This window comes from Heloderma suspectum, chromosome 1, assembly GCF_057233095.1.
Source record: "Heloderma suspectum isolate Gila_16-S chromosome 1, 16-S_ref, whole genome shotgun sequence".
NCBI classification, from domain to species: Eukaryota; Metazoa; Chordata; class Lepidosauria; order Squamata; family Helodermatidae; genus Heloderma; species Heloderma suspectum.
In genome coordinates, this window is record NC_139458.1 from 395,277,205 (window position 1) to 395,421,383 (window position 144,179).

Genomic DNA, 144,179 nt, shown 5'->3' on the forward strand with positions numbered 1-144,179 from the left:
ATTTGGTGTCAAGGGCTCCTTGGAGGCCTCTCTCAGTCTAATCCAGTAGCCAAGTCCAGACACAGAGAAAGGGATTCTTTTCAAAGCTTTATTCCTCTTTTACAACTTAACAACTCTACCGTTAGCAACTAGATATGAGCAGCAGAGTACCTATGCCCTAAGTTGGAACAGTTGGTCCCCATTTGAAAGGGAATCACTGGCAGACTCCTGAACTTAAGGGCTAGGGAGAGTCCCTCCCCTTTTCCCTTGGATCCTCTGGGCGCAACCGTTGTTTGTGCGCCAACCAGGCACTACGTCTCCTTTCTGCGCCCTCCATTTGGCGCCGCTCTCTGCGTCGGCGACGCGCGTCCATCAAGTCTGCTTCCCGCGCTCTGTCACTCCCAGGACTGCTATCTAAGCTAGGAATGCCGGTGGGAGGAATCTCCATCAGCTGTTGGCCCTGGGAAAGAGGAGTGCGCTCCTCTCCCAGGAGTGACTCCTCTTCCTCAGAATCAGAACTACTCTGGGATTCTATGGGATCAGTGTCCACCCTGACATCCGGCCTCCCTGGGATCCGTGGCAGAATTCTCTAACATCCCTACTGGTAAGACACATCCTATGTGTCATCCAGCAGCCTCCTCCCTCGCTCTGCCTTCCCGCGGCTAGACAGCCGAAATCGGCTGTCTAGCTGCAAATGCAGGGCAGGAGAAGCGTGGAGGGGATGATCCCCTCCACGCTTCTCCTGCCCTGCATTGGATAGGCAGTAGGGATGTATGAAAGTCACTTACCTTTTGCGGATTATGTTGATGGTGGGGAGGGAGGCGTTCCTTCCCTCCCCCCCGGAATCCTCCGCGGCCGGCTGTGCTCCGCAGCAGCTCCGCAGAGCAGCTGGCCAGGCCCAGCCAGGCCAGAGCCGTCCGCAGCTGAATTTTTTTTAAAAAACAAAAAACGCGTACGCAAATGGCGGCGGCTACAGCCGCCGCCATTTGTGTTCCTTATTTTTGGCTGTCTTAGTCTACGTAAATATTTACGTAGACTATGATGGCGAAAATAAAGGGGAACGCAAATAGCGTAGTGGGTGCTATTTGCGTCCCTTTTTGATTCGCCGTTTTAGCCTACGTAAAGATTTACATAGGCTAAAATGGCGAATCAAAACGGGACGCAAATAGCGCCTGCTACGCTATTTGCGTTCCCCTTTATTTTCGCCGTCATAGTCTACGTAAATATTTACGTAGATTAAGACGGCAAAAATAAGGAACGCAAATGGCGGCGGCCATAGCCGCCGCCAGTTGCATACGCGGGTTTGTTTTTTTTAAAACCCACCCAACCATGATAGGCTACGTAAAGATTTACGTAGCCTATCACATCTTTTTTTTGTTTTTTCTTTAAACCTAGCCATGATAGGCTACGTAAATCTTTACATAGCGTATCATGTCTTTTTTTTTTTACAAGCCTGGAAATGGCAGCGGCGGCAGCCGGTCAGAAGACCAGCCGCCACAGCCGCCACCACCGCCACCGCCGCCACCGCCCAGAAAATCCGCCACAGGTAAGTCTCATCCCAGGGGGGATCCGCAGGGAGGCGGGGGGGTGGCAGGCCATTCCGCCACAGAGTTTGGGGGGCCGAATGCACTGGCATTCGGCCTCACCAAAATCCATGGCGGAATTCTCTGACATCCCTAATAGGCAGTCGCCTCCAAGTTCGGAGGCGGCCACCTGTTGCCATAGGATTTTGCCCTAAATGGCTAAAACAGATTACCTGGACATGGAACTGATGAATTCATCATTTGAACAACAGACAGAGGTAATTTGATTGGGGTGTGTAGAAAAAAGTCACAACTGTCTGTTTCCTTACACCTGGTTTGTTCCTTATGTGACATGAATGACTGACACAGCACATGTTCAAACAACCCAGTGCACTCTTTTGTCATGGTTCATAGCAGACTGTTCATCTTGAGTTCCTCATAGGAATATAGATACCACATACTTACATGGTGCTGCAGTATTTTAAGGCTAGGACTCTAAGGGAGGACAAGGCTATCGATGGCCTATTAGTCATGATTACTTTATATCATGTCCAGTATCAGAGACAGTATACCTCTCAATACCAGTTGCTGGGGAACAGGGGGGTGAGCAGGAGGGTGCTATTCCACTGATGTCCTAATGGGAAGCCCACCAGTAGGACATCAGGTTGGCCACTGTCCAGGATTCTGGACTAGTTAGGACTCTGGTCTGATCTAGCATGGCTTTTCTTATCATCTTATGCATGTATAACAGAATTATACTTGTAGTGTTTTTACAGTCAATAGCCTTGCACCTCAACCTCTCCAAAATTATAAGTAGAGGAACAAAGTCCAAATTCTCCCATTCCCAGTGACACAGTACCATGGAATGGTGAGATGGAAATGTCTTGGTCCCAGTAAGCCTTTCTGTCCGACAGTGTCCATATACTGTATGTGTGTGCGAACAAGGAATTTCCTGGAACCAGCCTGGCCCTTTCAGACATTGCAAAGATTGCCAATTTTTCTGGCTGTCTCCCTCCATTGTCAAGGGTAGGAAAATGCAATGTCTGAAGAGGCCTTCAGCAAGAACAGTGTTAATCTGGACTGAAGGTTCGCTAAACCATTTAGCACCTGTTTAGAACATGGCCTGGGGTTCAAAGTCCAGATCCACAAATAACTAGCTGGGTGACTGTGGACAGGATCGTGATGTCTTCTGTTACACTAGAGGAATCACAGTTATCAGGTGTGTGATAACTCAGCTATCCAGAGTTATCAGGACAGGAGGCTGAATGAAATAAGGAAACATTGGGGCCAACCTACCCTGAATCAAACAGACTTAACAGGCAATAGATAACAGTTTGAAAAGAAATTCCTATTGTGGCAAAATAACTAAGAAGAGAAGTGTCCCATCATTCTTTCTCTCCCCCTCTCCTTCCTCTATTACTTAGGATATTTGTCTGAGTGAGGATATTTCAGATGTACAGACTACCCTCTCCACTGAACTATTAAAGCTCCAGGTTCTCATAGTTTTTCCTAAGATCTTTCACCACAGAAATACTGAGAAAGATGCTGACATCCCCATGTAGCAGAAAGTAACAGACAGAACAGGGCAGGATGGATGAGTCTTGAATACTAAAATGAATGCAATGAGATTTACAAAGCAAAACGTTTGCAGGAGTATAAATGCGTTAGCACATTTCACTTAGGACAACCTCAAATTAATCAGTGTAATTTGAGGACCTTTCAGTCGAGACTTTCTGAAACATCTGAAAAAGCAAGATAGCAGCCCTGCTAATAGTAACAGCAGCCTTTTCTGTGCACATAGTGTGTATGTTTCTCTCTTCCTCCGTGCTTTCTATAAAAGATTGGTGGAATCAAGTAGCTGAGTATTCTGCAGGTTTTGCCACAATTAGGGTGCTTGGGCACTGCTCGTCCAGTTTCACCTTGGTGCTCAGTTCGCCTCCTTTCCATTCCTAATGGTGTGCTCCTTTGTTTGCTGTTCAAATGGGGAAAGTGCACATTTGGGTATGCATTTTTTTAAAGCGTGCACCTAAATGCAATTATGCCATGGGGTTCCACAGGGCTCTGTCTTATCCCCCATGCTGTTCAACATCCAGAAACCGGGAGAGGTTATCTGGAGGTGTGGGCTGAGGTGCCATCAATATGCGGATGACACCCAGCTCTACCTTTCTTTCTCATCAACCCAGGTGAGGCAGTGGCTGTTCTGGATCAGGGCCTGGGCACGGTAATGGACTGGATGAGGGCCAATAAATTGAAGCTCAATCCAGGCATGATGGAGGTACTGTTAGTGGGTGGTTCGTCTGCCTGGCTAGATGATATTCAACCTGTTCTGGATGGGTTACACTCCCCCTAAAGGATCACGTTCGTAGTTTGGGGGTGCTCTTGGATGGATCCAGAACTGTCACTTGAGGCACAGGTGAGCTCAGTGGCAAAGAGCGCTTTTTATCAGCTTAGGCTGGGATACCAACTACACCCTTATCTGGACAGAGATAGCCTAGCTACAGTTATCCATGCTCTGATAACTTCTCGTCTGGATTACTGCAATGTGTTATACATGGGGCTGCCTTTGAAAACGGTCTGGAAACTTCAGCTGGTCCAAAATAGGGCAGCAAGATTGTTAACAGGGACTGGCCAATGAGCTCATGTTACACCAGTGCTTTTCCCGCTGCACTGGCTGCCAGTCCATTTCCAGGCCCAATTCAAAGTGCTGGGATTAACATTCAAAGCCCTTAATGGCTTGGGGCCAGGGGATCGCCTCCTCCCATATGTCCCCGCCCAGACCTTAAGATCATCCTCAGTGGCCCCCCTCCATGTTGTTCAGTCATTCAGTCGTCTCCGACTCTTCGTGACCCCATGGACCATAGCACGCCAGGCTTTCCTGTCCTGCGCTCTCTCTCGGAGTGTGCTCAGGTTCATATTCATTGCATCCGTGATGCTATCTAGCCATCTTATCCTCTGCCATCCCCTCCTCCTTTCGCCTTCAATCTTTCCCAGCATCAGGGTCTTTTCCAGTGACTTTTCTCTTTGCATTAGGTGGCCAAAATATTGGAGCTTCAGCTTCAGGATCTGTCCTTCCAATGAGCAGTCAGGGTTGATTTCCTTTAGGATGGACTGATTTGACCTCCTTGCAGTCCAGGGGACTCGTAAGAGTCTGCTCCAGCACCACACTTCGAAAGCATCGATTCTTCGGCGCTCAGCCTTCCTTATAGTCCAGCTCTCACAGCCATACATTACTACTGGGAAGACCAACCATAGCTTTGATTAGATGGACCTTTGTCGGCAAGGTGATGTCTCTGCTTCTTACTATGCTGTCTAGGTTGGCCATAGCTTTCCTCCCAAGGAGCAAGCATCTTTTAATTTCATGGCTACAGACAGTCACCGTCTGCGGTGATCTTGGAGGCCAAGAAAATAAAATCTGTCACTGCTTCCATTTCTTCCCCTTCTATATGCCAGGAAATGATGGGGCCAGATGCCATGATCTTAGTTTTTTTTAATGTTGAGTTTCAAACCAGCTTTTGCATTCTCCACTTTCACCCTCAACAAGAGGCTCTTTAGATCCTCTTCGCTTTCTGCCATTAGGGTGGTATCGTCTGCATATCGGAGGTTGTTGATAATTCTCCCGGCTTAATTCCAACCTGTGATTCATCCAACCCGGCGTTTCTCATGATGTACTCTGCATATAAATTAAATAAGCAGGGTGACAATATAGCCTTGTCATACTCCTTTCCCAATTTTGAACCAATCGGTTGTTCCATGTCCGGTTCTTACTGTTGCTTCTTGACCCTCGTACAGGTTTCTCAGGAGACAGGTAAGGTGGTCTGGTATTCCCATCTCTTTAAGAATTTGCCACAGTTTGTTGTGATCCACACAATCAAAGGCTTTAGCGTAGTCAATGAAGCAGAAATAGACGTTTTTCTGGAATTCTCTTGCTTTCTCCATGATCCAGCGAATATTGGCGATTTGATCTCTAGTTCCTCTGCCTCTTCGAAACCCAGCTTGTACTTCCGGTAGTTCTCAGTTCACATACTGCTGAAGCCTAGCTTGTAGGATTTTGAGCATCACCTTGCTGGCATGTGAAATGAGCGCAATTGTGCGGTAGTTTGAACCCTCTTTGGTGTTGCCCTTCTTTGGAATTGGAATGTAAACTGACCTTTTCCAGTCTTGTGGCCACTATCGAGTGTTCCAGATTTGTTGGCATATTGAGTGCAGCACTTTAACAGCGTCATCTTTTAGGATTTTAAATAGCTCAGCTGGAATACTGTCATCTCCGCTAGCTTTGTTGTTAGTAATGCTTCCTAAGGCCCACTTGACTTCACTCTCTAGGATTAGGGGTGCACGATAGTCACTTACCTGGTCTCGCAGCTTGCTTCACGGTGGGAGGGAGGCGCTTTGCTGCTCCCCCCAAAGTTCAGGCCGGGGGCAGAGGCTTCCCTCCTCGCCCGGCCGAAATTCAGGCCGGGGGGGAGGCTTCCCGCCTCGCCCGGCTGAAATTCAGGCCGGGGAGAAGTGCCCCGTCTCCCCGGCCGTGAACTTCAAAAGAAAAAAAAAAACGCCCCTGTGATAGGCTACGTAACGATTAACGTAGATCTGCAAAGTCAGCCGTGATAGGCTACATTAATCGTAACGTAGCCTATCACGGGTGACTTTGGAAAAAAAAAAAAGTGCGTACACAAATGGCGGCCCCCATAGGGAGCCGCCATTCGCGTTCCTTATTTGGTCCCTGTAGTCTACGTAAAGATTTACGTAGACTACGGCGAAAATAAGGGCAACGCTATTTGCGTTGTCCTTATTTTCGCCGTAGTCTACGTAAATCTTTACGTAGACTACAGGGACCAAATAAGGAATGCGAATGGCGGCTCCCTATGGGGGCCGCCATTAGCTGTACGCATTTTTTTTTTAAGTCACCCGTGATAGGCTACGTGACGATTAACGTAGCCTATCACGGCTGACTTTGTAAATCTAGCCGTGATAGGCTACGTTAATCGTTACGTAGCCTATCACGGGGGTGTTTGTGTTTTTTTTACTTTGCTTGTAATGGCGGCGGTGGCAGTCGGTCGAAAGACCGGCCGCCGCCCCCGCCCCTGACGACCTGCCAAACCGCCGCCGGGACCCGCCGCCGGGAGGGACATTCGTGAAAGGTAAGTCCCATCCCGGGGGGGTGGGGGCGGGGGGGCAGAGAATTTCTCCCCGAACAACCTTCGGAGGACTGAATGTGTTGGCGCTCAGCCCCCCGAAGTTTCGGGGAGAAATTCTCCCCCATCCCTATCTAGGATGTCCGGCTCAAGTTCAGTGACCGCACTATCATGGCTATCAGGGACATTCAGATCTTTCCTGTATAGTCCTTCTGTGTATTCTTTCCACCTCTTCTTAATCTCATCTGCTTCTGTTAGGTCCCTGCCTTCTTTGTCCTTTATCATGCCCATCTTTGCACAAAACGTTCCCTTGATATCTCCGATTTTCTTGAAGAGATCTCTAGTCTTTCCCATTCTATTGTTTTCCTCAATTTCTTTGCATTGTTCATTTATGAAGGCCTTTTTGTCTTTCCTTGCTATTCTCTGGAAATCTGCATTCAGTTGGGTATATCTTCCCCTTTCTCCCTTGCTTTTCGCTTCCCTTCTTTCCTCAGCTACTTGTAAAGCCCCATCAGACAGCCACTTTGCTTTCTTGCATTTCTTTTTCTTTGGGGTGGATTGAGTTGCTGCCTCCTGAACAATGTGACGGACCTCCGTCCATAGTTCCTCAGGCACTCTGTCTATCAGGTCTAATCCCTGAAATCTATTCCTCACCTCCACTGTATATTCATCAGGGATATGATTTAGGTCATACCTGAATGGTTTAGTGGTTTTCTCTACGTTCTTCAATTTAAGTCAAAATTTTGCAACAAGAAGCTCATGATCTGAGCCACAGTCAGCTCCAGGTCTTGTTTTTACTGACTGTATAGAGCTTCTCCATCTTTGGCTGCAAAGGGCATAATCAATCTGATTTTGATATTGACCATCTGGTGATGTCCATGTGTAGAGTCGCCTCTTGTGCTGTTGGAAAAGCGTGTTTGCTATGATCAGCGTGTTCTCTTGACAAAACTCTATTAGCCTTTGTCCTGCTTCATTTTGTACACCAAGGCCATGCTTGCCTGTTATCCCGGTGATTTCTTGACTTCCTACTTTAGCATTCCAATCCCTTATGATGAAGAGGTCATCTTTTTTTGGTGTTAGTTCTAGAAGGTGTTGTAGGTCTTCATAGAACCGATCAACCTCAGCTTCTTCGGCCTCAGTGGTTGGGGCATAGACTTGAATTACTGTGATGTTGAATGGTTTGCCTTTGATTCGTGCTGAGATCATTCTATCGTTTTTGAGATTGTACCCCAGTACTGCTTTTCCCACCCTTTTGTTGACTATGAGTGCTACTCCATTTCTTCTAAGGGATTCTTGCCCACAGTAGTAGATATAGTGATCTCCTGAATTAAATTTGCCCATGCTTGTCCATTTTAGTTCGCTGCTTCCCAAGATGTCGATGTTCAATCTTGCCATCTCATGTTTGACCACCTCCAGCTTACCTTGATTCATTGATCTTACATTCCAGGTTCCTAAACAATATTGTTCTTTACAGCATCGGACTTTCTTTTCACCACCAGACACATCCACAACTGAGTGTCCTTTCGGCTTTGGCCCAGCCGCTTCACTCTTTCTGGCGCTACTTGGAAATACCCTCTGCTCTTCCCCAGTAGTGTATTGGACATCTTCCGACCTGAGGGGCTCATCTTCCGGCGTCATATCTTTTAGCCTTGTGATACGTTCCATGGGGTTTTCTTGGCAAGAATACTGGTTGCCATTTCCTTCTCCAGTGGACCACATTTTGTCAGAACTCTCCACCATGACCTGTCCATCTTGGGTGGCCCTGCACAACATAGCTTATGGCTTCACTGAGTTACACAAGCTCCTTCACCACAGCAAGGCAGTGATCCATGAAGGGGCCCTCCTCCATGAGCCTATTATTTGAATAGTTATTATATTTTATATAATGTATTTTAATGACTTATTTTTTGTGACCCACACAGAGAGCTTCGGCTATGGGGCAGTATAGAAATATAATGAAATGAAATAACTGCCCGCCCCCACATCAGCTCAACAAACAAGCACAATGGCACTCTAGACATGGGCAAGAGAACTGATGCACCACTAACTCCTTGAAATACAATGGTCTTCCATGTTTCCACTACAGTAACTGGATGGAATTATTGGATAGTGTGCACAACATGGGTCCAGAAAGATATAGCGCCCCTGCCAAACACCTTATTACCTGAGTTACGGTATGCCTACGTGGGATTGATATACTGGTGGTCATGTGCTATGCTTTGGTGCTGAGCCACATCATTTGGTATGATCTGTTGTGATGACATGGGCTGGACAGTTATCTGTGTGGTGGTGACTGTTTTTTATTCTCTTATTAAAGTTAAGGGGAGGGAAGTTCCTGCACCAGATGTGAGGCTGGTATTAAGTTGTGCTGTCAGTTCGGTCATGGCTATGGATTGAAGGGTCATAGGATACAGTATAAATGTGGTCTGCCCCTGCGTCACCCACATCCCACCCATGTCTCTGCACTGTTTTAGCCATGCTGCTGGCGTATCTTTGCCAGTGGAATGGCCTTACTGGCCAAGTGTTCTACCAGCCCCTCTGAGATGTTCTGCAGGCATGGGGTGGGGGTGGCAGGCACTGGTGATCCACTGGCATAGCAGGGCTCCTGCTGAATCCTATAGCCTTTCAGCGGACAGATCTTCAATACAGCATTGCACCCAGTTCTACTGTCCATGTGTGCCAAATTGTCTATGTTGTTATCCATTACGGTGCAGGGATGGGGGGGGGAGGAGGCTCCAGATGTTGTTGGACTGCAACTCCCATCATTCCTCACAATTGGCTCTGCTGACCAGGGCTGATGGGAGTTGCAGTCCATCAACAACTAAGAATAGAAGAAGAGCCATGTTGGATCAGACCAAGGGTCCATCTAGTCCAGCATTCTGTTCACACAGTGGCCAACCAGCTATCCATTGGAACCCACAAGCAGGACATGAGTGCAACTGCACCCTCCCACCCAGGTTCCCCAGCAACTGGTGTACATAGGCTTACTGCCTCTGATGCTGGGGGTAGTATTTAGCCATAGCCATTGTTAGCCTTATCTTCCATTAATTTCTCCAATCCCCTTTTAAAGCCGTACAAATCTGGAGGGATGTTTCCCACGGCTGCTATAGTGGATTATGTGTGTTTTATTAATGTGGCTAATGTTATATGTTTAGTTTTGGTATGTTTCTGAGAGAACAGTCCTATGGGGATGGCCGTAATCCTCTGAACCCGGAGGCTTACAGCCATCCAATGCAGAGCAGGAGGAGCGGCAGAAGCAATTTTAGCTAGATGGGCATTTTTGCCTGTCTAGCTGAGGTGTCAGGTAGGGGGAGGGAAGCAGACCAGGGAAGGGTGGGGATAGCTTGTATCCCCACTTCCCCAGCGCCTCTTCCCACCCATGGGAACGTCCCCTTTCTGTCCTCTCCAAGGTTGCCTTTGCAACCTCGTAGAGGCAGCTGGTGCGGTTCTCTCTGTGCCAGCTGTGAGTGGGAGTGGGTGTGGAGCTCAGACTCCTGGGTCCGAAGTCAGAGCACTGTGTCTGACCTAGGATCCAGGGATCCAAAGCATCCTGTGGCCCCCCCAACTCTGTCTAGCGGCATAGGATTGCTCTCAGAAACAAACATATATTGGGTTGTATCCAATGGTGTCATTCTGCTAGTGCAAAGCTTCTACCAGCTTGCAAGCTGCTGTACAAGGTGTTGCGCAATGCATAGCACAAGCTGTTGCACCACACATTTCACAAGGTGTTTCACAAGTTGTTCTGCAAATTGTTGTGAAAGACATTTCACAAGGCATTGCACCAGCTGTTCTGTAAATTGTTGCACAAGGCATTTCCTGACTCATTAATGAAGTCATTACGACTTCATTATACTAAGCGTTGTTGCACTAGTTTTAGGTTATATCCAACCATATACTTGTAGAAAAATTACAAGACTTGGCAACTGCTATCAGAACCAGCACAACTAGCACAAGCAACACCCAGGGCACAATCCTCTGCACGTTGAGACAGAAAAAAATATTACAACTCCCAGCATAGGAGTTGTAGGATTTTTTTCTGTCTCAACATGCATAGTATTGTGCCTCTAATCTAATGAAGTTGTAATAAGTTGTGCAATGCTTGCAGAAAAACTCATGCAATGACTTGTGACATGATTTGTGAAACACTTTGTGCAACACTTAGTGCAGCAGCTTGCACAACAGATTGTGTAACACATTGTACAATGGCTTGTGCAGCAGCTTTTGGAACAAAATGTGAAATGGCTGGCACAACAGCTTGTGTAATGCGTGGTGCAACACCTTGGGCAACAGCCTGTGCAAGCAAAATCAAAGTAATAGATTTGACAACTGTGCAAGGATAAAAACATGGTGGAAGCTTTGCGCTAGTGGAATGACACCATTGGATACAACCCAGTGTATGAACATCTGAAGCTGCTTATGCCAGTTCAGGCCATTGGTCCAACTGCTATTTATTTATTACATTTTTATCTCGCTTTTCAACATGTCATAAAATCATAGAATGAGAATCATACAGTTGGAAGCAGTGGAGGCTGTTGGCTCTGATTTCAGTGGGGCTGTGAAACCATTCCAGATTTCAGTCAGAATCAGCCAGAACTCTGAAGGAGCTATCGAAGGTGCTGATCCTATTTTGGGGATAGGGTTCAGAACCTTGGACAACTCCTTTACAGTTGGAATGAACCTCGAGATCATCTAATGCAACCTCCTGCTCAATGCAGGCTCTGCAGTGCAGACTGCATGTGCGTCATCCCTGACAGATGGCTAACGAGCCTCTGCTTAAATACCTCCAGCAAAGGAGAACCCACCACCTCCCAAGGTCATCTGTTCCACTGCTGAACAGCTCTCACCGTTAGACATTGCTCCTAATGTTAAATCTGCTTCTCTGCAATATCCACCCACTGGTTCTAGCCCTGCCTTCGGGAGCAACAGCGAAAAAAGTCTGCTTCATCTTCTGCATGAAAGCACAGCTCTCTGCAATATCTCATACAGCTCTCATACAACATCTCATACTAGTTTGACTGGAGGGGGGGAGATATTTAATTGTTTAGGCTGCAATCCTATGCATGTTTAGACAGAAAAAAGTCCTACAGCTCCTAGCATGGCTGGCTGGGGAATGCTGGGAGTTGTAGGACTTTTTTTTTCTGTCTAAACATGCATAGGGCTGTGCCCTGAATTCTTTATTATTTATGACATGCTGCCCCATAACAAAACATTCTCTTGGCGGTTTACAAGAAACAAACAAGGACAACTTAAATATAGAAGAAAACATGCAACCATAAGAAAAGCACCATACAATGACATAACCACAAAACAAAACTCACCGCACCCCAAAATTAAACATGCAGATTCAAAAACGGAGAGACCCGGACTGCATGAATGATTTGCCTGGCACGGGAAAGACCCCAGGGACCATGCCAGGGAAACCTCTCTGGGAAGTTTGTTCCCTAACTGTTCCAACTACAGAACCATGGGTGAGCATGAAGACACAGAAAATCAAACTTGTCAGCAGCAGTGCTCACATTCAGGGGTGGGGGCGTTAATGAAATCTGCTACCCCTCCCGCAGTTCCCCTCAATTTTAGCCAAATCATGCTCACTATTGCCTTCTACAAACAGTACGTAGTGCAGGGCCAAGCCAACACCAAAGCTAAGGGGGCTGCCACCTCTGTGTAATTCCAGCACTCACTGCAGACACAGTGCAGGGCTGAGTCTAGGAAAGTGACGGTTATTTGGGGACAGCAAAACATGCAGGGATACCCAGCCAGAAGGCAGGATTTCACTCTTATTCTTGCTCCCTTATTCAACTCTAATTGACTGGGAAGAGAGCTATTATGCCTACACTTGCTCTTTGATTCACCCCCTCCCTTGCACCGACTATAAGACGTCCTTACGGGCGGAGGGAATCGTAATAGCACCGAGTGATCAGATCTGGGCATTTTCCAGAGGGGGGCAGAGCCCTGTTGCTCTGTTGCAGCAAAACCAACAAAGGCGTGTGGCACTTTAAAGACTGTCGAATGCATTCTATGGCATACGCTTTCGTGGGCTGCCGTCCACTCCACCAGAGGCGGGAAGGGCTCTGTTGAACGGTACGAGCTTCAACGCTGGGGTGGTGGTGGGAGTCGCGAACAGCGAGGCCAGCTTGTCGCAACAAGTCCCGAGCGAGGGCAGAGAACGGCGAAAGTTGCGCAAACTGCCTCGGCTTAATGGGTTTGCTTCAGCTTCTCGCTCCGGTGTGTCGCCTGCTGTGTCAGAAGAACCGTGTGGACGTGAGATTCATTCATTGATTCATTCATTCATTGAAAGAAAGAGCGAAGGGGCGGGGGGAGAAGTGGGTCTTAAAGGGAGAGTAGAGGACGCCGGAAAGTGATGCTGTGGAAATACGGGCAGAGGGGATCAAAAGATTTTAGAAGAAGGGAAGGGGCGGGGAGAGGCAGACAAGCCATTCGGAGAAAAGCAAGATCGTGTGCCCCATTGACAACTCTGCGCAGGGAAGAGTTAACCACCCCCGCCCGCTTAAGTGTACATGTAAATAGAGCGCAGCAGCCGCCGCCGCTCTCCGGCCGAGGCTGGCCCACTGGCGCTCTTGATTGGCTGCCAATGACATCACTCCCTCCGCTGGTTCTAACACCGAGGGCTCGCACAAACCAGCCCTTAAGAGACGAGAGGCCAGCCCCCCGACTCCGCCCACTTGCCTACCGGCCGCCAATCACGGGCATCCCCGCGAGGGGGAGCGAGAGGCTTCCAGGGGAGAGCCCCTATTGGGTCGGCGCGCCGCCTATCCCTCCTCCCGCCACGCCCCTTTCGAACCTTACATTTACTGTGTAGCAAAAGAGAAAGTAAGTATGTTGCAGCGGGAGATCAATGAAGCCGAGTGAATGGGGGCTTAATGCGTAAATCGATCGCTACAGACGAGCGCCAGAGGCGGGAGGGAAAGATTCATTTATGAAGTAAGTGGAAGACTTTGGGTCGGATGGGGAAGAGGCTGTATGTGGACTACGCACGCTCTTCTATCATGTGTGCGATTGTAGAGAAGAGATGACTTTGGAAAAGGAACAACTGAGCAATGCGATACATTTGGGGGGAAGAGGGGGGAAAGAAGATATAGCAATACTATAGTAAGATCCCCCCCCCCCGCGCCCCAGCGTAAGTTGACCTGTGTGCTTTTCTTTAATGAACGTCCACCGAATGAATCGGAAGGAGCAAAGGCTTTTCTCGTGCGGGATTGCTGCAGTGTCGGGGAGGGGGGTGCGGGTGGGATCGGAGTGCATAAGAGTCTCTCGACACCAGCATCTCCCCCCCCCCCCGGAAAAAAAAAAAAGCTCTGTAAAACGCATTCCTTTTTCGGTGAGGTCCTGAAGAGGCTCCGGATGGGTGAGCGTGAAAAGGTGCCTTTTTTGTTCGGGGGGGGGGGGTGTGTTTGGGATTTTTTTAACTCGCAAGTCTGACTTCATGGTTTGGCTGTAAATGTATTACCTCTGCTGCAGAGATGCAGATCTTCCCAAATACCCTGGCCGTCTGAAGGGACTGGTGTTATCTTATCTGCTCTCCAAATACGTTATTAGGATATCTTTAAAAAAATTATAATCTTACTGGTCCCACACGTGACTTGGTTACAAAAGTAACAGCTTCTTTCTGCTTCTATTTCAAGAGGGAAAAAAGGTACTATTTCTCTCTCCCTCCCCCCGCTCCCCCTTTTGCATCTCTGTTCCCCATTTCTTGGAGTGTATGGCATATTTGTGTGACACACACACACACACACACACATTTGTTGTTCTTCAAATGCAGTGGGGGGAGAGAGAGAGAAGGCTAAGGAACTGCATACAACTTGTTTTCTGTATTTCAGATCTCCTCTCCCTGCATAGCATTACTGGATTATTTCTTTCCACGTAGGTCATGAATGTGGTCTCCTTTCTCCCCATTTACAGTGATAATTTCTCTTCATCCTGCAAATATTTTCTGCCCCACTCTTCCTCATGTTCTCTGCTTGTTGTCCTGGGATAACAGCCCACCTTAATGGAGGAAGAGGTCATTGTAAGATTATAGAAACAGGAGGTAGAATGCTGGATGGGGAATAGCTTGTTACAGAAAAATTGAAGTCACTTTTTGAAAAACAAACCTCTATTCTTGAATTGGGTAAAATCATTATGCTATTCTGTTTTGAATGGGGACACTACACTTTCTGGTAGTTTCAGCTGTCCTGAATTTTGTAGGCAATGTTGTAGTACATCTAGATTGATTTGAACCAAGCTTACTCAAAAGTAAGTTTTTTTTTTTAAGCTTAATGGAAATCAGTTTTTGATAAGACTGCTTAGGATTTCAGCCTTAAGATACTGGAGGGTGATGCAATAACCTTTTTTAAAAAACTAGTGTCATTTGACTGACCTCAGTTGGACTATGCCAAATGCCAATGAAATTGGTCACTAAATGGTGTGGTGAAACAAATATATATATATAATCTTGTATGGTGGGGGTAGGTTGAAGAAAGTTCTTATTTTAGGTGTGTGAGTACATGAGGCAGGGGGTCATCTCAAGCTTGTCCCACCATGTGTAGGGTGGTGATAAGAAGGATGTACAGTAAGAATAGGAGTTTGGGTACCTTAAGGTTGGATATTCTGGAGCTGTCACTGTGAGGATTGCGTTAGCGTATGAAGTGCCGTTCCAAAATAGCATTTCTTCTCATAAGGGATGCATGACAGCCTCCGTTTCCTATTTCTCCTTTCTTTTTAGTATGTATTCAGATTAGTGAGGAGTTGCTTGAGGTTTCTCCCTCCAAAAGCCAGTTATGAAAACGGCTTGCTCAGGGAACACTGGAACATCCTTCCAGGCCAGATTTGGCTGTCCTGCATTCTTGTTAGTTGTTAACATACCATTGGTTGCTTTCGAATACTTCATTTGCAGAAGGCAGGAGAAAGTATAGCAGGGGGTCAGGATCTTTGTCCACAATGAACTTCCACAGTGAACAGCAAGACAGAATGGGGCTCACCGGCTAGAGTTGTTCGATGCTGTCTGCTATGCAGACTCCTTGGTGTGTTGTCCACGATAATGTAGATTATTTATGTTAGTCTTCTTGGCAGACCTACCCATTGGCTGCTGTTGAAACATACATGCACATCAGAATTCTGCAATAAGAAGAGATGAATTCTGCAACTCGTATAAGTCAAAATGTGCAGAACCTATCTCTTTTTTTTGCATAATTTGTTTCATATTAGTATTTTGCAACTTTTTCCTACTACTTAAGGGGAGGGACAAGAGGTTTTGTCCTCTACCCAGCAGAAAGTGTATTTTGCAACTTCTCTGGCCTCTGATACTTTGGCAGGCATTGCATATCTTTGCAATCATCAGGGCTATAAAGTCACTCTTTTTATTTAAATGCAAGCTGAGATTCTTAAGAAGTAGTATTCTGTAGCAAGTGCCACACTTCTGTGCCCACAGAATTGCAGCATACACACAGTCCTGATTTGTAGGGTGTGTGTGGGGGTGGGTGGGGGTGGGAAGTTCCTGCCATAGCACAAAGGTTGAGATGGGTGGCTTTCTAACTTGGTTACAATTTGATCATTCTATGATCTGTTCTAGAAGTCACACAGCTGCGGTTCTCCTCGTGCTCTGTGCAAAATGATCGTTACTAGCTAGTAAGAACTTCTCCATTTTTATTTGCTTTTATGCAAAAAGGCCCTTGGGGCATCAGGGTTTAGGATTTCTGCTTTCCAGGTATAAGAATGAAGCCCTGTGCATCATGAGATTTTTATTATTATTATTATTATTATTATTATTATTATTATTATTATTATTTTCCTTTTTAACAGAGAGAGCTTGAGTTCCTTTTGACTTGCCATTCTCAGCCTCCTCATGCCTCCATCTCCACTAGACGACAGGGTAGTAGTGGCAATCTCAAGGCCTGTCCGACCTCAGGATCTCAACCTGTGCTTAGACTCCAGCTTCCTTGAACCTGCCTCTTCTGCCAGTGAGAGCCACGTGAGTCTGCTCAGCACTGCTGTCGTGTCCCTCAAGGCTGCTAATCTGACGTATATGCCCTCATCCAACGGCTCTGCCCGCTCCTTGAGTTGTGGATGCAGCAGTGCCAGTTGCTGCACTGTGGCAACGTACGACAAGGACAACCAGGCCCAAGCGCAAGCAAGCACCAGCAGCACCCCCTCTGCCAACGTAGGAACCTCGACCCCTTGCCCTGCTGACCAAATGGTCAACAACAATGAGAACTCCGGCCCTTTGAGTCCCTCGAGCACGGTGGGGAGCCCGGTCTCGGGCCCAACGAAGCAACTGGCGAGCATAAAAACCATCTACCCCAATGACCTGGCTAAGAAGATGACCAAATGCGCCAAGAGCCACCAAGGGCCTGTCATCATCGACTGCCGGCCATTCATGGAGTACAACAAAAGCCACATCCAGGGGGCGGTGCACATCAATTGCTCGGATAAGATTAGCAGGAGAAGGCTTCAGCAGGGCAAGATCACGGTCTTGGACTTGATCTCTTGCCGGGAAGGCAAGGACTCCTTCAAGAGGATCTTTTCCAAAGAAATTGTCGTTTATGATGAGAATACCAATGAGCCAAGCAGAGTAATACCTTCACAGCCACTGCACATAGTGCTGGAGTCTCTCAAGCGAGAAGGCAAGGAACCGCTGGTTCTCAAAGGTATTTATAACTGATGTTCTGCCACTTTCCCCTCAGTGCTGTGAAGGAGGCTGCAATTCCTATGCCAGGCCACCGGAAGGGAAAACCTCCGATGGTATCACAATATTTTAAGATCATGTCAATGTGTTATGATCATGCAGGAGGGCTTGTAAGTGGGAGAACAAGGTCTTAATATCTTCTTTTTTTTTAAGTTCTTAAAATGATTGCAGGTTTGAGGGTCAATCCACAAGGATAGAAACCTAATACCTTTCCTTAGGAATAATCAGTGTGGTTCACAATGTGGTATGCAAACATCACAGTATACTTCTTGAGCTGGGTGTGTGTGCGCGCGTGTGTGTCTGCATATCTCTGGGTAATTTTTTAAAATGGAGTAAACCAAAGATGTTTCTAGGTAAGGACATGGTATTAAGCCTTCTCTATGCGTGACTTACACAGTTCCTTTTGAATACAGAAGGGGAAAGATCTCAGTTACTTTATGGAGCATATGGGTCTCACCTCTGGTAAGAGGACTTCCAATTCTCATGTTAGAGAGGAAGTGTAAGTCACCCTTGCTTCTTCTTTTTGGCCACTTCTTGGCAACAGATGAAGTAGTCACAGAGCGTGAGCGGGTTGAAAATGGACTAAGGCAATGGACTTCCCAAAAAGGAATAAAAAGTAGTAGATTTCTTACTGAAATGAGTATTGATCTTGAAGGACCGGGATCCTGAACACATCTATTGGCTGTAAGCCCCATTAAATTTCAGTGGGTTTTTTTTATTTGGTACTAGTGTCTAGGATGGCTTATTGTGGGTTCAGTAATTTTGTGCTGGAGAATACTTTAAATACATCTGTGGTTGTTACTGGTAATTAAAGCATCAGTTCCTTTGTTTTTGTGGTTCTATTGACTAGAACTGATAGTACACATGTTTAATTTTAGTGGGGCATGACAGTTCAGGCTTACCTCTTGATAGAAGGGTGCAAAGAAATAAGGTCTTTCTGATTAGGTAATGAACCACTGGAATGTAATGCATACCACGGAGATAGGTGGCTTCATAGCTCAGTGATCAGAGCACTGGTAAACCAGGGGGTTGGGAATGTGATTCTTACTGGAGCCTTGCCACTCTTTGAGGGTAAAGTCAGAATCTAGTGCAGTTTTCCTCAACCTGGAAAGGTTGGTTTTGGCCTACAACTCCAGGATTCCTGACCATGCTGGCTGGGGCTGATGGGAGTTGTAGCACCACACATCTGGACGGCACCAGGTTGGGGAAAGCTGGTTTACTGGTAGAGCACACATTGGCACTTGGGAGGTCCCATGTCCAACCACTGTCATAGCTGGTTGGTGCTTGGAGGGGAGCCCACCTGGGAACCATATGTAACCACCTTGAGTTCCATGATGGAAGGAAGGTGGGATAGAAATGAAATAAATAATAGACAAGGTACCTTGTAGCAGGGCCATAGAAGACCCTGATGAAGACTCCAGAGACCTGCTGCTCATCTCTTAATTCAGAGTATTTATAAGCTGCTTTTTATGGCCAAGCCCTTGCAAAGTGATGCACAAAAGGTGATGTTACAAGATAGTCATACAGTTACTAAGAGGAAAATGGCTGTAGATCACACAAGCCGTTCAGATTCTCCAGTGAAGAAGTAAGTTTTCAAGGCCTTTTTAAAGGCCTGTACTGAAGCCGCTAAGCTTAAATCATCTGGAAGGGAGTTGCAGAACTGTGGGGCCACCACGGAGAAGGCCCCGTTTATCGTATTTAGCAGCCTAACTGATTTTATCAGTGGACATACAAGCAGAGCCTCCAAAGCAGGTCTGAGGGAATGGGCAGCACTACACAGGTAAAGGTGGCCCTTAGTAGATGGTACTGGGCCAAATGGATCAATGGTCTGGCTCAGAGTCAGACAGCTTCACATGTTATTTCCTAACTTTTTAAAAGGGTAATTAGAATGCATTGTCATCATACTTCTGTAAGGAATGGCAAACCTTTTCCGGAAGCCATAGGTTCAGTACAAAAGTTACTAGCTTCAGTTCCACTGGCTTTGAGATATTCTCAAAAGAAAGAAGAGAGGCTATAAAGTAGCTTGACTCAAAGTGAAGGACAGTTGCCAGGTTCAGACTCAACCTTTCCCCATCAAGAAGCACGTGTGAGAACTTTTTTCGTCTAATATTGATAGGATGTACTGCTGTATGCCACCTTGAACGTTTTTACAGGGAAGGCAGGATAATCTTTAAACATACATTTAGCATAACTTTAATTATAAGAAATCAGCAGTCTAGAACTGAGTACTGTTAAAACCCTGAAGGAGTGTGACTTTCCAGATCAGGGAGAAGGAAGTTGTCAGGGGTTGGCGTTTGGTTTCCCCTTTAACTGTTAGTGGGCTGAATGGTGTCAGGGAGTGGGGATCTTGCCCCCAGCGTCAGGGAGCAATGCCCCATCCCTGACATCATTTGTCTTCATTGCATGCTGAGGAAAGCCTGTGCATACCAGAGCCTCCCCAGCCAAGGTGCCAGGCAGAAGAGTGCTCCTCTGTGCTGCGCCTCGGCCTGTGCTCCAGCTTGGGCTCATCCTGGCTTTCTTCAGTCCGCACCCACGTCTGAGCTGTGCATGGTGAGCGCTTCTCCTCACCACACCTTGGCCCGAGCTTTGGCTTCCACCACCTCAGTTGGGGGCCCATCTTCGGGGCACACCAGCTTTCCTCTGTGTGGTGAGAGACAGTGTGGTGTACTAGTTGTAGTGTTGGACGAGGATTTGGAGAGATCCAGGTTCTTCTAGTCCCCGCTCTGCCATGAAGCCCTGCGGGTGGCTTTGGACTAGTCACTGACTCTCAGCCTAACCGGCTGCACAGGGTTGTTATGAGGATAAAATGGAGAGGAGGAGGGCCATGTATGCCGCCTTGGGTGCCTTGGAGGAAAGGTGGGATAAAAATGTAACAAATAAATAACGCCTGCACTTGCCGGAGCCAGCCTGACCGAGGTATGGGGTGGAGTAGTGCTCTTCCAGCCCATGCCTTGGCTTGGGCCTGGCTTTGGTTTATTTAACAAAGCCACCCTAACTCATCCATTGGGTGGAGGCAGTGAAGGAAGGGGGGAGGCTTAATGAAATCAACAACTTCTCCTTCTTGATTCACATCTCATGAGCCCCCAACAGCTGCTTCTTCTGGCCATGCGGCACTCCGTGCAATGAGTCGAATGGAGGACAGGTGCTCTAGAGAGCCTCACCAGCCGCTCTCTTGCTGTGGCAGGAGAGCAGCTGGTGGAGCTGTCCAGAGCACCCGCTGGAGGTGACAGGGCTGTGGTGGTGGTGGGCCCTCCTGGGAGTGGGTGGGGAGTGGTGCAGTTTGCTGTTCCTCTTGCTCTGCTATCTGATGCAGGCACCCCACCCTGCTTCATGGAAGGTCTAGCCCTTTTGTGCAAACATCTACAAGCATGTGCACTGGAGTCAAGATGCATCTGCCCTCATTTTGGGATTTAACTTCTGAAGGGGCTGAAAACAAAAGAGCTCTAGTCTGTGCTTGTGTGCTTGCAAAAATTGTAAGAAGTCCACACTCAATGGAAGAAAGATGGAATATGCATACACTGTATGGATATCTCCACCCAATAAGCAAAGTGGAGCAGTGTTTTATTAGGGACAAGCATACGGAGTTTATGCATTAGCAATTGTGCACACAAATGTAGTCCTAATCACTTAAAATATTGTACTGACTGACTGAGTTTATTACGTTCAGGTTCAACTGAGGCTAAGAAAAGTTCATTTCTTTTGTGTTTTATTTGCTCCTTTAGTTCACGGAGAAGAACCAGTAAGACAGTGTTTTGAGAACACAGATGATAGATAATGGTTATCTTAGCTCAACTAAAGTTGCCTCCTTTTGTAAACAACCTTTCACCAGGGAATGCAAAAGGTTACAGAATATTTGTAAAGTTGTACCACTCTGCACTGTGGAATTCAGCCCGACCATTAAAATATGGAGGTTCAGTACAACAGTGTCCTAGATGGTCTATAAAATGGCTGAAAGATGGTGGGTAGTCCAAACCCTTAGGAATAAGGGCTGTCAGAGTATCGGAAACCAAAGACTTGGCTTCCCTCTCAGGCTGCTGAGTCCCGGATTGCATCATTTGGAAGTGAAAAAGAATCCTTGCCATGTTGCCCACCGAACGCTCCTCTGGCCCTGTCCTGAGGCCGGGAGTTTTAAAATTAGCCAAAAAACACTTAGCAGCTTGATCTAAAGAAGCTTCAGAAGAAAAAAATAATTCCCCCCCTCTTCTTCTTCCGCCAGCTAGGAGAAACTGTGGGTAGAGATCAAGGGATTAATAACTGCAGGGTGCTGTGATTTTCTCCTTCTTCTTCAACTTGATTATGGCAGAAGAAAAAAAAGAATGAACAGGAGCAGAAAAAGGAGTGATGGTGACATCCCCATATGTTCTCCCCCCCCCCCACTTTTAACATCAGTACTTAAAATACGACAACAAATGAAACCCTGTTTCTTATCCGGCCTTGTTTGGAAGTGTGATCTGGACCAGGGAGACATTATAACAAGGCTCTGCGCCAGCATGTGTGCTTGCCATGTGGCCAGAGAGGTGTTTGTTATTCAATTTCACTCGTCAGATGGAATTTTTTCCATCATGCTTCAGTAGCTCTTAGTGCCCCGCATGTGATGCAATTTTTGTTTTTAGAGATCGACCTAAAACCAAAGCCGGGCTATAAAGCCTCTCTGCTTTTTATGTTGAGTGAGGCTCTTGCGAGACTGCGATCCAGTCATAATTTATGGCTGGCCCATCTGATCTTCCCAGTTTATGTTTGTAAACACTGGTTGCTAGCTGCCCCATCCAAGTTTGTCTCCACGGTCCCATCCCCCCTCCCCACTGATCCAGTGCCATGTTTTCCATGTTTGGTGCTGCCTGTCAGGGAGGCAGCTCTGTTGCCATTTCAGTGGTACAGTGTCACCCGGAGGAGCAACTGATCAGAGAGTCCTTGCCCCTCCCTCCAGCCCAGGATTAAATTACAGGCTTAATTTACAGCTCTGGCTGGTGACCTCGATTGAATATATATTCCTGTTCTAGACATCTGGTGCTTTTTGTTGGGGGTGGGTGCTTTAAGTGTACAGAAATGTGGCAGTACCTATAGAAGCCCAGACTGCCCTCTTGTTAAATTACATTTTAAACTCATCTCCTGGAATGTAGACTTGAAAATGCTGGTTTCATATAATAGAATCATAGGGTTGGAAGGGGCCTACAAGACCATTGATTCCAACCCCCTGCTCAGTGCAGGAAGCCTGATTCCCAGGCGGTCTCCCATCCAAGTACTAACCAGGGCTAACCTTGCTTAGCTTCCGAGATCAGATGAGATCAGGCGCATCCAGCCCGTTGTCATGCTTCTATCCTGTCCTCTTTTTTCTTTTTTAAAAAGGATTTCAAGTTAGCATGTTTCCTCTCCCCTCCACTTCATGCAATGACCCTGTGAAGTAGGTTAAGCTTGGAGATAATGGGTTAGATCCAGTCATACCTACAGTAGACCCAAAGAAATCAATCAGTCTTGAGTTCCAGTGATTTCAGTAGGTTTCCTCAAAGTGTGGCTAAATCTGGATGTGACCCAGTGAATCACCTACAGATGTTCATAACTGAAAGGGGATTTGATACCTGATTCCCTTGAAGTTGGTCCTCCATTTATAAAGCGGGATCTTTTCTCTCAGGGTGTTTTGAAGGGAAAACACATTGAGGGTTGAAAAACACTCTGCAGATTAAAATTTCACTGTGCGGTATGGTTAGTATATGCACAGTAGTGGAAATCAAAGGGAGCTGTGTACATTGATATGTGTTTATTTGAGCAAACTGTGCATGCAGATAACTTTGTTGCTAGAGCTGAGCACTCAAGAGGTAAGCCGCTGTTGAGCTGGAGAGAGCTTGCCACCTCTGCTGTGTGAACTACAGCACTAAAAGGGCAAAGGTAATGCCAGCAGCCTGTGTGGTTTCCTTCTGGATTGCCACCATTTTGCAGCTAGATTGCAGTACTGGCAGGTAACGGATATGTTTGACCCTGTAGGTCACTGCAAATCTCTTGAACAGCTCAATAGTCCCTTCTTAAAACTGAAGCAAGAAGCAACCTGTCTACCTGTAGCATCATTAACCTACTTCTAGCACAGGTGTCAGTAAAGTGGCACCACTGGCACCTGCCAGAACCCCTGAGTGTAGTTGTGAGACCACATCATCTTCCCCCTTTCTCTTTCCCCTGCCGCCCACTCTCTTGCTGCCATTTCTGCTCACCTCTGCAGGCAGGAAGTCTAACATAATAAGATGGCAGTGACTTTGGGGCAGACAATGTAATATATGTGCACGCTCATTACTGTTTAGTAGATAATTTTTGCTGATATTTGCAGGTGACCCTCTTATTTCAGGAATTGCAATAGCTGAGCTCCTTCCTCCAATTCACCTTGATTTTGATTGTTCCATAATTCTTTATTGTTGTGCTCTACGCTTGCCATTTCTCTCTGTTGATGTCCCCGAGATGTCAGCCTTCCTGAGATGTTAGATGTGAAACATTTAATTTCAGTGCAACATTCATGGACAGTTCTCACCATGGAGGGATGTAAACAGTGGGGTTCCCAATAGGGATGGCGGAGAATTCCACCATGGATCTTAGTGAGGCCGAATGCCAGTGCATTTGGCCCCCCGAAACCCATGGCGGAACGAAGCCCCCCGCCCCCCCGCCCCGCGAAAGGTGCGCGAAACAGAGCACTCACCTGCTGCCTTTCGCACGGCTCTGCGAATGGCGGCCACCATTCACTTCACCATTTTAGCCGTGATAGGCTACGTAAGTATTTATGTAGCCTATCACAGCAAAAAAGGGAAGCAAATGGCGGCGGCTATGGCGGCTGCCATTTGTGTCCCTGAGCAGCCCAGCAGTGGCCGGATGTCGCTGCGGGCTGCCCTGACCGGCGGCTCTGCGGAGTTGCCGTGGAGCGGAGCTGGCCGGCGAGGATTTCGGGGGAAGGGGCGGAGCACCTTCCCCCCACCGCAGATATACGAAACGAAACAGGTAAGTCATTTCTTACATCCCTAGTCCCCAAAGGTTCTGAATTGGGATTGGTACTTTTAAACTTGTGGGTAAATGACCTGGAGTTAGGGGTGAGCTGTGAGTAGGGGTGGACGAAAGGCACTTACCTTTCGTCGAAGCTTGTTCGCGGTGGGGGGGAGGCGCTTCGCGGCTCCCCCCACGAAGTTCAGGCCGGGGGGGAGGCTTCCCGCCTTGCCCCGGCCGAAATTCAGGCCGGGGAGGAGGCTTCCCGCCTCGCCCGGCCGCGAACGCCATTTTTTTTTTTTAAACGCCCCCGTGATAGGCTACGTGATGATTAACATAGCCTATCACGGCTAGATCTGCAAAGTCAGCCGTGATAGGCTACGTTAATCGTCACGTAGCCTATCACGGGTGACTTAAAAAAAAAAAAAGCGCGTACGCTAATGGCGGCCCCCATAGGGAGCCGCCATTCGCCTTCCTTATTTAGTCGCTGTAGTCTACGTAAATGTTTACGTAGACTATGGCGAAAATAAGGGCAACACAAATAGCGTTGCCCTTATTTTCGCCGTAGTCTACGTAAATCTTTACGTAGACTACAGCGACCAAATAAGGAATGGGAATGGCGGCTCTCTATGGGGGCCGCCATTATCCGTACCCGCCTTTTTTTTTTTTTTAAGTCACCCGTGATAGGCTACGTGACGATTAACGTAGCCTATCACGGCTGACTTTGCAAATCTAGCCGTGATAGGCTATGTTAATCATCACGTAGCCTATCACGGGGGCGTTTAAAAAAAAAAAATGGCGTTCGCGATAGGCTTATCATGGGGGCGTTTTTTTTTCTTTTATTGGAATGGCAGCGGCAGCCGGTCGAAAGACCGGCTGCCGCTCCCGCACCGCTCGAACACCCGCCAAACCGCCGGCCGGACCCGCCGCCGGGAGGGACATTCGGCGAAGGTAAGTCCCGTCCCGGGGGGGGTGCGGGGGGGGTTCTGGAGGATTTCTCCCCGAAACTTGTTCGGGGGGCCGAACACGTTGGCACTCGGCCCCCCGAAGTTTCGGGGAGAAATTCTCCGCCATCCCTAGCTGTGAGATGGCTACGTTCACTGACTACACCAAATTATTTACGGTGATTAAAACAAAAAGGGACAGTGAAGAGCTCCAAAAGGATCTCTTCGAACTGGGGGAATGGGCATCAAAATGGTAAATACGGTTCAATGTAAGCAAGCGTAAAAGTGATGCACATTGGGGCAAAACCCACAAGCTTCACCTGTAGGGCTTCTCCACATGAGGCTTTTATCCTGTGATTGAGATTGATAGGGATGTACGAAAGGGACTTACCTTGTCCCGCAGCTTTTTTCGCGGTGGGGGGGAGGCGCTTGGCTTCTCCCCCCAAAGTTCAGGCGAGGGTGGGGAGGTGCCCCGCCTTGCCCGGCCGAAATCCAGGCCGGGGGGGGGAGGCGCCCCGCCTCGCCCGGCCGAAATTCAGGCCGGGGAGAAGCGCCCCGTCTCCCCGGCCATGAAAGAAAAAGTAAAAAAACAAAAACAACGTGATAGGCTACGTAACGATTAACGTAGCCTATCATGTCTAGATTTCCAAAGTCAGCCGTGATAGGCTACGTTAATCGTCACATAGCCTATCACTGGTGACTTTGGAAAAAAAAAAAAGCGCATATGCAAATGGCAGTGGCCCATGGGCGCCGCCATTTGCGTTCCTTATTTTGGCACGTCTAGTCTACGTAAAGATTTACGTAGACTACGGCGAAAATAAGGGAACGCTATTTGCATTGCCCTTATTTTCGCCGTAGTCTATGTAAATCTTTACGTAGACTAGACGTGCCAAAATAAGGAATGCAAATGGCGGCGCCCATGGGCCGCCGCCATTTGCGTACGCGCTTTTTTTTTTCCAAAGTCACCCGTGATAGGCTACGTGACAATTTACGTAGCCTATCACGGCTGACTTTGGAAATCTAGCTGTGATAGGCTACATAAATCGTCACGTAGCCTATCACGGGTGTGTGTGTGTGTGTTTTTTACTTTTTTATTTTGTAATGGCAGCGGTGGCAGCCGGTCGGGAGACCGGCCCCCGCCCCCGCCCCCGCCGAACCGCCGTTGGGACCTGCCGCTGAGAGGGACATTCGCTGAAGGTAAGTCCCATCCCGGGGGGGGGGGCGGGGGGCCGGCGGAGAAGTTCCTCAACACTTTCGGGGGGCCGTCAGGCCAAATACCTTGGCGCTCGGCCTCCTGAAGATTCATGGAGAAATTCTCTGCCGTCCCTAGAGATTGATCACTCACGGAAGTTTGCGGGTCCTTCACATGGCATCAGCAATTTCCAGCACCTCTCTTGTACTTTCCAAGCATTTCCACAGCTTAATTTGAAACACAAATAACGTAGCAACAAAAAGATCTGTTTTCTATTTCTATGTGTAAAGAGGAAATCCCACAATAAGAGAAGCTAGATCACAGCACCATCTAGTGGCTGTATAAATCAAACATATAGAACTTGTGGATAAAGGGGGGAAAAGGTGGGGGGAGGGAAACGCATGTAAAGGGTGATCTTAATCCTGGGAATAATCCGGAAGTTGAAGCCCACTAAAACTGCAGGACAAAAAGCCTCTGTGTGAAGAAGCCCATAGGCTGATGGGGTCTGAGCTGGCAGTGGCTGACCAAGAAAGGGATCTTGGGGTTGTGGTGGATAGCTTGATTAAAATTCCAACCCTGTGTGCAGCTGCTGTGAAATAGGCAGACTCCATGTTGGGGATCATTGGAAAAGGAACTGGAACTGCCAATGTCATCTTTATACAAATCTATGACGCAACCACAGTTAGAATACAGTTCTGGTCACTGCAGTTCAAAAAAGATATTGTGGATCTGGAAAAGGTGCAAAAGAGGGCAACCAAAATGAAAGGGCTGGAGCCTTTATCTTTAATATGAGGAAAGGTTGCAAAATTTGGGGCTTTTTAGCTTAGAAAAAAGGCAAATGTGGGGGACATGATACTGATAGGGACATATAAAATTATACTTGGTGTGGAGATGCCTACCCCACCTTATAATACTAGAACCTGGGCTGATCCAATGAACCTGAATGGTGGGAGACTCAGAACATAAAGAAGGAAGGACTTTTTCCTGAAGCACATAGTTAAACTATGGAATTCACTAATGCAGGATGCAGTGATAGTCACCAACTTGGGAAGTTTTAAAATAGGATTAGACACATTCATGGAGGATGAGGGAGGCTATGAGTGGCTACTGGTCCTGACGGCTCTATGTTACCGCCAGTATTGGAGGCAGTATGGCTCTGTACGCCAGTTGCTGGAGAACATGTGTGGGAGGGTGCTTTGCGGTCATGTCCCACTTGAGCCTTCCCACAGGCGGCTGGTTGGCCGCTGTTGAAACAGAATGCTGGACTAGATGGGCCTCTAGTCTGATCCAGCACAGATATTCTTACGAGATTTGGTATGATTCATTACTAACAAGCCTCTTCAAAGAAACAGAAGAATGGATGGTTGAGAGTCAGTGTCCAAACTAGCTAGCTGTAATTTTGGAGTGACTTAGCCAAACAGTGCTTGAAACTGTTGCTGTTATATTTCGCTACTGAGTTTAACATGAGAGCTCTCCTCCTCTTTCTTTTTTTTAAGAATAGATAGTTGCATCATGTGGCTCTTTAAACCAAAAAAGCAGTTTTTCTAGTGGATTCCTTTGTAAGAACATCATGTCTTTCTTCCTACAGCTCTAGATACAGAACTGAGGAGAATGGTCTATGATGCTATATTTGTAAGAAGACAACACATTTCTAGCAAAACTTGCTTTCTTAATAACTTTTGGAGAGTCTGTCATCCCCAAAGAGGAGCAAATGGTTAACTCTGCTGTTACTGAAACTGTCTTCAAGCTAGCTTCTTAAATTTGAGATCTACACACTTTCAGGGCCATAGTGGCTTAAGACCAGTTGCTATTTAACTAGAACCCAATGCAGATGTAATATTTGTCAGTGTCTTAACTGGGTTAAGAGAGCAGGGTGGGCTGTGTTCTTCATCCTCCCGTCTCTGGTACAAATGTCATCGCCCTTCGTTTGTCAGCTCCAAGCATGGTAGAGTCCTGTTTCACACAAAATGCTAAGCCATGGTATGGTTTACTGAAATCTGGCTTTTCATTGTGTCTGAACCCATTCCCACAAATGTACCATGGTTTGCTTACTGGCCATAAACAAATAGTTTGTTGTTGACTTAAGAAGTCTGGCCTTTTAAAACCAGGGCTTGTCATGATGTCTGAACCCAGAACTGTGCCTTATTCCTGGCTTGTTTGCACTGCTGTCCACCCTGAAACAGGGGCTGTACAAATGCAGCCTGGAAATGAAAACGGGCAGGAGAGAAACAAACATAAAACTGGGACAATAAGCTGTGGTTTGTTTGTTCATCTGCAAGACCATTCATGGCTAGAAGAACAAACCATGGTTAACAGAGACCAGGGCTTAGCACTATGTGCAAACACAGTCTTAGTGTTGCATCTGCATCAATGGTGGCACTTCCCTCTTAATCAGGTTTCGCAAAACCCTGGTTAGTATTAACAATGGTTAGTGTCAGTGCAGATGTAATGTTAAACTAGGCTAAACAACTCAAGGAAAACAAAAGGGGGGTTGTGCCTGAGAGTGGGGGAGGAAGGGAGAGGCAACTTGGAGAGGTGTCGCATGGTCTGAGCAGATGACAGGCGCAGTGTTCTATCTTTTTAGAGCAGGGGTGTTGAATGTCAGGCCCATGGGCTTGCCTGGGGTCCCAGTCCAGCCTTTCAAGGTATCCCAGGTGGCCACTTCCCTGGACCCCATCCTCTTTCCCCCAATTGCTGATTATATGGTGATTTCTTGGCTTTTGCTTGTTCCCCCACCCCCAATTATAAAAGGTTGAAATTCCCCTCCTAAGAGTAAGAACTTTAAGCTATGCTGGTATTCTTGATGTTTTTGGTTCTGCCCCCTTTGGCCTTGCCCACCACTCGAATGTGGCCTCTGAGAGTTTCTCTGAAATTGAATCTGGCCCTTGGACTGAAAGCTGTGTGACTCTCCCACTTTAAAGACAAGAGTTGCAGTTCTGGATTTGGTGTGTGGCTTTGTGTACACATGGAAAGACACTGTGCGACACCAGTTTCTTAAACTAAGAGCCAGAGCTTTCCAGAAGGAAGCATTGGGAATTGCTGAATGGACACAGTACTGTCTCTCTATGGGAAAAGGACGTAAATATAATGGATGAGATGTCCTGACAAGCCTACATAGATGGCAATCCTGGGGCCCCTGGAGGGCGTCCCAGAGACCATAGGATTGTTTGGATTACTCCTCCTGAAGCTTTAGACATTGCTATGGCTTTAGGAGAGGGACTACTCAAACTGAACCCTCCCGTACACCCCCTTGCTACCGCTAGAGAAAGCACCACAGTGCCTGCTTCCCAAGGTTGCAAATGAGGCCTTGGAGGACCTTGGAGAGGCCAGAAAGGGGGCATTCCAGTGGGAGGGGAGAGCATAGGTCAGGACACGAAAAAGCCTATGGTCTCTCCAGCCCCTCCCCCATCGCTGGTAGCACACCTCCTCTAGACAGGCCTGTCTAGAGGAAAAAGCAGAAAAAGGAGGATGGAGAGGCGAAAATTGCCTCCGTCGCTCCTGCTGACAGCACCTCAGGAGAGCATTCAATACTTGGAAGCCTCTGAGATCAGAGGCTTCTTTCTAAGGGCTCATAAGTAGTTTTTATTAATGTGCTTTCCTATAAGTTGGCAGGTACAGGTATTTGGCAGACCTTGCGGTGTAACACAATTTCAGGGCAACGTGAGCTGATAATGTTCAGTAAATTCATGGTCCACTCTCCCCTTAAATGCAACCCAGCCTCCACCCCCTCTCTTTCCTAGAAGAGGAACCCTGCTGCAGGCCTGTGTTTTGGAACCATTAATAAGCCTGATACGTCACCAGCACCTATGTGGATTTGGAATCCGGTAGTCAAGGTTTAATGGTCAGTGCATTATGTCATTGCATGAGGTGAGGAGAGGCCCAGGTGGGCATAGGTGCTCACTGATGGATGACAAGCAAGAGGTTTAGCTCAGGGGTAGAACATATGCTTTGCATGCAGAAGATTCCTGGTTCTGTCCTTGGCATCTTTAGGTAGGGCCTGGAAGAAAGCAATTCTTGTCTCAAACCCTGGAAAGCCACTGCCAGTCAGTGTACAGCAGCTTTCCCCAATCTGGTACCCTCCAGAGGTGCTGGACTACAACTCCCATTATTTATTTATTACATTTCTACACCTCCCAATAGCTGAAGCTCTCTGGACAATTCACAAAAATTTAAACCACAAAATGCAGAATAAAACCAGTATAAAATATAAAAGCTTAAAACTACAGTATAAATATACACCCAGAATAAAACCTAGCAGCAATGCAGAGATTTAAAATATGGTAACATATTTAAAACAGCAAAGTTAAAAGATGATAATGATAAAATGCTAGGAACATAAAAGGTCTTCATCTAACGCCTGAAAGAGTTCAGGGTGCCTGGGTGCCAAGCGATCCTCCCTAGGGAGCTCGTTCCACAGTCAGGATGCCACAGCAGAAAAGGCCCTCTTCCTAGTAGCTACCTGCCTCACTTCCTTTGGCAGGGGCTCCCAGAGAAGGACCCCTGAAGATGATCTTAGGGTCTGGGCAGGTACATATGGATCCAGTACTTATCATCCACAGCCAGCCCAGCTGATTGCTAACCTAAGGGGCAAGAGCTCTCTGCAAGGCTGTCTGTTGGCATGGGCACACAATCAACCAGCTGCTGGCCCTGCTGGCCAGAGATAATGGGGGTTGTAGTCCAACACATCTGGAGGGGGCGATTGTGGAAGGCTGGTGTACACAATAGCATGCATACAGATGACTGTATGGAGGTTGTTTGAGCCTATTCCTCTAGGGGACTGACTGCACCTGATTTTCAGTGAAATGCTCCATGCTACTTGTCAGGATGCAACAGACAACTAAGCTGCCCTAAGGAATGAGAGCTTGCTGCAGGGCTGCCTTGACTGTTGGTGTGGTTCTGCGCTATCAACCTCTCACGTGGTCTGGAGAACGTTATGTGCCCCTAAATTTCCAATCAGGTCTGCAAAATGTGGCAAAACTCTCCTCACCACTTAGCACATTGGTGCACTTCAGCCGTTCACCCTCGTGCTCATGCAGCCAGCTGGTAAGTTCTTTTTTCAGTCCAAGGGTCATCTGTATTTGCATACTGACACCATACTGGCCAGGGGTGTGGAACCCCTTTCAGCCCCGACGCCTGGCTTCTATTTGGAGAAGCTCTGGAGGCCGCATCCCAGTGGTGGGTAGAGTCAAAAGCAAAAGGGGTGGGACTAAAGTCAAAAGGGGTGGGGCCGAAAACCCCAGCATATTTCTCACCTCAAGTGCTTCCTGCCAGAAAGTAAGCCTTGGGAGAAGCATTTCGACCTTTTAGAATGGGGGGGGGGACTTCACAAAAGCTGGGGAAGAACTTCCCAAAGCTGGGAAACTACCGAACGATTGGTGGTTGGTGGAAAGGGGATGGAGTCAGGAATAGGGATGTCTGGATTGTGTAAAATCTGTTCCGTCCATCTTTCGTGGAGTGTCGGGTGGCTTTTGTTCTGCAATCTACCCGTCACCAGAACTGGATTTTTTTTTAGTTCCTGAATTTGCACAAATGTACATTTGCACAAATTCGCACATGCAAAAATGCAAATTCCCCCCAAATGTGCAAAATCGCCCCAAATGTGCATTTTCATGCTTTAGCCTATGGGGGAAATGCACATTTTTTGCTGTCTTTTTTGTGTGCATATTTTTCAACAATGAAATTTGCACAGAATTGGGAAAGTTTGAAAAATGGTCCGTAGCTTGGCAGAATCTGCCCAACAGGGGAAAAGCTGGTCCGCTGCAGAATCTGCTGGTTGGATTCACCAAAATTCAAACTCATTTGGTTACACTGCAGATTTCCCTGAGATCCCTAGTCAGGAGAAGGGGACTTCTCCATCTGGGGAACTCAGGAGGGCTGGGTGTGACCCTTGGACTTGAGACTTTGCACCCCTGCCCTAGGCACCATTCCATGTCCTCCTGTTTCCCCACAGTAACACTGATCATGCTCCACAATGTGCTTTTTACATTCCTGTCAGGGTTCTAGGTCAAGGTTATTGTTGGCTGCCAGTCCAGCTTTAAGGCTGCAGCCAGGTTTGCCCTATTGCCTGGCATTGCCAGGAACATTCATTTTCTTCTACTGAATATTTGATCGCTGCTTTCAATTTTAAATGGATCATACTTCTGAAATTGCTGTCAGAATGCACATTCAAAATTAAAATGGTGAGAGAGTGCCATTTTATTCCTGATCCCTCATTGTATCTTTATAACTCTTCATGCTTTTTGAAAAGTAATGGAAAATGCAATGGTATGTTAAGAACAAGAGATCTGGATAGTCTCTCTGAGTGGGACAAAGGAACTCGGTATATTTGTAACAGCACAGATTTTGTTATTTTGGCATTTCCTTTTACCATATTTGGTTCACCCTCTGGCCTAAACTCCTCTTGGTTTACTCTTATTCCTGAGATGGGGAATTTGGGGTGGAAAACTGAGGAGTTAAAACTGAAATGCTGCTCATGAGAATAATTTGCTACAGTTCTTGATGGGCTATACCATTTTGTACTGAGAGTGGGGGAGAGTGAATGCTCCCCTGGCATTTAGTAGTAGTAGCAGTAGTAGTAGTAATATCCAAATACAAAATGACCATGTAAGCTGCTGAAATGCATGGCTGTGATATTTTGAACTGCTGAGCAATAACACTTTTGCAGCTTCTAGACCTCCAGATGTTTTAGCTTGCACTTCCCATCATCCTTCCCCATTGGCTATGCTGGCTAGGGCTGATGGGAGTTGTTGGCCAAAACATCTTGAGGGCCCCAAGTTGCCCACCCCAGATTTAGAGGAATAAAGTGGATGCTTTTGTTTGACAATGTGCTATAGTTGTTGGTCTTTAAAATATGATTTAAGAACAATTGAGAACATGCCATTCATACTTCCATGTTCCCCATCACATAATGGGGGGAGTCCATGGATGCATACACTGTGATCACCCACTCCATCACATCCTAATGAAAGCTGAGCCGTCCAGGGTGGGAGGCGGCTGGAGTAGCCCTGATGGAGGCAACATCCCATGTGATGGCAGTCCTATATTCCTAGATGACGATTCACCCACCCACCCATTTTAGTGTTAGCCATGGCTCTGATCCAGGGCCACATAATGGTGACAGGATGGACTTTGCATGAAAAAGAGTCAAAGTTGAGAGCCAGTGTGGTGTACTGAGAGCCCGTGTGGTGTAATGGTTAGAGTGTTGGACTGGGACTTGGGAGATCCAGGTTCTAGCCCCCACTTGGTCATGAAGCTCACTGGGTGACTTTGGGCCAGTCACAGACTCAGCCCAGCCTACCTCACAGGGTTGTTGTGAGGATAAAATGGGGAGGAGGTAGACTATGTAAGCCACCTTAGGTTCCTTGCAAGAGGAAAAAAGGTGCGATATAAGTGTAATAATAAATAAATGGGCAGTGGAGGGAAGGGGTACTCTGGGGGCTCCCACAGTTTTGACAATTGCTCCTCTCCTGTGCTGCTGCTTGATCTGCAGACATTCATAGGTAATGATACTTATTTCCAACCTGCGCAAAGCTTCACCAGCTAGTTTCTGCATATAAAGCCACTGTTAGATTGCCAGAGCTGATCATGCTACATTGTTTTTATCTATAATATAAATTATACATACATAGAGGTGTGTGTGTGTGTGTGTGTGTGTGTGTGTATGAGATCAGATGGCAGTCCTGGGTAGGTAGCTTTGTCTAGTACTTTAATGGGCAATGACTACTCAAAGCCACAGTGTTACTGCATGGAGCACTTGGCTTTTTATAATAATAATAATAATAATAATAATAATAATAACAACAACAACAACAACAACAACAACAATTTGTGTTGGCTAGGGGAGGGGGGGAGTTTGCTCATTGCCAGCCATTCGTCTTGCATGTGTTAGCCAAATATGTTTTCACGCCTGAGGCTTGTACAGTCAACAACTACAATGCGACATGAAGAAAAAACATTTCCCCAGCTATTTGCTGTTGCAGCCCGAGTGGTGGAAAAATAGCACTCTCCTACAGTGGAATACTAGCTGGGGAATTGGTGTCCCTAGTCTTGCCACTGCACTTCTTTTGTGGGGTGGGCGGGCGGAGTGGGAAAGAGCGTTGTCCGAGGCCCTGAAGTTGTAGACACGATTGCTTTGGCTAAAGCTGCCATGGAAGCAAAAGCGAGCCTTCTCTACGTTTCCAGAGTTTCAGATCTCTAAATCCATCCAAGGGGATTCTTATTTTTTCCCCTTTCCAAATTGCTGAATGTTGCCCTTTGTGTTTGTCTTAATGCTCACATAATCCCCCACATGACAGCACCAGCTGCTGATTTTGTTTCCAAATGAAGGCTGCGATGAAGGGCAAACAGTCAGTGTTGCATTAGATACCAATACCCTGCTGGCTGGATGAAGGAGAGAATCAGCAATAAAATCCCCAAATGGACAGATTAATATTTCATACAAGTCCCTTTGTGAGTGCTCAGTGGGGACATGTGTGCTGACAAAGTCTGTGCAAAGTGATAAAGCACCTTTAGCTTATGTAAAAAAATGTGCACATGTGTTAATGGCTTGTCCTTTGCATTTTTCCTCCCCCCACCCTTTTTGTGTGGAAAAAATAATAAAATTCTGGTGTAAATGCTTCACATGGTAAAAGTGTGCAGTCATTTGTGATTTCTGCAGATATTTGAAAGAATGGCCCTCCGTATCCAAGGCAGTAGGCCTTCATATATCAGTTGCTGGGGAACATGGGCAAGAGGGTGCTGTTGCACTCATGTCCTGCTTGTGGGCTTCCCGCAGACAGTGGGTTGGCCACTATGTGAACAGAATGCTGGACTGGGTAGGCCCTTGATCTGATCCATCATGGCTCTTATGTTCTGAAGATTCCTTTGGATTTATTTAGTATTGTATTTATAGCCCACCTTCTTTCCTTTTGCAAGGAACCCAAGAATGCTTACATAGTCCTCCTCCTCTCCATTTTAACCTCACAACAACCCTGTGAGATAGGTTAGGCTGAGAATCAGTGACTGGTCCAACATCACCCAGTGAGCTTCATGGCAGATCTCTGGAGTCCCAGTCCAACACTCCAACCGCTGCTGAAAGAGATCTGTCTGTACACATGTTGGCTTTAAACCCCCACCCCAGGGAAGCTCATACTCCTGTGAAAAGTAAGAATAGTGAGATTCCAAGAATCAGTCGGAGTCTTTGAGTGTTCCCAGTTCACCCTCAAAGGGGGGTGAGAGTGCTCAAAGCAGCACACTTCAGCAGACCATTTGATAACAGCCCCCCCCCTTCTACTTCATCGCCTCTCCCAAGGGAATGAATTCACCTTGGGGAAGGGGGATGAGGACACAGATGGCCAGGGCTTCAGAGTGTGAGCAGAATGAAGGTGACAAAATGGGGTTTTGCTGTAGGTGGACTGCGCCTGCCTCTGTTCTGCACGCCAGAATTAGTGCTTGCAAAGTTGAATTTCCCTGTTGCAAATTCTCATCTTGCCCCTGCCCCCTAGAAAGAATTGACCCTGCAGGGGATAGGGCCTAATCCAGCTAAAGTCAAGCAGGAAACAACAGCAGTAAGAGGCTATTGTCCTCATGTCCTCCTCATGGTTGACCACTGTAGGCTTTTGGTTTGATCCAGCAGGGCTCTTCTTGTGCTGGAACTAGACATCTTAGGGGAGATGTGGCTGCTGCTGAAAATGGCTTTTCATCTCTTCCTCCAGTGATAACTAAACATGTGACATGACACCATTTATTCATGCAAATAATGTAGTGCTAGAGGACAGGTCCTTGCTCCAAAGAGCTCGCAATCTAAAACCTGGCAAGGGGGGATACAGGGAAGGATATGCCTATGAGGAAAGGTTACAACTTTTGGGACTGTTTAGCTTAGGAAAAAAGGTGAGTAAGGGGAGACATGTTAGAGGTGTACAAAATTACATATGGTGTGGAGAAAGTGGGTAGGGAGACATTTGTCTCCCTCTCTCATAAGGTCATCCCATGAAGCTGATTGGTGGGAGATTCAGGACAGATAAAGGAAGTACTTCTTCACACAACGCATAATCAAACGATGAAATTGGCTACCATAAGATGTAATGCTGGCCACCAATTTTGATGGCTTTAAAAGGGGATTAGACAAATTCATGGAGGATGAAACTACCAATGGCTACTAGTTCTGGTGGCTATATGCTACCTCTAGTATCAGAGGCAGTATGCCTATGTTGCTGGGGATCACAACTGGGAAACTTGTGTTCCTTAGCACTCACAGGCTACTTATGGGTTTTCCCACAGGCAGCCACAGGCCAGTGTGTGGACAGAATGCTCGAATATGATCCAGCATGGTTCTTCTTACACATTTTTAAAGTTAGGTTTGGTTTGCATGGGTGTGGTGACTCAGGGGCTGTGTCGACAGCTTCACAGAAAAGGTGAGTTTCGAGGATGGAACGGAAGGAAGTAAGAGGAGTCTCATCACAGTTATAAATAGAGGCAGTTGCAGGCATAACGGGCAATGAGAGAGAGAGAGAGAGGATGGAATAATTTGAGGGAGCACGAGGTCTTCAGGCAACTTTGGGTGGTAGAGCTAAAGGAGCAAGGTCACCTGACCCTGGCAGTAGGAGCAGGGACAGAGTTTCTCTGCTCCTATTTCACGGGCTGTTTGTAAGGGTAGGGAAACTTTTACCACAGTGCTTGTCATGTTGCTCAGGGAGAGAGGAGGACACAGGGGCTGCTGTCTCTAGCAGCCGTCATGCATCTCCCATGCATGGCCACGTTACCATCAGGCAGAGTGATTGCCATCAGGCAGTTGATTTGGGGTGTCATGAAGGGCCAGTAAATTGTTATTTGTTTAATTTATTGTACTTTTACTGCCAGGGTCCAGTACCAAGTACTTTTACTGCCAGGGTCCAGCACTTGTGGGATTTTCTGCCTTGGGTGCCCAAATAACTTGACAGGCTTGGATACTATGCACCTTGACTTGGGAGAGAAGACACCATTTGCTGCTTTGCCTCAGACATCAAAATGTCTTGGGCCAGGCCTGGTCCCATAACAATTAGTTCTGGCCTTAGTCCTGACCAGGCTGCTTTGAAATCCATGGAACAACTTGGTCATGACTCTCTTGGGCCCAATTCCTTTCAATGAGATTCTGTCATGACTAATTTTAGCCAGATTGGGGCCATAGCACTTAGGATTTGAATTAATAATATTTATTGGTTTGGTGTGCTTTATTCATTCTGTGCCATACACTTGAGGTGACCCCAACCTGCAGGTTTACAATGTAATCTTACTTCCAATTGCCTCGCATGCTTCCACGCATGTGGTTGATCATAATATTTCATCTTTACTTTTGGACAGGGCATGCTCTCCTCCCATATCCCTCCCCCCTCCCAATTATTAATTGAGAGCTAATAGAGGCTGATGTTTTGGCTAGGTCTCTGCACAGGAATATGGTGTGTTCTGGCTTCAAACAAAGAAATTGCTCTTGTGTTTGCTTAGGAGACCATCCAGTCCCAAAATGGCTATAGTATATGTGATTTGTATGCCAATGGAATGCAACTCGCTTCACATGTAGTGGGGAGGAGAAGGCAGAAATAAAGTTGATCTATGCCAGCATGTGGAATATTCCAAACAGGAAGGCAGGAATCTTCCCTGTGAAATGCTTCTTCCACAACACTTTTGAGTAGGAAATTCTACACTTTCTTTGGACCGGAGGTTCTCAAACTGTGGTCCATGGACCAGTGGCGCTTGCGAGCTCCATGCAGGTGGTCTGTGGTAAAGTTGTAGTCAAGAATAGCTGTAACTGGCTATCTGTTGATTTATGTTTTCTGACGATGGAGACTGAGGTTGCTTAAATCAGGGCTGGATTAGGGATACTGAAGAAATTAAAGACGGATTAAAATGAGGTTGGATTTCTAAGAATCCACCTGTGGAATCTACTGCAGAGCGCCCCTCTCAGGCCGTGTGGAGCCCATGGACTTTCGGATTTTTTTACTTTCCTGAAATTTATGCATATAAATCTGCAGAAAAATATGCAAGTTTCTGCTGAGGAAACATTGAATGGAATGGGGGACAATACATGAAATGTTACATACTGAGGTAAATTATGTAAATACTTACGAAAATACTTAACGTAAATATTTACGTAATTATTTCCAAATTTTTCTGCATGACAAAAAAAAAATATTTGCATCCATCTGTGGGCGGATGATGGAATGAAAGGCGCCTGACAATCCACGAAACACAGACAGCAGATTTTACACAGTCCGTACATCCCTAGGCTGGATTACTGAACGGGCTAAAAAGGCTTAGGGCCCATGATTTTCATTATGTGGCACTGGTGCAGTCTACGAATTTTTAGTCTACAATTTTTTTTTTTTTGCAGTTAATGGGGCCTCTTCTCAGCAGTCTGGCCAAGCTCCCTTAACTTTCAAAATATGGCACTGGTTTTGGCAATGATGGCGGTGCTGAAGGGAAAAAAGTTATAAAAAGATGAGTGTTCTACAAATCAAAGCAGATTCATAAAAGTTTACTCAGTCCACTGCTGAGAGCCCCAGAATTTTCAAGTGGTCAGCAAAAAAAGTTTGAGTACTGCTGCTTCAGAGTCTCCCCCCGTTCTCTTCTGTTACCCCCTTTCTTGGAGGGGGGGCATGACCTGGCAATGCTTCCAACCTTGTCATCTCCCTGCATCCCTCTGCTGTGTGTCCCACCCCCTCCACAGGCCCATTCCCCCCCTGCTTTCAGCTGTTTCTGGCTGAGTGGGAGGGGAATATATTGAAATCTCCCCTCCTCCACAATCTCCCTCCCTCACACTGCTCATGTGATCTGTGGAAAACAGCTGAGCAGCAGGGAAATGGAACTGCAGAGAAAGTGGGGCCAAGAACAAGAGTCCTTGGGGAGAGGTGGGACCAGGTAGCCTACATTTGAGCCCATGACCCTACATTTGGCCCATGACCCAAAGGTTCCACACACCCTGCTTTAGGCAGTGCATTCTAGTATTGAGTCCTTCTTGCAGTTGGAAGATTTTCCTGATGAGTCATGCCCATGGTGGTGCAATTTCACTGGTGCAAGCATCGGCCCTTTTCTCAGGCGTGAAGAACTGACCTTCTTCATACGTATGGTAACCTTCTCAAGGCGAAAGTAACAGTACCTGAAGACTGAGTTTGAGATATAATCTGATAGCAGGCATATTCTCCAAATGTCTATCCTTGGGGAATCCCAAGGTTTGCCCAAGTAAACAAACACCTCTTTTGGGGGGGATGGACCCTGGGAGGGAATCCTAAAAAGAGCCCAGTGAGGACTGAGCATGCTCAGTGGGCACAAAATGCTGGCTAACTTGGGGAGGGGATGGAAAACCAGGCCGGGGGGGAGGGGGGAGGAGTGGAATGGAATGGAGTCTCTTAGAAGAAGGCATGGCTGGCTGGAACACTGAAAAGGAGTATTCCATGCTACAACATTTTGCTGCAGGTCCCACTTGTAAAGATCTGTTGTCCTTTTCCTTAAGAGTCATTTCTCTTCCTTAAACTTTGTGTAGTTTAAGTTCTCTGGATTGGCTGTCTGAATCCTTTTCATCAGCAATCCCTTTAGCTTGGTGCCCAAAACTTAGGCACAGGTGACCCCACTTCAGTACACTGAGTGAACTACTACTATTACTCACAGGACTTGAAGAAATGCATCTGCTGACTGAAGTTTAAAGTTGAATCATTTGCTCTTTAAGATTGCTTTATTGATAGACATTTCTCTCAGTTTAGAGAGATGGTAATCGCCCTCCCAGATAAATCCCTCCAGCTTCCCTGAAAATTACTATAGATGTTTTACCGAAGAAGAGCCTCCACATTTGGCTTAAATCTCACTTCAGGAGAAATTTTGTGGCAATTCTAGTTTTGCTAATCACCTTTGCTTTAATCAACTAGTAGGCACTTCTTGCACAGTGAATGGACAGGAAAAAAGATCCGCTTCTATACAACCTCTCTTTAAGTTGGGGATATATACGTTCTTTAATACAGGGAAAGGATTTTCAGAGACCTGTTTAAATAGTACATTTTGACATACGTGTCATGTCTGCTGACTCAGAGAGAGGATAACAACTCTACTGTAGTCAGACAAAAGAGCTGGGTTATATATTCTGCTTTTCTTTGATTCAAATCAGTTTAATATTGCAAACCTCCACAGTAAATTCAAAATGCAGAAATATAAAAGTCCACCATTAATATGAAACACTATAAGCAATACAAAATCATAGTGCAAATCAGTTCACAACACTGAGGATAGGGATGCTGGAGAAATTCGAGATGGACTAAAATGAGCTTGGATTTCTAAGAATCCGACCTGTGGGATCCATTGCAGAGCGACCCCCTCAGGCCGCTTGGAGTCCATGGACTTTCAGAAGATTTTTTTACTTTCCTAAAATTTACGCATATAAATTCGTAGAAAAATACATACGTTTTTGCTGAGGAAACGTTGAATGGAATGAAGGACAATACACTAAATGTTATGTACTAAGGTAAATTATTTGTGGATTTTTCTGCATGACGAAAAATAATTGTATCCATCTGTGGGCGGACAATGGAACAAAAGGTACCTGACAATCCACGAAACACAGACGGAGCAGATTTTACACAGTCTGCACATCCCTAGTTGAAGGTAGTATTAAAACACCTATCTGAATAAAAATGTCTTCACTTGGCTTCTAAAACATAGTAAGGCCAGGCATTCGTGGGCTGTATTGGAGAAGACTACTTCAGATTATAGCTGTTCCAAAATGTGTGTTGTCCTGTTTGGGGTAAAGGGAAGAATTTCCTAAAACTGGCTGCTGTCTTCCATTTCTCCCTAGCAAAGGAATCCGCATAGATCAGGGATGGGTACATATTTCCCTCCAGATATTGTTGGAGCATCAGTCTCATCATCCTTGGCTATGCTGGCTAGGGTGATGCAGTTCAACAACATCTGGAAGGCTACACATTCTCCACCCTTGCTCTAGGCAATGGTTCCCAGGTAAATCCACAAGCAGCAATGTGGGTTCTGAGAACATTGATGGCTTGCCATCCATCAATGGGCGCTCATACTACCATCATGAAACATAACTGATACATGGACCCTGGGCATGAAATCCCTGTAAGGGCCCCTGTGGTAAAAGGTATAGAGCACCACTGTTCTAGAGGGTGAAAGAGCTGGGGAAACTTGTTGGGAGAAGATCTCCTTTGCTACATTTTGGTTTGGCCTGGAGTTCAGTGACTGAGCTTAAGCCAGCATGGGTAGCTTCGCTATTTTGAAAAGGAAAACACCAAATATATTATGTGTGACTCATCACATAAAACATATGCTTTATATATGAATGGAAAAAGTGTAAATGCCTTTGCTGTATGCAAACTATCATTACCAATATACCCATATTAATGTAGATTCAAGCTGCTGCATTCCAAGTTACCCAAGCATGCCTTAGTTTTAGCCATTTAGGAAAAATGGGAGAGGAAATGTTTATTATCTGGGCTTAACCAGTACCTAAATCTCAGTGTTATAATGCAGAGACAAATTTCTCTTTCTTTCTTTCTTTCTTTCTTTCTTTCTTTCTTTCTTTCTCTCTCGTGTGCGTGTGTGTATAATGAATGAGTTGTGGGGAGAGACAGAGTTTAAAAAAACCCCAACATCCCTATAATGCAATTAAGGTGTAGCAATAATTCTGGATATGCCAAAGACAGTGGAAAAGTGATGGTGGTAATCTATATTTTCCTGATTATGTTTTCTTTCCTCCCCCAGCCCTCACATCCCTAGTCATTGGAACCCTGTCGTACAGCATCTCTACACCAGCCTAAAATCCTGCATTTAAAAGGGGGCTTTCTGCTCCCGTTTTAAATTCAGGTTCACAACAGACTCCCTTGACATGCGCTCCCCTCCCCCTCCCCCTCCCCCTCCCCCTCCCCCTCCCCCTAAACTGAGTCTTCCATATGTTTCATTGGTCTAGCTCCTCTTCTTGCAGCTTTTCCTTTTTCATGGAGCGAACTCAAGCGGAACACAAGCGGGGTAATTTGATAGCTCATTATCTGTGATCTATTTAAAAACAGAACCAAAGGTATTTAGTGCAGGAGGGTCACAGCATCATGTAAAGGGCCCACAAACTTCCGTGAAGGAGCAATCTCAATTGCAGGATAAAAGCTCCACGTGAAGAAGCCCTTAGTGCTTGGATGCTAGAAAAGATCAAAGAACACAATGATCTGCTAGAATGCTGTGGAGGGAGGAGCAATGATTAAATTATAAAATGAGAGGAGCACAGAACTTTATTGAAGAGCAGGGTCTAAATTCTTTCAATTAGGACTGCCACATTTGTAACAGCTGGAGGCTCTCCGTCAAGCTGTTGCACTACATCCAGAAACTAAACGGTGCTTTGCAATGTTTCCTATCTGTATGCAAAGAAAAGCTGACTGCTGTGAAGCTGCTAAAGGTACAGAGCTGCCTCTGTCTGGGTGGGGGGAGAATGGTAGCAAAAATTGCCATTGCTTGAGTCTGTTTTACTCATTACCTAGCAGCAAACCTGGGCTTGTAGAAAGTGTATGTTCAACAGGTAACTGCAGCCTGTCCTCCTCCCTCTGAGTCCAGCTCTGTGATGAATGTTTTCAAACATTTTTTGGGGGGTGGTGGTTGCACTTTATGCTTTAACAACATAAGAAGGGTGCCTCTGGATCAGACCACAGGCCTGTCTAGTCCAATATCCTGTTTTCCACAGTTGCCAAACAGATGCCTGTGGAAAGCCCACAAGAAGGATGTGAAAGTAATAGTACCCTCCTGCTGTTCCCAGCAACTGGTTTTTGGAGGCATGTTGCCTCTGAGCCTGGAGGTAGCATATATAGCCATGTAGTGGCCATTGATAGCCATATACTGAAAATGATAGAATGCAAATTACACACTGCACCAATGCATATAACAATTCCTCCCCGCTTTAAAAAATAATAAAAGACTTGGGAGGCTGCAATTTCCAGTGGAAGAGCAGCAGAAGGGGAGGAAGTGATTAATCCTTTCCTGGCTGGCTGATTGGGTTCCAGGCACTTCTTACTGTATTTTTTGGGCAACGGCAGTTCTTGATGGCACAGTGCTTCATACCAGTGCTACTGACTTCAAGCAGCTTTATGGCAGTTTTGCAGCACTGTGATTCAGGGAATGTGTACAATGCTTTCCTCTCGAGGAGGACCTAGCCCCCAAAGTCAAGCTGAGATGAGTGTCTTTTTTGTTTCGCCCTGGATTTTCCAGAGAGTTTCTGTTTAAGCATTGGAGTGTCTCTGATTGTTCTGCTGTTCCCACGACACGATACCAACTTCATCCCCTGTGCATATGTTATGAGTGTTGTATATGTCAGATGTTTAGGAATCTATTTGTATATTGATTCTGTTTTTTCCCATTATTATATTAGCACTGTTTGAATACACTTTGGTATGCTTGTAGTGAAACAAACATTTGGGACTTTTTTGATTTTTAAAAATTTATCCTGATGCTTGTATCTGTAGCCCTTTTCAGATGTGCACCAGGAGCTCCATATGTTCAGTGAACATGTGCAAGGTGGAGGAATGGCATTGCAGTGGCTGTTCCTCACACACACACACACACACACACACACACACACACACAGAGTCCAACAGACATCTGCAACGTACCTACAAGGATCTGCATCTCTCCCTGTAGTCAGGAACCCTGCACGGTCAGCACTGGGGAGATACCTGTGCACATATAAGCATATGCATGTTGGGATCATGTGGAAGTAGAGAATGATGGCACTCCCCCCACACACACCCTGTGCGTATATGTTTTGAAAGCACAAAGCCTCAGCTGCGCTCCTGAAAGTGGTTTATGTCAGCACTGTTTGATGGTTAGGGAAAAAGTGTTGTTTTTATTCTTTTTGTTTATTTACCACATTTCTATCCTGACCAACACTCAAAGCTTGCTAGGCTGTTTACAAACACTGAAACTTCAAAATACAAGATGATAAAATATAAAACCTTTAAAAGTTTAAAACAGAATAAAACCAAAGTAAAAACCAGGGTAAAAGCCAGCAACAGTGTAAAGATTAGGGCTGTGCACCGCTTTTGCACGAAGCCTGAGCTCCGAGTTGAATTGGGGTGCTTTGGGCCACTTTGGGCTGCCTCCAAGGTGAATTATAGAATCATAGGGTTGGAAGGGGCCTACAAGACCATCGAGTCCAACCCCCTGCTCAGTGCAGGAAGCCTGATTCCCAGGCGGTCTCCCATTAGGGATGGATGAGCTCGATGAAATGCCCCCCGCAGCTCGCACAGCCCAGGTCTGCTCAGCGAGCTTCCCTGCTCGCCCCGCCTGCCTGTGAGCTGCTCCTCTTCCTCGCGCCGGCACAGGGGAAAAGGGCCTTGGCAGCCACCCCCAGCCTCTTGCTCTGGCCTCCAGCAGTTGGGGGGACAGAAGAGGATAGGTGCCTCCTTCCCTCCACCCCCACTTGCTACAATGGCGGTGGTGGCGGCAAGGGACAAGGTGGTCGTTTTCCATAAGGCCAGGAAAACTTACAGAAAATGACCAGCCTCTCTTGCGCCACTGCTGCTGTAGCAAGGATGGGGGGAAGGAGGAGAGGCGCTGCCTTCTTCCCCTCTCCTTGCTGAGGGAGCGGGTGCCTGAGCTCTTGCCCAACTCAGCACGCTGTGAGTCGGGCAAGAGATCAGGTCCGCGAGCTGGTGTCCGGGGGACTGAACCGGCAACTTCTTGTCGGGCTTCGAGCCCCAACCGGATGCTCACACCACCCCTATCTCCCATCCAAATACTAACCAGGGCTGATGCTGCTTAGCTTCAGAGATCAGACAAGATCAGGCAAATCGGGTCACTCTGAAGTGCTTTGGGACGACCTGGAACCCAGCCGCCACGCCACTGCCACTGCCCACCTTCCAGCTCCTTACCTGGTCCTCTTGATGTGCATCAGCAGCCCTCTTGTTGTTCCAGAGTGGGGGAGGCATTTTTTTTAATGGCTCCCCCATCCCTCAGAACAACAAGACAGCTGCTGGCATGTATCCAGAGGGTCTAGGAGCTGGCGGTGGTGGCAGGTCCATGGCAGTGGCTCCCCTGGCAGTGCCAGCAGTGGTGGATCTGTGGCAGTGACCCCCCCAGCATCAGTACCCCCCCACACACACATACATGGAACAAGCCTAAGGGCCCAGATAAGTAGCTGAGGGCTGGGTGGCATGTTGGGGTGGGGGAGCGGCATTCAGATGTCCGAATCCCGCTTTAGCTTCATAGGCCATGGAGAGTTGCCCCCCCCCCCCATCAGCCCGAACTGAACCGGGAAGTGGCCTCTCAGTTGGATTGGGGCAGGGTGGGGGTCCGTGCACAGCTCTAGTAAAGATCTAAAAAAGCAATAGCATGTTTAAAGACGAACCTGAAGGACTAAAAAGCCTGGGAAAATAAAAAGGCGTTCACTTGGCACCCAGAGGGCTACAACGTAGATGCCAGGTGAGCCTCTCTGGGGAAGGAATTCCATCTGGGATGCCACCACTGGAAAGATTCCACCTTAGTACCCCTCTGCTTCACATCATTCAGTGGGGGCATCCACAGGAGGACTCTGAAGATTATCTTAGCATCCAAGTTGGTATATGGGGTAGTAATGCATTTGAGATCTGGGACAGGGAGAGCTGCTTGGGCAAGTTAGAGCAGAAAAATGGCTGCTGGAGACCAAAACTAGCTTGTTTCCATTGCTTCCTTATCAAAAAGTGCAGGCTCCTGAAGCTGCTTCTCATTTTACTTACACAGACACACACCTAACACAATAAATAAGTACAAATATATTTTGTGCACCTAAGAAAAGTCATGTGTGAAGTGGCCCTCAGTTTCCACCTTGGGGGTGTGGGGATGAGGAGAGACACACAACTTGAAGCATGTTGAAATGTTACAACCTTGAGTGCAAATGGCCATAGTTCACCTTAGGATCTCTGTAGCCTTCAATGTGGGTTTCCTGCAATTTGTTGGTTTTGCTCCTCCCCTTCCTTACTTCTTCCCCCCACCCCGACCTCCTTCATTGCTGGGAGCAGTTGTGTTTTCTCTCTTGCTTCTGCTAGTGTTACAGAACACATTGGACTGAACAAACTCTTGTTTGAAACTCTGTACCTGCATTTTTATGCAAGAATATTGTGAGAAAACTATTTTACCTTCTCTTCACTAAAGAAGGATGTGGTCTCCTCCTAGTGTGCATGTGGGACTGGTAAACACTCATTCTGTTCTGCCTTTTGTTTTTTCTCTCTGCTAACTGCCTTTCTAACAGGAGGCATCAAACTAAATAATTCCCATCAGAGCATACATAGAAACATTTACTACTTCTGATGTTATGCAGACCTTTGAGAAGCAGCTACAACTAATATAAGCAATTGGAAACTATGGTTCTGGTTTCTAGTATGACCCCTGGGGCCTAGAAGGATCAGATGTGCAATCATACAGGCTACAGTGGTGCCCAGTTAAAGATTCTGAATCACTTGCTTGCCCCATGCTAACAGCTACATTTACTTCGCTTAACCTAAATAGCTAGCTTTAACTCACCGGCGAGCCGTTAGCTCCTTCAAAAACCAAAATGGGATTGCAATAACATGTAGGTTGCTCATGAGCTTCTTTAGGAAAGGGTTTATGAACCAGCTTCTCTTCTCCAGGTAATGAGTGTATGGGGAGGGAATGGGGGAGAATTGACCTTGCAAGTGTATGGAACGTTCCCAGTTTATTTGTTGTAAATGGCTGCAAATGATTCACCCTGATGGCTTAAGTTGAGAGGTGGATTTGCTTGAATGCTGGTGGCAGGGAATGGAGTGGGCTGTCTAAAAGGTGCAAAGTGAGGAGGTCATTTTACTGTGTTCCATATGCTTTTTTCAACATGGAGAGAAACTGGATTGACCTGTGTGTGTCTTGCACGCTTTCCCACCATACAAACAGTACACTCTCTTCTCACCAGGCCTACTAGTTGCTGCTGTGTACCTAATCTTGGAACTTCAGTTCAAGTTGCTCATATTTGGCTGATTAGGTAACTGGCTTCCTCCCTAGCTGTTCTGCTATACAAGTTTTGGTGGAGATTCTGCTCTGGCCAAATTTTGGAGTGGATTGCAGCTAGAGATGTAAGAGAAATCCACAAAGGATTCAGATGAGTTCCAATTTCTATGAATTCGGTCTGTGGATTCCACAGTGAACCAGCTCCTTCTGAGTCATACATGTTCTGTGGACTCATGGACCATGTTTTTAATTGGAGGGAGGAGGACTTGCACAAATTTGCATTAGCAGAAATGCGCATTTGCAAATAAATGCAATCCTCACACAAAAAATCTGGTTCCATCAATAAGTGGACAAGAGAATGAAAGATGCTTGACAATCTCCAAAGCACAGATGGAATGGATTTACCAATATCAGTGCATTCCTACAGGCAGCATCCAGACTGGATCCTGAAATCGATCTTGGACAAACACAGAGAAAGCAAGCACAGCTCAGGATTTCAGAGCACCAAGGCAGTGTGGCATCATGTTTCTATGAGCAGCCTTTCCTAACTGCGGGTCCCCTGATGTTGGACTACAACTCCCATCACCCCGGCCATTGGCCTCCATGATGAGGATGATGGGAGTTCTCATCTACCATTATCTGAAGATCTGAGGTTAGGAAAGGCTGTTCTAGAGGATAGACCATTTTGAACTAAAAGTTTCCAACTAAAATGGTGGTATGTCAACCACCAGAATGCATGGTATTGTACTCTTTCTGCATGTTCCCAACCACACTGTGGGATCTAAGTTAAATAAGGAGTATGTCAGGGAGTTCATAAGTTTATTAGACACTGTGAGACTGAAACACTGAAGGCCAAAACAGACATTACTTTAAATTATTATTTAGCAATATTTGTTTTGTCATTTGTATTCTAGAGTAGGTGCAGGGCCCCTGTTCAGGATCTTAAAAGACCCTGTTAACCCCCCCCCCCCCCCACACACACACACTTTAGGGTCTAAATCTGGACTGGGCCCCCTGGGCCTACTCTAGAATAAAAATGAAAAGAAGATGTAGCTGCTAGATGTGGATTTAAAGCAACTGTGTGTGTGAAACAGCCATTATGGACTGAATGCTGCAGTTTCAGTTTCAGTTTATTGATCAATAGCTAACCAGGCGTTTGCATATATTTCAAACTCAGAACAAAACAAGGAAGAATACAAAATGTCAACATACAAGGAAATTAGACTAAAAAATAAAAGAGACATTAACAAACTGTTGACAACTGATTTGTATACTACAATTATTAAAATATTTAAAATGGCTCAGTGTCGTGTGTTGTCACCTGCCAAAACCACAGTCTGCTTTTGTACCTCCTGAAATGCAGGCAGTTCACAGGTTCAGCTGAGAGTCACCAGGGTTGAGAGTGGTGTCCCTGCATGTGTGATTCAGCCCTTCCTGTGTCACAAAGGTCTTTGGTGAGGAGCGCATGGTAGGTGAGGAGAGTGCTTGTAGAACTATAGACGAAGAGCCGCATTAGCGATGTCATCTAGGAGTTGAAAGTACAATTGAATTCTGGTATTCCTTCTCACGGCTGTGTGTGCTGTTAGGGAAAAAAACTCCCAGAAGGAAGTTTCTTCTTGGGATTACCATGTGTGCCTCACCAAAAAAGAAGAAATGCATTACTAAAAAAGAGAGAGAGAATGAAAGAGCATATAGATTTGCATAAGCTAATATATATGTCTAGATGTACATTTAAAAAATACTATAACTTCAGTATAAATAGAATACATCTCACCTTAGTAGCAGGAGGGGGTGGTGACCAGGTTACCTGTGTGCCTCCTCAGTTCGCCGTCCAGGTGCTAACCACTGGTGGACAACTTCCATGCCCCTGCTGACTCCCATCTTATCTTTCTTTATCTTTCAACTGCACTTGGACTAGACAGCCTTTTGAATAGAGGATGGTCCTCTGTAAAGTAGGAGACATGGCCACTCTTCTTGCCAGAAAAAAGATTCCTGCAAAGAGGTTAAGCGGTAACTGCAAGCTTGTTTCTGTTGCCGCATTGGAAAAGAGTTGCAAAGGGGAGTTGCCTAGGGTAAACAGAAATGCTGAAGTCCTTGGAATTCACTTGTCATTTTTCCTTCCCTTCTCCCTTTGTTTTTCCCATTCTCTTTATTGGGTTGCGATGGCAACTTGGGCCCAATGCTTGGCTTGCGCAAGAACAATGTTTCTGAAAACCAAAGGATGATTGCCGCAGATCTCACAGAGAGCATGCTGGGGCCAAGTCACATTGCCTGATAGGATTCCCTCTATTGACCAGTACCGCTCCTGTGATGAGATTCATAAGTCTCAGATAGTAAGCAAGTCAGCAAGCACACAAGCAAGAGAATGCCAATCACTGTGTTTGCTATGTAATTGCCCTGGTTGGGTGTAAGCCAGCCCTTACCTAATGCATCCAGTTTCTACATAGAGAAGGATTCTGGAGAACTAGTTGACCAACTGGCTGAGCCCTCCATGCTGGGAGAATTATCAAAATTAAGATGGTCCCACTGGACAGAAATTTGAAACTTAGTACACATGGTGTGGAACTACATGTTCTGCCACCTAGAGATGTGAATGCCCAGAAAAAAAAACCTGGGAAAAATTGGGATGATGGGGTTGGGATGCAGATTTTTTTAACAAACAAACAAACAAACAAACAAACAAACTCTGTTCTCCTGCCTCCCTGGGATTTCTTTTTGTCTTTGGGGATGGGGTGGGGGGACCGTTTTGCCCCAATTTTTCACATTTCTAATGCCCTGTGTCTTTCCAAAACGCCAGCTATCGCTTCTTTGCAAAATGGCACCAGGACAGTGCAGTTTTGCTAGGGAGAAGGAGCAGGTGTGAAGGAGCTTGCTTAAACATGGGTCTGGAACCCCAGCTAGGATATTTAGGGACATACTGGTGGCGTACAATCTGTTCTGTCTGTGTTTCACGGATTGTCAGTGTCGTTTGTTCCATCGTCCACCTATTGATGGAATTGGATTGTTTTTAGTTTCTGAATGTGTGCAAATTTGCACGTGCAAAAATGTGCAAATCCCCCCCACACACACATGTGCAGATTTCCCCCAAAAGTGCGTTTTCACCCTTTAGCCTATGGCGGAAATATGCATTTTTGGCCTCTTTTTTTTTATTTTTTTAAATTGCATGTTTTTCCATGACGAAATTTGTGCAAAATTCCCCAAAGTTAGAAATATGCTCCGCAAGTCTGTGGAATCCGCCCGAGAGGGGGAAAGGAAGTCAGCTGCAAAATCCACAGGTCGGATTCATAAAAATCTGAACTCATTTGGTTCTGTTGCAGATTTATCTGACATCCCTAGGGATACTGGGGAAATCCTCAATGGATTTAAATTACTTCAGATCTCTATGAATCTGACGTGCGAGTTCTACAGCTTTTTCTGAGTCTCACAGACTTCACAGATATGTGAACTGGTTGGTTTTTTTTTTACTTTTGGGGTGGATTAGCGCAAATGCGCATTTGCAAACTGGAACAAACTTTTCATACAAAACCCCAATTCCATCGATGAGCGGATAATAGAACAAAAGTCACCTGACAATCCCCCGAACACAGACGGAGTGGAATTAACAAAATCCATATATCCCTAACCCAGCTAAGTAAAACTTGCTGCAGGAGTCTTCTGTGCCTTCAACTTGCCTCCCTAGTCCAAGACACTGATAGCTAGAAATATTAGAAAACAGAGCATTTATCTCTCTTCCCCTCCAAACATGGGACGTGACATCTGCCTCATAGCCGCAACCAACATTCCAGCACAGAGCAAGCCAAAGCACAGATGGAATGTTGGGCTGTGGGATTTTCTCTTTCACATGCATTAAAAATTCTGAGATGCGCGGGGTGTGTGTATGTCCCATTGGTCGCTCTGAACATTATCTGTGCAGGCTGAAGGACAGCTGAATTTCTAGTATTCTGTACAGATATTGAATGGTATTTTCCATCACCTTGATGTGGAGATCCTGGAAGGTATTCTATATTTGATCCCCCCGCCCCACCCCCTTGTCCCAGAGTCAACACTGTCTTGCACACAATAAAAAGTGGCTGCATGAAGACTCTTTTTAAATGCATGGATCTTTTAGCCTTTCACATTTCTGGTTAACTGTATGCAGGGAGACCTTACACTTTCCAGGTGGTGAGAAACACAGGCTCCAAATGCATCATGAACATGCGCATCTTGCCAAGTAGGAACTGCATTAATTGCTACTGTCACTTTACCTGGAAGTGATAGAACCACAATTCCAAAACACATGACCCCTCTCCTCCAGCAAGTCTAAGTGTGTGTGTGTGTGTATGTGTGTGTGTGTGTGTGTGTTTGAAGACTTGGGCATAAATCTCAAACGCTGAAGGAAAGGGGCACCTAATTTCATATGGGCATATTCCTCAGATTTGTCATTTGCTAGGGCCAAGACAAAATGCCACCCAAATTCTGGGGCAAAATGGAGAGTGTCTTGGTGATTTTTTGACCACGGCAAATTCAGCACCAGATGAAACCAGCTGCCACATCTGGGAGAGGAGGTCTAGTGGCCTCCATAGCCACCAGAACAATGCCTGTGTTGTCACATAGTGATACTCTGATGGGGGCATTTGGGGAAAAAATGGTGTCCATTGTCCTCCAGAGATCCTCTCTGGTACTGATCTACTTTTGCCTCCATGAACTTCTCCCTCCTGCGCTTGACACTTGCTGGAGGATTTCACACAACTCAAATTTGAGCTGAAAATTCTCATCTAATTTATATTGGTGTGTGTGGGGTTAATGTTCAGATAATGCATACCCAAATGCAATCATACTTCTTTACTAAAGTGAAAGTCTGTAAGGTTGCATGACATCCTGGAACCTTAATCCATTCTACCATAAATAAAATCCATGTTTCCAAGAGTTTTCTGACGGAGTTCAGTAAGAGGAAAATAACTATCCCAATTGGCTTTTTCTCTTCCCTCAGTCTTCTGATGAGCTGCTCTGGTGTTCGGTTAGTGGTTGGCTCTTCCTTGCCTTGTAGCAGGGTGATGCAGTGTTCATGACAGCTATGTGGTTGCTTAGAATGCAGCTAGACCATTAGCAGGGGCTCTAGAAATCTGTGAGCTTTCTACTGTTTTTTTTTTTTAATAAGTAATAAATGCACAGTTCATCATGTTTACTGTGGGAAGAATCCACACCTGTTCAAAGCAATGTTTTTGTTGTAGGGAGAGTGCACATTTTGAAGGATTCAGACAGCACTATTTTAAAACTGAGGAAATCCTATTTCCCCCCGCCCCTTCCTTTGTGTATCATTTACGATTCTGGGGTCCTGTGTGGAATGCACTTGTGAGAGGATCATTGACTGGATAGTAACTGTAAGAGATCATTGATTGGATAGTGATGGTAAGGGAGGTTCAGTCCCCTTCCATGCATTAAAAGAACATATATGAGGGGCGTTGTTGAGCCATGTGGGCTAGGCCACTCCCATTACCCCTGGTGTCCACATTCCTACAGACCACACATTTGGCTGGCTCGTGAAGAGACCCTCTGTGCATAGTGCTTGTCCATGTGACAGGGAAGGATTCTGGGCCAATCTACATGTGTACATGTTTGTCATGGTGGCCGAATATGCAGGGGCATGGCTGCTGGGGGCTTAGCAGCAGGGCTAGCCCACCCCTGTTTTGTTTTGTTTTTCCACACATGTGGGGGTTATCTGAACTGCCCTTGTAACTTCACGGCTGGTGACTGGTACACCATCCTCCCCTGATGTTTTCTAATCTTAACATTTAAGAAATAATTTAAAAATAGAGCAGGGCACTTCTCCACTACAGATCTCAAGCTGTCATTTGAGTCATGCAGCCTCACTGAAGACTGTTTAGCTTAGGGGAAAAAAGGGCAGTACGGTGGACGATGATAGAGGGGTACACAATTGTGCGTGGTATGAAGGAAGTGAACAGGGAGTCATTTTTCTCCCTCTCTCATAATCCTAGAACCCAAGGTCATCCCATGAAGCTGAGATTCAGGACAGATAAAAGAAAGTACATCTTCACACAGCGCAGAGTTAAACTGTGGAATTCACTTCCACAAGATGTAGTGATAGCCACCAATTTGGATGGCGGTTAGACAAATTCATGGAGGGTAAGGCTACCAATGGCTACTAGTTCTGATGGCTACATGCTGCTTCCAGTGTCAGAGACAGTACACCTATGTATACCAGTTGCTGGGGAACACGACTGGGAGGGTGCTGTTGCACTCATGCCCTACTTGTGGGTGTACATGTTGCACTCATGTCCTACTTGTGGGAATTCGTATGTAGTATGGAGGTCAGGGACGGGTGAACCTCCCCCTCCGATGTTCGGTCTGCGGGCGGGGGGGTGTCCACCACAGGGAAATCTGGGCCACTTGGGGCCCTGCAGATTTCCCCATAGACCAGGTGCATCCGCCAGAATTCGTGGGGCAGCTCTCTGTTTTTCTAAAAGGCTCCATTAGCCTATCGTGGGGAAATTACGGCCATAACTGATGTATTTTACGCACCAGTTTAAAGCACTTCTACCTAAATTGTGGCTGTTTACATGGCGTAAAATACTAAATACACCAATTACAGCCATAATTTTCCCACGATAGGCCTATGGTGCCTCCATTAGCTTATCACGCCTTTTAGAAAGACGGAGAGCTGCCCTGTGCAAAATCTGAGGACATGCAGGTAAGGGGGGGGGGGTGTCTGCTGTGGACTCTGGAGGTCTGATACTTGGGAATTCAACTTCATTTGATTCTGCACTGGATTTCTCCCAGCATCCCTAATTGGTGGACATTGCTTCTAGAATGATCAGCTCCTTTGATCAATGATTGCGTGTTTTTCAAAATGGTAGATTAGCTAACATAGATAAAAAATCCCCCCCCCCTTTTCCCTCTTGGAGGCCAAAACTGACTGAACTTTGAATTCTTAAAAAAACATTATGAAGAATGGATTCTGTCATCCTAGCCACAGACCTCTGGACCTGCTGGTTGCAAGAATTATAGGAAGGGTGAGGTCAGAGGCTTGTTCTGGCTAGGGCAGCCAATGGTTAGCATAATAACAGACAATCCATTCCCTTTTCCCCACTGCAAGATTAGCCCAGAATGGGACAAGATGTAGGGAGCCAACACTTTGTGTTGCTCCAGCGTTGCCTCTCCTAACCATCCTTGTTCCAATCTTCAGTACAGCCTGTGCATCTAGAGCAGGTATGCGCAATTAGTAGGCCAAAACATTTGGAGGGCCACAGCGCCAGACATCCCTCACCATTGGCTATGCTGGCTAGGGATCATGGGAATTGTAGGCTCAAAAATCTGGAGGGCCACAAGTTGCCCACACCTGATCTAGAGGGAAGTATAGAAATATTAGCTTAAAAAAACCGGATCTGAGCATAAATACTAAACCTGCATTCCCTGTATTTATGGAATATAGTTTGATCTTCCTATCCGAGGAGACAGAATGCCCAATGTATTGACTAGAACACAACTGGGAATCAAGATGAGTGGTCACCCTAAACATACTTTTTCTGCTCTGCAGTGTTATTGCCTAAAACAATACGCTAGTAACGGAGATTAACATATTTGATGTTTGCTTTAGTTAACCCAAGAGCTCAAACACCTCAGGCCAAACCTCTCCTTGAAATTTGGTTGATAGTGTGGATTATCATTGGTTTATGGAATAGCCTTAAAGGTGTAAAGGAGGTTACAATACGGCTCATTTATATTGAGTTTGCCTTTAGCAATGCCAATGTGTGTGTCTTCCTCTGGTGCCCTGTTACAGCATTTCACTTAATTATAATTGACACATGGTGGAACCATTCTAATCAAACCTATGCCTGCAGGTCCGTCATCTCTACATTGTGCACCATCTATAAATATTATATTGAAGGCAGATATAATAGTCCTTCTGGCTTCCACATCTAGCTTCTACCCAAGGAGCAACAGGCAGACCTGGGACAGCCTTCCCCAACCTGGTGTCCTCCAGATGTGTTGGACTGCAATTCCCATAATTCCCATCCAGAAGCCATGCCTCTCCTTCCACCTCCATGTACTCATCTGAGCATAGTTTGGTATGCTTGGGGTGGTTCCGGGCCAAGGATTCCTAATGCTACTGGTCCAAAGGCACACTGCACAGCAATTCCATCTTTCCCTCCTTAATAGATGGTAACAAAAAAGATGGAAGAAGTGCTGGGAAAACACAGCAGGGTTACAAAGGGAAGCCTATGACATCTGGGCCCCCTATAAAATTCCATGAATGAGGCAGGGCAATTGTACAACAAAAGCCTTCTCTAGAAACACCCTTGGCTGGCTGTGTCTGAAATGTCACATCTGGATGAACAAATTAAGCTGCGGTCCTATACACACTTGAAAGTGAGTCCCACTGAACTCAACAGAATTTGTTTCTGAGTAGAGCTGCATAGGATTGTGTTGTAAGGTTTTCGTATCTCCCTGCCCCCTGCAGTATTTTTGCCCAGTGATGACACTTTGAAGCAGCCTTTCCCCAGCCAGCTGCCTGGGGCATGCTGGGACTTGTAGTCCAACACATCTGGAGGGTGCTAGGTTGGGGAAGGCTGCTTTAAATTCTGGCACCTTGAGTGCCACTAAGTTAAAAAGAAAAGAAAAAGGGAAATTTTGCATATGATGTATGTATGCATTTATTCTATTTCTACACCACCCAGTAGCTGAAGCTTTCTCTGTTACAGAGTACTGTATCATGGAAAGGTCCCTTGCTCAAAACAGTCTTAGTCCGGCGGTGTGTGTTTTATGTATTTTGAATGACATTGCCTTATCCTTCAACCGTCTCATGCTTCGAATCAGTTTGACATAATGTCCTCTGCTCATTAAAACACACAAGCTATTTAATTGTTGTCTTAGTGGAAAAATACATAAGGCTGCCATCAGCTGTTGCTTTGGCAGGACTTTCTGCAGTAATATAAACAAATGAGGTCACAGTTTTAAACAAACTGGCTGTACTTGCAGGATTGCAAATTGTGCTCTCAAACTCTCTCTCTCTCTCTCTCTCTCTCTCCATGTGTGTGTATGTGTGTGTGTGTGTGTGTAAAAATTACTGTCACAATGTTACTTATTTGATGCTAGTTTGGAAATAAACAGAGTTGTGCACTGAATCCTTTCTTATTCAGGGGCTTTTTAATCCCCCCCCAATTCTGCAATAACAGAATCTCTACCATCTACTGTAAATCATCTATATTGCATAGCAGCTGAAGTTCTGTCTTAAAGCTTTCAACTTCCTAGTGGACTGAATCTAAAAATAAACTTCAGGAGAAAAAAGATGAAGACTGGATTTCTCCCTCCTCCTCCCAGAAGTCTTCCATTTTTAACTTCACAACGTAGTAAAATTGTTAAATTAACTTTCTTTGGGTGCAATCCTAGGCACGTTTAGACAGAAAAAAGTCTTGCAACTTCCAGCATTCCCCCATCAACCGTGCTGGCAGTTTTAGGGCCCTTTGTCTGTCTTAAAATGCATAGGGTTGCACCCCTGATTGCCATTCCTCCTCCCCAAAGAATCTTGGGAATAGTAGTTCTGTGAGCAGGGAGTGGGTAGGCCCCGACTAGAGGTGGGCAACTTGTGGCCCACCCAGATGTTTTGGCCAGAGCTCCCATCAGCCCTAGCCAGCATAGCTAATAGTGAGGAATGATGGGAGTTGTAGGCTAAAACATCTTGGGAACCACAAGTTGCACATCTCTTGCCTACACATTCCTAATGGAGCATTCACTGTACCCCCATCGAACTCCAGTTCCCAGAATTCTTTGTTATAATCCAGGCCAGTGAAATTGGTATAAAGCCAGATTAGGTTGGTAGTTTGGATATGCCCTATGTCTCTTCTTAAGTCTAAAATAGATGGCAACCAGTTTATTTATTTGTTTGATTTGTACCCTGCATTTCTACTAAAAAATATGGCACTCAAGGCGGCTTACAATCACACAAAAAAGTGATCAAAACAGTAATACAAACAAATACATTAAAATAAAATTTAAAAACATAACAACAACTGAATCAAACCGGCATCCAACCCAAGAGTTGGGTGCAGAAGAATTCAAAAGTCTGGGTTTGGATGGAGGAGGGCAGACAATGGGAGCGCTGAACAGCAGCCTTAATTTTGTGACCTCTGTACGGGTTTTGGTGCCAAGCCCATTCTGCATGGTTTCTTCAGCAGGGGTTATATTTTTATGAGTTCCATTTTTAAAATTCCCATCCTTTCATTCCCACCCCCACCCCCAGCATTTTATTCTCCCAGCAACCCTGTGAGTTTGGTTAGGCTAAGAGAGATGGTTAGTTTTGGATCAGTCACCTGTTAAGCTTCACGGCTGAATGGACATTTGAACCCAGTGCTTGTCAGTCTAAGTCTGACACTGTCTACTCCACCACACTGCCTGTCTAGAGATGCTTCTGAGAATAAACTCAGCAAAGCATTTGTGAATAAATTGTCATGTTCAACAGCTTAATTGCTGGAGGACTAGATCTGACTTTATGAGGCTACCAATATGAGTTATATAAGCTGTGTTTTGGTGTGTGTGTGTGTGTGTGTGTGTATTTTTGAACCACAAGAAGATAATTTGAGACTTCATCAATCTGAATAGCAGTGGCGGGGGGGGGAGTATATCATCCAATGTCTGGATACTAGCATATTTGAAATACCAAGGAGGAGAATAATAATAATTAATAATGATAATATAATGGATTCTGTAGTACTGGGAAAATGTTAGAACTTCTAAAATGCCTTGCTCTTTTGAGGAAAGAAAATAGAGTAAACAAAAAAGTGTAATTTCCAGCCTTTAAAAAAAAAATCCTGCTTAAGTTATTCAGAACACATTGGAATTGTGCATAGCAAGTTCCTTTTTAAAATGGTTCTTTGCAATCATCCAGGCTACCTTCAGAGGGTGATAAGGTCTGGCATTGTGTGGTTCCCAAGATGGCCAAAGGGCTTTGCCATTCCCACTTTATTTGGGGTGTACAGAAAGAAAAGCAGTGGCATAAAGGAATTTTCAAATCCTGGAACTGATGCTGGATACTAGCTAGCAATATGGGTGAGTGTTTTTATTCCTGTCTGCATATGTTCTAGCACAGCCTTCCCCAGCCTGGTGCCCTCCAGATGTTTTGGACTACATCTCCCATTAGCACCAATCTGGAATTATGGGAGCTGTAGTCCAAAACATCTGGGCGGCATGAGGTTGAAGAAGGCTGTTCTAGTGAAACCATAATGAATACACACCCAGAGTGTGTTCTAGAAAGTCTTTGGGAGTGGCACTTTTAGTGGATGGTTAAGCCACTTTTGGCTGAGGTAAAATAAACCAATGCAACTATAAAATATTTGGCCCAAAGATCTTCAGGAATGGGCCAAGCTAAAATTTTGAAATTCATCAACTGTGTCATAGTTAAGGATAGCAACACTTTCTGGAATATCTGAGTTGACCTAGGGATGTACGAAAGTCACTTACCTTTCCGCGGATTATATTTATGGTGGGGGGAGAGGCATTCCATCCCTCCCCCCGGAATCCTTGACGGGGGGGAGGTGATCCGTTCCTCCCCCCCGGAATCATCGACGACCGGCTGTGCTCCGCGGCGGCCCTGCAGAGCAGCCGGCCAGGCCCAGCCCAGGCCAGAGCCGTCCGCAGCTGGATTTCCGGCCATGGAGGGCTCTGGGTAAAAAACAAAAACAAAAACCGCGTACGCAAATGGTGGCGGCTACGGCCGCTGCCATTTGCGTTCCTTATTTTTCGCCGTCTTAGTCTACGTAAATATTTACGTAGACTATTACGGCGAAAATAAAGGGGAACACAAATAGCATAATAGGCGCTATTTGCGTCCCTTTTTTATTCGCCGTTTTAGCCTACTTAAATATTTACGTAGGCTAAAATGGCAAATCAGAAAGGAACGCAAATAGCGCCTGCTATGCTATTTGCGTTCCCCTTTGTTTTCGCCGTAATAGCCTACGTAAATATTTACGTAGACTAAACCGGCGAAAAATAAGGAATACAAATGGCGGCCGCCGTAGCCGCTGCCATTTGCATACGCGTTTTTTTTTTTTAACCCAGCCATGATAGGCTACATAAACCTTTACGTAGCCTATCACGTCCCTGTAAAAACAAAAAAATAAAACACCACCTCCAGACTGCTTATGGCGGCAGTGGCAGCCAGTCGGAAGACCAGCCGCCGCAGCCACCGCCGCTGAATCCACCGCCGGAGCCACCGCCACCCGGAACATCCGCCCCAGGTAAGTCTCGTCCCTGGGGGGATCTGCGGGGGGGGGGGCAGCCATTCCACCACAGATTTCGGGGGGCTGAATGTACTGGCATTCGGCCTCACCGAGATCCGTGGCGGAATTCTCTGACATCCCTAAGTTGACCAGTGCTTGTGTTTCAAGTTGGGAGCTGAGATCTAATGCCAGAAACATATATAAAAACTAGATTTAGCGACCTATGCAGTCCACACTCCATCGTTATATAGCATCAGTGATAGCTGGGGCATTGCTGTAGAAAAGGAAGTGGAAACTTTTGCCTTTTTCATATGGATGTATTCAGAAGATCACTTCAGAGACTTGGGCAGTGTCTGTTGGCGCTCTCTCTCTCTCTCTCTCTTTTTATAAAGAAGCAGATATTTAATACCAAAATGCACCATAATTTTGGTTTACTCCCTATCTACATGAGAGCATAGAATCTGGAAGTCCTGTGTTGGGTTTAACCCATGGTTACACATGTTGGACCTTCAGTTTATCCGTTCCAGTGCTGAGGGTTTTGTATCTGCACCTCCTTACTAACCCAAATTTCTCCTTCCTATGTTCCTGTCTGCCTGTCAGCTTCATGTCCATGTCTACTATTAGAGTTTCCATTATCTGATAGGATCTCCTTCCCAGGTAGATCCTATCTGCTTCTCTGAGATTACTGCAAATGAAATGGCAAAATTTTCAAATTTAGAAGCTATGCTTCTTATCAAACGTCATGGCTGGTGGATGACTGTTGCTCAATATATATTTAAAGTGTGAACATGTTTTTGTAAATTACAGTAATGAGCAGACACATAAAACAAAGGATGAGGTTAACTTTTAACTGAAATATCATCAGTGGTTTTAGAACCTGATAGAATTATTGATCTCCCACACCCCACATCATGCATCTTGCTTCTGGCTGGCTAGTATGTATGAGTTTTAAGCAACCTCTGTGAATAAACTGCATTTACATAGTTAAATATAATGGAGGAAAAAGACCTTACATTCTAAAAAAATCTTCTAAGAAAGCTAGGTAAAATTTGGCATAGTTACAGGCCAGCTATCTCTAACCTGGTACCTCTGAATGTGTTGAATATGGCTGGCTGGGGATGCTGGGAATTGTAGTCCAACATATCTGGAGGGCACCAGGTTGGAGATGGCTGTTATATAGGTTATATAACAGAGAGAGAGAAAGAGAGAACATATATAGTGGGGGGAAAATATATAAATCCCGCAGATTTAATTTTAGTGACTGTTGTCCTATTTTGCAAAGGGACAGGGGTCAATGTCAATATCTTTATAATTATATATATATATATATATATATATATATATATATCCCAGATTTTTTTCCAGTACTGTCAACGAAACTTATATAGTGCATTTTTCAACACTGCTGAATAAGTATTAGTGACATACTTATTCCCACCCTTTCCCCCCAAATTGCAGATACTTCCACGAATATCCATCCAAAGGATGACAAAGGTTCTTTAGAAAAATGTCCATAAAATAGGAGAAGAGGCAAGAATATTACTACTACAGTGTCTCTGGACGAGAACCAGAGGACATGAAGCCAGTGGAACTCAACATTCATGATCTCATGTAGTCTGTCTGACACAGACCAGACAGGGCTCAAACCCTCAGGAGATATGCCGTAGTCTCTGCACTGAGGTGCTTCCTACAGTCACATTCTTCTAGAATTCCTTAATTTGCTGCCTTTTGAATATGGGTAGTTTTATTTGCTGTTTTACAATTCTTGTAAAACAGAGTAATTCTTGGGGCAAACGTATGAACTTCAATTTGTGAAAGAAGTTGGTTTCTACTCTTGTACAGAGTTGTGTGTTTCAATGAAACACACACACCCGACCTGAGATCTCTCCATGTACTTGAAATGAAGTGAAATCCTGCCTAAAGGATAGGTAATTGTGTTGCATTCCCACAAGAAGCCCTGGGACCCTGGTGTCTTTCCTGCATGGAGGGGGAAAGCTTGAAGGCCCCTCTTCCAAGGACATAGAGCTCCTCTGTTGCTGTACCTCTCCCTTCCTATGCCCCAAATAAGTGTGGTGGCCCTTCCGGAGGGCACAGGAAAAGGAAGATGGTGGCTGTGGGTGCTTTGGGATGCCCTCAGTGTTCTGATCATGCTCACTTGGAGCATGACAACGAATTGAGCCCATTTGGGGGCAAATGGCAGGATGCTCATGTATCCCTCCTACCACTGCCTGCTTGAATATAGATTGAGAAAATGATATATTTTGCAAGTGCTACTGACATGGCACACATGTTGGCTTACACTAGCACAACATCAGTACTGCTAGCACATGGATACCATTAGATCCTTCCCAAGGGCTGCAATTCAAAACACATTTGAATTGGAAAGGTATTTTGAATTGAAACTTTATATTACACAGTAGGGGCTACTTCTTACCAAATATGAATGGGATTATGTTGCTGTTATTTGCCCGTTTATTTTTGATGTGCAGTTTAAAAGAAGAATGGACAATGCTAAGAGGAAATGTAGCAAATAGTGGCATAGGAAAGAATGAGAGCCAAAATGGTGTTGTATACGGAGAGCTTTTCTCTGTGCACTTGCATGCAGTGGCCACTACTTATGTGCCTCCAAACACATTCATACCCTCATGGCCTGAAACTGCTAATCAAGTGGTAATCCTAATTGTTGCTCCCAAAATGTAACACGTAAATACACCCTAAATAAACACAACCAACACAACCACACCAGCTGTGGCTTAGTGATGTCCCCTTTCCATTCACCTTCTCCTCCACCACATTCAAACAATTATATACAAGAATAGGCTTCTCAGATGTCAGAAAGATATGGTAGTCTTGAGAATTATTTTTTTTAACATTTGTGCTTTGATCACCAACCCACCTCCTTAAGGGAAAGGCTTTCGGGCAGAAAAAAATAAGATGGTATAAGGATCCTGGCAATGAAACAGGGAATTAATGATGTGTTAAAGGGAATTTTTCAAGCAACGCAACCATGCAGACGTCTAAAAGGCTCCCCAAGGCTCGGGGTGTACTTCAGTTGTTCTTAACTCTTCTTTTATATTAAGTAGCAGGGAAGCTGTACTTTGGGCTGCTCCCCTTTTTGGACAAAGGCTCGGTGTTTTGTAGAAGGTCCATGACGAGTAAACACGACAAGTCCAGCTTTCCCCTGCATGGTAGAGCTGGGAATGTCAGTACAGATCGAGTTTTGCTAGTGTTAAAGAGACAGAGCTTGTATTGTGGGGAAAGTGACAAGCCTTATCACCACGTAAAGAACAATTGCTTTTGATTAAATGATCTTACAGATCCAAATGAGCATTGGCAGTTTGGGAAGAGAGACAAAGAGTTTCCTTTGTGATTAAAGCCAGAGTTGCAATCTGTTGCTGCTAACTTCTCTTGAGCAATGTTGCAAGACTTTTACCACCTTGAGTAAAAATAGTTAGCTGGCTGCTTTTCTCTCTGAACTGGGGGAAAGGGACTTGGATACAGTCCAAAGCAAAATAAGCTTGCTTCGGCCAAACTTTCTGAAATGCCTTTATAAAACTACTTCCTAACTGTCATACTCATCTGCTGAATGAACAAATATAAACCAAATCCACACTGGGTCTTTGAATTCATCAACAAAAATGCTAAGTTACGAAAATCAAACTCTTAATTTCCCATCTCTTCCTCACCTGCACTTCAATACCTAAAGCTTCCTTTTGAATGGTATAATGTGTCCCTATTAAGAAGTGATAAACTTGATGTCTTATCTTTGAGAGCTTAGTCTGGAATGTCTGAAGTTTTCATTGCTGTGACACAGAGAGGCTTCTAGACAAAATAATGAGAATATGAAGAGTTGCATCTAAAAATAACTGCCTCTGGGTTGCCATATGTTTTAGCTTCTTCAGTTCAGCAAAGTGTTTACAGTGAGAAACGTCTTTCCCTCCAGATGACATTGCTTTATTCAAGGCATCCCATTCTTGCAAATTTCTCTCTCTTTGACCAGTGCGTGTTAAGTGAAGTTTCTCTTGAATTAATGCATTGTCTCGCTTGCCATTAGTAAAAGCTTAACCTATAATCTCCCATGTATACAGAAGGGGTAGCACTGTGTTTTTCCTCCTCCCTGTTAGGCAAAAGCTGGCCCAACCACCTGTTAGCATTACATCACTGGCTCCCAAGAACACAGTTGTACCAAAAGCCCTCGAACAAAGTAGCTCTTCTTGCATTGTTTGTACTCAAAGGGCTGATGTCATGCCAAGCTGATGTCATTGTATGTCTTTTGTGTAAATGCCATGGAAACCAGGCAGGTGGGAAGCCTGAGCTGATGTCATCTCGGATTGAGGTGAAGAAAGTTGTTAAGCTTCTGCTTTTCTCTTCAGAGTTTCTGGAACAATTCGCTAGAAAACCCATTGGAAAACCCTGAAGCATGTTAGGGCAATAATAATTTCTAAAAAGTGCCTCAGTCTCGTATGTATTCTTTCGGTGATACCCCTCCCCCTTCAGAGGTCATCTCTTTGAGTAATCTCTTCTTTATGAAGCAAATGTGTCAATTACGGAACTTTGCTACCTTTCATAAGGAAAGCAAAAATCTTATTGTACAATCTAAATGAATACGGATAAATGGTAGTCATTTTGCCCACACAAGTCAGGAAATGTAGGTTTAAAATCGGGAGCCTAGCTTCTGTGAGTATTGTCTCACAAAATCAGTTTTGCCCTTGGTATGCAGCAATTGAAGGAGGACTAGGGTTAGATACTAAAACCCAACCCAGTAACACTTATTAAAAAAGAGATGGTGGGGAGGGAGATACTACAGTACTGTGTATTTTCCCTCTCCTCATCTGAAAAAGAATTATGACATCTTGTAAGTGAGAGAATTTGCCAGCTTTCCCCAGTGTGGTATACTTCAGATGTTTGGGACTACAGTTCGCAGGATTCCTGGCAATGGGCTGTGCTGGCTGGGCCTGATGGGAATTAAAGTCCAAAACTTCTGGAGGGCAAGGCTGCAACATGCCATGCAACACAGAGTTAGACTCACTTAAAGTGCAATCCTGTGCATGTTTAGACAGAAAACATGCAGTGTTGGCTGGCTGGGGAATGCTGGGAGTTGTAGGACTTTTTTCTGTCTAAATATGCATAGAGTTGCGCCCTTAAAAACACACTGCAACCAGTCTGACGACGTATTGACAACCATAGTGCTTTGTTGCCATGAGAGGTGATGTGGCTAGCGATAATCTTGTTAACTGCCTGTAGAAAGGTTCACATAAAGAGAGAATGGTCACATTCATACTGTTTGCCCTAGTGTGTGTGTTTGAGAGAAAGCTTTAGAGATGTGAAGGTAGCACATCTTAAGATCATCATCAGCGGCCCTTCTCCGTGAGCCCCTGCCAAAGGAAATGAGGCGGGTGGCTACTAGGAGGAGGGCTTTTTCTGTTGTGGCACCCCGGCTCTGGAATGAGCTCCCTAGTGAGGTTCGCCTGGCGCCTACATTGTACTCCTTTCGGCGCCAGGTGAAGACCTTTTTATTTTCCCAGGCATTTTAGCTTTCTAAATTTTTATCTTTGCTGTTTTAAATCTGTATTTTAAACTCCTGTACTGCTGCTAGGTTTTATTGTGGTTGTATTGTTATATTGTGGTTTTAATGTTCTATATATTTTAAATTGTTTTATTGTGTGTTGTTTGGTTTTAGTTTTTGTGAACCGCCCAGAGAGCTTCGGCTATTGGGCGGTATAGAAATGAAATAAATAAATAAATAAGCAGTTTCCACCAATGGCACAGCCACGCTCCGTCCATGGTTTTGCCGCCACTGGTGGAATTGCAAGAGCAAAGTGCTGATTAAATATGTTCTCAGCCAGTGTGCTGCACGAGGGCCTGTGTTCCTGAGCAGCCTTATTGGCCTCAGCTGTGTTGTTTGGCAGGAAATGACCGCCGCAGCCTCGGTAACCGTGCGAGATTGCGGGCTGGCTTGGTGCATTGTGAATGTCAGTCTTAGTTTTACTCGAGCCCTGCATCTCTCTTGTTTCTGAACCCCCCTTTCCTCCTCTCTCTCTCCATTGCAGGTGGACTCAGCAGTTTTAAACAGAACCATGAAAACCTCTGTGATAACTCTCTCCAGCTCCAAGAGTGCCCCGAGGGCGGGGGCGGAGGGGTGGGTGCCGCCGCAGTGACATGTACACTACCTCAGTCCATCCCAACCACTCCAGACATTGAGAATGCCGAGCTCACCCCGATCTTGCCCTTCTTGTTCCTTGGCAATGAACACGACGCTCAGGACTTGGAGAAGATGCAGAGGTTGAACATCGGCTACATCATCAACGTCACCACTCACCTCCCCCTCTACCATTACGAGAAAGGTCTGTTCAACTACAAGCGTCTCCCTGCCACAGACAGCAACAAGCAGAATCTCAGGCAGTACTTTGAAGAGGCTTTCGAATTCATTGGTAACTATCCTTGCTTGAAGCCCTCTTCCCTAGCAGATGGCTATCCTTGCTGCTCGTCATGGCTTGAATGCATTTAGTTCTGGGCTGATAGGTGCAGAACTGAGTTGTGATTATCTGTGCCCAACGGGCCAAGTGATTGCAATTACCTTTTTGATTTGAGCATTGCAACACCTCTGGAACATCGCCTGCTTGTGGTGGTGGTACTACCAAAGAAATTGACTGGTCGCTTCTTTACATTTTTAGGGCCTTTTCACACATCACACAGGGTGTACATGGGTTTCAAGCTGAATGTATGCTTGAGGGGGAGATGCTGCAGCCAAGCTCCATCTCTGTGACAATTGCACTTGTATGATGCTGAGTTTTGCAAACACCTGTTTTCCACATGGACGCATTACCTAAGGGCCAAAACGGACATTACTTTAAATCTGTTTCTAGCGTAAACATGAAAAATGATGTAGCTGCTAGAATAGGTGCAGGGGCTCCTATCCAGACCTTAAAAGTCCCCCCACCACCACCACACTCAGGCTCAGTGGAAGCTGGTGGCTCCAATGTCAGCGGGGTGGTGAATCCACTCCAGGTTTCAGTCAGAACCAGTAAGAACTCTAAAGGAGCCTAAATGAGCTATCCAAGGTGCTTCTTTAGAGTTCTGACTGGTTCTGACTGAGACCCAGAGTGGATTTCCCACCCCACTGATGTTGGAGCCACCAGCCTCCACTGCTTGGATTCCAATCTATGGAAAGGAGGTTGCTGGATGAGATAGGCCATTGGTCTGATCCAGCAAGGCTGCTCTTATGTTCTTAGCCAGATTCCCCATCACTCTTATCTGGGATGCTTATCCATCATTACTGCTCTCCTCATCAAGGTGGTCCTAAGAAGCTTCTGAGGAACCCTAGCTTTATCCAGAACACAATTTGAATGAAGCCCTAATGCAGGTATCTGCCTGCAACAGGAGTAGGGCTAAACTGGGGAATGGATGTGGGGTACACATGCAAGCTCCACATCCAACATCCCAGCATGCCCAGCTGCTTTAGCAATCTTCATGCATCTAGTGAGAAGATCTGAAAGTGGTTTGTAAGTGCATTTGGCTGAAGGCTCTTATAACCCTACCTGAAACTGGGAATCCTGATAAGCAGCTGTGGGTGTGTGGGGCCGCTGGTGTGTGTGTGGGTCTTGCATGCGTGTTCATGCCCCCTCCCCCAGTTTAGCCCTGCTCATGTTGTAGGTGAACACCTGCATAGGGCTTATGGCATTTAGTTTTCAAACCTCTAGCCAAAAAAATATGTATAGGAGGGACTATGCAGGGGAAAGTGTAGCAAACCAAGTGGAGTATAGAAGTCTGTAACCTGCCAAGAATTAAATAATTGCCTGTTGTTCGAAGCCAAATATCCTTGCTTTTAAAGTATAATGCCCCTTTACAAAAGAAAAGAAAAATGTTAACTCCTTTGCCATACCAGCCTTAGAAATGCTTTCTTGTCGCTCAGTATATCTAGCATGATGCATCCTTTTGGCGTGTAGGTCTTGGCAGAATTCCTGAAGTACAATAATTGTGCTTTTAGATATTCTTGTGATGTGAATGAGCTAAGTTGCTTGCTGGTGCGTCATCTCTGAAGGTAGAAAGAGGCAACCTTTTTCTTGGTAAGTCGGTTCGGCATAGCATCTAATGGGGCTGGTGTTTGCCTCGCTGGTTTCTTACAAAGTCGATGCACAATTTTTGGCACATTGGCCAGCGCTATGAATGAATCGTCATACATTTGGTGTCTCTGTGAAATGTCCCTGCATTGTCTACCATCACTGTTAATGACACATCTCTTTGTGTGCAGGTCCCATTCTCCCTCCCTCACACACACACACACACACACACACACCAGCATAGAATTGACCTTCTGCAGAATAAGGAAGATTCATTCTCTCCTTGTTTCAGCAACAAATGGGAGTCCTGCCATCAAGTGGAGATTGTGTCTTGCACGGCCCCCCTCTTATACAGCTCAAATCAGCAATATAGAGAGAGCTTCGGCTATTGGGCGGTATAGAAATGAAATAAATAAATACATAAATAAATACATAAATAAATACATAAATAAATATAAGGCCTCTGGCCCTATCTAGCTATCTAAGACATCCCACAACTCTACCCAAGCTGCACTGCACTGCCACTATTTAAATATAACTGCTTAGGGGCAGGAGAAGCGGGGAGAGAATTTCCCAGCCTTGGCGAACTGGATATGGCCAACAGGGTTGGTATTGCTTATTCCTTGTTTAGTTGGAAGATAAACTCTTTGAAAGCAGCAAGAGGCTAGTTGGTAAGTCGACCCTTAAAAGGCCTTATTCTGACTAGCCCGCTGAGTTTCACAACTGCATAATGAAGGCTGTGAGTGTATATGAGAGAGAGAGTGTGCAATACATTACGTGACTTTCCATTACATAAAAAGACAGGAAGATATCAGGATTTTTGAAGGGCACCAAATGGGATGGCTGGCAATAACTGCCACTTAAAAAAAATGTTTCTCTTAAACCTCATAAATCTTATATGCATTGTACCTTGAATTGGCCAGTGCTGGAGACAAAGCTGGACTAGCCAAAAAGGCGTGTTTTTTTGTTGGTTTTAAAGGTGGTTTTGGATAGATTAAAGAAATGTAAGGAGTCCATAAAAGTTTTTAAGGGCACAGACGGAGGGAAATCTTACTAGGGATGTACGAAACTCACCTTTTCGCGGAATCTTTCGCAGTGGGGGGGATGGCGGGGCGCTCCGTGTCTCCCCCCGGAATCCTTGAGGGGGGGAGGCGATCCGATCCTCCCCGCTGGAATCCTCGACGGCCGGCTCCGCTCTGCGGCCAGGGCCGTCCGCAGCCGGATTTCCGGCCGCAGACGGGCTGTTGCAGACCCAAATGGTGGCCGCCGTAGTGGCCGCCATTTGCGTCCAGCCAGGCAACCGTGATAGGCTACGTATAGGGATGTACGAAAGTTCCTCCACGGGTCTCGGGGAGGCCGAATGCCAGCGCATTCAGCCCCCCGAAATCGGTGGCGGAACGGCCCGCCCCCCCGGGACGGGACTTACCTTGGGCGGATCTTCCTGGTGGTGGCGGCTCCGGCAGCAGCTCCGGCAGCAGCTCCGGTGGCGGCGGCGGCAGCGGCCGGTCTTCCGACTGGCTGCCACCGCCGCCATTTCCAGGTTAAAAACAAAAACAAAAAAAGTGATAGGCTACATAAAGATTTACGTAGCCTATCACAGCTAGATTTTAAAAAAACACCATGATAGGCTACGTAAATGTTTACATAGCCTATCACGGCTGACTTAAAACAAAAACAAAAAAACACGCGCGTACGCAAATGGCGGCGGCCATGGCTGCCACCATTTGCATTCCTTATTTTGGCACGTCTTAGTCTACGTAAACATTTACGTAGACTAAGATGGCGAAAATAAGGGGAATGCAAATAGCATAGACGCTACGCTATTTGTGTTCCCCTTATTTTCGCCGTCTTAGTCTATGTAAATGTTTACGTAGACTGAGACGTGCCAAAATAAGGAACGCAAATGGCGGCAGTCATGGCCGCCGCCATTCGCGTCCCTGCTAGCCAGCGGCCGGATGTCTGGCTGCTGGCGGAGCCGGCCGGCGGCTCCGCAGAATTGCTGTGGAGCACAGCTGGCCGGCCAGGATTCTGGGGGGGGGGAGGAACGGAGCACCTCCCCCCCTGTCCAGGATTCCGGGGGGAGGGACGGAGCGCCTCCCTCCCCACCATCAGCATAATCCCCGAAAGGTAAGTGATTTTCGTACATTCCTAGCTTCGTAAGAATTTATGTAGGCTATCATGGCTACCCCCCCCCCCAAAAAAAACCCAGCGTACGCAATTGGCGGCAGCTACGGTGGCCGCCATTTGCTTTCCCTATTTTTCAGTGATTTATCGTATGTAAATATTTACGTAAGATAAAACGGCGAAAAAAAGGGGAATGCAAATAGCGTAGTGGGTGCTATTTGCGTTCCTTTATTTTTCGCCATAATTGCCTATGTAAATATTTACATAGGCTAGAACGGTGAAAACTAGGGAACGCAAATGGCGGCCGCCATAGCCGCCGCCATTTGCGTATGCTGGGTTTTTTTGGGGGGGGGTTAGCTGTGATAGGCTACGTAAATTCTTACGTAGCCTATCACAGCTGCAAGGATGGCAATGGCTGCGGCAGCAGCCTGGCCGCGGCCAGCCAGGAGACCAGCCGCCGGAGCCGCCGCCGCCGGAACTGCCGCCTCCGCCGCATCTGCCCCAGGTAAGTGCCGTCCTGGGGGGATTCTGTGGGGGGGCGGGGGGGCAGAAGGGCGTTCTGCCATGGATTCTGGGGGGGGCGGATTCTAAAGAATCTGGCCTTACTGGAATCCGTGGCGGAATTCTCTGCCATCCCTAAATCTTACCCTAAGAGTTCCCTGCTGAACAATTCTTCTGTGGCTTTATTCTTATTAATGAACTGCACGTGGTGGAACTGTTATTGCCACAGAATTTCTGCCATTTGAAAAGAGAATTGCTTTTAACAACAACCAAAGAAGATTGTAGGTATTACTCTCTTGCTAATGACTTCGCTATAAGACAGGAATGTATACAGTCTTAAAGGTAGCCCCCACCCCACCGCAAGCAGTGTATGACATTGAACAATGAAGCACTATGGATTTGACCAAATCCAGTTCCAAATTGGGCTGATTCAGAAGATGTCCAAATCAAAACAAGGCTCCTCCCAAGGGGGCTGAATTAGAGTCTGAACCATCCCAAAGTTTAGTAAACGATTCAGAGATATGGAAACACATAGACACATAAAGATAACGGCCTGGTTTGCATGACATGACAGCCTGCCATGGATTAATTTATGCGCGGGGGCTGTTGTGTCATGCTGGGCACTTGCGGGCACCATTTTAGCATGGTGTCTAGCTTGCTGTGGCTTGTTGTGTTGTGCGAACCCAGGCAGCAGGGGTTGTTTGAGGGTTAGACAACCTTCAAATAACCTATGTCTTGTTTTAAGGTTGTCTAACCCTCAAACAACCCTTGCCACCTGGTTTCATGTGACACAAGTCAGGTGCCCATGGGCGCCATGCAAAAATGGTGCCTGCAGGCACCAGGCACAGTGTGACAGCCCCTGCAGGGAAATTAAGCCATGGTGGGATGTCCTGACATGGGAACAGGCCCAGTGTGTCTGCAAAAATAGATACATTTCTTTCCCAGCTATCCATATGGGGAAAATGCCAGGGTGGGGAGGGAGAGGAGTGGTGTAGTTTTGTGACTGATGGCGCTAGCTTCTAATCACAGTGAATGTTTTACCAGGGCTCTCCAATCCTAGTGCTTTCAGGGTGGTGGTAGGGGGATGTTTGTTGTAGCAATATATTGCGGGACTGTTCCAGTGTTTAGTGCTCTTTACAAGTTATCTCTCCCAGGAGCTTTGAATGAATCCTGGTGAAGTCTGTGGGACCTTGGAGGCTGTAGCATTGGGTGCTTGCTTGGCAAATGCTAGATCTTTAAGTTCTCTTGCCTCTGCTATTGTATGCTCCACTTCAGTCATCCACCCAGTTCTGTTGCACTTTCAGTGACTTTGTTGCCAATTGACCAGAAAACAAAAAAGCCTCAAACTGTTTTTCATTCATCATAACTCCCTAGCCCCTGCTGCACCTATCCTTCTGAAATTATCCTGGTTTCTTGCCTAGGAACACCTCTGTAATGTATGCCATTTTTATACAAATTGCCTCCCCCACAAACACATTACATAGACATTGGGGGAGAGGAAGTGAATCTCTGCTCTCCCCAAATTTGAAGACTCCCCTTCCCCCCAAAACACTGCACCTATCCTTCTGAAAATATTCAGGTTTCTTACCTAAGGCCATCTCCATGCTATATGTCATTTTCATTTCCCCAACATGAACTTCCTAGAATGCAAGCTGCTATCTCTTAATCTCCACTTATAAAACTGGCCAGCTCTTCAGGGTGGTTGTAAGAATAACTGAGCATGCACATGAAGTCCTTCAAGCAGTTTTTTTAAAAAAGCTTTATATAAAAATCAAGATTTTTTTTTTTTAAAAAAAAAAACAAGGCATAACCTTACAGTTTTATGTAAATTCTGTGGCCTGGTTCAGATGCGATGGGAAGCTATTGTAGGCAACTACGTTGATGAACCTTCAGCAACTCTGGACTCATGTGGTCCCCTTCCCCTGTCCTCTGCCATACAAAAGAGGGGAGAGAACATGAGCCCAAGGTTTGTGCCAGGTCATTAGTGTCGTACAGCCTTCCCCAACCTGGTACAGCCTAGGCAATCATCACCATTGGCCATGCTGGCTAGGAATGATAGGAGTTGCCATCTAGCACATCCAGAGACAGCTAGGTTGGAGAAAGCTGGTGTAGCAGAAAACCTTGGTTTCCTGTTGCCTCAGAACTAGGGATGTACGAAAGTCACTTACCTTGCCCGAAATTTGATTTGCAGTGGGGGGGAGGCGCTCCGTCCCTCCCCCTGAAATTCTGGCCGGGGGGGAGGCGCCCCGTCCCTCCCGCCGTGAATCCTGGCTGGCCGGGAACGCAAATGGCGGCGGCCATAGCTGCCGCTGTTTGCGTCCCTCCAATCAGCCGTGACAGGCTACGTAAATGTTTACGTAGCCTATCACGGCTAAGTAAAAAAAAAAACCCGCGCATACACAAACGGTGGTGCCCATGGGCACTGCCATTTGCGTTCCTTATTTTGGCACGTGTATTCTATGTAAACATTTACGTAGACTACGGCGAAAATAAGGGGAACGTAGGGTCTACGCTATTTGTCTTCCCCTTATTTTCGCCGTAGTCTACGTAAATGTTTACGTAGATTACACGTGCCAAAATAAGGAATGCAAATGGCGGCTAAGCGCGTTTTTTTTGTTTTTTGTTTTGACTCAGCCGTGATAGGCTACGTAAACATTTACGTAGCCTATCACGGTATTTTTTAAAAATCTAGCCGTGACAGGCTACGTAAATCTTTACGTAGCCTATCACGTTTTTGTGGGGTTGTTTTTTACTGGAAATGGCAGCGGCGGCAGCTAGTCAGAAGACCGGCCGCTGCAGTCGCAGCCGCTGCACCGCCGCCGCGCCGCCGCTGGAACCGCCGCCGCCGCCAGGGACATTTGCACAAGGTAAGTCCCGTCCCAGGGGGGGGGCGGGGGGGAGACCTTTTCGCCACCGATTTCGGGGGGCCGAATGCGCTGGCATTCGGCCTCCCCGAGATTCGTGGCGAAATTCTCTGACATCCCTACTCAGAATCAGGTCACTATGGAAGATAGTGACAAACATGAACAGGGATCCTAAGTACATATATAATATACATCTGGCTAAGATTATAGGCAATGTGCCCAGGTATTTTGGCAAAGGGCTCATATTCTTCATGATACATTCCTTTCTGGTATGCTACATTGCTTGGGGTTGATTGAGAATCTCAACAATAATGTATACCTAACCCTCTAGGATATGTTTCCTAGCATTTGGAACCAGGGCATGATCTGAAAGCCCTTGATCCAGCAGTCTTAATAAAGCTAAGCAGGGCTGGATCTTGTCAGTTTCAGAAGAGAGACTGCCTGGAGTTCAACCAGGAGGAGGAAAGGCGGCTATAAATGTAATCAGTGATATTACAGCCATTGCCAGTGTCACATGACATCTGCAGAAATTTTTGGGGATGCTTTTTGTGCCGACCACCAGTTCGATGAACAGAGCTTGCCTATTGAGCTGGTTGTCTTGAGTGCTTCAGCATTTCAACCTGGTCAGTACTGAAGGCATTTGAAAGAGTCTGCTCAGTTTGTGGGCTGGCCCGAGAACTTAGTGATGAATCAGTTTAATGTGTGCGAATGTGACCTGAGTCATCTAGAGCGGGAGGGGAACCAGTTGGACAGATAACAAAGCCAAGAAAAATTGTTTCTGTGCATCACTTGTGGAAGTCTGGCGTGATAGCGTGTGGGCTGAGACAAACTGAGCTGACATTATTGTTGTGGTGAAAGGGGCTGTCTGATTGTTTCATGATGAGCAAACATGGCTTTGGTAGTGCTCTGCTCGTGTTGAACTCCTCCGGTGTTTCACCACCGGCAGATCTACATGGCTGACTTCAATGCATATGAATGTCTGTGTAACATTGGGCGGCGGGGGGGCGGGGGGAGACTGAATAAGGGCCAAGCTAGATGTTATGGCAGGCACTATCATTTATTTTTGCATGCCTGCCCCATTTGTGTATAAAACTGAACAATAAAGAAGAGAATGTGAGGGAGTATCTTACCTGCACCTAGGGATGTATGAATTTGTAAAGTCTGTTCCATCTGCATTTCGCAGATTGCCAGATCACAAAGAAGAGAAACAGGTTCTGAGGATGCATATGTGTGTGTGTGTGTGTGTGTGTGTGTGTGTATTGTAGGAAATTTATTGTTGGGCTTCCTACAATAATTTTTGTTCGCATCCCGAGAACCTGTTTCCCTTCTTTGTGATTTACTCTGGATGCTCACCTCCTTCTGTTTTCGCAGATTGTCAGGTGCCTTTCTTTCTGCTCATTGGTGGATTGGAATACCCCCCATTTTCCTGAATTAGTGCAAATTCACATTAGTGCAAATTCGCACTTGTGAAAATGCATAAATCCCCCCTCCCCAAAATGCACAGATCAATTCAAACTGCAGATTTTCATGCTTTAGCCTACGGGAAAATGCAAATTTTTGGCTGGTGTTTTTTTAAATTTTTCATATTTTTCTATGTCTCAATTTGCATAAAATTCTGGAAAGTAAAAAAAAAATTCCGCAAGTCTGCGGAATCCATGCCACTCAAGAAAAGCCAGTCTGCTTTTCATTTGATTCCATTGTGGATTTCTCTGACATCCCTACCTGCACCCCACCCATTTCTCCCAGCAACATTTCTCCATCCCTGGCTTGCTTCTGGCATCAGTACCAGAACTATAGAAATGTAGTTAGAGCAACTGTAAGTCATGGTGAGGTAGGCAGTGATGTGGCAGGGTGGGTTCTGTGCCCCTCCTCATGTGTTCCTTTTTCTGTTTTAAATATGCCCCCCCAACACACACACGCACTGTGTTATATGTGAATGCTGTGTACATGTGATTGGCCATGTCCAGTTTGGCCCAAAGTGTCCTTAACACTGGCTTGCATCCTAGGCAGCTTTGGCTATTGGGCGAGATCGATATATATATATATATATATATATATATATATATATATATATATATATAAATAAATACCAAAATGCAGAGCCAGTCTTTCCCTTTAGAAATCCCTTTCCCCTCGTACCATTCTAGTGTACATTAAAAACTAGTGATTGCATTATCCATAGGGCTGATCTTGCTTAATGTCAAGAGGTGAGACTTTTCTGTCAGACTGTTGTTTTTAGTGTAGAAGGACAATGAAATGGAAGGCAAATCCCCCCCCATTTTTAAAAATAAATCCTATAAATTTTCCAAATACAAAGACACAATGCATCAGATTTAAGTCTAATTATTGACAGAGAGTAGTACATTTAATGTCCCCTCCCTTTACTTTACAGACAAAAATATAGGTGGAATCCATCGGTTGCTTGGAGGTTTTCTTTATGGTTCTTCATAACAACAAATCATATTTAGTCTCTTTCCCATAATCTGAGGAAAGGCTTTTACATGGAGGGCAAATTCTTAAGCCCTTGACTAGTCCCTGTTGACCAACCAATATTTTACAGACTGTATCTTAAAATCATTACTGGAAAGTCCAGACAATTTTTTCCCCCTGTCTCTCTCTCTAAATTCAACCCCTCCCCATTTCACTTTGGTAACTATCAAACATGGCTTTAGTGTATAAACAAATATTTCTTTGTCTTGACTTTTTAGTAGGATAAATTGTTTTGTTAACTAAATAAATCACAGCTTAGCTTTGCCCTAGGGACAGTTTAAATTGGATCTGAAAAGATCTGGGATGTCTTAAATAGATTTTCTTCCCCCTCCCAACATGGGGGGCTTATGAAGGTTGAAATAAAGGCAGAAGGTCTCTGAGAAAGCAATACATGTGGTCATAGAGAATGGGATTGAAGTAAAATCTGACTCTGTGAGAATAGTCATACCTACCCAAGCTCCATCCAGGTAGCACTCCACATAGCACCTAAAACTAGGCAAATGTGAAAAAGAACACGTGGAAAAACAATACAGCATGTGGTGAGCCCAGGTTTCCCTCTGTGTGATGTGTGAATTGGAGCCACCAACCCTCCACTCTCCTGCAAAACTCACAAATGAGGGACACTGAATACTTTCAGAATGAAAAATCTGGATTTTATGTGGCTTCTATAATTTTAGCCAGCGTGTAGCTAGTTTTGCATAATGCATATGGTTTGCTCTAGTATGCAAATAAAATCACCTTATATATGAAGTGAATCAATACATCTTTCTCCAACACTGGAAGGGTGATTGATAGAAGGGTTGGGGAAGGGAGCAGGCATCACTTTTGCCTGTGGCAGTTAGAGCAAACCATATTTCTCTTCTCTGGTATAACTTAACCAATCTTGATTTTGCTGTCCTTATGGCACCTCTGTAATTTCTTTTCTGGCTGTTGCCCCCCACTTTCAGAGGGTATTTGTGTGAACAGGTGCACCCCACACTGCAACATTTTTCTGCAGATCCCACATGTTAGATACATATAAGTGTTTTTGTTGGATATACACAACTCCATATTTCTCACCACACCATGATTCTGTATTAAGTTGTTGTAGGCAATGTGAGTTGAATGGAGAATATGCACTAATGTAGGCCATTGTGCACATTGGCCAAACACCCCGGAGAATGTGCATAAATGAAAGGGCATAAAAGTGGGGTTTGCATATTGCCTGGCCAGTGTGTGTGGTTTTCAAAAGAAGTTGACAGCATAAACAGGGTAGTCCATTCTTTTCCTGGTCGGTATACATATTCTTCACTTGAACACTATGCATATTTACTGGCTGGTGTGTAAAATCCCCACATCTTCTAACATCACTTGGAGACTGTTGACTAGATAGTATGCAAAACCCTCTGCTATTCATTTGTGCATGTTCTCCATGATATCTGATGAATGGGCAAGAAGAACTGGTGCTCTTGAACACTCTCCATTCAACGTGTGTGTGTGTCCATGTGAGTGTGTAACTTATAAGTGTAACTTACAGAGTGTGTGAGTGTACATAGTATGTATTACTCTCAGCATAAATATGTCACCACCATATTTATAATGCTTTTGCATAGGAATTTGTCATAGCGAGAATAACCTGGAAATGGAGGGTGGTGGGGAGGAGAGGTGTGAATGGATTTTTGGCCTTGTTCCCCACTGCAATGGACAGAAACTAGGCTAGGTTTTAGAATTGCTTATCAGAGACATAGAGAAGCAAAGCACGCATGGCTTGCATACATTTTGTACTCTTTGTTCTGCTTCACACTTAATAGCATTGACTCAGCATTGGCTTGTTTATCAGTTGACTAGAGTTTATTTTGAACCACAATTACTGGTTTGTACATAACGACAAGCCATGAATTGGGGAAAGTGAAACTGAATCATGGTTTATTGGCCACATGGGAGGAGGAGAGGGGAGTGCATGGTCCTGAGCAGCGGCTGATGTACAAAATGCTGAATCATCCTTCCCAGACCTGGTACCCTCCAGATATTTTGGACTTCAACACCCAGGATTCCTGACCATTGGCCTTGTTTGCTGGTGCTCATCATTGTAGAAGTCCAAAACATCTGGAGGGAAGGCTGTGTGAAATCATAGCTTATTATTACATGTGAACCCAGCCTTTGACTGGGTTCACACAACACGTTAATCCACACTCAGTGGTTGAGTGTGGGTCGTTGTTGAATCATGGGTTGTTTGCATATTGGGTTGTTGAACCATGGGTTGTTTGCTGAACCATGGGTTAGTGTGTTTGAATCCAGGACATTTTCTGCAGGGTGGCTTGTTAACCATGCAGTGTGGCTTATTTTTCTTGAACAAGCCAACTTGAGAACCCATGGTTTGTTGTTGGGTTGTGCAGGGTGGTTAACAAGCCATACTGCATGGTTAACAAGCCACCCTGCAGAAAATGTCTTGGGTTCAGACAATAAGCAAACCCATGGTCCAACAAACAACCCACAGTTCAACAACAACCCATACTCAACCACTGAGTGTGGGTTAGCATATTGTGTGAACAGCCCCAGAGTGTTTTCTCTCCCTCCAAACTAGGTAAGTGTGTGTTTTTTTGCTGGGTGCTTATTTTGTGGAATGCATTGTGAGCTTATATCTTGAAGTGAACATCTGCATCTGTTTCTGTTCTTTTTCAGAGGAAGCTCACCAATGTGGAAAAGGCCTCCTTATCCACTGCCAGGCCGGGGTGTCCCGCTCAGCCACTATCGTCATTGCTTATCTTATGAAGCACACACGGATGACCATGACTGATGCCTATAAGTTTGTCAAAGGCAAGCGACCAATCATTTCTCCTAACCTTAATTTTATGGGGCAGTTATTGGAGTTCGAGGAAGATCTGAACAATGGAGTCACACCACGAATTCTTACGCCAAAGCTAATTGGGGTGGAGACTGTCGTGTGATGGTAAAGAAGCATGTGACCGACGATCGTATTCTTCACTTGATGTGGACTTGGGAGGCATGGGTGGGTTTAGGGGTGGGTTTTTTTAGCTTTATTGGGGAGAGGTTATTGTAAGACGAACTCTGGATGAAAAAATGTTTTGAAGAAAAGGTTCTAAAAATACGAGGACTTCACAAATGTAATGGGGAATGCCGTTGCAAGTCCATTCTAAAATATATATATATGGGTGAAGGAGAGATGCTTAAAAAGAAACCAGTTTTTAAAAAATCTATGTGCGTGTGAGAGAAACTGGACACTATATATTTTTATTTCCTTTTTGGTGATTCAGCTACTTGTAGAGATTATGACTAAGTAGTCTGTGCGGGTTCATAGACCGAAGACAGCTATGTTTAAAAAAATTAAACACAACCAGCCAAAATAAAAGCAAAAAGACAACTAAGTACACGGGCCTTGAGTTTGCAAAGGCTTTGCTGAAGAAAACCTAAGCAAAATGCTTGCTGGTGCAAAGATCAGAGCAGCTTAAACTATCTGCAAATCACTTCTCGCCCTCCTGACTAGAGAAAATCTTTATTTGCCATGTTTCATCTTCCGGTACTATTTTTCTATTTGGGAATGGGGTGGGGGTGGGAGTGGGGATGGGATAGGATAGGATGTTTTAACACCAATGGACTTGACCATTTTATGCCATATGCCTTTACTGGCTTCTTGTGCAATAATAGTTTTTGGGAATGGAAAGAGTTCTTATTTTGAGTGTTCAAACCAGTTACAGCTGGCTGCCCAGTAATAATAATATTTTTTAAAAAATAGCGCAAAGGTGGCTGGCTTGATTTAGAAGAAGGAATACCACAAAAGCAATTATTTTTTTTCCCTTTTCTGATTCAGGTTATAGTGCCATAAACCTTGTTACATATGTATATCAGAATGTACAAAGATCAAGAACAAGCAAAGTTTATTTAAAATATTTTTTCGCACAAAATACCGGTGTGTTTCTGTTCATGTAAAAAAAGGTTGATTATAAAATGAAAAGTGTTTTAGAAATTGTGAGTGTGTGCGTGTGTCCTTTTTCTTATTTCTTTAGTGAATACTCCTACCTAGTTAAGCTTTCCATTCACAAAGGGTTTGGGGAGCTTGATGTGATTAACAGGAGGATAACTTACCCACGTAAGTGTTTCCTGTGGCTCCTATCCAATCTAGATGCACGTACGGTCGCCGTCGGTAACCCAGTTTAGATGCATGTATCTTGGTCCAATACAGCCTTCTCAATCCTGGTGCCCTCTGGATGTATTGGACCACAACTACCATAATTCCCAGCCAGCATGGTGCTGGCTAGAGATGATGGGACTTATAGTCCAACACATCTGAAGGTTGGGGAAGGCTGAATGAAAAGATGGTTTATCAAACCAAGATCAAACATTATGCCCAGGTGTTCCATCTGCCCCTTCTCTTCCATGCCTTAATTAAACACCTCTGGGGTTTCTTAGATCACAGTTTCCCAGTTCAGATGTGACAGTAAACAATGGTTTATAAGAGTCTGGAAGTACTGTATTAAAGCATGAGACAGAAGGGGAGCAGGAAGAGTGTGGGAACAATACCTATTCTCAGACTGGTCTGATAAACCATGGTTTAGTTAGACCAAGATGATCACGTATGAACCATACGTGTGGTGGGCAACTGATTAGTATGTGTGCAGCATTAGTACACCAGAAACATGTCCACCCGGGGCCAGCGTACCAGTGGCATGCTGACACTGCACGTGTATGGACAGGTGCACATAGGAGCATTTAAATAAGATGGCAGCTACATAGTATAGTTCATGGCTGTCATCAGGTCTAAGTTGGGCCTTAGTATTCTCTAACACTTCATTCTCCCTTCGTTTTTTTCCATTTTTGGTTGATGATTGAACTTGTTCCCCTTCTCCTTTTCCATCTAAAAGTCATTTCACAAGTTGTCAACATAAACATTTCCCAGGGAGATGACTTTTTTTGTGGCGTGTAAATGCAGAGCAAAAAAGTGATAATTACATGGGTGGGAAAATTACTGGTCATGATAGGGCATATCCACATATGGCTTTTTGTCAGTGCCTATTCACACTGTCAGCGTCTCTGATCTCTGACACCTGCAGAGGGCATGTACTGGTCCTTACTAGTCCACAAGGGGGAAATGCAATATACGTGCTGTAGTTCACATGCTGGTATGTTGCAGAAATATCCTGGCACCTTTCTGGAGTATGGTATCCCATATTTCCAGTTAGGTACTAAGTAGCGAACCGGCAGCATGAAAGGGGGCAATGCCCGAGGTGGGCCTGTGGAAATGTGTTCCCCATCTGTTCCGTGGAGGCTGCATAGCCACTGGAGGCTGGTGGCTCCCATGCCAGTGGGGCAGTCAATCCACTTCGGATTTCTGTCAGAACCAGTCAGAACTCTAAAGGAGCCATCCAAGGTGCTTGTGCACCTTGGATGGCTCGTTTAGTGTTCTGACTAAAACCTGGAGCGGCGACACCACCCCACTGACATCAGAGCCACCAGCCTCCACGGTGCATAGCCACTATGCAGGCTTGCTCTTAGCCAACCACCTGCTAACCAGCTGCCTTTTTACACCACTTGGAGCATATATATTACACACATTCACATTTGCAGGAATCCTAATTGAGGAAGCAGCAAGGCAAAATAAAATGGAGGTATATCTCTTGTGTGCTGATAACACGACAGCCCTCTCCCTGGAAAATCCACTGCAGACCCTCCGTTCCCCAATTTCCAGCTAAAAGTGTATTGCTGACTAATTTAGTACCCATATTCAGAATGGTAACTATTTCTGTATCTCCTTTTGGGAATGGTCTTTTGGACTCCTGCTCCTTCCACTTTTCAACAGTATCAGGCTTTGACTTCAATTTGCCTCCCAAACTCTTTCTTTTATTATTTGGGTCACGTCTGTATGTAAACTCAGCATTCATTTACCACTGATCTTTCACTTAGGTGCACTAGCATTTCTCAAGTAGTCACCTCTAGAGGTTTCCCATTTTCTAGCATCATCTTGTCATTTGCCAGTCTAAAGCTTGGGCATAGTCCATTGTAAAGTTCCCTGCACGAGAGCCACGCAAATGAGTGCTTTCATGCAGTTTCCGTTCAGCATGTAGGAGAACTTCCTGACGAATTGCGCCTCCAATTAGTATGAATGCAGAACGATTAGAGAAATGTTTCATCTTTGTGGAAGCGATCCCGGGAAGCTATATAGCTGCAGTGGGCTTTTTCTTTTCTTTTCAGATCCAAATCTATATAGACTGAACAAAGTGAAGGAAGGTGTATCAAAAGAAATGATGTATATTGACCCCAGATATGTATATTTCTGTGCACTTTTGCCAAACAATGTTGTTACTATGCAGATATTTTCTTGAAATTTTATGCCTTTTATTAAACTATTTTTCTACAAGAATTGATTATTATCTTTTGCTTCCTCTGAACAGTGGTAGTCTTTTCTTTCCTGATTTTCTATCTCTCTCTCATGGAATTTTCCTAATGCAGCGAAGGGCCAGGAGTTGTTGGCTCCTGTTTTGTGTGAAAGATAGCGGCTTAATGGAGAACTTTCCTCCAAAAGGGTGAGTTTGCATAGTTTGTTTTAAGGACTGGCTAGTTTGTAAGGATGCTTCTCTACTTCTCCTTGCCCAAATTTCTCTTTGACTTATGGAGTTCCATATTGCCCAGAAGTCTCCTCAGGAATCTTTGCCAGAGTACAGCTGATAATGTTGATGCATGGTTCTAGATTTGTATTTCCTGTGACTCTCCAGACATTGTTGGATTCCAGTTCCCATCAGCCTTAGCCAGCATGGCCAATGGGAAGAGGTGATGGGAGCTGTTGTCCAGCAACATCCAGCGGGCCACAGGCTCTCCCCACCCTTACCATGTATTCTATGTGTGCGTGCGCGTGTGCTGTGTGTATATTGGCCTTCTTCAACCTGGTGCCTTCCAGCAGTTTTGGACTACAACTCCCAACATTCCTGACCATTGGCCATGGTCACTGAGGTTGATGTGAGTTGTAGTCCAAAACATCTGGAGTCCTCAAGTTGGGGAAGGGTGTGTGTGCAGTTTATTTTTCGCAGAATTGAAGTGTGTTTCACAAAGCAGGGGTGGTGATTTAAATATTTTTTTAAAAATCTCTTTAAATTTCTAAAACCCAATTTATGCAGCATCATGGGCAAATTGGATCAGGTCTATGGATGGGAAGGTGTGTGTGTGTGTGTATGTGAGAGAGAGAGAGAGAGAGAGAGAGAATACAGCGGCTTGAAGGGAGGGGCAATTTGTTCTGGGGGAGAGATGTTTACCTTCTGCTGTTTTCCTTCCTCCTGAAGCTGACATTGACCCCACTGGGTCACCTGTCTATTCCCACCAGCATATATAGCAGTTTTGGGGTGGGTATGTGACAACTTTAGTCAGGGAAATGGCATAGGGTTGAACACACCCAGCGTGGTTTGCCCATTCCCCTCAAGCAGCTGCTTAAAAAACAACAACAAGGACATCAAGAGATCCACTTGTGGGTCTGCTGCATTGCACGTAGTTTGGCCCTTAAAAATGAAACGTGTGGAGAGGCTTTCCACGTGGATGGATGTTTTTGCTATTAATGTATGCATTGGCCAGGTTTATGACTTGCCTTTTGACAAGGGTCATCAAGGTGGCTTACAAAATCAATCCATATATCATAATAAGCATATATAAAAGTCAAGTATCACTGTAAAAAAACCCTACCCCAAAATGAGCAGAACAACAAGCAGCAGAATAAAAACAGCAGCTAAAATGGATCCCAGGTATCACTGAAAGCCAGGCTTTCAGGACAGGCTTCACCTGGTGCCAAAAGTGATGAAGGGGCAAGGTGAACATGTTGAGGAAGGGAGTTCCGAAGTTTGGGCTCCATCACAAAAAAAGGCCCTCTTGGGGCCATGTAAAGGAGGACCTCTGAAGATGATCTGTATTGACAGGCAAGATCATATGGGAGGGAGTGGTCCTTTAGCCATCCAGGCCATTTAGGGCTTTGAAGACTTCTGAAAAGCCGTCTTTTGTAGTCTGTGTCAGTCTCTGAAACTATAATAAAAATCAGCCTCCAAATACACTCTAAATCAGGCTTCCCCAACCTGGTGCCTTCAAGATGTTTTGGACTTCAACTCCCATCAGCCCCAGCCAGCATGGACAATGGTCAGGAATGCTGGGAGTTGTAATGCAAAACATCTAGAGGGCACCAGATTGGGGATGGCTGTGCTACATGCAGGTTTTTAAAATTACGAATGGTGTAGAGAATGTGGATAGAAGGAGGTTTTTTTCTCCCTCTCTTGTAATAATTAGAGCTTGGAGTGATCCAGTGAAACCGACTGGCAAAAGACTGAGGACAGACAAAAGAGTGTACTTCACCCACTGCACAGCTAATTAATGGCATCCACTGCAACAAGATGAGGTGATGAACACTGGCTTAGCTTTATCCTCCATGCATTTATCTCAAATCCCCCTTTAACGCACTATTATCATTGGTTTCTATGCATGACGGCGATGTGCAGCCTCCAGGTTTTGAGGCAGGGTGCCTCTCAGTGCTAGGTGCTGGTGTGAAGCTCATTGGAACGCATGACCTGCTGAAGGCAGTAGAGGCTGGTGGCTCCCAAGTCAGTGGAGTAGTGAATCTGCTCCAGGTTTCAGTCAGAACCACTCAGAACTGGTTCTGACTGAAACTCGGAGCAGATTCACAGGCCCACTGACATCGGAGCCACCAGCTTCCACTGCTTTGAGGGCTTCCAGCTGTGGTGCTAACAGGGCAGAACTGCGGAGGCCCTCTTAGCAGAATAAGCAGGATGATCCCAAAACACAGCTGGCTTACCAAATCTTGAAGTAAGTGAAATAATATACATTACTAAGGGGGGGGGGGGTTTGCTCTACTCTTAGAATTGGACGTGATCTCAAAGGTCATCTAGCCAACCCAGCTGATGCAGGAAATCCACTTCTACAACACCCCTGATAGGTGGCCATCCAGCGTTTGCCTAAAAATCTCTACCGAAGGAGAGTACGCTACCTTCTGAGGTGGTCTGTGCAACAGTTGAACAGCTTGTACCATCTAGAAGTTGTTAATGGGTAGTTGAAATCCTTTTCCTTGTAATTTGAACCTACTCTTTTGGGACCTCTCCTCCAGAGCAACAGGAAACCCCTTTGCTCTATCATCTTTGTGACAGCGCTTCAGATATTCAAAGATGGCTATCCTATCACTTCTCAATTGTCTCTTCTCCACACTCAACATACGCAACTCCTTCAACCTTTCCTCATAGGACTTGGTCTCCGGGTCCCTCATCATATTCATCTGCCTTCCTCTGGACATGTTCCAGTTTGTTGAAATCCTTAAACTGCAGTGCCCAGAACTAGACACAGTACTCCAGGTGAGATCTCACCAAAGCAGAATAGAGCACTATCATAACTCCTCCATAAGACTGTTGACGTCCAGGTCTAAAATGACCTAACTTCAGAACTGCTTCCTAGAGGCATGGGGTTCGCTATTGTGGGCGGAATAGGATGTTGGACTCAACAGGGCCTGGGTTTGATCTAGCTAGGCTCTTGTTATGTCTTCTTCCTGGAAAACCATTAGCACAGTAGGGAAGAGACTCCAGCGATCATAAATCCCCTTCAGTGGTATAGTGAACAATCTTGAAGTGCAGACACTCATCATGACAGTCCCCATAAACAAGTTCCCAAGGAGAGTCAAAAATTGCAAATGTAACACTTTTCTTCAGGGTTTCTAAAGAGACTCACAGCAAAGGCCTTGTACAGGGACAATTAACATATATCATTTTAATATCTAAATTAAAAACAATAATAATGCACATGTAATAATTTTACATGCATAACAGTTCACTTATCACCAAAACAAAACAGAGCACAGTTCTAGTTCGTTCTTTCAGCTTGATCCCACAGCAAAAATATAAATAAAACTTCTCTCTGAAGCTTGACTTTTCTGCTGGCTGAAAAAATAAAACAGTCTCTACTCTGTTCACTCCAGCTCTGCAGCAATCTTTTCAAAATGGACTAGGATCCAGCAACACAGGAACAACTTGTTAAACAGCCCTTTATATAACATAGAAGAACATAAACAAACAAGGAACTCATAGTGTTTGAAAAAAAATCATGACTCTAAAAAAAATTGAAAAGGAAGCCTCCCTACTAACCTGTCTCAAGGGTTCAGGGTCTTACAGGGAGGAGAAAGCAAGCTTCTTCCACCTGCATTTTGGTAACTGCCTAAAATGGTGACTACTCCCTATCTTACTCCTTTACTGAACATGCGCAGGAATATCCCCACTCAGAATTCTTAAAGAAAAATATACCAGTGGGTTACACAAGCAGCTGTGTTGATCTATACCAACAAACCAGATCTAAGAGTTTTCATCTGCTAGGAGCAGTTTTTTTGTAAAGCTAATGGGTCTTAATTTCCCATTCAGGATCAAGCCACCCCAAAATACTTTACATGACAACAAGGAACAATATATTGTTGCTTCGAAATTCACCCCGCCACACACACACACACTCAGTTACTGTGAGGATTGCATCTCAGCTCAGAGGGAACAGGGAATTCTGGGAGGGGTGGCAGATGACATCAGTGTCCTTACTAATAAAAAGGTGCTGTTGCTCCATCCCTGCATGCCCTGGCTCCACGACATCACCGATCCCACTAACAAAACAGGGCTAACATATATTGACTGATTTTAAACAGTCTGTCTCTGTGTGTCCCCACCCCAGCTTCCCACTGCAGCCACTCCTTTGAAGCCCCACAGCCACTCCTGGATTCGGTCTTAGAATCATAGGGTTGGAAGGGCCCTACAGGACCATTGAGTCCAACCCCCTGCTCAATGCAGGAAGCCTGATTCCCAGGCGGTCTCCCATCCAAGTACTACCCAGGGCTGATCCTGCTTAGCTTCCAAGATCAGACGAGACCAGGCGCATCCAGCCCTTTGCTCGCGTCTTGTGGCCCCCTCCACAATTAATACTGGAGCAACTGGAGCTTCCATAAAGTGACATGAAAAAAAATCCTTCCAGTCCCTCTCCCTAGTCCTGCCCTTTATGAAAACTGCTGTGTGACTGTTGACAAATAGCCCTTTGCTTTCTAAAAGGAGAGCAACATGCATGATGCTGCTCCTGGTTTTGTGATCCTATATTTATAGCAGCCCTCGGTTTACATGGAGACCGACCAGTGGCTGGGCTCCGATAAGCCGCGGTTCAAGTCCTCTCGCCATAGAAATAGCCCCAGAATAGCTCCAGTGTTGTTCCTAATTGCAACGGATGAGCAGACCAGCTCATTAATCCTCCCCTATCAGCAGTACATCGCTTGTCTGCACCAGAATAGCCCTGATCTCAGCCATCCTGCATTCAGTCTTGGGCTTGTGTGTTCAACGTATTTGGAAAAAGCTGCCTTCCCCAGCAGGCCCAAAGGGACTTCTTGACTGAGCTGGCATTATGCGACAGAGGCTGTGCAGAACCCGCTGAGGTTTATGTCATTTCATAAGAATACATTGGTGCTTTTAAGTTTGCATTATTCTGGAGGAGCTTTTAAACCACATTGTTGAGCAACTGTATAATTTATTCCTTTGCCAGTCCACTGCAATTCATGCTTTGGATTAGATGGGGGAAAGCCAAAAGGTTTTCTCTCCCCTCCCCTCTTTGAATGAAGGAGATATAAGCACCTAGAATTCTGCTGAGCTACAAGATCATATTTTTATTGGTATTCATCCTCCCAAGATGTACTGCTGGTGGAATGGAGATTGCGCTCTTGGACTAATGTTCAGTGTAAAGGAAGCGAATTTCATGCAGTTGCAGAAGCAGGGAAATGCAGAGATTGAGCTCAGTCAGAACAGGACACAATCACCAGCTATACGGGCTTCACTCTTCTTTGACTGTTAAAGGACTGGCCCTTAAAGAAAAGGTGCAGCTTTGGCTGAGTGTACATGAGTCGTAGGGAACATGTGGCCCTCCCGATGTTGGAATGCAAACAGTGCTGGCTCCAGGTTTTTGAGGGTCCTTGGGCAAGACACCCTCAATGGGTCCCCTCCCTCAGTGAGTCTACCTTCTCACCACCATTGTCACCAGCTGCTCTTGCACCTCGTTCTAGGGGTGTACAGATTCCCCACCATCTGTTCCAGTGGGGAATCCATGGGGGGAAGCGATCTGTTCCTCCCCCCCCGGAATCCTCCAGAGCGGTTCCGCTCCACTTGGATTTGGGGGGGGGGGGAACTGGCTTGGGGCGCTTACCTTCCCTCCTGCCAGCCAGAGCCATTCGCCTCCTCCCTGTCCCTGCTGATTGCCATGTCTTTTTTTTAAAAAAAATGGTGATCAGGAGGATGTGCCCATAGACTTTTATGCAAATAGAGTCATGAATCTTGTGTATAAGTCTATGTGTCCATAGGCTTATACGCAAGATTCACGGCTCTATTTTGCGTATAAGTCTATGGGCACATCCTGCTGATTGCATGTGCCCATAGACTTATACACAAAATACAGCCGTGAATCTTGCGTATTAGCCTATGGACACTTAGACTTATACACAAGATTCATGACTCTATTTGTGTATACGTCTATAGGCACATCCTCCCGATCGCCATTTTTTTCCTAAAGACATGGCAATCGGCAGGGACAGGGAGGAGGTGAACGGCTGTGGCTAGCAAGAAGCAGCCAAGTGCTGTTCCTAGGGTTGGCGGAGAATTTCTCCCCGAAACTTCGGGGGGCCGTGCGCCAACGTGTTCGGCCCCCCGAACACGTTTCGGGGAGAAATTCTCCGCCCCCCCACCCCCCACCCCCGGGACGGGACTTACCTTTGCCGAATGTCCCTCCCGGCAGTGGGTCCGGCCAGCGGTTCGGCGGGTGTTCGCACGGGGCGGGAGTGGCAGCCGGTCTTTCGACCGGCTGCCGCCGCCATTCCAATCAAAGAAAAAAAAACAAAAATGCCCCTGTGATAGGCTACGTGACGATTAACGTAGCCTATCACGGCTAGATTTGCAAAGTCAGCCGTGATAGGCTACGTAAATCATCACATAGCCTATCACGAGTGACTTAAAAAAAAAAAAGCACGTACGGATAATGGCGGCCCCCATAGGGAGCCGCCATTCCCATTCCTTATTTGGTCGCTGTAGTCAACGTAAATCTTTACGTAGACTACAGCGACCAAATAAGGAATGCGAATGGCGGCTCCCTATGGGGGCCGCCATTAGCGTACGCGCTTTTTTTTTTTTAAAGTCACCCGTGATAGGCTACGTGACGATTAACGTAGCCTATCACAGCTGACTTTGCAGATCTAGCCGTGATAGGCTACGTTAATCGTCACGTAGCCTATCACGGGGGCGTTTTTTTTTTTTAAAAAAAACTTTTTAGTTCGCGGCCGGGCGAGGCGAGGCGCCTCCTACCTGGCCTGAATTTTGGCCGGGCGAGGCGGGAAGCCTCCCCCCTGGCCTGAATTTCGGCCGGGCGAGGCGAGGCGCCTCCTACCTGGCCTGAATTTTGGCCGGGCGAGGCGGGAAGCCTCCCCCCTGGCCTGAATTTCGGCCGGGCGAGGCGGGAAGCCTCCCCCCCGGCCTGAACTTCGCGGGGGGAGCAGCGAAGCGCCTCACCCCCACCGCGAACAAGCTTCAAGGACAGGTAAGTGACTTTCGTCCATCCCTAGCCGTTCCGCCTCCAGTCCTCCTGGAGCGGAGGCAAGTGGTCCCAATCCGCTGCGGATTCCTGAGGCCGGATTCCAAAGAATCCGGCCTCATTTGAATCCGCAGCGGATTTCTCTGACATCCCTACCTCGTTCTCATTCTCCTCATAGCTACCACTTGCTTGGTTGACAAGCAGAGAGCCAGTGAGCAACTAGGCAGGGTCCTCTACTGCTCCTCCTCCCCCTCCCTACCATCATTGTCTGGACCAGAGCAAGAGGCAAGTGAACAAGCAGGTTGCAATGGTAAGGAGGAGGAGCAAGTCTCTTGTCAGTGGGCCCTTGGGAGGTGTGGGTAGAGATGTCAAAGGAATCCGTTTGTGGGGGTGGAGCTTCATGAGTTTTCATCAGTTTGCCCCCCAAAAAACTTTGATCTGTTTCTCGCTAACTGTCCTGACTCAGTCTGCAGTGAATCGGGCCGGTTAGTAGGTTTTCTGTGTTTTTCTATTTGCACAAGTTCTGGCTGAATATTGCGCAAAGTTGTGCAAATTGAGTAAAGCATGGCCACAAGTTGTGCAAATTACGGAAATTTGTGCAAATTACACAGATTTGCACAAGTTGCATCCAGCACCAAAACCATGTATGCAAAAAGTCCCTGGAGTTCATGGAATACCCATGGCTTGGCTCAAAAATGCAAGCCAAATCAGGCACCCCACGGAACCGCCCCCCAAAGGCCAGATTTCCAAGTGACAGACATCCATAGGTAGGGGACCTCAGCAGGTGCCTGACTACACTGGGATTTGATGCCAGCAACTCCCAACAGCCCTAGCCAGCATAGCCAATGGCAAGGGGTGATGGGATTTGCAGTTCAATCGCATCTGGAAGTCATTGGTTCCCAATCCCTGGTGTACAGTCTGGCCATGCTGCCTCCAATTGTGTGGGTGTATGTGTGTGCAGTCTACAAGTGTTGCTATATTGTGGTTTTAATGCTTTTATATTTTATATTGTTTTACTGTGTGCTTTTTGGCTTTAATTTTTGTGACCCGCCCAGAGAGCTTTGGCTACTGGGTGGTATAGAAGTGAAATAAATAAAACAATAAAACAGTAAAACAATAAATAAATAAGTGTTTTGGATGATCCCCTCACATCGACGCTCCTACACTTGTGGGCACTGCAGACAAATACTTTAGCTTTACAATGGCTCAGGGGCTGGTTATTTTGAACTGAATATACTCTGGTACAGCCTTCCCCAACCTGTTGCCCTCCAGATGTTTTGGATTTACACTCCCATCAGCCACAGCCAGCATATCCAGTGGTTGCTCCTGGAATGTAGGCTACACTCTTGATTCACATATACCATTTTTCCGGGGCATTCTGGGTAATCGGTCTGTAATTCAAAGCAGGATGCATTGATTTTGACTGAGCTAATTTAAACCAATTGTATGGATTTCCTGAACAAAACTGTATACTAATTGGTTGCTATAGCCATGAACATATTGGTTTGCAATTAAATAAGGCCTTCATATTTCCCAAGGAACATAATCCCAAACTTCTGGTTTTGCAGCCCACGTGCCTTCTGCACTGCACAATTATATAAACCAGTATGCAGTTAGATGAGCTGGATTATAGTCCAAGTTGCCCAGAACTTTCCAGCGGCAATGGTGGTAATTTTCTAGACAAAATGGTATTTCTCAGTGAGATGGGAAGTAAATTGTTTGGTTGATGCTAGTCATAATAAAATCTGTTTGCTTTAGTAATAAATATGTGACCTGTTGTATTGTATTTTTGTAATCCTAAGAACTTCATTTTTTCTCCTGTTTTTTTCCCCCCATTTATGTACATACAATAGCAGTCTTTCGTTCAGTTGCTTTTCAATTCATGATCCTCTTATCAAACACCTTGGGTTGGATCCCGAGTCACCCCTTCACAAGGAAGGGCTGTAGCTCAGTGGTAGAGCACCAGCTTTGCATGCCGAAGGTCCCAGGTTCAATCCACATCTTCAGGTAGAGCTGGAAAAAATCCTGCCTGAGACCCTGGAGAGCTGCTGACAGTCAGTGTCAACAGTACTGGTCTAGATGGACCCATGGTCTGAATCCGTATAAGGCAGCTTCCCATATTCATATTGATCAGACATTTCCTGCTGGAAGTACAGGGTAAGGTGGCATTTTTCTCTGATTCCCCCTCTCTCAGCAGCCCCTGGTCCCACCTCCCACGCTATTTGAGAGAGTGCCCCCAACCCTACAGAACTGTCTGGGAGGTGGCATTGGGGCTGCAGGGGGAAGAGGCAATCAGAGAAATTGCCATCCTACTCCATGCCTCCAGCACCAACGGCACTTCCACAGAGCGCAATTCTAGATCTAACTGTTCTCAGCAGAGGTTCCAGTTCCACTGGCACCGAGGAGCAGGGCAGGTTGGCCATTTTCTCTGATGCTCTGAGTCTGACTTCAGGCGGATTAGATGCTGACCCATTGAATTGTTGCATGCAGATTTCGACATGCTTATGTCAAACTCAGATTGTATTTTAAACCAAGTTACTTTGTAAAAAGAGATGTGCAATAAAGCTGATTTCCAAAAGAATAATACATCTGGCTTTAAATTTAAAACTGTCTTTTATCTACCCTGTGCTTTTAAAGGTCTGTTTGTAAAGGTTGACCAAAGCATGTTGCTACCCTTTGTAAGAACTGGGATGAGTTCAGTGCTTGACATAAGGAGCTGCTCTGCACAGATTCAGACTACTGGCCTGCCAGTACTGTCTATACTGAGTGGCAGCACCCCACCCCCTCTAGAAGCTAGAGCTAAGCCTTAGCTTCCTAAGGTCTTTTCCACCTATGCCACTTGAGATCCTTTAACTGAAAATGCCAGGAATTCAATATGGGACATTCTACATGCAAGCCATGCCTTATGCTCCACCTCTGAGGTAATGTTATAAGGTAGGCCTGACGGTCAACACCCCTGCGAGCCAAACCCCACCCGGGGCCCCAGTCCAGTCTCTGGGGTTTCCCCAGATGGCTATGCCCCCTTCCCCTGGCCCTACCCCTTTTGCCCCACAACCAATCATCTGGTGGTTTCCTAGCTTTGATGCAGTTGTTTTCCCATTCCCCAAGAAGGAGCGAAGGAGACAGGAGCAGGCAAAGGGAACATCAGGGCCTGCTCCAGTCAGACTCTCTCCCCCCCTCCCCAGGCTAACCAACATCCATGGCCCTGTGGGAAAGAAGGAGGAGCGAGGGAGACAGGAGCAGGCAAAGGATCATCAGGGCCTGCTCCAGTCAGACTCTCTCCCCCCGTCCCCAGGCTAACCAACATCCATGGGTCTGTGGGAAAGAAGGAGGAGCGAGGAAGACAGGAGCAGGCAAAGGGAACATCAGGGTCTGCTCCAGTCAAACTCCCCCCCCGGGGGTTAACCAACATCCATGGCCCTGTGGGAAAGAAGGAGGAGCGAGGGAGACAGGAGCAGGCAAAGGGAACATCAGGGCCTGCTGCAGTTGGATTGCCCCTCCTTCAGGAGATGAGAGCGGGGAGCAGGGCCTCCAACTAGCCCTGCTGACAGTCAACTTCATTTTGTTCCTCTTTCCCTCCCCATCATTTTTAGATTGTAAGCCTGCGGGCAGGGACCGTCTTCTTTGTTCATTGATTGTAAGCCGCTCCAGGAGCATTTTTTGGCTGAGGAGCGGGATAAAAATACAATAAATACGATAAAAATAAATCAATTGCCCTTTCCTTGTGTGTGTTGTGTCTTTTTGAGATTGTAAACCGGAGGGCAGGGACTTTGTTGGTTGATTGTAAGCTGCTCCGGGAGCCTTTTTTGGCTGAGGAGTGGGATAAAAAAATACTATAAATAAAAAAATACATAAATTCTAAAAGGTTGAAATGCCTCTCCTCAGGCTTACTCACTGGCAGTAAGCTAAAACGTGGTGGCATTTTGGGCCCACCCATTTTGCCTTTAACCCCACCTACCATTGGACTGTGAGAGCTTCTCCAAAATTGCACTTGGCCCTCAGATTGAAAGACGTTTGACACCCCTGGTATAAGGGGTGCCAATGATGTACAATCAAGCAGGTATGCGTACGCAAAGTTGTAGAAAGGAAAATGATGAGGTATGCACATGCTACCATATTTCATGGCAATCAAATCCTGAAAGTTGCATTTGATCTGGCTCCTTGCCTAAGCTACCACTGTTTGATAATCCTTCATCAAAGTGAATGCTGTTGCTGTTTTCTGCTGAAAAGCAGGTCACTGCAGCCTGAATGTGTCTCCAGTGCGTTAAATGGCATAGTGGTAAAATAGGATTGCTCTCATTGTTTTTAACGTCTCATCAGTGGGATATTGTCTTATTGCTTTGGAACAGTGAAAGTAAGGACTATATCTGCCTGCTGTAATTATAATAAGCTTAATCATTTATCCTCAGTGGTATGCACATCACAGAGCAATGGGTAGGAGAAGTGGGTAGGAGATTACTGAGTCCTGTGGGTGACCGTAATCTGTAATCCCATACGTCAAGCGGAGACAGAGTAAAACTAATATTTCTTTATATCCATCAAGGAATCAAAAATACATTGATTTTTGATTCCTTGGTGGATTCATCAAGTCATTCATCCGACTTCCCTGGTATTATCTGCCTTGAATGGCAGCAGCTCCCCAGGTATCAGACAGGGGTCACCTTGTTCCTGATCCTTCAGAGTGGAGAGGCCAGGATTGAACCTGGAACCTTCTGCATACAAAGGTTCCAGGTTCAATCCTAGAGTCTTTGCATAGGCTCTGCTGTCTCTCCCCCATAGCCAGTGGCTGCAGTTGTGCTCCTATAAAAATCCATAGCAAAACTCATCTTGGTTCTAACGGAGCAGAATTTCAGCCAGTCTCTATACACAAGCTCACCTGTTAGAACGTGCTGGTGCCAATGTGCTGGATGTCTGTCATGGAACTTACTAAGAGCAAGGCCAGTCCTATGAAATGCTGTGGCAATACTGAAGCTGAGGACATGAAATATTTCAGAGCCTTTCCTTATTTAGGGGAGAAATAAATAATTGAGTACATCCTTGAATTATGAAAGGAATCCATTGTTGCTAATAAATAAATCACACAGGGACCATCTGAAGTGTTAGGTTGGCTGCAGCCAGGGCTGGGTGCATTCCATGCATTCAAAGGAATGACCATGGAAACATGGTGTCTGGCATCTAGCACAGAATTAGATGCTGTTTTGAGAGAAACCCAGAGGGCTGACAGGTTTGTCAGGACTGCCAGAAGGCCGGCGAGAAGTTTCTTTGGGCAAACCAAGCACAGGAGGATGGCAAATTCACATCCCAAGTCTAGGCAGCACAGAAGAGGCCACAAGGCCAGGGACCATTATTGCCCTCAATTATTGCCCCCTGCTAAGGCAGCCACTTAGAAATTGCCAAAAAAGGGGAAATGCATCATCATCATAATCCCCCCCTGCAAAAAAGGACAAAAAAAGATACCGATTTGCATATGAGAATGTATATGTATAGATGCGCATTTAGAAATAATTATTGTAATTTAAAAAGAAACTCAGTACATCTTGCCATAGTGTGGAAGACTGTGACCAGGTGACCTGTGTGCCTTGCTCAGTCTGCTGTCCAGGTGCTGTTGATGGGCAGCACCAAGGCCCAGCTCTTCCTCCTGCTCGTTCTATATCTTTAAAATGGACTGGGACTGGGCAGCCTGTCAAATAGAGGACACCTTGAAAATAGAGGACAGTTCTCTGGCAGCCCTTCAAATAGAGGATTGTCCTTTGTAAAATAGGACATATGGCCACCCTAGCATCCTGGAACTATGTAATGTCTAGAATATTTTTTATAGGCAATTATTTTCCAGTCCTTGGGTTGAAAAGTCCTCTGCAAAATTTCTTGCAAAAGGGGGGTGGGGACCTAAGCCATGTTTAAAGCAAAGCAAAGGAAAGGAAAGGTTCCTCCTGTGCAAGCACTGGGTCATTACTGACCCCTAGAGGGATGCCGCTTGCGCTGGTGTTTTCGTGGCAGACTGTAGCTGGGTAGTTTGCCATTGCCTTCCCCAGTCATGACCACCTTTCCCCCAGCAAGCTGGGTACTCATTTTACCGACCTTGGAAGGATGGAAGGCTGAGTCGACCCGAGCCGGCTACCTGGGACCTGGCTTCCGCTGGGATCGAACTCAGGTCATGGGGAGAGTTTCGGTTGCAATACTGCCGCCTACCACTCTGCGCCACATGAGGCATAAAGGACCAGCCCCTAAAATAAAATTTTGAACCTGGTCAGTGTAAGAGTCTTCCTTTGTATAGCAGCTCCAAGTTGCTGCCTTCAGCAGTTTTATTGATTGATTGATTGATTGCATTTCTATACCACCCCATAGCTGAAGCTCTCTGGACGGTTTACAGGAGTTAAACCATTAAATACAGTATACAGTTTAGAAGCCATTTATAAAAAAGCACATAAAAGCACACAGACAAAACTTTAAAAAAATAAAAGTTGCCTCTGCAGACAGGGCTGAAATTCTACATTAGAGGGTGGGGTTCAGAGGACCCACCCCCATCACACATACAGGCAATGCAAGAAGAGGTGAGGGGGGATTGCAAGGCTGAGGGGCCTATAGCTGCCACCACCGCCGACACGCCTCCCACGGCCCATGCCTTCAGCATGCGTGTCAAGGGGCAGGATGGTCCAGCACCTCCACGCATGGGGCGATCACCAGTGCGCCCCACCCCAACCCAATGGAGAGCTCTATGTGCATCCATTGCTATGTGCATATGCAGCAGTGGATAGTGGCTGTGCAGCTGCTCTGTGCATTGGGGTGGGGCTACCCAGCATGGCTCTGCCCTCCCCGTCAACTGTGCTTTCCATCAGGGTCAGGGTCAAGGGCTGGAATGGGTGAGCTCCTGCCAAGGGCCCACATTCCAGCAGGGGCCCACTGACAAGAGTCCTTTAGACTTGCTCCTCTTCTTCACTGGTACAACCTGCTTGGTCACCTGCCTCTCGCTCTGGCCCAGAAAATGGTGGTGGTGAGAAGAAGGAGTGGTAGCTTCCACTGCTTGTTTGCTCATTGGCTGCCTGCCTGTCAAACAAGCAAGTGGCAGCAATGATGGGAGAGCAGGAGGAGGAGGAGGAGGGGAGGAGGAGGACCAATAGTGACCAGTGACAATGGCGATTGGAAAGGCGTCCCTTTTATTGCACGAGGCACCTCAAAAACCTGGAGCCAGCCCTGCTTTCAGTGGAAGGGGTGGTCACCTTACTGTGGTTTGGCATTTGATGCTATGGATGCATCCTGAGAATCAATGTTTGGCTTCTTTGGGGTCAGGGAAAATGGCTGCTGAGGACTGTTTGACAGAAACTCATATTACACCAGTACTTCTTCAGCTGCACTGGCTGCCAGTCCATTTCCGGGCCCGATTCAGAGTGCTGGTATTAACATTCAAGCCCTATCTGAAGGATCGCCTCCTCCCATATGTGCCTGCCTGGACCTTAAGATCATCCTCAATGGCCCTCCTCCGTGAGCCTCTGCCAAAGGAAGTGAGGCGGGTGGCTACTAGGAGGAGGGCTTTTTCTGCTGTGGCACCCGGGCTGTGGAATGAGCTCCCTAGTGTGGTTTGCCTGGCACCTACATTGTATTCTTTCCAGCACCAGGAGAAGCCATTTTTATTTTTCAAGGAATTTTAGCATTTTAGGTCTTTAGACTTTTAGCTTTGCTGTTTTAAATCTGTATTTTAAATCCCTGCACTGCTGCTAGGTTTTATTCTGGTTGTATTGTTTACTGTGGTTTTAATGTTTTATATATTTTGTACTGTTTTATTGTGTGCTCTTTGGTTTTAATTTTTGTGAACCTCCCAGAGAGCTTTAGTTATTAGACGGTATAGTAATAAATAAATAAATAAATAAATAAATAAATAAGAAATTTTCGAAGATGCTACAGCACTGGTGCCCAACCTGCTGCCCTGTTGGACTGCAACTCCCATAATTCCCAGCCAGCATTGGGGAAGGCTGAGCTGCAGGGTGGGTGTGCAGGGATTGGAGTGGCCTCGGGCTCATGCTTCCATGGCCTGGCCTATTCCGAGGGTTAATCTTCATTGCTGGTGACTCCAATATCAGTAGGGCAGTGAATCCACTCTGGTTTTCAGTTAGAACCAGCCAGAACTCTAAATGAGCTATCCAAGGTGCTGAACCCTATCCCCAAAATAGATTCAGCACCTTGGATATCTCCTTTAGAGTTCTGTCTGGTTCTGACTGAAAACCAGAGTGGAATCACAGCCCACCAAAATCAGCACCACTGGATGGGACTACTCTGTGTCAAGAATATTATTACTATTATAATATGGGCATATCCAGCGGATGCTGGTGGCTCCGATGTCAGTGGGGTGGTGAATCTGCTTCAGGTTTCAGCCAGAACCAATCAGAACTCTCAAGGAACTATCCACCAAGCTCCACAAGTTGGAGAGCTCCTTTAGAGTTCTGACTGGTTCTGACTGAAACCCAGAGCGGATTTGCTGCCCCACTGGCATCGAAGCCACCAGCCCCCACTGGGCTCTTCTATCCTAAATTCCACATCTTTCTCTCTCATTGCCCTCTGCCATCCCAAGTCCTTGGCAGAAATTCCAAAATGTAATCTTCAAAGTCGAATCAGTTGTGGACACTACATTTGTTTGGGTTACTGATGTGTGTGTGTTTTTGTTTTCTCAGCAAGGCTCCTCAGGTAGGGATGTATGAAAGTCACTTACTTTTTCCAAGGGTGACATTCGTGTGTGGGGGGGGAGACGCTCCGTCCCTCCCCCCCCAAATTCTCTCCAGCCGGCTCCACTTCGCAGAGATTCCGCAGAGCCGCTGGCCGGGGCCACCCGCAGCCGGACATCTGGCCTATGGGCAGCCTGCAGATTCTGCCATAGCCGCCACCATTTGCGTCCCTGTATTTTGCCGTGAAAGGCTACATAAATATTTACGTAGCCTATCACAGCAAAAAACACAAACAAACAGCGAACGCAAATGGCGGCGGCTATGGCAGCCACCATTTGCGTTCCCTTTTTTTTTGCCATGATAGGTTATGTAAATATTTACGTAGCCTATTATGGCCAAAAAAAAAGGGAATGCAAATGGCAGCCACTACGCCATTTGCACCCCTCCCTTTTTCTGTAATTTGCGTCCCTGCGGAAGCCGTGATAGGCTACATAAGTATTTACGTAAATATTTACGTAGGCTATCAAGGCAAAAAAAAAAGGGAACGCAAATGGCGGCCGCCGTAGCTGCCGCCATTTATGTTCCCTTTTTTTTGCCGTGATAGGCTACGTAAATACTTATGTAGCCTATCACGGCTTCCGCAGGGACGCAAATGGTGATGCTATAGTGATATATTCACGGCTATAGTGATGAAGCGAATGGCGGCCGTGGATGCGGCCACCATCCCCAAGTCAGCGCAAACGGCAGCAGGTAGGTGTCCCATTTCGTGCGCCTTTCGTGGGGTGGGGGGCGGGGGGGCTTCGTTCCACCACAGATTTCAGGGGGCCGAATGCACTGGCATTCGGCCTCACCGAGATCCGTGGCAGAATTCTCTGACATCCCTAGGCTCCTGTGCTTTTAACAACAAAAGGAGAAGCAGAAATTCAGCCAGAGAAGTCCCCCGCATTTTCCTGCAACTTCTTCTGATGAATTTTGCTTGTTACACACAACTGTTGAAGGCACTGCGGTCCTGTAGGAACCCCCCATCCCGCCCTCCTGGCAGATCTGCAGTGTGTGCGCATGCAGGTATATGCCATTTCTCCCTTCATTATTCTGAATGCAGAATGTGTATTTCTTTGATAGGTCGGATTTCAGTTTATAATTACTTTAGCTTCTCTATTGGTTTAGATATCTAAGGGCCAAACAAGTTGAAGCTCTAATTCATACAATTAGCAACTGGGTGAATGGCCTTTAAAAAAGTAAATAGTTGGTGTGAGGCACCCAGTCTGGATTGGGACCATTGCACTCCATTGCTGGGAGATGATTCTCCCGTGGGTTTTTTGGTGTGGGTTATTTATTTATTTTTTAGTTTCTGCTTGCCACACAGACAGCTGTTAAAGGCATGGGAGCCCTGCCAGAAAAGGGGTGCCTGAGTGCTACTTGCAATTAGGGCTGTGCATGGACCCCCCAATCTGACTTGGAAGCCACTTCAGGGCTTCCGAGGTGGGCCTGATTCGCCTCAGGCTGATTTGGGGGGGGGGAGGTGACCTGCCTCAGCCTCTGAAGCTGAAGCGGAATTCAGACATCCGAATCCCGCTTCGGTCCCCCCCAACATACTGCCCAGCCCTTAGCTCCTTACCCGGGCCCTTGTTCGGGGGGGGGGCACTGCCAGGGGAGCTGCTACTGATGCTGCTGCTGGTACCACTGGGGGAGCCACTGCTGGTGCTGCCGGGGAAACCGCTGCCCATCGCAGCCCGCCAACCGCCGACAGGCACGAGGGCAGGAGTTGCCCTCCAACAGCACTCTCTCCCTTCCTTGGAAGGAGGCCAGGGCACCCAGATGGAGGATGACTCCTGCCTCTGCTCAAGCCATCATGGGTTCCTTGCTTGCAAGGAGCCCATGAAGGCTTGAGCCAGGTGGCGGAAGCAGGAGTTGCCCTCCAACTGTGCTCTCTCCCTTTCTTGGAAGGAGAGGAGGCTGCCTGCTTGGAGGCTGACTCCTGCCAATGGGGGACGGGCTGCTGCCACTGCCAGCTCCTAGGCCCTCTGGATGCACACCAGCAGCCATCTTGTTCCAGGAAATGGGGGGAGCCAGCTTTCCCTGTTCTTGGCTGTGCCCACGAGTGGTAGATCTGTGATTTTTCTGGTTCAGTTCGTGGAGGCAGATGTGCTCTGTGATATGATGGTGGTTTGGGGGACTTGCTCTTCAAAAGTTATGGGCGTATGAAACCCCACTTACCTCGCTCCTCTGGGTTCTCTGGCGGGGGGAGACAATCCAGTCCTCCCCCCCAGAATCCTGCCTGGCCGGGACCGCTCCACGGCCAGTCTGCGGAGCCGCTGGCCGGGCCAATCTGCAGCAGGGCCTCCATCCGCTGCCGGGCTGCTGTGGACACAAACAGTGTCCTGCATAGGGGATGACATTTGTGTCCCTACACTAGGCCGTGATAGGCTACGTATATATTTACGTAGCCTATCACGGCTAAAGCAGGAATGCAAATGGCATCCCCTATGCCATTTGCATCCCTGCTTTAGCCGTGATAGGCTACGTAAATATTTACGTAGCCTATTACAGCAAAGAGCAGGGAAGGGATGCAAATGGCACAGCGGCTGCCATTTGTGCCCCAGCTCTTTGCTGTGATAGGCTATATAAGTATTTACGTAGCCTGTCAGGAGCGCCCTGGCAGCCTCTTTCAGTAGACTCCAATAGCCAACTCAAGACACAGACGAAAGGATTCTTTTCAAAGCTTTAATCCTTTTACAACTTAATGACTCTTTCAGATGCTAATCACCAGCGACTAAAGCAAGGAACAGCAGAGTGGCCTAAGCTTCAAATAGGCAGTTGATCCCCATTTGAAAGAGAGTCACTTGAAGACCTAGACCTTATGGGCTAGGGAGAGATCCTCCCTCTCTCCCTTGGGTCCATGGGAGACGGCCGTTGCTTGCCCGCCAAATGGGCGCTACGCCTCCTTTCCGCGCCCTCCATCGCTCATCGCTCCCTGCATCTACGTCAAGCATCTAGCAAGCCCCCCTCCCGTACTTTCTCACTGCTAGGATCACTATCTATCTCAGGAATGCCGGCAGGAGGAATCTCTGCCAGCTGCTGTGCATGTGAGGGATGAGCTGAGATAGATAGTGGCACTCATCTATCACTCATGGTATCTATCACTCATGGTGCATGCAACCATGAGTGGCACATCCATGATTTTTCTGGTTTAGTTCACGCAGAGACAGATGTGCTCTGTGACTGGATGGTGGCTTTGTGGGTCTCCCCTTTAAAAATCATATGAAATCATGAGGATCCCTTTTTGATTTTATGGATCCTCATTTTACCCAGTCCCCATAGCACATGCTCTCAGCTTCTCAGCTTCATTCTGCCAAACGAGAGTGGGAAGGGTTAAGGCTTCCTCTGCCATGCCTGGCAGAGACTGGAGCAGTTACTCCCAGTGGCCGCAGCAGAGACAGGATAGGACTGGAGCGGAGAGAGAAATGCCATGGAGATTCCCTCTCAGCTCCCATCCCATCCTGCTGCTGTCGCCACCACCATCATTGCACACAATGGCAGCTCGTCAGGGCAGCGGGAGGCTGCTCAATTATCAGATGGCTCGCGCACCCCAATGGATCATCTTGAGCCCCCCCCAGGTTGCGTGAACCCCACTTTGGAGACCACTACTCTAGCCAAATAACGTTCAGTCAGTCCTCTCCTCTCCAGTAATACCACCTCTCCCACAATTAGGAAATGGAGGCCGACTCACCGCAAAGCTCCCTCCCTCCTCCTCCTCCCGCTCCTCTCCCCTTCCCCTGACTGTCCTGGTGGCCGGATCTCTCTCAAATTGTTATATTTGGCACCTCTGTCTCCTCTCACCTTCCCCCTCCCTCCTCCTCCTCCTCCTTCCCCTCTGCATGATCTTTCAGAAGTTGATACATCTTGGAGGCAGCCTGTCTGGGCTGCTCAGAAGGCATAAGAAGAGCTCCGAATATTCAAGGCAGACGAGGTGCTTCATGGAGGAGCCGCTTCACTTTGGGGCGCCTCAGTGCTGGTCTGATCTGCTTCGTATCCTGATGAGGCACCTCCAAATCAGCCCGCTTTGCCTCATTATTCGGGCCTCGTACTGAAGCAGTGCACAGCCCTACTTGCAATCCTCTCAGACAACGTTGTTCTTTTGCCTTATGTGAGACTATCCCAGTCTAAGTACTTCATCAAACCCTTAAACAGAAGCATTTCAACCTTTAAAAAAATTTAAAAGTGCAATTGATCTACCCACACAACTACAGTAAGAGCAACTTCACAAAACTACAGTGCCATTTCTTAAGCAGCTTCTGAAAAACTGTTTGTGCCTCTACCAGACAGGTGTCAGAACACAAGAGCACATCAGGGGACATAATAAAGGTAGCTCCTCAAGGCATTTATGCCTTTTACAATGTGCTTGAGAGCAATCATGCCCTTTTCAGGATAAATTACTTTCTCTTTGAGGGGACTTTGTGACCCGCCTGACGTCTTTGTCACTTATAATGATAGGCTGTGGAGGTGGGTGGGTTGAGATTTCAGAGCACAGCAGAGATGTGAATTGTCCACTAATGGGGATAAGTGGCGTGGCTAAAAGGACCCCTACAGCTGGGGAGAAAAGGATACTCACAAAGAAAAAAAGTGGTAGATGAAAAGTGGAATGTGTGGGTTGGATTTTCCAAACTTCTTGCTAGTGGAACTATGCTTGCACAATGAGCCTGCCCCATCCTTTCTTCCTGCAGCTCCCTCCATGTGTGCCCCAGACCTGCTCCAGGGGGGTCCCCCAACCCTCTGCATCAGATTTGGGGAGCATGTGGGGGACTGCAAGGGGAAAAGGCAAAATCCATTCTGCCAGTGGTTCCCTTCTGCTGGTGGAACAATGCCACTGGATACAACTCTGTGTGACCAAGGAAAATTAGTTGATTTATCACTTGCCAAGAGATGACCAGAAGTGTTGATTAAATTTAAATAAATTTGCACATTACAGCACTGTGTCTGTTTCACCAATGTAGGGAAATGTTGCCTCATCTCTTCTTACCCCAGGATCATCAAAGTTCCAAAGGGTTGGAGAAGGACAAACACCCTTCCTAGCAGATGCCCAGGACTATGCCCATAGTATTTTCACTGGGAAATGATCAGTTTTGCCAGAGGATGGGGACCAGGTACTCACCACCATAAGAACATAAGAATTGCCCAACTGGATCAAACCAAAGGCCTATCTAGTCCAGCATCTTGTTTTCTACAACAGCCACCCAGATGCCTATGGGAAGACCATAAGCAGAACAGAAGAGCAATAGCCCTCTCCTGCAGTTGTTTCCCAGCAAATGGTATTCAGAGGCTGCCTCTGATCCTGGAGGTAGGATATAGCCATCATGATGACTGATACTCATTGATATCCTCCATGAAACTGTCTAATCCCTTTTAAAAGTTGTCCTGGTTGGTGGTGGACATCATTACAATTTGTGGCAGCAAATGCCATAGTTTAACAATGCGCAGTGTGAAGACGTCCTTCCTTTTATCTTTCCTGAAACTCCCACCAATCAGCTTCATGGGATGATCCTGGGTTCTTGTATTATGACAGAGGGAGAAAAACAGCTTACAACCCACTTTCTCTACACCATGCAAAATGTTATGCATCTCTTATCATCTCCCCTCCCCTTACTCACCTTTCCCAAAAACTACCCCCCCCCGCCGAATCTTGTAACCTTTCCTAATAGGGCAGTTGCTCTAATTGCCTGATCATTTTGGTTGCCGTTTTCTACATCTTTTCCTGCTCTACAACCTCCTTTTTGAAGTGTGGCCCACCCAACATGCCATCCTCCCACATCTTTTATTGTTGTTATTTATAAAGCACCATCAGTGCACATGGTGCATTACAAGAATACAAAAGGACTGCTGCCTGTTTGAGGAGCTTACAATCTAAAACTCATAGAACTCATAGAATCATAGGGTTGGAAGGGGCCTACAAGACCATCAAGCCCAACCCCCTGCTCAGTGCAGGAAGCCTGATTCCCATGCAGTCTCCCATCCAAGCACTAACCAGGGCTGACCCTGCTTAGCTTCTGAGATCAGATGAGATCAACAAAGACAAAACAACAGAGGAGAGGGAGGGAATGTGTTATATCCAGTAACAGTCCTACTTAGAGTGGATCCACTAAAATAAATGGGAATTAAGTAATTCTCATTCATTTCAGTGGGTCTACTCTAAGTAGGATCAACATTGGATGCAACCAAATGTATGCTGAAGTCCTTTCACCAGCATCACCACCTGACCACCACCACTCTCATCATCAGTTCCACACAAACATACCCATCCCCCCAGGTCTGAGCAATTCCATGTAGTTCCCAATTCACTTAAGCCTTCTTCTGATACACCACTGCTTTGTTCTCCAAATTCTTTTCACAGGCTAAAATAGCTGTGTACCTCTCCATACAAGTCTCTACCACTGGCTAGAGGTTGCCACCAGCCATTCTGTAGCCTTCGAAATTAGGGATGGGTGAAAATTTTGTTTAAGTCCATTTTTTATAAGAACTTACCAAAATTCACTAATTCCATCATATTCGGTATTTTTAAAAATTCAAATGTGGGATAACCCCAAACTGACAGATTTGTCCATCCAGAACCAGGTTTTGAGCACGTAGCTCTTAAAAGCCTGGGTTTGAATCCCTGTGGATTCAACCAGGCTAGTGCTGGATTTGTTGTTGTTGTTCAGTCGTTCAGTCGTGTCCGACTCTTCATGACCCCATGGACCATAGCACGCCAGGCCTTCCTGTCCTGTGCTCTCTCCCGGAGTGTGCTCAAGTCCATATTCATTGCATCGGTGATACTATCTAGCCATCTCATCCTCTGCCGTCCCCTTCTCCTTTTGCCTTCCGTCTTTCCCAGCATCAGGGTCTTTTCCAGAGAGTTTTCTCTTCACATTAGGTGGCCAAAATATTTGAGCTTCAGCTTCAGTATCTGTCCTTCCAATGAGCACTCAGGGTTGATTTCCTTTAGGATGGACTGATTGGACCTCCTTGCAGTCCAGGGGACTCGTAAAAGTCTTCTCCAGCACCACAGTTCGAAAGCATCAATTCTTCGGCGCTCAGCCTTCCTTAGAGTCCAGCTCTCACAGCCATACATTACTACTGGGAAAACCATAGCTTTGATTAGATGGACCTTTGTCGGCAAGGTGATGTCTCTGCTTCTTACTATGCTGTCTAGGTTTGCCATAGCTTTCCTCCCAAGGAGCAAGCGTCTTTTAATTTCATGGCTACAGTCACCATCTGCGGTTATCTTGGAGCCCAAGAAAGTAAGATCTGTCACTGCTTCCATTTCTTCCCCTTCTATATGCCAGGAAGTGATGGGGCCAGATGCCATGATCTTCGTTTTTTTAATGTTGAGTTTCAAACCAGCTTTTGCACTCTCCTCTTTCACCCTCAACAAGAGGCTCTTTAGATCCTCTTTGCTTTCTGCCATTAGGGTGGTATCGTCTGCATATCGGAGGTTGTTGATAATTCTCCCAGCAATCTTAATTCCGACCTCTGATTCATCCAACCCAGCGTTTCTCATGATGTACTCTGCAATGCATATAAGTTAAATAAGCAGGGTGACAATATGCAGCCTTGTCGTACTCCTTTCCCAATTTTGAACCAATCGGTTGTTCCATGTCTGGTTCTTACTGTTGCTTCTTGACCCTCGTACAGGTTTCTCAGGAGACAGGTAAGGTGGTCTGGTACTCCCATCACCTTCAGAATTTGCCACAGTTTGTTGTGATCCACACAATCAAAGGCTTTAGCGTAGTCAATGAAGCAGAAATAGACATTTTTCTGGAATTCTCTTGCTTTCTCCATGATCCAGCGAAAGTTGGCGATTTGATCTCTAGTTCCTCTGCCTCTTCGAAACCCCGCTTGTACTTCCGATAGTTCTCAGTTCGCATACTGCTGAAGCCTAGCTTGTAGGATTTTGAGCATCACCTTGCTGGCATGTGAAATGAGCGCAATTGTGCGGTAGTTTGAACACTCTTTGGCGTTGCCCTTCTTTGGAATTGGAATGTAAACTGACCTTTTCCAGTCTTGCGGCCATTGTTGAGTGTTCCAAATTTGTTGGCATATTGAATGCAGCACTTTAACAGCATCATCTTTTAGGATTTTAAATAGCTCAGCTGGAAGACTGTCATCTCCTCTAGCTTTGTTGTTACTAATGCTTCCTAAGGCCCACTTGACTTCACTCTCTAGGATACTACCTCTTTTTTTCCGATGGGTTCCTCATCTTTAACAGGCAGGCAGAGCATGGTCCTCCCGTGCTCAGCATAGCTATACATACTGAATTTGGCTGGTACAGATTGGTAAGAATCTTGTTTCCATTTGTTTTTGATACGAATTTACCAAAATTTGCAGAATTCTTCATATTTGGGAGGGAACAAACTTGAGATTTTAAAAGACTGAATGAGGGCGAAAATGAAACAGATTGATTCACCCATCTGTAAATCAGAATTTACCAAACTTCGCAAATTTCTTTGTATTCTGGATGGGAAGAGCTTGAAATTTTAGAAAATTGAATGTGGGAGAAAGCGAAACGGACAGCTTCATCCCTCCCTATTCAAGATGCCTTGGGGCGTGCAAAGCACATGCTTGACTTGGCAAGAATCTATGTTCTTGTCAAGCTAGATGCATTTTTAGAACAAAGAAGGGAACCCCTCATATGCTGCCACCATTACTGCCATCACACAATTCTGCGGTTCTAACTGATCACCTTCAGTGATCTAGGCTGGAGTCTTAAACCACCACACCTGGGATTAAGCCCCATGCAACTCAGGGGAACTAACATCTGAGCTGACATATATAGGAGTACCTTGGATAGCTCCTGTAGAGTCTGACTGGTTGTGACTGAAACCCGGAGCAGATTCACTGCCCCACTGAGATCGGAGCCACCAGCCACCACTGCTGTTTAGTCCTCTCCTATTTCGCCTCTGCACTGTGTGGTTCTGGGTATGCCCCTATTCTAGCCACTTATTCAGCACACATCAAATTCTGTAGAACTTCTCTGGAGTAAGGATGTCAACCAAATTCTCATCTGAGAGAAAAGAGCTGGTCGTCCTGGGTTGCTTTTCTCAACAGCTTGTCAGGCTGACTGTTGTAGTCTGAGTTATGTGGCCATCAGGTGGGGCCTCTCCTTGAGTCCTGGCCTTGGCAAAGCAATTATGAAAAGAACTGCTGACTGTACCATATACTTTTGATAGATGGTATCTGCTTTCTGTCCCTTCCCGAGGATGGTTGTGTGCAAGGTTCAGACTAGTTTTTTCAAATCCAATCTATCTTGGCCATACTGTAATCAAGCAGAGGTCCTCTATGAAGCCAGGGGAACAGGTGATCCGAACGCCAGCAGGCTGGATGTTTGTGAGGAGGTGCAAGTCCATTTATTTCCCCCTCCCAAATGCATTGCACAGTATGCCTATGCGCACCAGTTGCTGGAGAACATGGGTGGGAGGGTGCAGGTGCGCTCAGATCCTGCTTGTGGGTTTCCTGTGGGCAGCTGGCTGGCCACTGTGTGAACACAGAACGCTGGAGTAGATAGACCCTTGGTCTGATCCGGCTGAGCTCTCCTTATGTTCTTATGTTACGTTAACTTGTGGCCCAGCAGTCATATGGGGCCTCCGAGTCCTTGGGCAGTATCTAATTGGGGCCTTCCGCATATGGCCTGCCCTGCTGTCCCTGGTCTACACATGGCCCCTACCACCTGTGTGTGGCAATATAGTGCTTCCAGGGGCAGGCTCCCAAATAAGTGGAAATGCTCATTTCTGGAAGGGGGGAGGTTGCCAAGCCCCTTCCCCTTCCAGAAATGAGTGTTTCTGATGGTTTCAGGGCTTGCCCCCAGAAATGCTATGTCGCAAGTGGTAGGCCGGGGCCAGCAGTGCTGGCGGTGTGCAAACTGGAACCAGCAGGGCTGGCCACATGCGGAAGGCCCCCATTGGATACTACCCCTTAACTGCAGCTCCCCATAACTGCCCTGACACCCTACCACCAAATGCCCATTAATTTCCTGCCTTCTCTCTCCACCCTCTCCCTCAGTAATCCTGCTACAGAGTGCTCTTTCCTCACTGGTAGCACTAGCAGCAGGGAAAGAGTGAGCTCTGGGGAAGGGGTGGAGAGAAGGCTCTCCACCCCTTCTCACAGAGATCCTCAGAGATATGGCCCTTTCCTCACTGGTAGGGAGGAAAGGGACATGAGCGATCTGTATGAGGCTTTCTGGGGGAGAAAGTAGAGAGCCTCCCCTCCCCACCCCCTTCCTCATTTGGCTGGAAAGGTTGTGCACCCCTGCATTAGGGCAGTGATGGCTGGCTTGTTTGAAATGAATAAAGATCAGCATTTGCTAGTCCATTTATTTCCCTGTTGCCCTCATTGGCAAGTTAGTAATATTCATAGGGCACTGCGTCATTTTGACAACAGTTAAACTTCACCCATCACTTTTAACGGTAACAAAAATGCAGGGTGATCTTTAAGAAAATGTTTTTATAGTGCTGTGTATGTGAATTTGGATGAATGCTAACTTGGAGGAAATTCTATCTTCCCTTGATTAATTCCACATAGGGCTGTTTTCAAACCAATGTGAAGCTTTTATTGGCAAAAAACGATAGCAAAGTAAATCAAATGTCAAAACAGAGGGGTGGGGATATTCACCATGGCTTTCCCTAAGGAGGAGACGATGCTCAGTGTAAGATGAGTTTCTGCCTCTTTTTAAGACTCTCACTTTTTGTGGTCAGCTCTCAATGGATTGGCTGCTTATCCTGAAGGCAAGCTGGGACTACCAAGAACAGATTTATTTATTCATTTATTTCTATTTCTTTTAGAATATTTACATTCTGCTTCCCATTACTAAAAAATCCCAAAGTGGTTTACAACAAATCATAAATCAATACATCATTATAAAAGCACGACAACATGTAGGCTAACTGTATCCACAGCGTGCAGAGTAACACACCTAATCTGATCAATTTTATCTGCAAAGTGCCTTGCCAAGGCCTCACAGGAGGCCTTAGAATGCTCCAGTGGTTCAGGAGCCACAGGGTGACCAGCCAGATGGGCGATTAATAAATGTAATAATAATAATAATAATAATAATAATAATAATAATAATAGACCAGTTAATGGTTGAGAAAAACCAAGGTAAATGAGTAAGTTTTTAATAATCGTTGAAAGCACATGGTTGTCACTGCCTGACGTATCGCAGAGGGTCATGGACCCACCTCGGCCTTTTTAGGATTAAGAGTAAAAAGAAGCAGCTAGCTGACTCTGTTGGTCAGGCATTCATCCAGGTTAGAGACAGATCTAAGAGGGTGGACAGGAAAGAGGTATACAAAATTGTGTATATCAGAGAAGGAAGGAGGAACAAGCCTTACCAATAGGAAAAGGAACTGCAAGTCTCAAAACCACAAAATGAGATCACTCCAAATTCTTGAGTCTAATGCTCCCCACTTCCCTCTCCATACAGTCCCCAAGGATCTCATGAGGGGGTTCTTAGAAAACTGCAGCTGGCTCATTAGATGAGAATTTACACTTTTAAAATGTCTCCATCAGCCCAATAATTCTGTAAGTATGGGCCATTGAGAGGTTACAAGCTTTGGACAGACACGGCCCCTTCTTTCAATGCAAGTGTTCTCATTTGAAAATAAATAGACCTCTGTGTATTGAAACGGATCCTGAGGAGAGATGTGAAAACAGTACATTTCAGGCTGGGCCAAATCCAAAGAAAGCAAGATTCCATAGACAGAGCTGTGGGAGACAACATGGCGGATGGCTGGGTTTGCAAGCAGTGTTTCCCAATGTTCCATCCATCTCCTATTTTAAGGACTGCTGCTCTTAACCTTGCAGTTGGGGTGGGCAATTTGTGGCCCTCCAGATGTTGTTGAATAACTGTAAGTGAGAGAGTTTTGGTTACATAATCACAGGGTTGTTCTTTTTAAGGTGTGTCTCAGTAAACATCAAACAGGAGAAATTTAGCCAGGAATATGTGTTAACTTGTACTGCCAAGAAAGGATTTTTAAAACCACATGTTCACAATGTGACTCAGATGCATTATATAGCAAAACAAAATGAATTCCAGGCTCAAATATGCAGACAGTTCAACCTACCAACCCCTTCCCTCACCCCGCACATGTATCCAGTGTTACAACACAGATAAAGCAATTTCTAGGAGAGCTGGCTTCTCCAACACTGAAAGCAGTGGGGGGGGGGATTTCTCACACTCATACACATACTTACATGGGAGTAAGTCCCATTGAATTCAGTGAGATTTACTTCTTAGTCAACCTACATAGGATTGCTGTATATATCCCATCATTTAAAAGCAGGTGGCACACACAAGCAAATAATGCCAATATATATTCTTTCACAACAATAACAACAACAAATGCTCAGCTCTGTCCCTGAAAAAAAAAAAAGTACTGGCTCTCAGTTGGCTCTCAAAACAATCTCTGGAGGATCTCTGGCCTTCCTGGTCCTCCTCCTGGCCATTTTCTCTCTCTCTTGTCATGTCTGCCCCCTCTTCTTCCGCCCCCTCTTGCCCTTTTCTCCCTCTTCCCTACTTTCACCCCTTTCCTGCTCTTTCATCTTTCTCTCACACTTTTCCCTTCCCACTCTGCCCCATCACAATATACCCGCCAGGCCAACCCAGCAATCCCGTGTCGCCCTCCCCGCTGCTGAGATTGGGCTGGTGAGAGGAGGGTGCATGCTATGGATGCTGTCAGAGGGTACCATACAGGAGAAGGAGGAGGACGGAGCTGCCATGGCCCCTTCTCGCCTTTTGCAGCCCTCCCTCCATTCCCTTTTGAGGTGCATTTTGTGTTTGTTTTGCATTTTCTTCTCAGTAAGGAGGATCCAGAAACAAGGTTTGGATGTACAGAGAACTTCACTTTATTTCCAAACCCTAAATTTCTATCTGTCCTTTTTCCCCCACATACTCCTCCCTTCCCTTTCTCTCTCCTCCCTCCTCTCTCTTCCTGGGACCCTCTAGGGACAAACGTCTTAATAACTCAAAACAAGGAAGTGCATGCAACTATTACAATACAGCAGCGCGGTGGCGGATCTTCTGTCACGGTGCATCCACCTCTCCTCGTCCTGCTTGGGGGAACCCCACCTCCTGCAGTGGGCAGAGAGCTCTCACCCAGCGATTTCCGCTGCTCCCCTCTCACCCAGAAACTCCGGGCAAGGACCGGAGACCTGGCAAGCCTAATCCTAATGCATGCACCATAGGTTCCAAAAATTACAGATCAGTGACTATGAGTTGTTGTTGTTTTTTTCAGCACAGAGTGTTTTAGAAGTTGTTTGACTCTCTCTGGAGAGAATCAGAATGAATAATCTGAACTATGTAGATACTGAACTATGGAGTCACTTCATAGAATAGTCATAGAATAGTGGGGTTGGAAAGGGCCTACAAGACCATTGAGTCCAACCCCAACTTGTAACATTTAACCCTGAAACGGTCAAATATTTTGGTCTAAAGATGTGTAGTTTGTTTGTTTCTCCTTGTCGCATTAAAAACAGGTCTGCTGTAATCTTGTGTACAGCTAAAACAGCCTGTCCTGCACCTCTGACAAATTGCAAATTTTAACAAGTGCGTAATTGTGCTTTGTTAGAAAAAGGAGGGCCTCATTATGATGTCAGGTGCTCTGAATGCTTTCTAGTGTATTTTTAGGCCTGCCATAAACACACAAAGTTTAACTTTTCTTCTTGACAGCAGGACTGTAAACTCTTCTGACAATTGGTTGTGTATGGGTTTGAGAAGCCAGATCAAGTAATTGAATTACTGTGCTCCATTCCTGAGTCAGTCTGCTAAATTAGTCAATGAAATAAAGACTTTTCACATACTCTGTGACTGCGGTTTAAGGCCAAGGTCTGCTGTAATGTAGACTGTCTTTCTATCCCAAAATGGCTCCTTCTGCATTAGTCAAAAAAACTTGACAATCCTGTACTTATTGACCTGTATCTCCAGAGGAACTCACTTTGCTGCCAAAGGTTAAGAGAGGAGAGGCCATCCAAGGTAATAACCCTACCCTGGGTCCCCCCAACCATTGCTTTCCGCAGGCAGCTGTGGAAAACCAATGTGTCATCAGAGTAAAGGCCAGCAAAGATTCAAGAGAGGTGCTGAATGAATAAAAGCAATAGTGATGTGGAGAAGTGGATTATAATAATGGAAATCACCTCGTCTCTTATGTCTGTTCCTGGTCTATGTGAACACCAGAGGAAGCACTCCTGAGGTTCCCACATGCCCCTGAGGTTCGCCGCCTCAGGAGCACTTACAGTAGAGCATTTAGTGTCACATCATGCATGCTCTGGAATGCATTACCAACTATCATTAGACAGACCCCCACAGTTCAGATGTTTAGATGTCTCCTCAAGACCCATCTCTTCACATCTCTTTCCCTGAAGTGTGATGCTGCCAGCCAGGGGCATCTGCAGGGAAGGGCAAGGGGGTACATTTTTATCGATGTAATATCTGAAACGGAAAACTTGCAACTTCCAAGTGTGTGGACAGCTCACACATTTCACTATTGGATACTGCAAAGAAGCACAAAAAACAGGAAGTGTGAGTCACAAGTAGGGATGTCAGAGAAATCAGCAAAGGAATAAAATGAGTCCAGGTTCCTATGAATCCGAGCCGTGGATTCCAGTGGGCCAGCTTTTCCTGAGTTGCATGGACTTTACTGAATTTTATGCAAATTGAGATATAGAAAAATTCATAACATAAAAACCCACCAGACAAAAATGTGCATTTCCCCATAGACTAAAGCATGAAAATATGCATAGGGGGGAGATCTGTGCATTTGCACAAATGCAAATTTGTGCAAATTTGGGAAATTGTAAAAAATTTGATTCCACCAATGAGTGAATGATGGAATGACAAGCACCTGACAATCTGTGGAATGCAGATGGAACAGATTTTACAAAATCCATACATTCCTAGTCATAAGCACTGTCCCTCCATCTTTTCTTCTATTTCCAGTGTTCAGGGCTGTGAGTGCCATTGCTTATATAGCCAAAACGGCACTACCCATGCACAGGATGGAGGTATTGGAAGGTTTGGGGGAACTCTAGTTTGCAGAAGTGAGAAAACCATCCTTGAAAGGAAACGGGATGATACACACCTAGGGATGATGTGGGTGCCAGATTGGGTCCGGGAGTCCATTGGACTCCCCCCACACACACACCTGCACCCCCAAACCCAGCTCAGTAGGGATGGTGGAGAATTCTGCCACAGATTCCAATGAGGCTGGATTCTTAGAATCCAGCCCCCCTGGAGTCTGTGGCAGAATGGCCCACCCCACCCCGTGAAGTCCAACCCGGCCGGATCCTACCTGGCAGGCTGGCACCACTGGCTCCAGATCCGGCTGGGTCCATCCACTGCCCTGTGCAGATGCAAAATGGCATCTGGCATAGCGGACGCCATTTGCGTTGTTCCCTTTTTGCCGTGATAGGCTACATAAAGATTTACGTTGCCTATCACGGCAAAAAGGGAACGACGCAAATGGCGTCTGCTACGCCATTTGCGTGCCTCCCTTTGGCCATGATAGGCTACAGAAATCGTTACGTAGCCTATCACGGCCAAAGGGAGGCATGCAAATGGCGTCCTCTATGCCAGATGCCATTTGTGTCCATAGACCAGCCGCAGCCAGAAGTCCGGCAGCAGCTGGCCCTGGCCGGTGGCTCCGTGGACTTACCGTGGAGCGGAGCCGGCCAGGGAGGATTCCAGGGGGGAGGACTGGATCGCCTCCCCCCCCATGGACCCCCCAGCGGACCCAGGTAGGTGGGGTCCATACACCCCTATGGCTCGGTGATATGCTCCCGCAGTGGCTGAGCTGCACAAGTGGCCAGGACTTACTGGGCCTGTCCGCTCGTCCATCCTCACTGGAGTCCATGGCGGAATTCTCCAACATCCCTATCTAGGTGCAGGATCATGACCCAAAAGCTGGGCCACATGCAAATTTGGATTGTATCCAAAGGAAAGAAATGTGGTTCTAACAATGGATTGTAGCTGGGTGCGTGGTGAAACAACTGCCACAATTATGCTTCCCAACTCTGTTGGGCCCGAGTTTTCTTTCCCTTGGCCCTTCCTTTCTCTTGCCCTCAGCCCCATTCCCTCCATTTGCAGCACTTTCACCCCAGCTCTCTTACATTCTTTCTTTCAGTTCCATTTAGCTGTACAGCCCATTTCAAGAGCTATATCAGTGAGCTGCCTGCAAGTACATTTTCCAGACCTTGAAGAACCTGTCTGCTTCCTCAGCTTCCATAGCCAGTAGCTGCGCTGGTTGTTCCTCACCTCTGGATATACTTCGGGATGTACAAGAATTTTGTTTCCGTTGGGAAATCATGCCAGTGTGTCCCATTCTCAATCCCAAACACAAATGTGAGCTAGAGCACTTATTTTCAAGGAATGTTCACAAATTTGCAATAGTCTTCAAAACATGGTTTGTTTATAATTTGTGTTTTGAACTGCACATTCCTCAAAACTTTTTATGCTTTAGTTAATGGGGGGGGGAATGTTGCACTTTTGGAAAGTGCACACAGAAATGTGCACTTTCCTATTCAAATGAACCTGTTTAAAGATAAAGAGCCACAAGAAGGGAAGGGGCGCAGGGGCCTTGAAGTTTCCCATGAAGAATCGGCACCTTAACAACAGCTGAATGGGCGGGTACAGTGGTCACAATATTCCCTGCTGTGGTCACACGTACTGTATTTCTCTTTAAATTATAGTAGTTTAATTTCTACATTTGCATTTCTCTCTATATATACATTAGGGGGCTGCGGTGGCTTAGTGGTTAAGACACTGAACTGCAGACTGGAAGGTCGGCAGGTCAGCAGTTCGAGACCCTGGTGCTGCATGATGGAGTGAGCTCCCGTCTTCAGTCCCAGCTTCTGCCAACCTAGCAGTTCGAAAGCAAGAAATTGCAGGTAGATGAATAGGTACCGCCTCGGCGGGAAAGGTAACAGCGTTCCGTGCACCTCGGTGTTCAGTCATGCCGGCCACATGGCCACGGAAGCGTCTTCGGACAGCGCTGGCTCTTCGGCTTAGAAACGGGGATGAGCACCGCACCCTAGAGTCAGACATGACTGGTTGGGGACACCTTTACCTTTTTTATATATATACATTAGCATATGCAAATATTATGCCAATTGGTGTCCTCTATTGTCCTCTTTTGGGGGCGATGCCTAAGTGGCCACCCTACCTCAGTCCAGGACCTTAGGGTGCTGCACTGAGAAGCTCAGATGGCAACAGCTCCTGATACGTTGCTTTGGAAGGCCCTGAAACTGTTAAAAATGCAATATAGTTTGGCTGCTTGTTTTACAAAGCTACCACTGCCCTAATGACCGCTGCTGTCCTTTCTGTAGACAATTGTTAGCATAAAGTGCCAAACAAGAGGTTTGTACTTTCCGTGTTTGTTGATCATCTGACAGGGCTAAATGCCTCCAAGGTTAGGTGCGTTATGCAATGGATTTGTGATTGTATCTGCATTTTGTTATCAACATTGAATGCTGACATTGCACCTGCTGTTTCTAAAAAGTGGTAGAGGAAATCCTATAATATACTCTGCTATTACATTACAAATCCTGAGGCATGTAGCTAAGAGCGCCATAAAGCCCCCAGTGACAGATTGCCGAGTTAAAAATAGACTTAAAAACCCACATAACCTGACCAACTTGTAGGTTGCAAATGAAAGACATTTATGCAGTGCGTGGCTGTGATTGGTCTGACTGATAGTGGATGTCTGGCTGACCTTGTCTACTCAACTTCAGCTTGCATTCAAGGAGTCAGCAGGCAAAGCAAATAAGCAAAGAATGAACCCAAAGCAGATATATATATACACACACACACACACACATACACACACACACACACACATACACACACACACACACACACATACACACACATACACACACACACACACATACACACACACACACACATACACACACACACACATACACACACACACATACACACACACACATACACACACACTTTTTTTTTTATATACTAAGTGCATGTCCTCATGGGAGATCCTGAGTTGGTGCTAGAACCAAAGGTATAGGGAGGCAGAACCAGAGGGAAAATAGTTCCAGGATTACAGTCGTAGTGTGGGGGCACTCTTGGATCCGGAACTGTCACCTGAGGCACAGGTGAACTCAGTGGCATGGAGCACTTATCAGCTTAGGCTGGGATACCAACTACGTCCTTATCTGGACAGAGATAGCCTAGCTACAGTTATCCATGCTCTGATAATTTCTTGTCTGGGTTACTGCAATGAGTTATATGTGGGGCTGCCTTTGAAAATGGTCCGGAAACTTCAGCTGGTCCAAAAAAGGGCAGCAAGATTGTTAGCAGGGACTGGCCAGCGAGCTCATATTATGCCAATACTTCTCCAGCTGCACTGGCTGCCAGTCCATTTCCAAGCCCGATTCAAAGTGCTGGTATTAACATTCAAAGCCCTTAATGGCTTGGGGCCAGGTTATCTGAAGGATCGCCTCCCATATGTTCTTACCCAGACCTTAAGATCATCCTTGGTGGCCCTCCTCTGTGAGCCCCTGCCAAAGGAAGTGAGGCGGATGGCTACTAGGAGAAGGGCTTTTTCTGCTGTGGCACCCCAGCTGTGGAATGAGCTCCCTAGTGAGGTTCGCCTGGCACCTACACTGTATTCTTTCCGGTGCCAGGTGAAGACCTTTTTATTCTCCCAGGCATTTTAGCATTTTAACTTTCTAGACCTTTAGCTTTGCTGTTTTAAATCTGTATTTTAATCCCTGCACTGCTGCTAGGTTTTATCCTGGTTGTATTGTTATATTGTGGTTTAACGTTTTATATATTTTATATTGTTTTATTGTGTGCTCTTTGGTTTCAATTTTTGTGAACCTCCCAGAGAGCTTTGGCTATTGGGAGGTATAGAAATGAAATGAATGAATGAATAAATAAAATGTGTGCTGTGTGGCATCATTGCATGGGGATTGTGGTGAACTCTGGGGCTAAATGCAGCTGATCCTGTGATCCCCCAAGTCCATCATGCTAAATGGTAGAGAATCATGCCATCGGGGGTTTTGAGTATCAGATATGCTGATTCAGTTCACCTGAGAGACACACCCTACTGTGCAAATAAAAAAAACCTAGTTGAATATGCTCTAATACTAGGGATGTACAAAACACTTACCTTCTTCCGTGCCAGGCCATCCACGGTGGGGGGGAGGCACTCTGTCCCTCCCCCCAGAATCGTCCCCAGCCGGCTCCGCTCCATGGTGGCTCCGTGGAGCCGCCAGCCAGGGCCAGCCGCAGCCCGAGTTCCGGCCACGGCAGGGCTGCTGCAGCCACAAATGGCGGCCATCGTAGCTGCTGCCATTTGCGTGCTTGCAGTCAGCCGTGATAGGCTATGTAAGTATTTACATAGCCTATCATGGCAAAGAGCAGGGACACAAATGGTGGCCGCTATGCCATTTGTGCCCCTGCTCTTTGCCGTGATAGGCTACATAAGTATTTATGTAGCCTATCATGGTAAAGGCACTAGGGATGTCAGAGAATTCCGCCACGGATCTCAGTGAGGCCGAATGCCAGTGCATTCGGCCCCCCAAAATCTGTGGCGGAATGGCCTGCCACCCCCCCCCACCTCCCCGCGGATCCCCCCGGGACGAGACTTACCTGGGGCGGATCTTCCAGGCGGCTCCGGCTCTGGCAAAGGCGGCAGCGGCGGCGGCCGGTCTTCTGACCGGATGCTGCTGCTGCCATTTCCAGGCTTATGGGGGAAAAAAAAGACGTGATAGGCTACGTAAAGATTTATGTAGCCTATCATGGCTAGGTTTAAAAAAAAGAAAAAAAGATGCGATAGACTACATAAATCTTTACATAGCCTGTCATGGTTGGGGGTGGATTTAAAAAAAAAACGCGTACGCAAATGGCGGCGGCTATGGCCAAAGCCATTTGCGTTCCTTCTTTTTGGCCGTCTTAATCTACGTAGATATTTACATCGACTATGACGGTGAAAATCAAGGGGAACGTAAATAGCGTAGCGGGCGCTATTTGTGTCCCTTTTTCATTCACCATTTTAGCCTACGTAAATCTTTACGTAGGCTAAAACGGGGAATCAAAGGGGGACGCAAATGGCGCCCGCTACACTATTTACGTTTCCCTTGATTTTCACTTTCATAGTCGATGTAAATATTTACGTAGATTAAGATGGCCAAAAAGAAGGAACGCAAATGGCAGCGGCCATAGCCGCCACCATTTGCGTATGCGTTTTTTTGTTTTTTGTTTTACCCAGATCGCTCTGTGGCCGGAAATCTGGCTGCGGACGGCTCTGGCCTGGTCGGGCCAGCTGCTCCGCAGAGCTGCCACAGAGCACAGCCAGCTGTTCGAGGATTCGGGGGGGAGGAATGGAGCGCCTCCCCCCCCCGGCCAGGATTCCGGTGGGAGAGACGGAACGCCTCCCCACCCCATCAACATAATCTGCAAAAGGTAAGTCACTTTTGTACATCCCTAAAAGGCAGCCATGCAAATGGCATAGTAACCGCCATTTGTGTGGCTGCCTTTACTGTGATAGGCTACATAAATACTTACGTAGCCTATCACGGCTGACTGCAAGGACGCAAATGGCGGCCGCAGCAGCCGGCCGGGAGACCATCCGGAGCCACCACATCCGCCGCTGGAGCCACCACCACCACCAGCAGCTAAGCTCCATCCTGGGGGGATTCCTCAGGGTGGCGGGGGGTGGGAGGCCATTCCACCACGGTTTCCGGGGGGCCGGATTCTCTGACATTCCTATCTAATACTTAGAGTAGCATTTGTCCTCCCTAGAGATGTCATTGTTGTTGTCCAAAGCCCTCCATTAATACCATACATGACTAGGATAGACAGCTTCTCCTGGAATTAGGCATGGAAGCATTTGTATGTGCTGTGCAGGCTGAATGAGCCCCCCCCCCCGACCCAGAACTCACACTGGGCCAGGAATGATCCTCATGACATCAACATGGGAGAGCAATGACAGAAGTGCCACGAGAAAGCAATTTAAACAAGGGATGGACAAACTCACCTGGTCCTGCATCGTGTGCCAGTTACTAGCCCCCTGCTGCTTGCCAGTCTGTGGGCACTTGGTGAATGGTGTGCAGCCTCTTGATCCCTTGCTGAGACACCATTTTACATAAAAATGGCAGCTTGGCCTATTTTGTAAATTCCCATTTGCGCAAATGGTGGCTGTAAAGCAGCCATTTACGCAAGATCACAGGTGTAAATGGCCCATTTACGCAAGATCACAGGTGTAAATGGCTCATTTACGCAAGATCACAGGTGTAAATGGCCCATTTACGCAAGATCACAGGTGTAAATGGCCCATTTACGCAAGATCACAGGTGTAAATGGCCCATTTACGCAAGATCACAGGTGTAAATGACCCATTTACGCAAGATCACAGGTGTAAATGGCCCATTTACGCAAGATCACAGGTGTAAATGGCCCATTTACATCTGTAATCTTGCGTAAATGGCCACATTTTGCAGCTTGGCAAGGATCAGGAATAGCTGCACAGCCTGCACTTGCCCAGCTTGGGGTGCGCTGAACTAGGCAAGCGTGGCAATATGAGTACTGGCATCCAGGGGGGGAAGTGGTGCTTTCTCGCCAGGCCTTGAGCCCCAGCTGGATACCTGCGACATCCCTAGTTTATTGCTTGCTTATATCATCTATCTAGGCTAGCCACTTATGCATTCCCAAAACAACAACAGGAAATGCATCACCAAAAAAAGAGGACATCAATTTGCCTAACATTTCCATATGCAAATGTATATGCATAGGTGCAAATTTAGAAGGAACTATATAATATGTATAGAAATACAATACATTGCACCATAGTGGAGAAGATTAGCTAGATGACCTGTGCGCCTGCTGTCCAGGTGCTAAGTGTTGATAGTAGGGATGTTGGAGGAATCCATCCAGCGGGTGGAGCTTGCTGAGCTTTCATCAGCTTGGACCCCCAGACTTCGGCTCATTTCCCTGCGAGCTGGCCTGACTCGATCTGCCTTGAGTCGAGCCAGCTTGCAGATTTCCCTGGTGCATGTGTTCTTTTAATGCAGACAGAAATGTGCACAAACGGCAGGCGCACTTTGCATAATTTCTGCAAATTTATGGTCACAAATAGCACAAATTGCAGCCATAATTTGCATAAATCATGCAAAGTGCAGCCTGCAATTTGCACACATTTCTATATTTTATTTTATTTTTAAAGAATAAGTTCCCAGATTTCAGGAAAAGACCCACAGCTTGGCCTGCAAATACGAGCTGAGCCAGGTGTTCACTGGGATAAACTGCTATGCAAAGGGAAGGTGCAATCAACACAAACATTCCTCCAAAATGGGACATTCATTATTCGTTACCAGAACCAATACCGACCAAACCAATTAGAAAAGTTGGATGTTCTAGGTGTGAGGTCATTTTGCCCCTTAATATCAAATTTATATATGAGACGTTTATGAAGTCTGTGTTGGTTGAATCTTCCCTTTGCATAGCAGTTTATTGTTGGTGATTTGTTACTCATGTTGGTACTCATGATCGTGATGTGCCAGATCTTCCTCTTCTCTGATCAGCTAACAGTATGTGGTACTGTTCTCCAGGCTCTTCCCAGCTGAATCCATGCTAGAGAGCCAGCAGCAGATCTGTAGCCATAGAACAGCATGGTCTCTTCCCACCTGGTCTTGAATGTGCCTCGAAAGCATCGTAACTCAAAGCCTGTAATGTTTTAATGCCCATAATAATCTCTTCTACATGGGCAAAATGACTTCTTCCTCTCTTACATACCCCAACATACGTCTGATGCATTTAGAAACATTTTAAATATTTTAACCAAAGTATTAATCCAGGCAAGATGGAGGTGCTGTGGATAGAAAAAATGGCTGAACTGGGTACAAGGATGCAACTGGTTCCAGATAGAGTTACACTCCCCCTGAAGGACCAAGTATACAGTTTGGGGGGTTCTTTTAAAATGGGCACTGTCTGTGGAAGCACAGCTGATGGTTCTATGCCCAAGAATGAATTTACCAGCATAGACTGGTAGGCCAGGCGTGATCCTACCTAGAGACAGGGATGTGAGAACCCACCCCAGCTCAGGTTCTCCAGGAGTCCATGGAATCGTAGCCCCTGCTCGCCCCCCTCCCGGACCCATGCTTGGGCTGCCCATGAGCTCAGCGAGTTGCCCGGAGTCACCACAATCCCATCCGGTGAGCACCCGCCATTTCCCCACCTTTGTTATCTCCGCAAAACGGAAGTTTTTAAAAAGTGCATATTTAAATATGCACAGTTTGGGGCCAGGAAAGCTTAATGTGCACAATATTAGAGGTATAATGCCTCTAATATTGTTGCACATATTAAGCTTTCCTGGCCCCAAACTGCACATATTTGAATATGCACATGTTTTAAACTTCCTTTTTGCGCAGACAACAAGGCGGGAAAATGGCGGGTGCTCACTGGGCCGATCACAGTGAGTCGAGGAGGGCGCAACTGGTGGGACAGTGGGCACAAGTGGGGGGCGAACGAGGACAGCGTCTCGGCGGGTGCAGTCCAGGGGTTGTGAGCAAGGGGGGGCCAATGGACTCCCAGACCCAGTCGGGCGCCCGCGACATTCCTACCTAGACAAAGTGAATCTAGCCTTTGCCATGCATGCACTAGTAGATTAGACTACTGTAATATGTTCTGTGTGGGGATGCCTTTGAAGATGACCTGGAAACTTCAACTGGTGCACAATGTGGCCATGTGTGTGCACGCACGTATGTGTGTTGGAGCCAGATGGTCAGAACACAATACACTGATTCTGCACCAGGTGCACTATGTACCTACCAGCACATTTCCAGGTCCCATTTAAAGTGTTGATTTCAAGCCTTAAACAGGTTGGGGCCAGATTATTCAAAGGACCACCTTCACCCATATTAATTTGCGCACGCTTTAAGATCAGTTAGATTGGTGGGCACTAGTAACATGGCCTTCTCAGTAGTAGCCCCTACCTTATGGAATTACTTGGGGAAGGGCCTTTGCTCAGTGGCGGAGCACCTGGTTTGCATACAGATGGTCCCAGGTTCAATCCCCAGCATCTCCAAGTAAGGCTAGAAAAACTCCTGCCTGAAATCCTGGAGAGCCACTGCCAGCCAGCATCAACAATACAGGCCTAGATGGACCAGTGGTCTGATTCTATATGAGGCAGCTTCCTATGTTCCTATGTTGCATTTATTGGGTAATGTATTGCCCCTGCAGGGGACTTTGAACTCTTAGGTTAGAGGCACCAAGATAGTGATAAATCAGACCCAGGTTTACTTACAAGGAGTACTTTATTGAGTAACTTACAGCACACAGGTGTACCCAATAGTTGGATCAGACAGCTTCTCTGAACCCAGAGCCATGGGGTAACATGGGTTTTATAGCATACGTGTTAGCAATGAGGCAGCATGACAGCAGCAAGCGCCCCCTAGCATTCATTCCCAGCATGGACTAACAGCATTTTGTTCTCAGCACAGGCACCTGCAGCTTTAAGACAAATCAACTTCGCTTCCCAGGCAGAGTGCTTGATAAAGCACTCTACTCATTAGTATGGAATGTGTTAGTCCGTGCTATCGGCCCTTTGTCATCTTCACATGCTCAGAGGCTTACTAACAAGGGAATTGCACCAATAATAAACTTAAGCAAGCATTATGGCTCTCTAGGCCCCTCTAACACTACAGGTGACTTGATTACACTCCTGGGGCCAATACAGGTAAACATCCCCCCCAACTCAAAAAGCTCAATCAAGAAACTACTATGAAGCTGCTAACTAAATGTCTGTTAATAATAAGTGCAAGGAATTTTCCTTGTGCTATATTTACACAATAAGGATGGAGATGCTAAAATTATGCTGAAGTCTGGAATACAGGAAATAGTATATTTTAATCCCTGTTTTCCCCCATACGCCCACCCACAACAATCCTGACACAAGAAACCCTCCAGCAATCCAAATAAGTGTCATGGCTAAACTGGATTGCATTGTTTCCTAAAACCCTGCAAAACAGCCTTATTTATTTTAACCCAGGGTTATTTTCATCACAGCTGTCATGCAATCCACCAGCTGTTAACTTCACTATGGAGATAGCAGCAGCTTCCAAGAGAACACAAATCTAGACAAGGAACTCTTCCAGCAGAGTGGCCAGGTGTCCTCTTTACAAGAGACAGCCCTCTATTTGAAGACGTATCCAGTCCAGTCCAATTCCAGTTGGTTATTTATTTGTTTGTTTGTTTGTTTATTACATTTATATCCCGCCTTTTTTCCTCCTTAAAGAACCCAGAATGGTGTACATAATCTTCCTCCTCCTCCATTTTTATCCTCACAACAACAACCCTGTGAGGTGGGTTGGGCTGAGAGTCTGTGACTGGCCCAAAGTAGGGATGTACGAACCGACTTACCTGTTTCGTTTTGTGACATCCGCGGTGGGGGGGAGGCACTCCATCCCTCCCCCCGAAATCCTCACCAGCCAGCTCCGCAGCGACTCCATGGAGCTGCTGGCCAGGGCCGCCCACAGCGACATCCTAAATATGTAAGTATTTACATAGCCTATCACGGCCTCCGCAGGGACGTAGCCTATCACAGCCTAAATGGGGAAGCAAGCGAATGGCGGCTGCAGATACGGCTGCCATTTGCAAAGCGGCTTGAATGGCACCAGGTAAGTGCTCCGTTTCGCGCCTTTTGCGGGGTGGTGGGGCAGGGGGCTTCATTCCGCCATGGGTTTTGGGGGGCTGAATGCACTGGCATTCGGCCTCACTGAGATCTGTGGCGGAATTCTCTGACATTCCCAGCCCAAAGTCACCCAGTGAGCTTCCATGGCTGAGTGGGGACTAGAACCCAGATCTCCTGACTCCCAGTCCAACACTCTCGCCACTACACCACACTGGCTCTCTTTAAGGGTAAAGAACCATAAGAACTGCTGCTCATCCACAGTGAGCACCTGGGTAGCAAGCTGAACAGGCAGGCCCAGAGGTCACCTGATCACAGTCTTCTGTACTATGGTGAGGTTTCACTGTATTTCTGTTTAAATTATTTTTCTTTCTAAATTTGCATGCCTATACGTATATATGCATGCACATGTGTAAATTTTATGCAAATCAGTGTCCCCATTTGTCCTCCTTTTTGGTAATTAATTCATAAGCGGCCTACAACTATGGTGGACAAAAACATATAGACAACCATGAGGGTAGTAGAATGATAGAGGAGGACTGCAAATGACCCTGCTTTTTCTGTACATAGATAATCAAGTATTTGGATATTTGAGGCAAATCTGTGATCGAAGATATAAAGAGTCTTATAGCCTGATCCTATCCTCTACTTCAGCTGCAGCAATACAAGCCAAAGCAAGACCTGCCAGATCTTGGCCAAGCTCCGACAGGCCAAAGCTAGGGTGTTTGCACAAGCAAATGAGGGTCAAACAGCCCAGAGGTAGATGACATTGGCTTAGCTACCAGCACGAGGTAGGGTGATGAAGTGTCCTACTTTACAGAGCACAGTCCTCTATTTTGGAGAGCTGGTAGAGGACAGTCCTCTGTTTGAAGGTATCATCTAGTTGAAGGGCTGTCCAGTCCAGGAGATAAAGAACCATCAGAAGGAAGAGCTGGGCCTTGAAGTTGCCCATCCACAGTTATCATCTGGACAGAAGACTGAGCAGGCACTCAGGTCACAGTCTTCTCAGTTATGGTGATATGTCTTGTATTTCTCTTTAAAATATAGTTATTTCTAAATTTGCACCTGTGCATATAAATTGGCTTATGCAACTGTTATGCCAATTGGTGTCCTCTTTTTTGGCGATGTGTAAGTAGCCCAGGCTCAGGCAGTGTGTGGCTGCTCATTGAGGCAAGCTCTTCGGACTTGTGAACTGACAGATGTCAAGCAGGAGTGGGCAACGTATGACTCTGTAGATATTGTCGGACTGCAATTCCCATCATGCCTCACCATCAGCAGTTATGACTCCAATAACTGGCTTTCCGAGGTCTTCTTCCACGGTCCATTTGGAACACACTTCTGTGAGCAACTGTGGTTGTGTTAAAATAGAAAGGGTAAGATAACGTGAATTTTATTCCTAATGGAAAATTACGTTGGACAAACCTGGAGATAGGTCTGGGCACGGCCAACTCCAGGCTTGAGGACCCTTCAACGCAGTGCCCACTGGGGCCCTCCAAGTGCTGCAGAGGTTGTACCTAGGGATGTTGGAGAAATCTTCAATGGAACCAAATGTGTTCAGACTTTGATGGATCTGACAGGCAGATTCTGCAGCACACCAGCTTCTCCCCTGTCAAGTGGACTTGCAGAATGTTTTTCTAACTTTCCTGATTTTGTGAAAATTTCATCCTCAAAAAACATCCCCCCCCCAAAAAAAAACTGGCCAAAAATATGCATTTCCCAATACAGTGTGAAAATGCACATATTTGAGGATTCTGCGCATTTGGGGGAAAATTGTGCATTTTCACATGTGCGAATTTGCACAAATGCATATTGGCACAAATTTGGGAACTAAAAAATCCATCAATGGGAGGACTGCAGAACAAAAGGCACCTGACAATCCACAAAACACAGATGGAATGGATGTTGCACAATCTGTGCATCCCTAGTTGTACTCCTCTAATTGGACCAGGTGGCCACCATTTTAAACTTCCACACGGGTGCTCTGTGGCATTGCAGGAAATCTAAAATGGTGGTTCATAGCCACCTGTGGCAGTGGACTCAGAGCCACTGGGCCCTGCTGTGGTGCCTGGGCCCCAGAAGCTGCCTGAGGATGCCAGATACTGATGATCTGGGACTGGAGGCTCCACAGCTTCTTCCGGAAACAGCCATATGTATGTTTCCCTTCCCTCATTAGCCCTGTTCAAGCATTTGCCTGAATGGCAAGAGGGCTTAAAGGGTGTACTTGGATGTGGCTGTGCATGCTGGCCCTGACCCATACTTCTCCAGGCATGCTGGCCCCACCCCCACAGTTCAGACTAGGGATGTCGCAGGAATCCAAGAGGGAGATGGAGTTTGGCAGACTCCCCCCCACCGCTCAGCCTCCTGGACCCCATCTGCAGAGCTGCCACGCAGTCCATGAGAGCCCAGTGAGCACCCATCCCCTTAGTGAGCAGTCATTTGCATAAAAATGGCAGCTTGGGTGTTTTATGGAAATGTAATGTTATGTAAATGACAGCCGTAAAAGGGTCCATTTATGCAACATTACATTTCCAGAAAACCCCAAGCTGCCATGTTGCCTAAAAATGGCAGCATGCTAAGGGGATGGGTGGCCCCTGTGGTGCTTGCCGAGGTGTTCAGCAGCTCTTGTGGTGAGTGGGGACATGCGGCGGCAGTTCAGTGAGCACCCAGTGAACGTGGATGGAGGTGAGTCCATCCATCCCTCGTTCAGACTTTGCCATATTGAACTGGCAAGGGCTGAAAGGGAATTCTAGTTTGCAATCATGCTGAGAGTTGAGAATTTTGCTTGTGTGCAAGCTGAGGCTGAACAAATGGTGGTTTGTGACTGATGCCTTGGGGCCACCTACTGTGCTCATGGCTGAACTGAAGCAGGATTTGAACTACGGGCTTTCCAGATCACAAACACTAGGCTGCACCAGCTGCAATGTGATTGCTAGAAATGGCCCATCTTATGTCCATTCTTACTTACTTTATCTTTTTCTCCAGATTTTTGCTGTCCTCAAGGACACTTGCAGCCACAAGGATTCTTGAATTTCACCTTGTTCTCAGACCCGGTTGTGAACAAAGTGGTTGCTGTTGGCATGGTAGTTATTATTGACTCCTGATTTAGACAGCCTGTTTGGACTTGAGGATGCAGCTCTTGAAGTTCAGTCAGATCAGCTTGCAGAGCTACAAAGACAGAGCTTGTCAGAATGCTAGCGAAGTGATGACCTTCAATGGACCATCAAGCTATAACTGAAATGTAGGCTCCACATTGTGTCACAGTACAGTAGCATAAATAAAAAGTTGGCCATTGATCTGTTGATGACAGATATAAGTGCACATATAAAGTGAGTGCTCTCTAAAAATAGAATGCATGTAGAAAGTGCTTCAAGTGCCCAGTGTCTGGGCGTCTTATAAGTAGTTCACAGATGACCAGTGGAATAAAATAGCAGCTGCATTGCTACCCCAATATTTCAAGAAAAACCATGTGCTCGTGTCCAGCTAAGGATGAAGGAGTGCCTCTAAGTGGTAGGGTGGAATTAACTGTGCTAGGGAAAAAGGAACACATCTAAGAACATAGGACCAATGGTCCATTTAGTCCAACTTCCTGTTTCCCACAGTGGCCACCCAGATGCCTCTGGGAAGCCCATATGAAGTCTTCTCCTATTATTGGCAGGGCTGGCATCAAGGGTAGGCATGCTTGGGCAGCAGCTGAGGGTCGACATCCCAGCAGGGGCCCACTGACAAGAGTCCCCGGACTTGCTCCCCCTCTTTACCATTGTAACCTGCTTGTTCAGCTGCCTCTCATTCTGGCCCAGACAATGTTGGTTGTGAGAAGGAGGGAGCAGCATAGAAGCCACTGCCTATTTGCTACCTGGCTGTCTGTCAAGCAAGCAAGTGGTAGCAATGATAACAAAGAGGAAGAAGAGCAACAGCAGCTGGTGGCAATGATGGTGAGAAGGTAGACTCACTGAGGGAGGGGAGCCAGTGAAGACAGCTTGACCAAAGGCCTTCAAAAATCTGAAGTTGGCGCTGATTATTTGTGATAGAGTGGGATTCACCAGAGGGTGTCCTTCAGTAACTGTCCAGGCTTCCTTCTTTTCTCTTTCCCAATAATTTTAGGGACTGGGAGCTCAGTTTTCCTTTAAAAAAACAAAACAGAAGCCCCCGACCTACCTCTAGTCACACATAACCAGCAACAAGTCACAGTCCTTGATGACGATGCACATTCCCATCAGCATCAAGAATACACTCAGTGGAGCCCAGGTGGACACCATGGTGTGAATGTCAGTGAGACATGCATCCAAATCTGCATCCTATGTGGGCACATCAGCTTGCTTGTACAGGAGGCTCAGGGCTACAGTCTCTGGCTCAAACTGTTTCATAGGAAAGCTTGCAAAAGCATTGACTGCACCAGGTCAGTAATTTCCCATCATTACTGCTAATCTATATCTGAAAACTGTATTATGTACCCATCTTCCAGATGGAGTACTACATTCCTTTTCTTCAGTTTTAGAAATGTTGCCAGGAAGTGATGTGGAAGAATCATTGTCATAACTTAGGGTGACCCTTAAAGTATTCCTTCCTTACTCCTCCAACAATACCCTGGCCATAGCTATATTATCTTTGGCTTCATTCCTTATTTATTTATTTGGTTGCCTTTCCCCTTTGATGGAGCACTTAACCTTTTAAATGTTTGCAGCTTCTTTTATTCCATTTCTGATAATATTATTTTTTTTAAATGAAGTTTCTGTACAATATATTATGCAGTACATTATGTTCTCACTTTCATATCACAGGCAGGCAGAACCTGTAGAGGGGAAGCAGGGTCACACCTGCTGGCCCTACTCTGCACCATCTTCTGTTCTTTAAACAGAAAGTGAGAATGGCCATTATTATTTATTCATTCATTTATTTCATTTCATTTCTATACCGCCCAATAGCTGAAGCTCTCTGGAGAGCTTCCATATGTGAATAGGATTGTCAAGGTTCCCCTTATGACCTGGACCACCTGAGCAACTATAGCCTCCTTAAGAGTCCCAACTTCCTTAATTTACCTTCCCCTTCCCAGTAATGTGGGGTTTAGGCAGTAATACGGGTGGACGAAAGTCACTTACCTGTCGTCGAAGCTTGTTCGCGGTGGGGGGGAGGCGCTTCGCTGCTCCCCCCGCGAAGTTAAGCCCGGGGGGGGGAGGCTTCCTGCCTTGCCCTGGCCGAAATTCAGGCCGGGGAGGAGGCTTCCCGCCTCGCCTGGCCAAAATTCAGGCTGGGGAGGAGGCTTCCCGCCTCGCCTGGCCGCGAACTCGAAAGTTTTTTTTAAAAAAACAAAACGCCCCCGTGATAGGCTACGTGACGATTAACGTAGCCTATCACAGCTAGATCTGCAAAGTCAGCCGTGATAGGCTACGTTAATCGTCACGTAGCCTATCACGGCTGACTTTGCAAATCTAGCCGTGATAGGCTACGTTAATCGTCACGTAGCCTATCACGGGGGCGTTTTTTTTTTCTTTCATTGGAATGGTGGTGGCAGCAGCCGGTCGAAAGACCGGCTGCTGCTCCCGCCCCGCACAAACACCCGCCGAACCGCCGGCCGGACCCGCCGCCGGGAGGGACATTCGGCGAAGGTAAGTCCCGTCCCAGGGGGTGTGTGCGGGGTGCGGGGGGGTGCGGAGGATTTCTCCCCGAAACTTGTTCGGGGGGCCGAACACATTGGCGCTTGGCCCCCCGAAGTTTCGGGGAGAAATTCTCCACCATCCCTAGGCAGTAGGCATGGGGTGATTGACACTCTAGACACAGGGTTTAACCACAACAGTTTACTGGTAATTTAAAGCAAGCAAATCACAACTATTTACCCAATAGAGCTGAGTGATACAAAAGGCATTAAGAGAAAAAAAAAGTTGCAAAACGCAAGTTCCTTTACCCTAGCTGTATTTAGACTTCTCCGGGCTGCTTTTTCCTGTTCCCTCTTCAGGCTCTGGTCTCCTGACTCTGCCTCTCACTGGCTCTTTCACTCTTTTTAGATACACTCCTCCCTCAAAACCGAAAGTACTGTTTCAAACCTGAAGAAGTGTAACTTAACTGGGGAAAGGAAACTGAAACTGAAACCTAACCGAGGAAACGAAACTACTCCTCTCAGGGATACCCCCTCCCAACAAAAACACCCAGGCCTCTAGGCCTGACCTTGCCCTTACCTCTGTAGGCCTCAAACCTTCACAAGTTTCTGTACTGATGATCACTGGCCCTGTTCACACCAAGGGTCTTGATCACACATACGGATCTCATGTGTGTATGTTTGATGGTTATTTGAAGGACCACCTACACCCATATGTATCTGCCTGTGTTTTAATATCATCTTCAGAGCCTTGCTCATTGGCCCACCACCAAGATCAGTAAGGTTGGCTGGCACTAGAGATAGGGCCTTCTCAGTGGTGGCCCCATGGAATTCCCTCCCAAGAGAGATACCTCTGGCCACATCCGTGAGAACTGCCTTTGAGAGAATTTAAAAAATTAATCTGTTCTCCTTGACTTTTAATTGAAAATGATTATGCAATTTGCATAAACATTTTCAATTAACATGATTAAATGATTATGCAAATTATGCAATTTGCTGCTGACAGACACATTGGAATTGTATTTTATTGAAACTGGATTTATTTAAAATTGTACCTAATATGATTTTATTAATATGTTTGTCTTTTTTATGCTGTAAGCTGTCTTGGGAAGACAATGGTTTTGAAAGGTAGACAAGAAATGGATTAAATAAGTACATTTATGTATTTATTTAAAAAATTAGATGCTGCTTTCAGTGCCAAACTTTCTCAAGGCAGCTTTCATCAAAACAATATAATACAATATATCAATAAAACCATAATATAAAACTAAAACTTTAAAACAGCAGCTCTTAAAATAACAGAACCCTGCATATTAAAAAGCAATTTGAAATAACAGAATATTTAAGGGTCCATTTAAAAGCCAGTAGAGTAGGGTCCATATGTATTTTCCTAGGGAAGGAATTCCACAACCATGGGGCTGCTACAGAAAATACCATTGCTCATGCCTGCTAATCTAATAGATAACGATGGCTGTATAATACATGCATAGAGCACATTTTAAACTTCCACTGAGCACATGGAGGTTGGGGGCAGAGTTCGGAGACACACAGAGGCTGGGGCAGAGCTGGTGAATACAATCCTGGGTTCTAGTTCCCAACCATAAAGCTCACTGAGTGATTTAGGGCCAGTCACTGACCCTCAGCCTAACCTACCTCACAGGGTTGTTGTGAGGATAATATGGAGAGGAGGAGGGCCATGTAAGCCACCTTGGGTTTCTTACAAGAGGAAAAACAGGTTGGATATAAATGTAATAATAAATAAAATAATTAATTAATTAATTAAATAAAACAGACTTATCCATTTACTTATCCAAGTAAATATGCACAGATTTGCAGCCTTCAAGGATTATGACATAGGACTGGAGAATGTGGGTAATAATCTGTTATTTTATCTTTCTCATAGTACTGAACAAAATAATAATCCATTCATCTGGATTATTGGATTACTTGAGGATGAGACTGGAGGACAGCCTGCAGAGGAAGAAGTACAGGGGAACCTGCATGAGAGTGAGCAAGAGGCTGAAGGTCAGTCAAGCAGAGGTGATGAAACCCAGGCCTACAACAAGAAGAAGACAGTAGTACTGGGAGACTCCTTGCTGCGTGGGATCGAGACCCAAGTATGTCGCAAAGACCCGTGGACTCGCCAGGTATGTTGTCTCCTGGGAGGACGGATTAGAGACGTGACTGAAAGGTTGCCTGCATTCATAAAGCCCACTGACAGGTATCCCTTTCTTCTCATCCATGTGGGAACAAATGATACCACCAAGCAGAGCTATGAAGAAATCATGTCAGACTTTGAAGCTTTGGGAAGGAAACTCAAGAACTTTGGGGCCCATATAGTTTTCTCATCCATCCTTCCAGTAGTTAGAAGAGGGATAGAAAGGGAACGAAAAATACTCCGGGTGAATGACTGGCTACGAAGGTGGTGCCGGCGCAAGAGATTTGGATGCTGGGACCACAGGCTATACTTCCTGGAAGACGGGCTGTTGGCAAGTGTTAGAAAAAGAGACTCCATAACCGTTGGCGCCTCAGTTACGTAGGAGCCCGAGTGGTGGGAAAAATGTGGGCGGAGCAAAAAGGAGAACCATAATGACGCGCTCATGACTAACGGCTTGGTAAGCTGATACTGACTGTTTATTGGCTATAAACTTGGTAAGCTGATGTACTGACTGTTTCATTGGTTACTGGCAAGGACAATAGAAGTGATATGGTATAAAAGGCTTTTGCACACATGTCTCGGGGTCCAGACTGTTCTGCACCCGTTTTGCAAAACATTTCAATAAAATAGTGTTGGATCCACTGCTGCCTGCCTGGCATCCTTTTCTTCTAAACCGAAAGCAAGAACTTTTTATCTAACAATTTGGTGCCGTGACTCGGATCCTGCTTCGGGGCGCGTCCCCTTCGCGCTGAGCCGAGGGGCCACGGAGGAGAAGTGGCCACAGGCGGTTGTTTTACACTGCCTTCTCCTCACGACAGCGGTGGCGGAGGCGCTTGGGGACCAACGCCAGAGGGAGAGGGAGATGTGATCACTCCTTTTTGGCACTGGCAGTGGATCAATAGGCAGCTGGACGTGGCTGTGGGCGGGACAGAGGAGGCCTCGGGGTAAGTGAAACAGCTTACTTTAGGGGATACACGCGGGATGGTGGTGTGTTTGTGATTGTGTGAGACGTCTACGGGCGAAGCGAGTGAGGAGCCCCGATCTGCATTTCCTTGTCTCAGCGACGGGCTGGGTCAGAGGAGGGCGAAGCGCAAGACTTGTTGAGTGAAATCCCACTGTCATGGGTGGGTCCCAATCCAGGCTCACGGAAGAGTCCCATACGCCCTTGGAGTGTTGTTTGCGCAACTGGTCACATTTTAAGCAGGATTATGGAACTAAGATGACGAAGGATCAACTTGTCCTTCTTTGTGCCCGGGAATGGCCGGTATTAGAACCCAAATGGCCACCCGAGGGGTCTTTTGACCCAACCCTGGTATCTGCTGTGCGCGTAATAGTAACGCAAAGGGGAAGTTGGGATCAGTTTCCCTATATTGATTCATGGGCAACTTGCATACCTCTCGGCGGCAGGCCCGCCCCGTGGGTAGTTAAATGTATGTCCTTGGCCCTCCCTGTGATAACTGGAAAAAAAATTGACAAGGAAGGGAACACCTAGGGTGGCAGTGATGGCCCCTGAGGATCCGTTGCTTCCTCCTCCCTACGGGACTGCTGTCGCGGGGAGACTATGCCCGCCCCAGCCCCCCCCAAGGGAGCCTGCCCAAGAGTTGCAACTGTTAAAAATTCCTGAGATTGGGTCTATGACTGAGTTTGAGGACACTCTCCAAGATCGTTTGGACGCCATTGAGAAAAATTTCAAAGAGATGAAGGGTGCTTGGGGGCCTCGAACCCAGGAAAAGGTGCCTGATAAAGAGGAGGAAACCAAAGGAGGGCCTAATTACAATTTACGAAAGGACCCTCAGCCACCAGTAAAATTGACCTTCCCTATTAGAGAGAATCCCTATTGACCTTCCCTATCCCCGATCCTACCGCCCAACACCCACAGGGGCAATGTTTGTTTACATTCCCTTTACGACATCTGATTTGTACAACTGGAAACAGTTCAATCCTCCCTTTGAAGAGGACCCTGGTCCACTGTTGTCCTTAATGGAAAATGTGAGGCTTACACACAATCCTACCTGGGATGACACACAGATGTTGTTAAACACTTGCTTCCTTAGTCAAAAGCGAACTATTCTTGCAGGGGCGCGAACTAGATTTAGAGAAGAGAACCCCCAGGCGACTGAGGAGCAAATGGCAGAGGTTTTGCCTATTGGGAGGCCTGACTGGGGAGTGGCCACGGCAGCGCAAAGGCAATTACATGCTGAATACTTTCGGCTTGTTTTAGCGGGCATGAAACAGGCCGCTCGAAGGGCCCCCAAACTGCAAAAGGTCTTGACGTTGAAACAGGACAAAAGCGAGCCCCCCGCCGTCTTCCTCCAAAGGCTGAGTGAAGCCTTTGCTAAATATACTGACATCGACCTGAATGACCCAAATAAGCTACAAATTCTCACAACGCAGTTTGTAGGAAATAGCTGCCAAGATATTAGAAAGAAGTTACAAAAAGTCGAAGGAGGACTGGCGGCTGATTTGGGAGTCCTGGTTGAGGTGGCCCAGAAGGTCTATGAAAGACGAGAGGAAGAAGAAGAAAAGGAAAAAGATAAAAGGCAGGCAAAACTACTTGCTGCCGTTCTCAAGCCAGAGAAAGGAGGGACTAAGAAGGGTGGAAAGGGGAACAGAAAAGGGCCTCCCTTAGGAAAAGATCAGTGCGCTTTCTGTAGGAAGACTGGGCATTGGAAACAAGACTGTGAAGCCCTGAAAAAGAAAGAGAAAGAAAGCAGGGGGGAAGAACAAAGAGTGTTGTATGAACAAGAAAGAGATTAGGACAGACTGGGGCCCGGACCCCTCTTGGCCGTTTCTGAGGCAAGACGGGACCCTATGGTCAAAATTAAAGTTGGGGGTCCCTCCTATGATGCCCTTGTGGATACAGGGGCTGCCTTGTCCATACTCCCCCTTAACAAGCCACCAACGGGAAGTGGGGGAACTACCACCATAATGGGGGTCGAGGGAAGAGCAACGCGAGTGCCCCTTTCTCGTCCTTTGTTTACTAAAATTGGAGAAACACATCTAGAACACGCGTTTGTCTGTACCCCCTCATGTCCGGTGGCATTGTTAGGGAGGGACTTATTGACTAAGCTCCAAATTGAGATCACTTTCACCCCTGATGGAAGAATGGAAGTACGACTTCCCAAGCAACAGAGCAGCAACTATCAAATGGCCCTTTTTAAAGCCATGGAGGAACCCACCTCAGAGGCAAATGAAGACTGGTGCTTAATAGAAAACAGAGTCAACCACTGGTTTGGGCCGGGGTTGGAGGGGCCTCTCGTGCCAAATCGGCGGCACCATACAAAATTCCTCTCAAGGAAGAGGCGAAACCAGTTCATATGAAACAATACCCCCTTTCCCGCCAAGGGAAGCTGGGTCTACAACCAGTAATAACGAAGCTCCGAGAGGAAGGCTGACTCATCGAGATAATGTCCCCCTACAACACGCCCATTATTGCTGTATCAAAGGGGGGGGGGCAAAAGGTCAGCAACTGCAAAAGGACCTCGAGCCTTGGGTCCATCAGCACCTTGAGGTGCATCTCCTCCAATATTGTGACGACCTCTTGATCTCAGCCAAGGCTAAGGATATGTGCCTAAATGGGACAATTTCCCTCCTTAATCATCTAGCAGAGAGAGGCTATAAAGTGTCAAGGGAGAAGGTGCAGCTAGTCCGACCAACTGTAAAATTCTTAGGTTACCACTTAGCCAAGGGGACCCGAAGCTTGGGATCAGAAAGAGTCGAAGTCATTCGTGACACTCCTGTCCCTACGTCCCCCTGTGAGCTAAGGGCCTACCTGGGATTGACTGGATTCTGTTGGCTGTGGATAGCCGACTATGGGGAAATAGCACGACCACTATATGAGGCACTACAAAAGGATAAATTAGACAAATGGAAATGGACTAAAGAAATGAATAAGTCTTTTCTCAGCCTTAAAGCTGCCCTTGTGTCACCACTGGCCCTCACCATGCCAAATCCCAGTCGACCATTTAGACTCTATGTGCATGAGAATAAGGGCGTAGCCTCGGGGGTGCTCTGCCAACAGACAGGCCCTTCCTGGAGGCCAGTGGGTTACTACTCCAAAGTCCTTGATGTTGTAGCATGAGGATGGCCGAGCTGCTTGAGAGCGGTGGCAGCGGCAGCCTTGATCTGCACTGAAGCGGAAAAAATGACAATGGGAGGGGCCATCGAGGTCTGGGTGCCACATGGGGTGCCGCAAATCCTAGAGTCAGGGGGAGGAAGCAAATTCCTCAACCCAGCACGGCACTCCCGATATGAAATAGGCTTGTTAACAAATGAAAGCCTCACTTTCAAAGCCTGCTCTAGCTTCCACATCGCCACCCTGTTACCGGCAATACAGGCCACACGTGGGCCAGGGCTCCCAGATCATGATTGTCTTGAAGTACTAGACTTGGACACAAAGGGTCGACCAGATCTTGAAGATGAACTGTTGGAAGGGGCCGAAGATCTGTTTGTGGATGGATCCAGTTATATGCTAGACGGGAAGCATTACACAGGGGCGGCTGTCATCACCCATAGTGAGAGTGTCCATGAAGAACGACTGCCTCCTCATTTTTCCGCCCAATCCGCTGAACTGGTGGCCCTGACAAGAGCTTTGCAGGCAGGCAAAGGAAGGCGGGTAAATATTTACACTGACAGTAAAAATGCTTTTGCCATTGTGCACGCTCACGGACAGTTATGGAAAGAGAGGGGATTCTTTACAGCAAATGGATCCCCAGTTGCCAATGGCGGCTTAACTTGCCCAGGCGAGTGGGCAAGTTGAAAGAACCAATCGGAGTCTCAAGAAGACTCTAACCAAGCTCCAGCAAGGGGTAAGACTCACTTGGGTTGAGGCTCTGCCAATAGCTTTGACAAAGCTTCGAAAAATGCCAAGAAAAGACATAAAGCTGTCCCCCTTTGAACTAATGTTTGGATTCCCGCCTCAGGTACACTGCGGAAGGAGGGAGGAGGTCAAATGGGAAATGGGAGATCAGATGTTAAGGGGCCAGTTGATTTCTCTACAGTCTGTTCTTTCACAGCTACGAGCCTACTCTGTCCCATTCCAGAGATTGCCACTAGGTGCTCGCATTCATCTCTTCCAACCGGGAGATGAAGTACTGCTGAAAAAGTGGAATAACGAAGCTTTAAAGGAAGGGTGGGAAGGACCCTACCTAGTGGGACCAACCAGCCATTCATGTGTAAAACTTGTAGGTTCTAGCAAATGGACACACTGCAGCCAGTTGAAGCCATTTAGACGACCCCTGCCTCCTCCTGTCACCCGGAGAGAACAGGAGGACACGGGCAACAGTCCTCTGCTCCCTGCCACCCCCCAGGAAGCTGCCAGGGACACAGGCGAAGAAGCCATCCAGGAGCCACAATCGCCTCTTGTCTATAAATCCCAGCACCTAGGAAAGGCCAAGATCCGACTTAATCGGGCTTGATAGAATAGCTACTCTTGCTAAAATGAAGTGGCTGTGGATCCTAACATTGCTTACCTATGGAGTAATGGGATCAAAACAATCTTGTTGCCAAGAAGGGGGAAACACAGTCTTCAGAACTTCTCTAGGGACAGAATACTACAAATCCATGAAGTCTATTACTTGCTTAGGAAAGAAGGTTTTTGAGATACATTTAACCAAACCCTACACCTATTATACTGGTACTCGGAAAAGCCAATTACCACTAGGGGCCAAAGTTTGCCTCACAAAGGGAGGGCAGTGGGGATTAGATCTATGGAGCCCGCCGCAGGTCCATCAGACCATTAAGCAAGTTGTACAGCAAGCCAGGCTAACCCCTGCAGCCCCACATCTGCCCCCCTTAATAAAGATCCCAGAGATAGAGAACCGCCCCTGGAAAGCCAGATTAGGGGTGCCAATAACAGAAGAAACTGATAATGTGTGGCTAGAACGGATAAAGTACACCGCCAAGTCCTTAAATAAGTCTGACTGTTTTATTTGTGCTGCAGGAAGATCGGTAGCAAGGGTACTGCCTTTTCCTCTGGGATGGGACACTCCCTCCCTCCTCACCTGTGTGATCCGTTTGTTTCAGCACCCTAACGCATGGGGAGAGGAGGAGTGCCAGACTCTCAATAAGTTGTACCCTCCCCTCAAATTAGAAAATCGTGTTATACCCCCTGTAGCTTTTGTGCAACAAAGAAACCATACTGGATGTATATACCAAAATCTTATAGGGGGAGGGGAGCCTGTAGGGAACCTGACAAACAAATGGAGATGTGTTAATTCCACTAGCTTTAAAAATGATTCCCTCCCAATCCCACGGGCTGATCTCTGGTGGTATTGAGGGGGTCTAGAGTTGTATGAAGTATTGCCCTTTAATTGGTCAGGAGTTTGTGGACTGGTCCAGTTGGCAGTCCCCTTTTCAATTGCATTTCATCCAACAAGGGAGACTAGCCAACCCCGACAGAAACGGTCGGTAACCCCTTTTGATAATCGAATATACATTGACTCTATAGGGGGTGCCAAGGGGAGTGCCAGATGAGTTAAAAGGGAGAAATCAAATCGCTGCAGGATTTGAGTCTACCCTGTTTTGGTGGGCGACCATTAACAAAAATGTAGATTGGATCAATTACATTTATTATAATCAACAAAGATTTATACATTATACCCGTGATGCTGTAAAAGGATTGGCTGAGCAGCTAGATGCCACTAGCCAAATGGCCTGGGAAAATCGGCATGCTCTTGATATGATGTTAGCAGAAAAAGGAGGGGTATGCGTTATGTTAGGTGGGCGGTGCTGCACCTTCATCCCTAACAACACTGCCCCAGACGGCACAGTAACAAAAGCATTACAAGGTCTCACCACCTTATCTGAGGAGTTAGCCGAGAATTCAGGGATTAACAACCCCCTGACTGCCTGGCTAGAAAAGTGGTTTGGAAAATGGAAGCACCTAGCAGCCTCAATCCTTATCTCGCTTGTAGTGGTAGTAGGAGTTCTGGTATTATTTGGTTGCTGCATTCTCCCCTGTGTTAGAGGCTTATCCCAGCGATTGATAGAAACCGCTCCGTCAAAACAGATGCTCTTGCTTTATTGTACCAATAAAGAGGCTCCGTTTTAAACGCTTTAAGACGTGAGTAAAGACTTAAAGGAGGGAATTGTTAGAAAAAGAGACTCCATAACCGTTGGCGCCTCAGTTACATAGGAGCCCGAGTGGCGGGAAAAATGTGGGCGGAGCAAAAAGGAGAACCATAATGACGCGCTCATGACTAACGGCTTGGTAAGCTGATACTGACTGTTTATTGGCTATTAACTTGGTAAGCTGATGTACTGACTGTTTCGTTGGTTACTGGCAAGAACAATAGATGTGATATGGTATAAAAGGCTTTTGCACACGTTTTGCAAAACGTTTCAATAAAATAGTATTGGATCCACTGCTGCCTGCCTGGCATCCTTTTCTTCTAAACCGAAAGCAAGGACTTTTTATCTAACACAAGGGACGGATTGCACCTCACAAAGGCTGGGAAGAATGTGTTTGGCCACAGCATGAAGAACTTCATCAGGAGGGCTTTAAACTGAATCCTACGGGGGAGGGAGACGTAAAGTTGGGGGTAACAATGGACAAAGGCTCATGCATCGCAACGGAGAGAACAGCTCTAATAGCGCCCATTAATAGTCTTCAGACACATGTAGGAAGAAAGCCAGACTATGAAGCACATAGTCTTCAATGTCTATATACTAATGTCTAGAGTATGGGAAACAAACAGAACGAACTTGAATTCTTAATACAAGAGGGAAATTATGACTTGGTAAGTATAACTGAGACTTGGTGGGATGACTCTCATGACTGGAATACAGCAATTGAAGGATATAACTTGTTCAAAAAGAACAGGAGCAACAGAAAGGGAGGTGAGGTTGCACTGTATGTGAAAACTACATATCTCTGCAGAGAAATACAGGAGGATGAGCTTGGTAGCCCATCGAGAGCATCTGTATCAAAATAAATGGAGCAAAGAATAAAAGGAACATGGTGGTAGGAGTCTACTACCAGCCACCCACTCAAGGAGAAGATGAGGATGAAACTTTTGAAAAGCAAATAGCTGATGTTTCAAGGAAGCATGATGTAGCAGTAATGGGGGACTTCAACTTCCCCGATATTTGTTGGGAGACAAAGTCTGCAAAACATGGCCCCTCCAGGAAATTCCTGACTTGCGTGGTGGATAACTTCCTCCTACAGAAAGTTGAGGAAGGAACTAGAGGATCGGCTATCCTTGACTTGATCCTAACCAACAGAGATGACTTAGTGGATAAAGTAGCAGTTACAGGAACTCTGGGGGAAAGCAACCATGTTATACTTGAGTTCTTGGTTCTAAGGGAAGCAAAAGCTGAGTGTACCCAAATGCATACCCTGGATTTTAGGAAAGCTGATTTTAATAAACTCAGAACAATGATCAGTAAGGTCCCATGGCAAGCGACTCTAACAAGAAAAGGAGTCCAAGATGGGTGGGAGCTTTTAAAAAAGGAAATTCTCAAGGCACAATTACAAACAATTCCAACAAGAAGAAAAAGTGGAAGACAACAGAAGAAGCCAATGTGACTTCACAAAAAGCTTAGGGATGACCTGAAAACAAAAAAGGACACATATAGGAAGTGGAAAGAAGGCCAAGCAGCAAAGGAAATGTACAGGCAAGTAACACAGAATTGCAGGGATGGCGTCAGGAAGGCTAAAGCGGAGAACAAGCTGAGGTTAGCGAAGGATGCTAAAAGCAACAAAAAGGCTTTCTTCAGCTACGTGCATAGTAAAAGGCAGAGGAAATAAATGGTGGTTCAGCTACTAAATAAGGATGGCAAAATGATAACAGATGATAAAGAAAAGGCAGAGGTACTCAATTCCTACTTTGGCTCAGTCTTCTCCCAAAAGAGGGTCTATGAACCCCCTGGCAAAGGCGAAGTATGGGCTGTAGGGGCAGGATTGCAGCTTGAGATTGATAGGCATATGGTCAAGGAACAACTAATTACTTTGGATGAGTTGAAATCTCCAGGGCCAGATGAACTGCATCCTAGAATAATAAAGGAACTGGCAGAAGAACTTTCAGAACCACTGCCTATTATCTTTCAGAAATAATGGAGGACGGGTGAAGTGCCAGATGACTGGAGGACGACTAATGTTGTCCCTATCTTCAAAAAGGGCAAAAAGGAGGAACCTGAGAACTACAGACCAGTCAGTCTGACATCAATCCCTGGGAAAATTCTGGAGCAGATTATAAAGCAATTCATATTTAAGCACCTTGACAACAATGCCATGATTACTCGAAGCCAACATGGATTTGTCAAGAACAAATCCTGCCAGACAAATCTGATCTCATTTTTTGATCAAGTAAACTCCCTTGTGGACTGTGGGAATGCTGTAGACATATTATACCTCGATTTCAGCAAAGCTTTCGACAAAGTGCCCCATAATATCCTGATGAGCAAACTAGCTCAAAGTGGGCTAGATGACATAATGATCCGGTGGATCCACATTTGGCTACAGAACCGGACTCAAAGAGTGCTTATCAATGGGATTTTCTCAAACTGTGGAGAGGTAACGAGCGGGGTACCGCAGGGCTCAATCCTGGGCCCAGTGCTCTTCTACATTTTTATTAATGACTTGGAGGAGGAGGTGCAGAGAATGCTGATCAAATCTGCAGATGACAGAAAATTGGGCAGGATAGCTAATTCTTTGGAAGACAGAAACAAAATTGAAAGTGATCTTGATGGACTGGAGTGCTGGGCAGAAAACAACAGAATGAAATGTAATTGGGATAAATGCCAAGTTCTGCACCTAGGAAGAAGAAACCAAATGCACAGTTATAAGATGGGAGATACATGGCTCAACAACACTACAAGCGAGAAGGATCTTGGAATTGTTGTCGATCACAAGCTGAATATGAGCCAACAATGTGATGTGGCTGCAAAAAAGGCCAATGCTATTTTGGGCTGCATTCATAGAAGCATCGCTTCCAAATCCCGGGAAGTACTAGTTCCCCTCTACTCAGCACTGGCTAGGCCTCATCTGGTGTACTGTGTGCAGTTCTGGGCACCACATTTTAAGAAGGATGCAGACAAACTGGAGAGGGTTCAGAGGAGGGCAACAAAGATGATTAGGGGACTGGAAACAAAGCCCTATGAAGAGAAACTGAAAGAACTGGGCATGTTTAGCCTTGAGAAGAGAAGACTGAGGGGATATACGATAGCGCTCTTCAAGTACTTAAAAGGTTGTCCCAGAGCGGAAGGCCAGGATCTCTTCTCAATCATCCCAGAGTGCAGGACACGGAATAATGGGCTCACGTTACAGGAAGCCAGATTCCGGCTGAACATCAGGAAAAACATCCCAACTGTTAGAGCCATACAACAATGGAACCTATTACCTAGGGAGGTGGTGGGCTCTCCCACACTGGAGGCATTCAAGACAAGGCTGGACAGCCATCTGTCAGGGATGCTCCGACTTGGATTCCTGCATTGAGCAGGGGGTTGGACTTGATGGCCCTGAAGGCCCCTTCCAACCCTACTGTCCTATGATTCTATGATTCCATGATTTAACAGGCAATAGACTCACACCGTAATGCCATAGTAGCGGAAAGGTCCATGAGGAATGCACCCAGAGAAAACACAGTTGCTGAATTTAAATTTCTTTTGATTATACTGTTGGAAGTTTTTTTTCTTTTCTCTAACAGATCAGAAAAAACAAAAGCACACACACACACACCCCTTCCACACATTTAGTATGATAAGATCTGAGGTTTGACTGCTTTGGCAGCCAAACTCAGAATGTTCCCAGTCTGTTATTCCCAAGAGTGACCTTTGATTCATTCATGTACTCTGGTGCTCTGTAAAAAAACCCTGTTCTCTCCAGCTGGCCCTTAGATAGTGCAAGGCATCATCAGTACTCAAAAAAAGTAGTTACTTTGGGGTGGAGGTGGTTGAGCTACCCAAGGCTTGCTCAAATGGACTCGGTAATTATCTGTCTTTTCATGAGAAAAATCAGAAAACTATTACCTCATTTTTCCCAGCCATTTTGAGGGGCTTGAACAATAATTCACCCTCATAAACACACATGCCCCCAGACACCTTCCAAACCCCAAACCCCATTTCCCCTCCCTTCCCTAGTCAAAGAGGATTGCTGCGCTTTCGTGTTTCCCCACTTTTTTCCCCTTTCTGTGACGCTCTGGTGTGCCAATTAGCCGAGCTACTGAAATTGCCACTGGCTTCTCACACTGCCATGCCTATCCCCATAGGCATGGGTGCAGCACCAAATCTGGCCTTCCGTGGGCCCCTAGAAAGCCTCACCCACTTCTCCTGGCCCCACCCTCTTTCCCCCTATCACCAGTCCTTTGATGGTTTTCTGGTGGCAGTTCCCCTCCCTCCCGCGCATATAAATGCCTCCCCTAAGGTTTCATTACTGACAGTAAGAGTTTTAAGTTAAGACATACTGTTACTTTGGGGTTTTTTTTTGACCCCACCCCTTTTCCCTTCAGCTCTGCCCACCTCTGTAATGCAGCCCCCAAGAGCTTCTCTGAAATGTACTTTGGCTCTCAGGCTGAAATAGGTTCTGTAGCCTCATCTTTAGGGAGGGGAAGGGGGAGTTTATTGGGGGGGTGTGATGAGCTCACGGGGAGAGCTCTTAGGGGGCAACTCTACACCAGCCTAAAATCCTGCATTTAAAATGCATATTTCTGCTTCTGTTTTAAATGCAGGATCATAACGACTCCTTTTTTCACCTGCTTCCTTTCCCCTCCCCTTTCTCCCCATATCTGAGTCTTCCATTATCTTTCACTGATCTCAGAGGGAGGCAGCAGGGATGGGGGAACACCAGAAATTCTTCTCCAGCTCAGATTTAGATCCAAGCCAAAAAAGAGTTAGGGCACTTTCAAAGCTCACCTCTCTTTTGAGGCAGGCTTTTCAAACCTCTGAAGTTTGTTATTTAGCCTGACTTGGGTGAACCTCATCAGTATCTCTACTGTAGAGCCAAAAACCAAACACAGCTGTTATAATCTAGGCATTTGAATGTGTGTGTGAGAGAGGGAGTGTGTGTGTGTGCGCGCGCGTGCATGTGTGTTACCACAGACTTGCTCGTCCACTGTACTTTCCAAGGCACACCTAGTTTGTGCACTGCACTCGCCTTTTACTAAAGGCTGGAGAAATGGGCAAGGAGCAGCTGCCTACGCACAAGCTACTGATGTCAGAAATGAGCCATCTGGATAGCAATTCTTCATCAATTGGTAGCCTTAAGACATGTTGTTCTCTGTGATGCACCAGCCAGCAATACAGTTTTGTCTTCGACATGTATCCCAGGACACAGGCGCTGCTTTGTTCTACAATAGCTCACCACCACAACCAAAAGATCACTTTGCAGTTACAAATAGGAAATGTAACCTTCTCTTATTGGCTGCCTTGAAGGCACCGACTCCATGTCATTTCCAAAGAAATTAAGCAGCTGGGAATAAGCAACCAAAAGCATGCGATACCATATTTTTCACAGGCGGAGACATCATATCACAACAAGGAGAAGCATAGTTATTTGGAGCCTGGGTATTTACTGCTCTGATTCCCTTAAGTTTAGCCACCACCTCTAAAATTGTCAGTATCATGTCGCTTCCATTTGGGATCAGATGACAGTATCTAGTTTTCCTGTAAAGCACGGGTGCAGAACCTCTTTCAGCCTGAGGGCCAAATTCCACTTTGGAGATGTTCTCGGGGCCCTCTTTCCAGTGGTGGGTGTAGCAGAAGACAAAAGGTGGTGGGACTAAAAGCAAAAAGGGGCAGGGCCAAAATACCCCAAGCCCCAGCATATTTTAATTTAAGGCTTGTATTACCAGTAACTAAGCCCAAGGAGAGGCATTTCAACCATTTAGAATAGGGGGAAAACTGCAGAAAAGCCGGGAAACCACCGAACACTTAGCAGTTGGAGGGGGAGACGGTTTGTGGCCATCTGGGGAAGTCATATGGGCCAGATTTGACCCCTGGCCCGGGCCTGAGGTTCTGCACCCTGCTTTAAAA

The 144,179-nt window shown here is 46.3% G+C and overlaps 1 protein-coding gene across 1 annotated transcript; it reads left to right on the forward strand.

The window, feature by feature from the left end:
- Positions 1-13,436: 13,436 nt before the first annotated feature.
- Positions 13,437-79,547, forward strand: DUSP10 (dual specificity phosphatase 10). Its single transcript, XM_084828739.1, has 4 exons — positions 13,437-13,573; positions 16,430-17,274; positions 65,590-65,970; positions 78,240-79,547. Exons 2-4 carry the CDS (start codon positions 16,473-16,475, stop codon positions 78,503-78,505), a joined length of 1,449 nt encoding a protein of 482 aa, XP_084684865.1. The 5' UTR covers positions 13,437-13,573; positions 16,430-16,472; the 3' UTR covers positions 78,506-79,547.
- Positions 79,548-144,179: the final 64,632 nt, after the last annotated feature.

Excerpts from the sequence above, each read along its gene's own strand:
- DUSP10 (XM_084828739.1), top strand. The coding sequence starts at position 16,473 with ATGCCTCCATCTCCACTAGACGACAGGGTAGTAGTGGCAATCTCAAGG. Across the intron at positions 17,275-65,589 it reads GGAACCGCTGGTTCTCAAAG|GTGGACTCAGCAGTTTTAAA; the intron begins GTATTTATAACT and ends TCTCCATTGCAG. Across the intron at positions 65,971-78,239 it reads AGAGGCTTTCGAATTCATTG|AGGAAGCTCACCAATGTGGA; the intron begins GTAACTATCCTT and ends GTTCTTTTTCAG.